At 44.7% G+C, this 144,179-nt stretch overlaps 1 protein-coding gene across 2 annotated transcripts; it reads right to left on the bottom strand.

Annotated features, from left to right (window-relative positions):
- Window positions 1-949: 949 nt before the first annotated feature.
- On the bottom strand, window positions 950-102,411 carry LOC138672499 (uncharacterized). 2 transcript variants are annotated; one of them, XM_069760524.1, is made up of 5 exons: window positions 102,254-102,411; window positions 39,506-39,850; window positions 10,254-10,359; window positions 7,083-7,137; window positions 950-1,703 (listed from the first exon to the last, which is right to left on the bottom strand). In XM_069760524.1, exons 1-5 carry the CDS (start codon window positions 102,309-102,311, stop codon window positions 1,587-1,589), a joined length of 681 nt encoding a protein of 226 aa, XP_069616625.1. In that variant the 5' UTR covers window positions 102,312-102,411; the 3' UTR covers window positions 950-1,586. The 2 variants fall into 2 exon arrangements, with proteins under 2 accessions (XP_069616625.1, XP_069616626.1); XM_069760525.1 differs by lacking the exon at window positions 102,254-102,411 and adding an exon at window positions 101,837-101,927 and having other exon boundaries at window positions 1,444-1,703.
- Window positions 102,412-144,179: the final 41,768 nt, after the last annotated feature.

Genomic DNA, 144,179 nt, shown 5'->3' on the forward strand with positions numbered 1-144,179 from the left:
ATAGAGTGGCCAAATGCTGTTAAAATACAGTGCCTAAATAATGCCACAATAGGTACAAAATACTGAGTGCCCAAATAATACTGCAAAAAGATCCCAAATAATGTCAAAATACAGTGCCCAAATACTGCTAAAACAGACTGCCCACATAATACTGAAAGTGCCTAAATAATGCCACAATAATGTGCAAAATAATGCAGAGGGCCAAATTAATGCTAAAATAGAGTGTCCAAATAATCCTTAAATATAGTGCCCAAAATAGAATGCACAAAATACTAAAATAGATAGTGCCCAAATATTATTAAAATAGAGTCCATAAATAATGCCACAATAGAGTGCTCGAAAACTGCTAAAATAGAGTGCCCACATAATACTGAAAGTGACCAAATAATGCCAAAATAGAGTGTCCATATAATACTGAGATAGAGTGCATATTACAATAGGGCAATAGGGTGCTGGAATATTACAACGAGAGTGACCATATGAAATTCTCATACATTATCCACAAAAATAACAGAAACAGACAATACACATAAACCTTGTACACGTACACATGCTCGCTAGACACATACAGATAGTGCTTATAGATACACATGTATGTTCAGCACATGCGCACACCCGCACATGAGCACTGCTGTATATCCACATGTTCACTGCACACCTTCAGACTTACATATGTCCATGACAACCTTCTTCCATGCACATAGACACTACATAGCTCACTATATGCAGCCACTTACTAACTGCAGGTGCACTAATACTCACACATACAAATATTATGTCCTTTATCTATTTCTGCTCATCTCACCTCTCTTGGCTTTGCTAAATTGTACAAAGGCCAAAGATCCAACCTTCTGTAACCTAGATCTCCAGAAAAAGTAAAAAGAGATATTCTATGGCTCTTTGGGGGTGGTCCTGGACAGCGCAGAGGCGGGGCTTACATATTTATATTGAGTTTATATATATATTTGTACGTCCTGCATGTGATCACAACCGTCAGCAGTGAACTGATGACCACAATGGTCAACAGATTGCCCCACATCTTAATATTCACATGAACTATAGTTACAGAATATATTCTAGAATATATAATACAGTGATGTGTAAACCTTTTTATACAGGATTAGTGTGGAGCATTTCCAAATCACTGATAAATGCATCCAAAATAGACAGTCTCATTGGTGTGTCTCCAGGCGCCAACCACATGGGCCACGTACGCCTCCTCGTTACGCCCCTGAGGATCACCTTTTCCAGGACAGTCTGGCTTTCTCTGGAAGATCATGGTCACTCAGAAAAATCAAGGAGCTCATGAACCTTCTTGACCTTCTTGATGTTCCGTGCCGCCTTCAGGGACTTGTAGGGACATTACCAAGACGCAATGGGCCCCCGGCGTACTTTACATTCAGTATAGAGAAGATTTATTCTCATCCACCAAGAGCAGCACCTCGTAACATGTAGAGTTCCTGTGTTGACCGATTAATTTTTTTTTAAACGTCAAAACTTGTGTCCCAGAACATAATAAATATATAATCTTCATGCAAATGGTTCACAGCACGATGAGGACCCTTCTGGGGGTCACACTGCGGCTTCTATGGTCTCTTGCGCTGTGGCTTGTTCGGTCTTTGGGCCATCGGAACGGCCGGTGTCTGATCGTACAAAGTGTTGAAACGAAAGAAGTAATCGTCCTGGATATTATCATACACCGGCTGGGGGGAGAACACAAAAATACACATTTAGAGGTGGGGGGGGGGGTACATTGTAGAATTTTACATTACTAGTCAGTGGTGTAAGGGGTAGGCCAGTGACAACCTCTCGAGTGACCTAGGCGGGAAATCACCACTAATACATAAATATCTGTCGAAATAAATGTCCTATGTGATTAGCTATCCAATTTAATTTAATTTAAAAAAATGACATTTACAAATACTTTTCAGTATTGATCTCCTCCTATTATGAGTATACAGCTCATATCAAGATCTATGCGTCCCCATGGTTACAGACCACAAACGATTCCTGTGTAGTCTGATCTTTGACTTTACTGTATACGTTACTCTTACATCTGTCTCCTGATTTCTGTAGACTATTGAAGTGTATGGGAGCAAAACATGACTGCAGGATCAGACTACAGGGCTGGTTTGTTACCATGTAGACACATAGGTAAGCAGAGGGGCTGTAAACACAAAACGGTAGGAGATTGTTGCACGGTCTTCATTGTCAGGTATGTTAAATGTAACAACCTGGATCTTATTTACCCCCAAATCTGCTGTCAATGAGGAGTAAAAAGATCTCCATACACATTAGATGATGGATCAGTCTCTCCAAAATCATCAGGTTTGGACGATATTCTTCTAATTGGAAGTAATTGGATTCTTCTTTGAGATTAATTAAAAGAGGTATAGCGCCCCCTTTGCACTTTGTCAGTAAATCACTGATAGGCATATATGATACACCGCACTACATAAGTAGTGCAGGGCATTATCTAAGGATCACATGGTAAAGTCACATTATTACAATAAAAAATATTGTAAAAAAAAAAAATGTATTAACGTGTTCAAAGTATAAAGAAAACCCTCAAATGATTTATTTTGAAAAAAAAGAACATATTGTTAGGGCTCGAGTTCCCGCCTCTGCACAGGGGGAATCTCAAGCCATCTCTGCCGTCTCCCTTTCTTTTCCAGCTGCAGTGGAGCCTGCTCAGCGGAGACGTCGGTCCCAGTGTCTGGCTCAGGCAGATACTCTGTGTCTGGCTCAGGCAGATACTCTGTGTCTGGCTCAGGCAGATACTCTGTGTCTGGCTCAGGCAGATACTCAGTGTCTGGCTCAGGCAGATACTCTGTCTGGCTACTGCTGTTCTTCCAGGCTCTGCCATTATAGCTAGTACGGGTCAGCGGCGAGGACTCGCTTCTGGGACTAAGTCCTGCTTTCTCCCTTCTGAGCATGCCCAAAGGAAGACCTCTCATTGGAGGTCAGGGGTCACACGCTCAGGTCCTGAAGCAACTCCCATTGGTCCTCTAGAAAGGTCCTGAAGTTGCTGCAACTATAAAAGGTTTGCAACGGCCATGCGCTAGTATCAATCTTTGTTATGAGCTTTGTGCCAGTGTGGTCATGTATGCTTGTGGTCAGGGCTCACTGAAATAAGCCACTAGAATACCGGCACCTCCGGTGAGGAGTTTGTTTGCATGTATTCAGGGCCCGGCTGAAATAAGCCACTAGAATACCGGCACCTCTGGTGAGGAATTGTTTGTGTGCTTCTCTGACTGCATGACCACTGACTGCTATCAGCTCAGCAGTTAGCTGTGAAACTCCTGTGAGCTTAACAGGACACAGTGCTTTTATATCATGGCGACTCTGTAAGTAACAGAGTTTGCTTATACCGCCATATAGTGCCATTTGCTAGCAGCAGGTTCTCCTCCTGCACGGTAGACCCCGGCCTGCAAACGCACCGGTAATAACATCTATATTTACTCGGTGCGTTCCGCCAGCCCTAACACATATTCCCTTAAATAACACACAGCATTGCCACATCCGTAACAATGCATCGTATGAAGTGATTAAATTTTTTTATTCAGCACCGTGAACGCTTTTTTTTTTTTTATCCAGCCATGCAACAAATGAATTAAAAAGAGATAAAAAAAAGTCACGTGTCCCAAAAATGTACAGATTAAAAAAATACATCTTAAATTATGCAAAAAAAGAAACAACAAACCCTCACACTGCTCTGTAAAAAGGAAAACAATAACGTTATCGCTCTCAGAATATTGAGACTAAAAGTGATAAGATTTGTTTTAGAAAGGACTTGTTCTCATGCAAAAGTAGTCAAACCAAAAACGTTATAAATTGGGTATTACAGTACGGTAATTGTATCGACCTCCAAAATAAAGCTGAAATGTTAAATATGCTGCACTGTGAATGCTGCAAAAAAAGAAAACATTTAAGATTTATTACATTTTTTTTCATCCTTAATAATAAAAAAGGGAAAAAAATGTGATCAAAAAGTCGTCATTATCCAGAAATGGCGCAAATGAAAATGACAGATTGTCCTGCGGAAAATGAGCCCTAACAAAGTTCTGTCTACAGGCAATAAAAAAAGGGGGATAGGTCTCAAAAAAAGATTTCTCTTATCAGTGATCCACAGACAGGAAAACAATGTGAACGGCGTCAGGTATAAAATATAAAAAGAAAAAGAAACACGGCAGGAAAGCAGTTCTCAGTATTTATAAAAAGTTAATAAAAAGTAATGTTAGGGTACGTTTAGACTAGCGTTGTGCTAGTGTGCGTCGGCGCCGCGTCGGGCGACGCAGCGGCGACGCACGCGTCATGCGCCCCTATGTTTAACATGGGGGGCGCATGCGTTTTTGCTTGTTGCGTTTTGCGACAAATGCGTCTTTTTTGCCGCAAGCGTCGGACCAAGAAAACGCAACAAGTTGCATTTTTCTTGCGTCCGATTTTCGGCAAAAAACGACGCACGCGTCGCAAAACGCAGCGTTTTTGCGTGCGTTTTGCCGCGTTTTTCGGTGCGTTGTGCGTCGCGTCGCCAACGCAGCGGCGCACAACGCTAGTCTGAACGTAGCCTTATATGGATCCCAATACTAAACCCCGGACAAACAGCTACAGCCACACCCAGATAATGATAAGAAAAGCTTCTTTCAAAAATGGGCCTGAACTGAAGGTGTTAATGTACAGTGGGTGCGGAAAGTATTCAGACCCCCTAAACATTTTTCACTCTTTGATTCATTGCAGCCATTTGGTAAATTGAAAAAAGTTCATTTTGTCTCATTAATGCGCACTCTGCACCCCATCTTGACTGAAAAAAAACCAGAAATGTAGAAATTTTTGCAAATTTAATAAAAAAGAAAAATTGAAATATCCCATGGTCATAAGTCTTCACCCCTTTGCTCAGACACTCATATGTAAGTCACATGCTGTCCATTTCCTTGTGATCCTCCTTGAGATGGTTCTACGCCTTCTTTGGAGTCCAGCTGTGTGTAATTAATCTGATAGGACTTGATTTGGGAAGACGCACACCTGTCTATATAAGACCCCACAGCTCACAGTGCATGTCAGTGAAGCGATGGCCGGGGGACCACCACGGTGCAGGAAGACTACTGTACACAAGATGAGGTGCGAGCAACAAAGCGTAGATTTATTGGAAGGCAAGGAATGAAGGGAATGAGGAAGATGCAAACAGGGGTATACAATGGCAAGAGACCATTTACAAGAGTAATAAACTTTATCTTTTCCGTAAAATAGCACGGTGCTCCAACTATTGCAGACTCAAAATATGTCTAACAAGCAAATGTAAACAACAAACAAGTGATGATGCTACTCTACGTATAACCTCCCTGGCCTTTACTACGCAGGCCACATGGCTCCCGTGTACTGACTATTGAAGCCTACACTAGGCCTTAACAGGTGCACAAAACAGGAACAAACTCACGGTGATGTAGGAGAATCAGGTCCAGTCCCAGGGGGGCCCCCCAGCAGTCTAATACGGTGGTGCGCACGGCTTTCTGTCAGCTCTGTGAAATGTGGTCTTCTCCTTGCTCCTGGATCCTAGGGATGCTCCTGGAAATCCCTTTCTCTGTATCTTCGTGGCTCTCTTGCAGCTATAACAGGACACAGTTCTTCTCTCTTTCAGCTATCAGCACAAAAAGTCCTCTCTGCAGCAGCCTCAGCTCACACACGCTGCTCCAGCTCCACCCCTGCACTCTGCACAGAATAGTTCATTACAACGATTATTACAGGGGAGAAGCAGAACATTCCATCACCACAGACAAGGGGGTGCAGCCTCTTAAAGTGACAGCGTGTTCCTTACTGTCCATAACACCGCCACCCTCTTACATCAGACCAAAAGAAAATCATGAGGTCAAAGGAACTGGCCAAGGAGCTCAGAGACAGAATTGTGGCAAGACACAGATCTGGCCAAGGTTACACCAGGATTTCTGCAGTACTCAAGGTTCCTAAGTGCATAGTGGCCTCCATAATCCTTAAATGGAAGAAGTTTGGGACCACCAGAAGTCTTCCTAGACCTGACCGTCCAGCCAAACTGAGCAATCGTGGGAGAAGAGCCTTGGTGAGAGGTAAAGAAGAAGCCCAAGATCACTGTGGCTGAGCTCCAGAGATGCAGTAGGGAGATGGGAGAAAGTTCCACAAAGTCAATTATCCCTGCAGCCTCCACCAGTCGGGCCTTTATGGCAGAGTGGTCCAACGGAAGCCTCTCCTCAGTGCAAGACATGAAAGCCACATAGAGTTTGCTACAAAACACATGACGGACTCCCAGACTATGAGAAATAAGATTCTCTGGTCTGATGAGATGAAGATAGACCTTTATGGTGATAATTCTAAGCTGTATGTGTGGAGAAAACCAGACACTGCTCATCACCTGCCCAATACAATCCCTACAGTGAAACATGGTGGTGGCAGCATCATGCTATGGGGGTGTTTTTCAGCTGCAGGGACAGGACGACTGGTTGTCATTGAAGGAAACATGAATGCGGCCAAGTACAGAGATATCCTGGATGAAAACCTCTTCCAGAGTGCTCTGGACCTCAGACTTGGCCAAAGGTTCACCTTCCAACAAGACAATGACCCTTCATGGCTTCAGAACAACTCTGTGACCATTCTTGACTGGCCCAGCCAGAGTTCTGGCCAAAACCTAATGGAGCTTCTCTGGAGAGACCTGCAAATGGCTGTCCACCAACGTTCACCATCCAACCTGACGGAACTGGAGAGGATCTGCAAGGAAGAATGGCCGAGGATCCCCAAATCCAGGGGTGAAAAACTTGTTGCATCATTCCCAAGAAGAATCATGGCTGTACGAGCTTAAAAGGTGCTTCTACCCAATACTGAGCAAAGGGGCTGAAGACTTATGACCATGGGATAGTTCAGTTTTTCTTTTTTAATAAATTTGCAAAAATGTCTACATTTTTGTTTTTTTTTCAGTCAAGATGGGGTGCAGAGTGAACATTAATGAGGAAAAATGAACTTTTTTTGAATTTACCAAATGGCTGCAATGAAACAAAGAGTGAAAATTGTAAAGGGTTCTAAATACTTTCCGTACCCACTGTATAATGTCAGCGACTCACCTCCTCCTTCTCATTATTATCTGTGCTTGTTTGGTGAATCTGAGAGGGAATCGTCCTGTAAAAAGAGAGTGAAAAAAACATAAAGAAACAGGACAGAGAAACATTGCATCATGTCCCATAATCAGCACTCGGACCAGCAGAATAGTGAGTGCAGCTCTGGAGTATAATACATGATGTAAATCAGGATCAGTAATGTAATGTAATGTATGTACACAGTGACTGCACCAGCAGAATAGTGAGTGCAGCTCTGGGGTATAATACAGGATGTAACTCAGGATCAGTAATGTAATGTATGTACACAGTGACTGCACCAGCAGAATAGTGAGTGCAGCTCTGGGGTATAATACAGGATTTAACTCAGGATCAGTAATGTAATGTATGTACACAGTGACTGCACCAGCAGAATAGTGAGTGCAGCTCTGGGGTATAATACAGGATGTAACTCAGGATCAGTAATGTAATGTAATGTATGTACACAGTGACTGCACCAGCAGAATAGTGAGTGCAGCTCTGGGGTATAATACAGGATGTAACTCAGGATCAGTAATGTAATGTATGTACACAGTGACTGCACCAGCAGAATAGTGAGTGCAGCTCTGGGGTATAATACAGGATTTAACTCAGGATCAGTAATGTAATGTATGTACACAGTGACTGCACCAGCAGAATAGTGAGTGCAGCTCTGGGGTATAATACAGGATGTAACTCAGGATCAGTAATGTAATGTATGTACACAGTGACTGCACCAGCAGAATAGTGAGTGCAGCTCTGGGGTATAATACAGGAGGTAACTCAGGATCAGTAATGTAATGTATGTACACAGTGACTGCACCAGCAGAATAGTGAGTGCAGCTCTGGGGTATAATACAGGAGGTAACTCAGGATCAGTAATGTATGTACACAGTGACTGCACCAGCAGAATAGTGAGTGCAGCTCTGGAGTATAATACAGGATGTAACTCAGGATCAGTAATGTAATGTATGTACACAGTGACTGCACCAGCAGAATAGTGAGTGCAGCTCTGGGGTATAATACAGGATGTAACTCAGGATCAGTAATGTAATGTATGTACACAGTGACTGCACCAGCAGAATAGTGAGTGCAGCTCTGGGGTATAATACAGGATTTAACTCAGGATCAGTAATGTAATGTATGTACACAGTGACTGCACCAGCAGAATAGTGAGTGCAGCTCTGGGGTATAATACAGGATGTAACTCAGGATCAGTAATGTAATGTATGTACACAGTGACTGCACCAGCAGAATAGTGAGTGCAGCTCTGGGGTATAATACAGGATGTAACTCAGGATCAGTAATGTAATGTATGTACACAGTGACTGCACCAGCAGAATAGTGAGTGCAGCTCTGGAGTATAATGCAAGATGTGACTTAATCAGTTAGTGCACCATTAACAATATAACTCAGGTTGTTCCTGTGCTGTTGGAGCTGCTGTTCCCAATTTTGTGTCCACTGTAGCCAATCAACAGTCCCTGATCTCCTGCAGCTTTAGAATATTTCACCAGACCGTTCATTTCTTCTGATAAAATAGTAAAGAGTGCAGTCAGTAAGCAGTCACAGATTGGCTGCAGCAGTCACTTGACACAAAAATGGGAACAGTGTCGCCCATTTCACTGTATTTGCGGCTCTGCAGGAGGTGAGTGATTGATGAATGATGAAGCTGGTGTTGTCCAGGAATAGACAATTATATGAATGGGATTCTGTCGCCCCCAAAACGGAAACTGAACCACTTATACATTCATCTAGAGGCCTCCAGATGAATGTATAAGAATCACACATGTGATAAAGATTTTTCTTATTTTGTTTTCTGGCTATCCATCTTATTATATACATAAATGAGGGGGCTTCAGGCACCAGGGGGGCACCGCTCCATCACCTCAATTATAATCGTCTGCCCCTCCGCTGATGACGATTGACAGTGCTCCAAGGTGCACTGCCTATAGTGAACCCTTAGCCCTCCATGTAGGCTCGCACAGCACCGTGGAGAGGTGACCACACGTTCTGCAGAAACCGAGTGCACAGGGTGAGGAGCAAGAGCCACGATACTGAGTAGTGGCTAATACATGAGGAGTGCAGACATCTTGAACTGTGTTCTGCACCAGATTACAGAGGGAGGATTACCGTAACTGTCCTTGGTATAGGAGATGGACCGCTGATATAGAAGATGAGAAGGAGACCACCCTGACAGAAAGTGTCCCCCTGAAAGTAGGTAGGAGCTGCCTGACATCCAGGTGAGCGGACCTGAGAGAATGTGATATGTCCATAGTTAGGAGACAGGAATCCAGGAGAGTGTTGCCCTAAGGCAGAGTGCCGGTTGGTGAGGGCTCAAAGGGACTTTCAGGAGCTGCCAGTGGACTAAGTATATCTGAGGGGTGTGAGACCCCCGGGGAGTAATGGACCTCACTGTGACCTGTATGGAGAGCTTCAACAGTGTGTGATGGAGGATAGATGGTGGCACGAGCCCAGGCACACCACAGACCATGGAAAAGTGGGGAATGGCTGCAGAAATGCTTCATGGGTATTGACGTCTGAATTAGTATAAGTACAAGTGGTTACATAGTGGATGCAAATGAAGCCATTTGGAACTGGTCCTATCGACCAGCTTCTTAATGGGGATCCAATGCGTGCTCGGTGTACACCGCAGGGACGGACATCCAGTCTGCGTCCTCCTTACTGGTATTTATAAATACATCTATCACTCCTCTGTGGGTCATTTGCATTTAAGCTGTTCCATCCAGCATGTCCACATGGATATTCTGTCTCTGAACCCTGCTTATGCAGGTACTATACAGATGATCAGGTTTTAAATACATCAGATAGGGATTATATACATTAGGTAGGACTGCTCTATATGGGTATACCTTGACAATTGGTGGAGCAAAAAAAACGTATTAACTAAATACCCTGTTTTTTTCCATCTTTTGACAAGCAGCACTTGCTTATTACTGTGATTTTTTTTTACAACAGAGTATTTTTGACCTCACTGTGCTTTTTTGTGTCTTCAAGTGTTTTGGTGGTGTGAACAGGTTCCTACAGACTTGTTCAATGTGCAAGTAGCCCATGTGTTTTTGGTATTCATAAATGCTGGAGGCCGCCGGTTATTTTCCCCTTTTGGCCCATCACATGTATAATGATGATTAGGGGTTCACTTACTTGTGGTTTGTACAGAACTTCCAATAAATAATGCCAGCTATAATAACCAATATAATTGCTCCCGTTACTGAACACAATATAGAAATGATTTTGTTGCTGGACGGCTCTGAAAAAAAAAAGAGAGAACAATAAGACACTTGTTCTGCAGATTGGAAACTAGAAGGAGTCGGGCGATGTCTCCCGGAATGACCTGATACCAGACCGGTTCCCTCCGCTATGTGGTCGGTACGTGCAGCAGAGTACATGGAAGGGACAAACATCACAACATCCCTGAGAAACCATAGAAACCGCTCATACACGCTCTGACCATGATGTCAGCCATCCGTGACTCCGTCCACTGCAGGTTTCTACAAACCAGTCGCATTTGTATGCCACATACACACAATGGATTGGTGCGTGCCCGTCAGATGTAAACCGGTCAGAGGCCTGTAATCTGCGGCTCTTCACCAGTAATTATGAATCTAGAGATAAGCAAATCTGTGGAAATTCATATTCAGATGATTCACCCAAATGTAGCTGGAAAATGTAGATAGTATTAAATAAATTCAGTGCAAATTGACCAGGAAGGTAAAAACAGAACCTCTTGCTCCTCAGCCCGCGTCTCACATGTCCTACCACTGTCGATCCTCCGATCAGCTCATCAGTCTTCTATCTTCTCTTTTTCTCCAGGTGTTGTTCACCAGGTCCCTCTCTGACACTGGCTATAACGTACTGACCTCGTTGCCTCACCCCAGAGGAGCAATATCCATCATGAACGAGCAGTGAAGGGCCTAGTGAAGAACAACCGTGCAAGACGCCAGGAAAGGGAAAAACATAAAAGAGAGAAGGCAGAGGAGCCAATCGGAGGATGAAGACAGAGGAGTATAAGATTTTATAAAACTGGCATTTATGCATCAAATTTGTGCTGGAAATTGTATGGATCAAGTTCTGGAGAACCTGAATTTTTTGGAAATTACAATCTACAGTCCCCTGGAGTCTGCTGATTTCCTAACCTGCAGAGAGTTGTAGTCAATGGTACAAATGTTGAGGGCATGGATGGATTGTAATGAAGACAATCTAGGTTATCGCCCAGGGCCCAAGGCTAGATTACCATCATAATGTTTGACACACCACCATCAGTGGCGCACATCTCTGGGCAGGGAGCTTTCCTGCCAACAATACAGAATGGCAGCACAGCTCCAAGGGTGCTCCCTTCACCTTTTCGGTCATGTGCTGGTGATGACCTTATCAGCCGGCACCGGGCAATGAGGTCTGGAACGCACATGGTTGTGCCACGGTCCAGGGATAGCCTGAGCGGCGTAACTAACTGAGCACCTGACTCTTTGCTTGAGACCCCGATGGTGGGGTCAGACTTGGCTCCAGGTGCTACTCCAGGACGGACCCATGGAGCCATGACAGCTGACCACCACGGGGGACAGGGAAGCAAGGCCGGTCAATGACTGGTTAGCAGGCATGATCCAAGCAGGGCTGGAACAGGGACATGAGACCACCACAAGACGGGATCTCATATGCAGGTTCTCAGGTGCCGGTTCAGACAGGGTAGATAAGCGCAACAGGTACAGATCAGAAAGATCAGGATTGGGACAAAGCACATGTGGGACGGATTCGGGTATAGATAAAGCAGGAAAGACTGGGACAAATACAGACAGGGCGGATTGGATCAAGAGCACTAACTAACTAAGTTGCTAAGACACCTCCCAACAGAGGATGATATCTTCAAGAGGTCTCCCAGTTATTGGCTGGGGACGTCTTTAGCAGTGTGTGCGCTGGCCCTTTAAAAGTCAGAGAGTGTGCGCGCCCTAAGCACACTCCCAGGAGATCTGCGCGCCATGCGCAAGCATTTGGAATAGACAGACACAGAGAGAGCGTGGATGGGTGATCAGACACACCAGCGTCCCTGCAGGGAGAGGACACGTGCAGGGATGCCGACGGTGTCCTAACCCTGTCATTGTGCCGACATGTACATGATGGCCACAAGGAGAAGTGGAGCTGCAGGTGATCGTCTGGAGAGGTAAATATTATAAACATTTTTAATAAAATAATTGAAGTGACCGCAGTCTCCGCCTCCTGGTGATTTGAGATTCTCAAACGAAGCGTCATCACACGGAAAGTAGTAGAAAAAATATCAGTTGGATAATGTAGTGGGGGAAGGATAGGGAATTTTTAATTTTAAGTATATTACAAAAAGATTAGATTATAGCATTAAATAGATAGAATTTAGGATGAAAACAAAGCTTAGGTTTGGAGCACCTCTTTAACTAATGCGCACTGAGTGATCTGCCCCATATCATCCAATTTTGTTATACAGTGGGGAGAATACGAATCTGATCCACTGCTAATTTTCCCACCTACAGAGAATGGAGAGGTCTATTATTTTTATTGTAGGTACACTTCACCTGTGAGAGACAGAATCTAAAAATAAAATCCAGAATATCACATTGTAGGATCGTTACATAATTAATTTGCATTTTATTACATGAAATAAGTATTTGATCACCAACCAGTGTGTATTCTGCTCTCACAGACCTGTTAGTTTTTCTGTAAGAAGCCTCCATTTCTGCACTTGTATTATTTGCACCTTGTGACGGGGTGTACGGCAGAGCAAGTAGGGACAACAGGCCGAGGGATGATTCAACAGATTTATTATCAAGAACGCTGGAACAACACATGCAGGTAGATCTACAGAGTCCACAATTAGTCCAATGGAACAGGTTCGGGGGCACCTCCCGATAATCCTTGTGCCAGGTAACAAAGCAATAGTCCAAGGGATCCCAAATCTCACAAACGACAAGATATGTCCTCAGCTCAAGTCTCGCCCCGTTCGCTTCCACAGTCCTAGATGGGCGTGGGGTCTTGCCTCAGCTAAGAATCCTCACTCCTTCTCCTTCAAGGATCAACTCACATCTGATCTCAAAATAAGAATGGATTGTCTGAGCTCCTGGGATCCGCCCATGAAGGGGAGTAGGGGTCACACCTTCTATTCAATGGTTGGGTCCACCAGAAGATTCTAGACTGGTGGGCTCCACATAGTCTATGTAGTATGTACATTTGACTAGCCACCTGCTGTGAGGAAGAATGGCTATTCCTCCACTAGTGATGTTGACAAAGCTTAATTACATTAGAGCTTAGGGCTGCAAGTATTGGTGGAAGGAGACATTGTTACAGGTGAACTCCCAGCCAAGAAAATACATAAATTACAGCTAATAGAAACCAGAGAACAGTTACATACATCAAATGGCATATTATTTAAATACAGGACAGGGCAAAAGTACATATCACGACAATCCCTTCCCCTCCCAATTTGTGTACGTACCAGGGACCTCTACAGGTCGCTGGTTAAGTACACACAGGAGGAGCGTAACTTACATGTGGCTTCATGCAGCCACAAATTGACATCTTAGCTCTCCCACATCATTGCCCAGGAGAACATCTGCAGGCAGACCACCCATCACCCCAACCACACATTGCCTGACCCCAAAACCAAAGTTCAGATCCACAGTGGCTGTGGGAATAGTCCTCCATTGTCCACCAGCCAGTTCAATGACAATCCCAGGTCCTCGATGGATTGCCTCAGGCCGAACCACTCGGGGATCAGCCAGTGTGAGGAAAGCCCCTGAGTCACAAAATCCAATAAGTCTCTGTCCATCCAGCACGACCTCCTGCAAGTGCTTACCTCGATGAGCAGAAGTCGTCATAGCTGCGGGTCGCACACCATAAACTCCTAGTGGTGCAACATGGGTGGGTGAGGCACTAGGCCAGTCCTCACGTAGTGGTGACACGTCGTCCTCCATGGCACTTGGGTGTACATAATTAATAATATGACTGGGTACAGGATTAATCCTCATTTGAACAGCTGGGCAGGAGGCTTGCAGATGCCCCGGCTGTCCACATCGATAGCATCTCTGCTGGGTCTCACTCCATCCAAGGCGTCCTCTTGGGCGAGGGGTAAGGGAACCTGGAGGCCGGCTTCCACCTGAAGGTGCTGTAGGGGTTTGAGGACGACTTCTCCATGAGCTGGCTGGGCATGAGGCCTGCAGATGCCCCAGATGCCCACAACCATAACACTTGCGCTCTGCTACTTCCTCTCCTCGTCATATTCCAGAAAACGCAGTAGAAGCAACTGGAGGCACATTTACATGGGTATCAGCATGAGGTGGTGGCTTAGAGGAACGGGGAACAATGGGGACAGAAGAACAGGGGGCCACCGGTGTTGTGGAGCTGGTAGGCCTCTCTCCATCCTCCAACAGAACCCTCCACTGAGGCTTGATGATGAGAGCCTCATCAGCTAGAGCTGCAGCTTCCTCCACAGTGGCTGGTCTCCTCTCACGCACCCATTCCCGGATCTCAGCAGGGCACTTGAAGTAAAACTGCTCTTTTAGGATAACCTGGAGGAAGGTCTCCCAGGTTAAGGCCTCCTCTGCCTCCAGCCAGCGATTACATATTTGTTTGAGTCTGTGGGCATACATCTTGAAAGACACTTCCTCATCACAGGCTAAAGTACGGAACTGAGTCCTGTAAGTGTCTGGGGTAACAGCATAATGTTCTAGAATAGTCCGTTTAATCTCCGCATACTCACAGTTCCCCTGAGGGTCCATAGCTCTATAGGCTGTGGCAGCTCCACCCTCTAAGAGCCCCACCAGATGTCGGACTCGGTCCCTTTCCGGGACTTCCATTAATCGACACTGATGCTCAAAGTCCTGGAAGAAGCCCTCAATATCGCCTGCAGCCTCATTAAAGGGCTTGAAGTCTTTGCGGGACACTCTGGGGAGTTCCCTCATGGTGGGTGCTGGGGTTAGAGTCTGTCTGGAGCTTCTAGCTGCTTCCAAAGCGATCTGCCTCTCCAGCAATGCCATCTCCTGAGCTCTGTCCTCGGCTCTGTGAATGGCCTCCCTCTCCTCGGCTCTGTGAATGGCCTCCCTCTCCCTCTCCTGAGCTCGGTGAATGGCCTCTTTCTTATAGTCTATGGTGGCCTCTTCTCCCAGCAATGCCAACTCCTCCTCGTACCACACAACCCACTGACTTTTTAGGGTATTTACCTCTGGCTGCAGTCTTTCCTCCATTTGCTGTGAGGATCCTTCCTCAGCGTCATCTTGCAGGCGAACTCCTTCCAAAGCCTCAATAAGCTGCTCCTTGGAGAGTCCCTTAAAACGGACTCCTACTTCACGGGCCTTTGATTGTAGGCTCCCCAAAGTCCAGATCTTGTACTCTGCGGTGCTGGTTCCCGATGTTGATGGGCCTTTGTCCTCCATTCCTTCTGCTCTGGTCCCACTGCTTGCCACCAGTTTGTGACGGGGTGTACGGCAGAGCAAGTAGGGACAACAGGCCGAGGGATGATTCAACAGATTTATTATCAAGAACGCTGGAACAACACATGCAGGTAGATCTACAGAGTCCACAATTAGTCCAATGGAACAGGTTCGGGGGCACCTCCCGATAATCCTTGTGCCAGGTAACAAAGCAATAGTCCAAGGGATCCCAAATCTCACAAACGACAAGATATGTCCTCAGCTCAAGTCTCGCCCCGTTCGCTTCCACAGTCCTAGATGGGCGTGGGGTCTTGCCTCAGCTAAGAATCCCCACTCCTTCTCCTTCAAGGATCAACTCACATCTGATCTCAAAATAAGAATGGATTGTCTGAGCTCCTGGGATCCGCCCATGAAGGGGTAGGGGTTACGCCTTCTATTCAATGGTTGGGTCCACCAGAAGATTCTAGACTGGTGGGCTCCACATAGTCTATGTAATATGTACATTTGACTAGCCCCCCTGCTGTGAGGAATAATGGCTATTCCTCCACTAGTGATGTTGACAAAGCTTAATTACATAAGAGCTTAGGGCTGCAAGTATTGGGGGAAGGAGACATTGTTACAGGTGAACTCCCAGCCAAGAAAATACATAAATTACAGCTAATAGAAACCAGAGAACAGTTACATATATCAAATGGCATATTATTCAAATACAGGACAGGGCAAAAGTACATATCATGACACACCTGTTTGAACTTGATACCTGTATAAAAGACACCTGTCCATGAGTCGCCCCCCAGGACAGTGGGGTACTCTGTACAGGGTCCGGTCGCATTTAAAGGGGATGTCACGGTGGCTGCAACCTGGTCCGTGGCCCTGGGCACTCAAATAAAAGGGAAAAGTCTTTTAAGGGTTTGGTGAATAAAGTTTGTGTTCGTAACGCCACCTGTGGTATTCGGTCAGTGGGGACCAACACTGCTTAGAAGGGTCCTCTGGGGTGATGTTATGGCAGCTAGATGGTATAACTTCCCACAGGTGAAGTTGGATCCCCAGGGCTCCCAGTGTAGTGAGCAAGGATGGTGGGTTGCCGCTAAATAAATGGAGGACACAGGGTTGCAGTCTTTACCTGGTTTACTGAAGTTGTAGTCAACCTCAGTCCAGGGTACTGGCAACAGGTGTTGATGGAGTCCATGCAGCCCGGAAATATGTGGGAATCCCTTTGACAGGCCAGTTTGGGAGGCTTCCACTATGCGCTGGTTTCTGGTCTCTTGCTACCTGTGGTTGTGTGACAAGGTACACTTCTCGCCTGTCCTGGGACAGTACCTGTATGGTAGGCAGCTTGAGCCGTTTAGCTGGGGTCTCTTTATACGGTGACTCCAGGCTCTGGAATGCTGCTGTACTCCAGGTTTAATGTGGGCAAGTTGCTTTAAACTTTCTGCCCTCCGGTTCTGCTGTGGGACTTGCAGTTGGCCACAACCTCGAGCTCCCGATGCCCGGTTCTTGCGCTCTAGCTATAAGGAGGCCCTGTCGCAGCCCTCCTTTAGCTCTTAGGTTCCTACATCCTCCCTCACTCTCTGCTTGTCTGCACTAGACTGCCTGACTCCTCCTCCAGACCAAGATGTAAATTGAGGGAAGTGTAGCACCCCAGGTAGCCGGTTGCTGCAGTGATGTTGCCTTCCCTTCAGGGAGAGTGATGTCATGCTTGGAGGCAAGGGGGATTCTTTCTATCAGGTAAGGCACTTACATTCAACACATCTGAATCTAGGACAAGAGGGGGAGCTCAGGACCCGGATTCAGGGGAACTTCCTTAGACTTCATGTGTCCTGGTCTGGAGGAGGAGCCAGTCAGTTAGTAGCGAGTTGTAGAGGAGTGAGAAGAGGAGAACGATGTCTGGAGCAGACGTAGGGGCCGAGCAGCCACGAGGGGGCTGCTGCCCCTGGAAAGAGTGAGAAGCAGAAGGAGAGTTGAATTGTGAAGGAGCTTAGAGGGAAGAAGCACAGTGGAGGAAAGGGCTCAGGAGGGGAACAGCAGAAGGACTCCCTCAGAGCCAGAGCACAGAAGCTGGGTACCGGGAGCCCGAGGTCTTGTTGTTCTCCAGGACGAGCGACAGAACCAGAGGGCATAGTACTATATGCACCCCTGAATTCCATGCACCTCTCTCCTCCTGCTCTACCTGGTACATCTGAACTGTCTTCTAACCTGGAATACCCACTGCACCCCTAAATTCCATGCACCTCTCTCCCCCTGTTCTACCTGGTACGTCTGAACTGTCTTCTAACCTGGAATACCCACTGCACCCCTGAATTCCATGCACCTCTCTCCCCCTGTTCTACCTGGTACGTCTGAACTGTCTTCTAACCTGGAATACCCACTGCACCCCTGAATTCCATGCACCTCTCTCCCCTGTTCTACCTGGTACATCTGAACTGTCTTTTAACCTGGAATACCCACTGCACCCCGGAATTCCATGCACCTCTCTCCCCCTGTTCTACCTGGTACGCTGCTACTTTTTCCCTGACTTTTAATTCCATGAATCATGCTTCTAATTTATTGCATGCTGATATATCCATGCTTTTCACACCTAAGGGTACCGTTACACTATACGATTTACCAACGATCACGACCAGCGATACGACCTGGCCGTGATCGTTGGTAAGTCGTTGTGTGGTCGCTGGAGAGCTGTCACACAGACAGCTCTCCAGCGACCAACGATGCCGAGGTCCCCGGGTAACCAGGGTAAACATCGGGTTACTAAGCGCAGGGCCGAACTTAGTAACCCGATATTTACCCTGTTTACCAGCGTAAAAAACAAACAAACAGTACATACTTACATTCCGATGTCTGTCCCTTGCCGTCTGCTTCCCGCACTGAGTGACTGCCGCCCGTAAAGTGAAAGCACAGCACAGCGGTGACGCGGTGACGTCACCGCTGTGCTCTGCTTTCACTTTACGGCCGGCAGTCACGCAGTGCGGGAAGCAGACGGCAAGGGACCTGACGGACACCGGAATGTAAGTATGTACTGTTTTTTTTTTTTTACATTTACGATGGTAACCAGGATAAACATCGGGTTACTAAGCGCGGCCCTGCGCTTAGTAACCCGATGTTTACCCTGGTTACAAGCGAAAGCATCGCTGGATCGGTGTCACACACACCGATCCAGCGATGACAGCGGGAGATCCAGCGACGAAAGAAAGTTCCAAACGATCTGCTACGACGTACGATTCTCAGCAGGGGCCTGATCGCTGCTGCGTGTCAGACACAGCGATATCGTAACGATATCGCTGGAACGTCACGAATCGTACCGTCGTAGCGACAAAAGTGCCACTGTGTGACGGTACCCTAACACTATCCTCCTATCTTATTCTATCTTCAGCTTTGATGGCAGTCAAATGTTCATTTAACTGCAATCTGCTAATTGTCCCCTGCTGTGGACTGTCCTCCACCTCCTTCATCCTCCCCCTCCCTCTCTCACCTGGCTTCATTTCGTGGACTCTTGAATGGTATAAGTTGAATGGAGCTGGTCAGATTTGACTGTAGTCAGATGTGACATCATTTGAAGTGACATCTTTTAAGTGTATCACCAGAAATCGGCCAGACGGTAAGGCTCATGTATTCTAATTTTACTTGCTTTTCTTTTCTTCCCTTACTATTTAACCATACTCACATTTGTCCTCACTGTTTTCGCTCCACTATTCCTCACTCTCCTTCGCTAACCTTTACCCCTGCACCCTCAAACCAAATAACTATCTCCCCCTCTGTCCCAAACCCCACCTCGCCTCACCCACAGACCTGCTTAACATACAATATAAGCCTACTGCTCTCTTTAGGGGTATTTAGTCCTCCGGCTGTGACGAGGTGTCTAGGATTTGTTAGGTACACCCCACGGCTACTTCTAGTTGCGCTGTTAAGATCAGGATTTGCGGTCAGTATAGTTACCACCTACTCCAGTGAAAGTTTTCATGCTCCTCCAAGGTCACCGGATCACAACAGTACAACTGGCCCATAATGAGTTAAATGCTTCTCAGAAGAAGGGAAGAAAGGTGTTGAGCCATTTTTTTTTCTTCAGTCTGCTTTATTTTCTCTTCCCTCTTTATCTCTGGGTGGCTGAGGAGCTTTGTGCTAGCATGAATGTTCAGGAAATAGCTTCTCGTGTAGACCAGCTTGCTGCTAGGGTACAGGGTATTTCAGATTATATTGTTCAGACTCCTGCTTTAGAACCAAAGATTCCTACTCCTGATTTGTTTTTTGGTGACAGGTCCAAATTTTTGAGTTTTAAAAACAACTGTAAACTGTTTTTTGCTCTTAGACCTTGATCCTACGGTGATTCCATTCAGCAGGTAAAAATCGTCATCTCCCTGCTGCGTGGCGACCTGCAGGATTGGACGTTTTCCCTGGAATCTGGGAATCCGGCTTTGCTTAATATAGACTCCTTTTTTCAGGCTTTGGGATTACTATATGATGAACCTAATTCTGTGGATCAAGCTGAGAAGACCTTGTTGGCCCTGTCTCAGGGTCAAGAGGCGGCAGAATTGTATTGTCAGAAATTCGGAAAATGGTCTGTGCTGACTAAATGGAATAATGATGCTTTGGCGGCAATTTTCAGAGAGGGTCTTTCTGAATCCGTTAAAGATGTTATGGTGGGGTTTCCCACGCCTTCCGGTCTGAGTGATTCTATGTCTCTGGCCATTCAGATTGACCGGCGCTTGCGGGAGCGCAGAACTGTGCGCGCTGTGATGTTGTCCTCAGAGCAGATTCCTGAGCCAATGCAGTGTGATAGGATTCTGTCTAGAACGGAACGACAAGGATTCAGACGTCAGAATGGGTTGTGTTATTATTGTGGCGACGCTTCTCATGTCATTTCAGTCTGCCCTAAGCGGACAAAGAGGATCGTGTTGTGAATTCTGTTGTCAAGCTCCCTCCTGTGGTCGTGAATGGTACTTCGGTGAGTTCTGTCCGTGGGCTCCCTCTGGTGGCTGTCAGTGGAGCTGCTGCTTCTGAGGTTCCTTACACAGGTGACATGGTTTATCCTTTGGTTGGCTTCTCTATTTAACTCCTCTTAGATCGTTACTCCATGCCAGCTGTCAATGTTTCTGCATTGGTTCAGTTCGCTCCTGGATCTTTCTGGTGACCTGTCTACTCCAGCAGAAGCTAAGTTCCTGATAATATCTAATTCGTTCATTGTTTTCTTGTCCAGCTGGATATCATGATTTTGTCTTGCTAGCTGGAAGCTCTGGGATGCAGAGTGGCGTCTCCGCACCGTTAGTCGGTGCGGAGGTCTTTTTTGCACACTCTGCGTGGTCTTTTGTAGTTTTTTGTGCTGATCGCAAAGCTACCTTTCCTATCCTCTGTCTATTTAGTAAGTCTGGCCTCCCTTTGCTGAAACCTGTTTCATTTCTGCGTTTGTGACTTTCACCTTTACTCACAGTCAATATATGTGGGGGGCTGCCTTTTCCTTTGGGGAATTTCTCTGAGGCAAGGTAGGCTTTATTTTCTATCTCTAGGGCTAGCTAGCTCTTAGGCTGTGACGAGGCGCCTAGGGAGCGTCAGGAGCGCTCTATTTCTAGTGTGTGTGATAGGATTAGGGATTGCGGTCAGCAGAGCTCCCATATCCCAGAGCTTGTCCTGCGTGAGTTTTAACTATCAGGTCATTCCGGGTGCTCCTAACCACCAGGTCATAACAGGATCGCTAGTTCATTTACCATCAGTACTGTACAACCTAAATTTCTGTTATCTGTATCCTTGATCTGCTCATTGTCATCATTTTCTGTCATGGCGTTTGTGGATTCAGGCGCCGCCTTGAACTTAATGGACTTTGACTTTGCCAGGCGTTGTGGTTTTCCCTTGCAGCCTTTGCAGAACCCTATTCCTTTAAGGGGCATTGATGTTACACCTTTGGCTAAAAATAAGCCCCAGTTTTGGACACAGGTGACCATGCGCATGGCGCCAGCCCATCAGGAAGATTGTCGATTTCTGGTGTTGCATAATTTGCATGATGCTATGGTGCTGGGTTTTCCGTGGTTGCAGGTACATAATCCTGTGTTGGATTGGAAGTCCATGTCTGTGACTAGTTGGGGTTGTCAGGGGGTTCATAATGATGTTCCTTTGATGTCAATCTCCTCTTCTTCCTCTTCTGAAATTCCAGAGTTTTTGTCTGATTTTCAGGATGTATTCGATGAGCCCAAGTCCAGTTTCCTTCCACCGCACAGGGACTGCGATTGTGCTATTGACTTGATTCCAGGCTGTAAGTTTCCTAAGGGTCGACTTTTCAACCTGTCTGTGCCTGAACATACCGCCATGCGGAGCTATATTAAGGAGTCTTTGGAGAAAGGGCATATTCGGCCATCTTCTTCACCGTTGGGAGCGGGGTTCTTTTTTGTTGCTAAAAAAGATGGTTCCTTGAGACCCTGTATTGATTATCGCCTCTTGAATAAAATCACGGTCAAGTTTCAATACCCTTTACCTTTGCTTACCGATTTGTTTGCTAGGATTAAGGGAGCTAGTTGGTTTACGAAGATTGACCTTCGGGGTGCATATAATCTTGTTCGTATTAAGCAGGGTGATGAATGGAAAACTGCGTTTAACACGCCCGAAGGCCATTTTGAATACCTTGTGATGCCATTCGGGGCTCACTAATGCTCCATCTGTTTTTCAGTCCTTCATGCATGATATCTTCCGGACTTATATTGATAAGTTCTTGATTGTATATTTGGACGATATTTTGATTTTTTCCGATGATTGGGAGTCTCATGTGGAACAGGTCAGGATGGTATTTCAGATCCTTCGTGACAATGCCCTGTTTGTGAAAGGGTCTAAGTGTCTCTTTGGGGTGCAGAAGGTCTCTTTTTTGGGCTTTATTTTTTCTCCCTCTTCTATAGAGATGGATCTGGTTAAGGTTCAGGCCATTCATGATTGGATTCAGCCCACATCTGTGAAGAGCCTTCAGAAATTTTTGGGTTTTGCAAATTTTTATCGCCGTTTCATTGCTAATATTTCCAGCGTGGTTAAACCCTTGACCAATTTGATGAAGAAAGGCGCTGATGTGGCGAATTGGTCCTCTGCGGCTGTCTCTGCCTTTCAGGAGCTTAAACGTCGTTTTACTTCTGCTCCGGTGTTGCGTCAACCGGATGTTTCTCTTCCGTTTCAGGTTGAGGTTCTGAGATTGGGGCAGGGGCCATTTTGTCTCAGAGGGATCCTGTTGGTTCCTTAATGAAACCGTGTGCCTTCTTTTCCCGTAAGTTTTCGCCTGCTGAACGCAATTATGATGTCGGCAATCGGGAGTTGTTGGCTATGAAGTGGGCGTTTGAGGAGTGGCGACATTGGCTTGAGGGAGCTAAGCACCGTATTGTGGTCTTGACTGATCATAAGAATTTGATTTACCTCGAGTCTGCCAAACGGCTGAATCCTAGACAGGCTCGATGGTCTTTGTTTTTTTCCCGTTTTGATTTTGTGGTCTCGTACCTTCCGGGTTCTAAGAATATTAAGGCTGATGCCCTCTCTAGGAGTTTTTTGCCTGATTCTCCTGAGGTCTTAGAACCGGTCAGTATTCTGAAAGAAGGGGTGGTCCTTTCTGCCATTTTCCCTGATTTACGACAGGTTCTTCAGGAATTTTGTTGTGAGTTCTGTTTTTGGGCTCCCTCTGGTGGTTACTGATGGTACTGGGTGACTTGTGTTCTCTGCGGTCTCTGGTGTCCACCTGTTCCATCAGGTTATGGGAGTTTCCTATTTAACCTGGCTTTTTTGTCATTTCCTCGCCGGCTATCAATGTAATCAGCGTGTCTTTTTACCTCTGCTACCTGCGTCTGTTATCTTCAGGACAAGCTAAGTTTTGATTTTCCTGTTCCACGTTTTGTTTAATTTTTGTCTTAGTCCAGCTTGCAGATATGTGATTCCTTGCTGCTGGTTGCTCTAGTGGGCTGAAATTACTCCTCATGTTCCATGAGTTGGCACATGAGTTCAAGTAATTTCAGGATGGTTTTTTGAAGGGTTTTTCGCTGACCGCGCAGTTCACTTTTGTATCCTCTGCTATCTAGCTTTAGCGGGCCTCATTTTTGCTGATTCTATTTTCATAACTACGTATGTGCTTTCCTCTCATTTCACCGTTATTACATGTGGGGGGCTGCTATTTCTGTAGGGTGTTTCTCTGGAGGCAAGTGAGGTCTGTGTTTCTTCTAATAGGGGAAGTTAATCCTTCGGCTGGCGCGAGACGTCTAGGAATCATCGTAGGCACGTTCCCCGGCTACTGCTAGTTGTGTGTTTAGGTTCAGGATCGCGGTCAGCTCAGGTTCCATCACCCTAGAGCTTGTTTTGTTTTTGTGCTTGTCCTTTTGTGATCCCCTGCCATTGGGATCATGACAGTATAGCCGGCCAGAAAAAATTGGTCATCGTTTTGGCTGAAGTAGGAGGAAAAGTAGTCTGAGGAAGTTGTTTTTTTTTTTTTCCCTCCTCAGTGTTTGCTGCCTAGCCTTAATTGCAGCTTGGCTGCTTCTTTCCTCCTCTTAATCCTTGAATGGCTCTGACCTCAGCTGTTTATCATGGACGTCCAGAGTTTGGCTTCCAGCCTGAATAATCTTGCTGCTAAGGTTCTAAATATACAAGATTTTGTTGTACATACTCCTATGTCTGAACCTAGAATTCCTATCCCAGAGTTTTTTTCTGGAGATAGATCTAGTTTTCTGAATTTTAGGAACAATTGCAAGTTGTTTCTTTCCTTGAAATCTCGCTCCTCTGGAGACCCTGCTCAGCAGGTTAAGATTGTTATATCTTTCCGGCGGGGTGACCCTCAGAATTGGGCATTTGCATTGGCACCAGGGGATCCTGCGTTGCTCAATGTGGATGCGTTTTTTCTGGCATTGGGTTTGCTCTATGAGGAACCTAACCTAGAGATTCAGGCTGAAAAAGCTTTATTGGCTCTCTCTCAGGGGCAAGATGAAGCAGAAATATATTGTCAGAAATTTCGGAAATGGTCGGTGCTTACTCAGTGGAATGAGTGCGCTCTGGCTGCAAAATTCAGAGATGGCCTTTCTGAGGCCATTAAAGATGTTATGGTGGGGTTCCCGGCGCCTACAGGTCTGAATGAGTCCATGACTATGGCTATTCAGATTGATCGGCGTTTACGGGAGCGCAAACCTGTGCACCATTTGGCGGTGTCTTCTGAACAGGCACCTGAGATAATGCAATGTGATAGAATTCAGTCCAGAAGTGAACGGCAAAATTATAGGCGGAAAAATGGATTGTGTTTTTATTGTGGTGATTCAGCTCATGTTATATCAGCATGCTCTAAACGCACAAAAAAGGTTGATAAGTCTGTTGCCATTGGTACTTTACAGTCTAAGTTCATTCTGTCTGTGACTCTGATTTGTTCATTATCATCCATTATCGTCGATGCTTATGTGGATTCAGGCGCTGCCCTGAGTCTTATGGATTGGTCATTTGCCAATCGCTGTGGGTTTAGTCTGGAACCTCTGGAAGTTCCTATTCCTTTGAAAGGAATTGACTCTACACCTTTGGCTATGAATAAACCTCAGTACTGGACACAAGTGACCATGCGTATGACTCCCGTTCATCAGGAGGTGATTCGCTTCCTGGTACTGTATAATTTACATGATGTCTTAGTGCTTGGTCTGCCATGGTTACAAACTCATAACCCAGTCCTGGACTGGAAAACAATGTCTGTGTTAAGCTGGGGATGTCAGGGGGTTCATGATGATGCATCTCCGATTTCTATCGCTTCATCTACTCCTTCTGAGGTTCCGGTATTTTTGTCTGATTATCGTGAAGTTCTTGAGAAGCCTAAGCTCAGTTCGCTTCCTCCTCACTGGGATTGCGATTGTGCTATAGATTTGATTCCTGGCAGTAAATTCCCTAAAGGTCGTTTGTTCAATCTGTCAGTGCCAGAGCATACTGCTATGCGGAATTATGTTAAGGAGTCCTTGGAAAAGGGACATATCCGTCCATCTTCGTCCCCTTTAGGAGCAGGTGTTTTTTTTCGTGGCCAAAAAAGATGGTTCCTTGAGGCCTTGCATAGATTATCGTCTTTTGAATAAGATTACAGTCAAATATCAGTATCCTTTGCCATTGTTGACTGATTTGTTCGCTCGCATTAAGGGGGCTAAATGGTTCACTAAGATTGATCTTCGGGGTGCGTATAATCTTGTGCGGATAAGGCAGGGTGATGAGTGGAAAACCGCATTTAATACGCCTGAGGGCCATTTCGAGTATTTGGTGATGCCTTTTGGACTTTCTAATGCTCCTTCTGTCTTCCAGTCTTTTATGCACGATATTTTCCGTGAATATCTGGATAAATTTATTATCGTGTATTTGGATGATGTTTTGGTTTTTTCTGATGACTGGGAGTCTCATGTTCAGCAGGTCAGGAAGGTGTTTCAGGTCCTGCGGGCCAATTCCTTGTTTGTAAAAGGCTCAAAGTGTCTCTTTGGAGTCCAGAAGATTTCTTTTTTGGGGTATATTTTTTCCCCTTCTACTATTGAGATGCATCCCGTCAAGGTTCAGGCTATTTGTGACTGGACGCAGCCTACATCTCTTAAGAGTCTACAGAAGTTCTTGGGCTTTGCTAATTTTTATCGTCGCTTCATAACTAATTTTTCTAGTGTTGTTAAGCCTTTGACGGATTTGACTAAGAAGGGTGCTGATGTTACTGATTGGTCTCCTGCGGCTGTGGAGGCCTTTCAGGAACTTAAGCGCCGGTTTTCTTCTGCTCCTGTGTTGCGTCAGCCAGATACCTCGCTTCCTTTTCAGGTTGAGGTTGATGCTTCCGAGATCGGAGCGGGGGCGGTTTTGTCACAGAGAAGCTCCGATGGCTCAGTGATGATGCCATGTGCGTTCTTTTCTAGAAAATTTTCGCCCGCTGAACGGAATTATGATGTTGGTAATCGGGAGCTTTTGGCCATGAAGTGGGCATTTGAGGAGTGGCGTTATTGGCTTGAGGGTGCTAGACATCGTGTGGTGGTCTTGACTGATCACAAAAATCTGATGTACCTTGAGTCTGCCAAGCGTCTGAATCCTAGACAGGCTCGTTGGTCACTGTTTTTCTCCCATTTCAATTTTGTGGTTTCATACCTGCCAGGTTCAAAGAATGTGAAGGCGGATGCTCTTTCTAGGAGTTTTGTGCCTGACTCCCCTGGAAATTCTGAGCCCACTGGTATCCTTAGGCATGGGGTGATTTTGTCGGCTGTCTCCCCAGACTTGCGACGTGCTTTGCAGGAGTTTCAGGCGGATAAACCTGATCGTTGTCCGCCAGAAAGACTGTTTGTTCCGGATAATTGGACCAGTAGAGTCATCTCTGAGGTCCATTCTTCTGTGTTGGCAGGTCATCCTGGAATATTTGGTACTAGAGACTTGGTGGCCAGGTCTTTTTGGTGGCCTTCCTTGTCGAGGGATGTGCGTTCTTTCGTGCAGTCTTGTGGAGTTTGCGCTCGGGCTAAGCCTTGCTGTTCTCGGGCCAGTGGATTGTTGTCACCTTTGCCTATCCCGAAGAGGCCTTGGACACACATTTCCATGGACTTTATTTCGGATCTCCCTGTCTCTCAAAAAATGTCCGTCATATGGGTTGTGTGTGACCGCTTTTCTAAGATGGTTCATCTGGTACCCTTGCCTAAGTTACCTTCCTCCTCTGAGTTGGTCCCTCTGTTTTTTCAAAACGTGGTCCGTTTGCATGGCATTCCGGAGAACATCGTTTCTGACAGGGGATCCCAGTTTGTGTCTAGATTTTGGCGGACGTTCTGTGCTAAGATGGGCATTGATTTGTCCTTTTCGTCTGCATTCCATCCCCAGACGAATGGCCAGACGGAACGAACTAATCAGACTTTAGAAACTTATTTAAGGTGTTTTGTTTCTGCTGATCAAGATGACTGGGTTTCCTTTTTGCCGCTTGCCGAGTTTGCCCTTAATAATCGGGCTAGTTCTGCTACCTTGGTTTCTCCTTTCTTTTGTAATTCGGGGTTTCATCCTCGTTTTTCCTCTGATCAGGTGGAACCTTCTGATTGTCCTGGAGTGGACATGGTGGTGGATAGGTTGCATCAGATTTGGAGTCATGTGGTGGACAATTTGAAGTTGTCCCAGGAGAGGGCTCAGCAGTTTGCTAATCGCCGTCGCCGCGTGGGTCCTCGACTTCTTGTTGGGGACTTGGTGTGGTTGTCTTCTCGTTTTGTTCCTATGAAGGTCTCTTCTCCTAAGTTCAAGCCTCGGTTCATCGGTCCCTATAGGATCTTGGAAATTCTTAACCCTGTGTCGTTTCGTTTTGATCTCCCGGCATCGTTTGCTATTCATAATGTGTTCCATCGGTCGTTGTTGTGGAAGTATGAGGTACCTGTTGTTCCTTCGCTTGAGCCTCCTGCTCCGATGCTGGTGGAGGGTGAATTGGAGTATGTTGTGGAGAAGATCTTGGATTCTCGTGTTTCCAGATGGAAACTCCAGTATTTGGTCAAGTGGAAGGGTTATGGTCAGGAGGATAATTCTTGGGTGATTGCCTCTGATGTTCATGCTGCCGATTTGGTCCGTGCTTTTCATAGGGCTCATCCTGGTCGCCCTGGTGGTTCTCGTGAGGGTTCGGTGACCCCTCCTCAAGGGGGGGGGTACTGTTGTGAGTTCTGTTTTTGGGCTCCCTCTGGTGGTTACTGATGGTACTGGGTGACTTGTGTTCTCTGCGGTCTCTGGTGTCCACCTGTTCCATCAGGTTATGGGAGTTTCCTATTTAACCTGGCTTTTTTGTCATTTCCTCGCCGGCTATCAATGTAATCAGTGTGTCTTTTTACCTCTGCTACCTGCGTCTGTTATCTTCAGGACAAGCTAAGTTTTGATTTTCCTGTTCCACGTTTTGTTTAATTTTTGTCTTAGTCCAGCTTGCAGATATGTGATTCCTTGCTGCTGGTTGCTCTAGTGGGCTGAAATTACTCCTCATGTTCCATGAGTTGGCACATGAGTTCAAGTAATTTCAGGATGGTTTTTTGAAGGGTTTTTCGCTGACCGCGCAGTTCACTTTTGTATCCTCTGCTATCTAGCTTTAGCGGGCCTCATTTTTGCTGATTCTATTTTCATAACTACGTATGTGCTTTCCTCTCATTTCACCGTTATTACATGTGGGGGGCTGCTATTTCTGTGGGGTGTTTCTCTGGAGGCAAGTGAGGTCTGTGTTTCTTCTAATAGGGGAAATTAATCCTTCGGCTGGCGCGAGACGTCTAGGAATCATCGTAGGCACGTTCCCCGGCTACTGCTAGTTGTGTGTTTAGGTTCAGGATCGCGGTCAGCTCAGGTTCCATCACCCTAGAGCTTGTTTTGTTTTTGTGCTTGTCCTTTTGTGATCCCCTGCCATTGGGATCATGACAGAATTTCAGGCTGATAAACCTGACCGCTGTCCTGTGGGGAAACTGTTTGTTCCTGACAGATGGACTAGTAGAGTGATTTCTGAGGTTCACTGTTCCGTGTTGGCTGGTCATCCTGGCATTTTTGGTACCAGAGACTTGGTTGGTAGGTCCTTTTGGTGGCCTTCTTTGTCGCGTGATGTGCGTTCTTTTGTGCAGTCCTGTGGGACTTGTGCGCGGGCCAAGCCTTGTTGTTCCCGTGCTAGTGGGTTGCTTTTGCCATTGCCGGTCCCTGAGAGGCCCTGGACGCATATTTCTATGGATTTTATTTCCGATCTTCCGGTTTCCCAGAGGATGTCGGTTATCTGGGTTGTTTGTGACCGGTTCTCTAAGATGGTTCATTTGGTGCCTTTGCCTAAATTGCCTTCCTCTTCGGATTTGGTTCCGTTGATTTTTCAGCATGTGGTCCGTTTGCATAGTATTCCGGAGAATATTGTGTCCGACAGAGGTTCCCAGTTTGTTTCTAGGTTTTGGCGGGCCTTTTGTGCTAGGCTGGGCATTGATTTGTCTTTTTCTTCTGCGTTTCATCCTCAGACAAATGGCCAGACCGAGCGAACTAATCAGACTTTGGAGACTTATTTGAGATGCTTTGTGTCTGCTGATCAGGATGATTGGGTGGCCTTCTTACCATTGGCCGAGTTTGCCCTTAATAATCGGGCTAGTTCTGCTACCTTGGTTTCGCCTTTCTTTTGTAATTTTGGTTTTCATCCTCGTTTTTCTTCTGGGCAGGTTGAGCCTTCTGACTGTCCTGGTGTGGATTCTGTGGTGGACAGGTTGCAGCAGATTTGGGCTCATGTGGTGGACAATTTGGTGTTGTCTCAGGAGGAGGCTCAACGTTTTGCTAACCGTCGTCGGTGTGTTGGTTCCCGGCTTCGGGTTGGAGATCTGGTCTGGTTGTCTTCCCGTCATGTTCCTTTGAAGGTTTCTTCTCCTAAGTTTAAGCCTCGGTTTATTGGTCCTTATAGGATTTCTGAGATTATTAATCCGGTGTCTTTTCGACTGGCGCTTCCGGCCTCTTTTGCTATCTATAATGTCTTCCATAGATCTTTATTGCGGAAATATGTGGAGCCCGTTGTTCCCTCTGTTGATCCTCCGGCCCCTGTGTTGGTTGATGGGGAGTTGGAATATGTTGTTGAGAAGATTTTGTATTCCCGTTTTTCGAGGTGGAAGCTTCAGTACCTGGTCAAATGGAAGGGTTATGGCCAGGAGGATAATTCTTGGGTTTTTGCCTCTGATGTCCATGCTGCTGATTTGGTTCGTGCCTTTCATCTGGCTCATCCTGATCGGCCTGGGGGCTCTGGTGAGGGTTCGGTGACCCCTCCTCAAGGGGGGGTACTGTTGTGAATTCTGCTTTTGGGCTCCCTCCGGTGGTTGTAGATGGTAATGCAGTTGTCCCTGGGCTGCAGGCTTGGAAAGGTGTATCTGCTAATTGCAGTTCTGACTGGGGTATTTAGGTTTGCAGGACTCATTAGTCCTTGCCAGTTGTCTATGTCCCCCCCCTATATCTCAGAACTAATCTCCCACTATCTTCCCTCACATAATCTTTGATCCTCCCAAGACCTCCTTCTCTCCTCCACACTTATCCGCTCCTCACTCAACCGCCTCCAAGATTTCTCCCGAATATCTCCCATCCTCTGGAATTCCATGCCTCACCACGTCCGACTATCCAACACCCTCGGCTCCTTCAGACGGAACCTGAAAAACCCAGCTCTTCAGGAAAGCCTATAGCCTGCAATAACCATTCTACCGCCTCACCAACCACCCGAGCTGCCGCCTCACCAACCACCCGAGCTGCCGCCTCACCAACCACCCGAGCTGCAGCCTCACCAACCGCCCGAGCTGCTGCCTCACCTTCCACCTGTGCTGCTGCCTCACCAACCACCCGAGCTGCCACCTCACCAACCACCAGAGCTGCAGCCTCACCAACCACCCGAGCTGCCGCCCCACCAACCACCTGAGCTGCCGCCTCACCAATCACCCGAGCTGCTGCCACATCACCAACCACCTGAGCTGCTGCGTCACTACCACCAGAGCTGCCACCTCACCAACCACCCAAGCTGCCGCGTCACCACTGCCAGAGCTGCCGCCTCACCACCACCAGTGCTGCAGAACACCGACCTCCTGTTTCTTCTGTTATGAACTGGTGTTTTAGGAGCAACATGGGCCGAGCTCTGAAGGAGTTGGTACCTGTACTGACCGCAGTCCCTAAGCTCAACACAACACTAGAAGTAGCTGTGGGATGTTCCTGTCACTCCCTAGACACCTCGTCACAGCCTGAGAGCTAACTACCCCTAAAGATAGAAACAGGAAAGCTATCTTGCCTCAGAGAAAATCCCCAAAGGATAGATAGCCCCCCACAAGTAATGACTGTGAGTGGAGAGAGAAAAGACATACATAGAATGAAACCAGGATGTAGCAAAGGAGGCCAGTCTAGCTAGATAGATAGGACAGGACAGAATACTGTGCGGTCAGTATTAAAAACTACAAAAATCCACACAGAGTTTACAAAAATCTCCACACCTGACTAAAGGTGTGGAGGGTAAATCTGCTTCCCAGAGCTTCCAGCTTAACTGAATTAATCCATACTGACAAGCTGGACAAAACATAGAATGCACAGAACGAATAAGTCCACAACATGTGGACAGAAAAGAGCAAAGCAAGGACTTATCTTTGCTGAACTGGTCAGGAAATCAGGGAAATCCAAGCAGAGATGTGAATCCAACCAGGAACCATAGACAAGTGGCACTGGCTGAAGGGAAGAGCCAGGCATAAATAGCCGAGCAGAAAGACAATCAGTGGAAGCAACTGCAGACTGCTAAATCCAAGGAGCAGCCATTCCACTTAAAACCACCGGAGGGAGCCCAAGAGCAGAACTCACAAAAGTGCCACTTACAACCACCAGAGGGAGCCCAAGAGCGGAATTCACAACATTCTTCCCCATTATCCCAAAGAATGTAAGTCCGCAATGACAGGGTCCTCTCCCCTTTGTACCAGTCTGTCATTGTAAATTTGTTTACAGTTAATGATATCTATAACCCTGTATGTAACCCCTTCTCATGTACAGCACCATGGAATTAACCCCTTCACGACCTTGCCCTTTTCCGTTTTTGCGTTCTCGTTTTTTGCTCCCCTCCTTCCCAGAGCCATAACTTTTTTATTTTTCCATCAATATGGCCATGTGAGGGCTTGTTTTTTGTGGGACAAATTGCACTTTTCAACAACATCATTGGTTTTAGCATGTCGTGTACTAGAAAATGGGAAAAAATTCCAAGTGCGGTGAAATTGCAAAAAAAGTGCAATCCCACACTTGTTTTTTTGTTTGGCTTTTTTGCTAGCTTCACTAAATGCTAAAACTGACCAGCCATTTTGATTCTCCAGGTCATTACGAGTTCATAGACACCAAACATGTCTAGGTTACGTTTTATCTAAGTGGTAAAAAAAATTTCAAACTTTGATAAAAAAAATAATTGCGCAATTTTTGCGTGCTGAGCTGGCGTTTTTAATGATACCATTTTAGTGCAGATACATTCTTTTGATCGCCCGTTATTACATTTTAATGTCGCGGTGACCAAAAAACCATAATTCTGGCGTTTCGATTTTTTTTTTCGTTTAGTGATCAGGTTAATCCTTTTTTAATTGATAGATCAGGCGATTCTGAACGCGGCGATACCAAATATGTGTAGGTTTCAATTTTTTTTATTGTTTTATTTTGAATGGGGCGAAAGGGGGGATGATTTAAACTTTTATATTTTTTTAATTTTTTTCATATTTTTTAAAACATTTTTTTTTTACTTTTGCCATGCTTTAATAGCCTCCATGGGAGGCTAGATGCAGGCGCCTCTCGATCGGCTCAGCTACATAGCAGCGATCATCAGATCGCTCCTATGTAGCTGAAATGCAGGTGTGCTGTGAGCGCCGACCACAGGGTGGCGCTCACAGCAGGCCGGCATCAGTAACCATAGAGGTCTCAAGGACCTCTATGGTTACCATCCTGACGCATCGCCGACCCCCGATCATGTGACGGGGTTGGTGATGCGACCATTTCCGGCCGCGCGGCCGGAAGCGCCGGTTAAATGCCTCTGTCAGAGTTTGACAGCGGCATTTAACTGGCTAAAAGCTGCAGTTTAATCGCGATTTCACCCACCACTATTGCAGGCACATGTCAGCTGTTCATGTCCCGGCTTTGAGGTGGGTTCAGTGCCGGAGCCCGCATCAAAGCAGGGGATCCAACCTCCGCCGTAATAGTACGACGGAGGTCGGGAAGCGGTTAATGGTGCTATATAAATAAATAATAATAAATAATATGTCAATTGCCTGTAACAAGTCTGAGGTGAAGCAGTAACCCTAAGAGCCGGGTCATCTAAGAGATCCTATAAACAGGCTCAAACTGCCTATCGAACATACATCTGTCTTAGGACAGGAGAGAGGGGACTCTGTCAGCAAGCTTTAAGCCGCAGGGACCTCACCATCTGGCGCAAGTAGGATAGTCTTACGGACCTCACCTGAAGTGGGATCCCTTATTGCCTCCAAGCCGGCCGGACTACAGCAACCCTACACCTGGTACCCTGGACTGAGGACTGCTACCATCAGTAAACCAGGTAAAAGACTGCAAACTCTGTCTCCTCCACTTACTCGTCGGCTTACACCATCTTGCCATACACTTGGGAAGCCCTGGGGACCCCGCATCACCTGTGGGAAGCGTTACCATCTTGTTGCAACAACATCAGCCCTTTAAGCAGCGTCAGTCCCTACTGACCACAGGTGGCGTCACGAACAATAGACATTTCAAATCCCTTTAAAGACCTTTCCCTTTAATTGGGCACCCAGGGCCACGGACGGGTCGCAGCCACCGTGACATCCCCTTTAAGACCGGACCCGGTACCGACTACCCCGCTGCCCTGGCGGGGCGTTCCAGAAGCTCCCCTAAAACCGGGTTTTGAGCTCCCCCTTCTGGCCTGGATTCAGAATGTGTTGTGTGTTACAGCTTACCTGCCAAACGGATCCTTCCTGTGTCCAGGCATGGCATAACCCTCCCCGAGAGGAAGGCAGCACCACTGTGGTGCCCGAACTCCTGGGGTGCCACATCCACACACTCAATCAATCACACTCCAACCTCTCCATCATGGCTAAGACCAAAGAGCTTTATAAGAACACCAGGGACAAAATTGTAGACCTGCACAACAGACCTTGGATGGGATACAGGACAATAGGCAAACAGCTTGGGGAGAAGGCAACAACTGTTTCACAATTATTAGAAAATGGAAGAAACATAAGATGCCTGTCAATCTTCCGCTGTCTTGGGCTCCATGCAAGGTCTCACCTCATGGGGTAACGAAGATTCTGAGAAAGGTCAGGAATCAGCCCAGAACTATACAGGACAGCCTGGTCAATGGCCTGAAGAGAGCTGGGACCTCAGTCTCAAATATTACCATTAGTAACACTACACTGTCATGGAGCAAAATCCTGCAGGACACAAGGTCCCCATGCTCACACCAGCACATGTCCAGGCCCGTTTGAATTTCACCAATGACCATCTCAATTATCCAGAGGAGGCATGGGAGAAGGTCATCATGTGGTCAGATGAGAACAAAATAGAACTAGTATCAACTCCACTCGCTGTGTTTGGAGGAATAAGGATGAGTATAACCCGACAAACACCATCCCACCCGTGAAGCATGGTGGGGGAAACCTTTTCAGGGTGCTTTTCTGCAAAGGGGACAGAACAATTGCATCATAGTTAAGGGATGGATGGATGGGGTCATGTATCATGAGGTTTTGGCCAACAACCTCCTTACCTCAGTAAGACCATTGAAGATGGGTCATGATTGGGTCTTCCAACATGACAATGACTCAAAACACACAGCCAGGGCAATAGAGGAGTGGCTCCGTAAGAAGCATTTCAAGAATGTGGAGTGGCCTAGTATCCAGACCTGAACCCAATAGAAAATATTTGGAGGAGCTGAAACTCAATGTTGCTTAACGACAGCCCCAAAACCTGAATGATCTGGAGAAGATCTGTATGGAGGAGGGGGCCAAAATCCCTGCTGCAGTGTGTGCAAACCTGGTCAAAAACCACAGGAAACGTCCAACCTCTGTAACTGCAAACAAAGGTTTCTGGACCAAATATTAAGCTCTGTTTTTCTATTGTATCAAATACTTATTTAATGCTGTTACTGTATGTGATATCTGTAATTTGTATGTAACCCCTTCTCATGTACAGCACCATGGAAGTAATGGTGCTATATAAATAAATAATAATAATGCAAATTAACTATGTAAGAATCATACAATGTGATTTTCTGGATTTTATTTTTAGATTCTGGCTCTCGCAGGTGAAGTGTACCTCTGATAATAATTACAGACCGCTCCATTCTTTGTGGATTGGAAAACTTCTAAAATCATCAGTGGATCAAATACTTATTTTCCTCACTGTATAATAGTGCCGTCCCGTATTTTACAGCGTCCTCTTGTTATATATAGCGACTTTTCTTATTACATAGTATCCTCTATTAGTTATAGCGCTATGTTATATTTAGTGCTGCACATAAAGGAAAAAATTTGCACTCTGCTGTCATTTTTCCCTCTGCAGATGTACAGCAGAGCACCTGTGTGTTAATCACGTGACCTAAAAGACGATCTATCAAAGTGGTTCATCTGACATGTCACGTGATACATTGGGGGCTATCTGTTATGGGGGATTGCGGATGACGCTCTGTTATGGGGGATCTGTGGATGATGCACTGTTATGGGGGATCTGTGGATGATGCACTGTTATGGGGGATCTGTGGATGACGCACTGTTATGGGGGATCTGTGGATGATTATTATTATTATTATACATTTTTATAGCGCGCACTGTTATGGGGGATCTGTGGATGATGCGCTGTTATGGGGATCTGTGAATGATGCTCTGTTATGGGGATCTGTGGATGAGGCACTGTTATGGGGGATCTGTGGAGGATGCACTGTTATGGGGATCTGTGAATGATGCTCTGTTATGGGGATCTGTGGATGAGGCACTGTTATGGGGATCTGGGGATGAAGCACTGTTATGGGGGATCTGTGGATGAGGCACTGTTATGGGAGATCTGTGGATGATGCACTGTTATGGGGGATCTGTGGATGACGCACTGTTATGGGAGATCTGTGGATGACGCACTGTTATGGGGGATCTGTGGATGACGCACTGTTATGGGGATCTGTGGATGATGCTCTGTTATGGGGATCTGTGGATGAGGCACTGTTATGGGGGATCTGTGGATGAGGCACTGTTATGGGGATCTGGGGATGATGCACTGTTATGGGGGATCTGTGGATGATGCACTGTTATGGGGGATCTGTAGATGATGCCCTGTTATGGGGATCTGTGGATGATGCACTGTTATGTGGGATCTGTGGATGATGCACTGTTATGGGGATCTGTAGATGATGCACTGTTATGGGGATCTGGGGATGAGGCACTGTTATGGGGATCTGTGAATGATGCTTTGTTATGGGGATCTGTGGATGAGGCACTGTTATGGGGATCTGGGGATGATGCACTGTTATGGGGGATCTGTGGATGATGCACTGTTATGGGGGATCTGTAGATGATGCCCTGTTATGGGGATCTGTGGATGATGCCCTGTTATGTGGGATCTGTGGATGATGCACTGTTATGAGGGATCTGTGGATGATGCACTGTTATGTGGGATCTGTGGATGACGCACTGTTATGGGGGTCTGTGGATGAGGCACTGTTATGGGGATCTGTGGATGAGGCCCTGTTATGGGGATCTGTGGATAAGGCACTGTTATGGGGGATCTGTGGCTGATGCACTGTTATGGGGATCTGTGGATAACGCACTGTTATGGGGGATCTGTGGATGACGCACTGTTATGGAGATCTGTGGATGATACTCTGTTATGGGGGATCTGTGGATGATGCCCTGTTATGGGGGATCTGTGGATGACACACTGTTATGGAGATCTGTGGATGATACTCTGTTATGTGGGATCTGTGGATGATGCACTGTTATGGGGATCTGTAGATGATGCACTGTTATGGGGGTCTGTGGATGAGGCACTGTTATGGGGATCTGTAGATGATGCACTGTTATGGGGGATCTGTGGATGAGGCCCTGTTATGGGGATCTGTGGATAAGGCACTGTCATGGGGATCTGTGGCTGATGCACTGTTATGGGGATCTGTGGATAACGCACTGTTATGGGGGATCTGCGGATGACGCACTGTTATGGAGATCTGTGGATGACGCACTGTTAAGGGGGATCTGTGGGTAATGCACTGCTATAGGGATCTGTGGATGATGCTCTGTTATGGGGGATCTGTGGATGATGCCCTGTTATGGGGGATCTGTGGATGACACACTGTTATGGGGATCTGTGGATGATGCACTGTTATGTGGGATCTGTGGATGATGCACTGTTATGGGGATCTGTAGATGATGCACTGTTATGGGGGTCTGTGGATGAGGCACTGTTATGGGGATCTGTAGATGATGCACTGTTATGGGGGATCTGTGGATGATGCACTGTTATGGGGATCTGTGGATGAGGCCCTGTTATGGGGATCTGTGGATAAGGCACTGTCATGGGGATCTGTGGCTGATGCACTGTTATGGGGATCTGTGGATAACACCCTGTTATGGGGGATCTGCGGATGACGCACTGTTATGGAGATCTGTGGATGACGCACTGTTAAGGGGGATCTCTGGGTAATGCACTGCTATAGGGATCTGTGGATGATGCTCTGTTATGGGGGATCTGTGGATGATGCCCTGTTATGGGGGATCTGTGGATGATGCACTGTTATGGGGATCTGTGGATGACGGACTTTTAAGGGGGTTCTGCATATGACGCATTGTTATGGGGGCTCAACGGATGATAATACAGCATTTTATCTTAATTAACCAGACATGTATTTTCAATAAGCCAGGAGGAATAGACTGTTATCTATATGCTGACTTTTGAATTTATGTGTTTGTTCTTTGTTTGGTTAAGAAAACACAGACTTTTGTTTGTATAAGCCAGTAATATTGACTTTAAGTTGACGTTTGTTGTAACATATTGTGCTGTTATCCTTGATGACTAGAGACACAGGGTAATTGAACAATGATGTTTGCTGATATGTTGATTACACATTGTACAGGCCAGCTAGTTTGTTGACCTACAAACATTGAAGGATAAACTATAAATGCTCAAACAAGGAGTTAATCTTGTCATACCTTCCTCTTGACCCCTGGATAATGACTTGAAGGACAACAGTTGTGAACTATATAAGGGAACTATTTCTCCATACAAACAGATTCAGACATCCAAGAGATCAAGATAACCAGAGATTCTGTACAAAATCAAAGCCAGAAACACTCCACAAGACAGCAATCAATACATCATGGCTCCATCAAGAGGGACACAGATTTGACATTCTGCAGGATGTCAGCTTAGGGGACCATGATCCCGGCTATAAGAATACAGATCTGCTCCATTGATTATCACTGAACCCAAGGATATATTTGGGGTAGTCATGATTGGGACCCACTGGTCACCTGAGCCCATGGATACACTTGGTAAAGCCAGCATTGGGACCCCCCTGGAAGGGCCGGCTCCAGGTTTTCGTTGGCCACGAGCAAAACAGTTTCTCTGGGCCCCTTTAACACATACCATGATTCATGATGCACAGATATGGCAGAGAAATATAGATATAGTACTATGCCAAAGATTTCACTCACTTCTTACATTACATGAGTGATCTATATTGTAAATTCTACAAAAGCTCAGACAGTGGACAGTATAGTCCTACATACAGTATTCTGGGCACCACATAGTGCTCCATACAGAATAATGAGCCCCATATAATGCTCCATACAGTATAATGAGCCCCACATAGTGCTCCATACAGTATAATGAGCCCCATATAATGCTCCATACAGTATAATGAGCCCCATATAATGCTCCATACAGTATAATGAGCCCCACATAGTGCTCCATACAGTATAATGAGCCCCATATAATGCTCCATACAGTATAATGAGCCCCATATAATGCTCCATACAGTATAATGAGCCCCACATAGTGCTCCATACAGTATAATGAGCCCCATATAATGCTCCATACAGTATAATGAGCCCCATATAATGCTCCATACAGTATAATGAGCCCCATATAATGCTCCATACAGTATAATGAGCCACGTATATTTTCTCCATGCGGAATAATGAGCCCCATATATTGCTCCATTCAGTAACTGGTGGAGGGTAGTTGGCCTTGGACGCTCTGAAGTCACAGCTGGTGAGTCAGCGGAAGGGTTACACACTGTAATTTGCACCATCTCGGGTATTTGCTGGGACTGTTCTATGTGTTATCAGCCTGTTTTGCTGTTCAGTAAAGTATGGCCACACTGTCTTACCCTCACTCTGTGCTGTCTGAGTAGTATTATGCCCACAGTAAAAGTGGGTATTCGGTGGGTTTAGCCTTGGTCCATGTGGTTTCGGCTAGTGCACTAGGGCACCCGCTGACTTTCCGTGTCACCACAGCACTGTTACGGGGCAGTTGAGGTTTTGTGATTGACATACTCCAATGGACGATCTGATGTTACACAGTTGTGGATGAAGCAACATTAAAATAGTTATAAGATACCTGTGACGTGAATTGTCCAGGATTTGTGAATTCTTCCTAATGAGGGCTCTACTGTAGTAATCTCACAGGAATAATTCCCGGCGTCCTCGGGTCGGGCGTCTCTTATTTGGAGCTTCGGGGGGATTTCTGCGCTCGTGAAGGAGATTCTGGGGTCTGTGAAGTTTGATACATTTTTTACTCCTTCTGATGTAAAACGTAGAACGTGAGATCCGTTTTCTTTCCTCCAGACGATCACTGTAATCAGTGACACATTTCTGATTTTGTTGGTTTCTTCTGAGCAGCTGAAAGTCACCGAGTCCCCAGCGGAAAATGACAGAACCGGAACCGAGGAGGCGGGAGCCGAGTCTGGAAGAGAAGAGGAGATCGGAATCACTGTCACACCTTATAGATAGTGGGGTCATGAAATGTGACGTTACTACTGAGCACCAATACAGTCCTGTACAGTGACAGCCACACGGCCCGTTATATAAGAACAACCCCAGGAAGAAGCAGTCGCGAAACGCGCGTCGGGGTTCTCGGAGGTACAGCGTGCCATCTGGCATCACATTTGGGAAGTGGCATATAGATCCAGGTAATATGTGTTTATTAGGGGCTCCAACTCTGGATTTATGCTAACTATATGGTGCACACACTGGATAATGTTGCGGCAATTTGGCATCCTGTGGGCATTTGGCTCAGCTGCTAGTTACCTAAACTAATACAACATGCACTTGCACTTTGGATACATGCTCCGTTAGTTGTTATTGTGGATTACCCCTTACAATTAACTATTTGGGTGCAATGTGACTTGGATATTGAGGCATTGATGCATTTGCACTTTAATATCACAATCTGCTTCACCAGATAGGGAATTTCCCATATAAATTTAGAGGAATTGGGTGAGGATATGATGTGAACGCTACTTTGAATATCCATAGTCAGCATTTCACGAAAGGGAGCTTGCAAATTTCATTTTTTGGATATCTACATATATATGCCCGAGCTGACCTCTTTCATATAATTGTTCTTGGTTTAGAGGCACTATTTTTAATTCTGTATGTTTATTGTATGTACTAGATGGTGGCCCGATTCTAACGCATCGGGTATTCTAGAATATGCATGTCCACGTAGTATATTGCCCAGCCACGTAGTATATTGCCCAGCGACGTAATATATTGCCAAGCCACGTAGTGTATAGCAGAGCCACGTAGTATATTGCCCAGTCACGTAGTATATTGCCCAGTCACGTAGTATATTGCCCAGCCACGTAGTATATTGCCCAGCCACGTAGTATATCGCCCAGTCACGTAGTATATCGCCCAGCCACGTAGTATATTGCCCAGCCACGTAGTATGTTGCCCAGTCACATAGTATATTGCCCAGTCACGTAGTATATTGCCCAGTCACATAGTATATTGCCCAGTCACGTAGTATATTGCCCAATTCACGTAGTATATTGCCCAGTCACGTAATATATTGCCCAGCCACGTAGTATATCGCCCAGTCACGTAGTATATTGCCCAGCCACGTAGTATATTGCCCAGCCACGTAGTATATTGCCCAGTGACGTAGTATATTGCCCAGTGACGTAGTATATTGCCCAGCCACGTAGTATATTGCCCAGCCACGTAGTATGTTGCCCAGTCACATAGTATATTGCCCAGCCACGTAGTATAATGCACAGTCATGTAGTGTATTGCACAGTCATGTAGTATATTGCCCAGCCACGTAGAATACAGCACAGAGCCACGTAGTATATCGCCCAGTCACGTAGTATATTGCCCAGTCACAAAGTATATTGCCTAGCCACGTAGTATATTGCCCAGTCACGTAATACGGTATATTGCCCAACCACGTAGTATATTGCCCAGTGACGTAGTATATTGCCCAGTCACGTAGTATATTGCCCAGTGATGTAGTATATTGCCCAGCCACGTAGTATATTGCCCAGTCACGTAGTATATTGCCCAGTGATGTAGTATATTGCCCAGCCGCGTAGTATATTGCCCAGTGATGTAGTATATTGCCCAGCCACGTAGTATATTGCCCAGTCACTTAGTATATTGCCCAGTGATGTAATATATTGCCCAGCCACGTAGTATATTGCCCAGTGACGTAGTATATTGCCCAACCACGTAGTATATTGCCCAGTGACGTAGTATATTGCCCAGTGACGTAGTATATTGCCCAGTGATGTAGTATATTGCCCAGCCACGTAGTATATTGCCCAGTGACGTAGTATATTGCCCAGTGACGTAGTATATTGCCCAGTGACGTAGTATATTGCCCAGTCACGTAGTATTTTGCCCAGCCACGTAGTATATTGCCCAGCCACGTAGTATATTGCCCAGTGACGTAGTATCTTGCCAAACCACGTAGTATATTGCCCAGCCACGTAGTATATTGCCCAGTGACGTAGTATATTGCCAAACCACGTAGTATATTACCCAGCCACGTAGTATATTGCACAGCCCACGTAGTATATTGCCCAGCCACGTAGTATATTGCCCAGCCACGTAGTATATTGCCCAGTGATGTAGTATATTGCACAGCCCATGTAGTATATTGCCCAGCCACGTAGTATATTGCTCAGTTACGTAGTATATTGCCAAGTGACATAGTATATTGCACAGCCCACGTAGTATATTGCCCAGCCACGTAGTATATTGCCCAACCACGTAGTATATTGCCCAGTGACGTAGTATATTGCACAGCCCACATAGTATTTTGTCCAGCCACGTACTATATTTCCCAGTCACGTAGTATATTGCCCAGTCACGTAGTATATTGCCCAGTCATGTAGTATATTGCCCAGTCACGTAGTATATTGCCCAGCCACGTAGTATACAGCACAGAGCCACGTAGTATATTGGCCAGTCACGTAGTATATTGGCCAGTGACGTAGTATATTGCCCAGTCATGTAGTATACAGCACAGAGCCACGTAGTATATTGGCCAGTCATGTAGTATATTGCCCAGCCAGGTTTGTCACAGGTTAAAAAATAAAAAATAAACATATGCTCACCTTTCCGAAGGCCCCTTGTAGTCCACGGCAGCTTCCGGTCCCAGGGTTGGTATGAGCGCAGGACCTGTGATGATGTCGCGGTCACATGACCGTGACATCATGGCAGGCCCTTCTCCCATACCATCTTTGCCACCGGAACCTGCAACGGAAGATGGCGGCCGGCGCGAGCGACTACGGAGGGGGAGTATAGCAGGTTTTTTGTTTTTTTTTAATTATATTTAACATTACATTTTTTTACTATTGATGCCGTATAAGCAGCGTCAATAGTAAAAAGTTGGGGACACACAGGGTTAATAGCGGCAGTAACGGAGTGCGTTACCCGCGGCATAATGCAGTCCGTTACCGCCGGCATTAACCCTGTGTTAGCGGTGACTGGAGGGGAGTATGCGGGCGACAGGCACTGACTGCGGGGAGGAAGGAGCGGCCATTTTCTTTTGGACTGTGCCCGTCGCTGATTGGTCGCAACAGCCATGACAGGCAGCTGGCAAGACCAATCAGCGAATGAATAACCGTGACAGAAGGAGAGACGGAAGTGACCCTTAGACAATTATATATAAGATGTTTAAATAAAGGTATATTTTTTAATCAAAAAAGAAAGAGACACTTCTTGATTCAATATAGTTTAATAACTATTTTGATCAGTATGTTCATATATAAGAACGAATAGTCTATATGCGGACCTGCAGGAAATACAGCGGTCCTGGTGTCATGTATTCGCTTACCGAACTTAACCCTTTCCTGCAGAAGCCAACATTTTCTCAAACCTGATCTGGGTCCCTTTATGTGATAATACCTCTGGAGCTTCCATGTATCCAGTGATTCTGATATTATTCTTTTTTTTTTTTTTGCCACACATTGTACAGTATGTTAATAGTAAATTTAGGTCGATAATATTTGTGTTTATGAAAATATTGGAAATTTGACAATAATTTTGAATAATTCTCAAGTTTTGAACATTGGATTACATACCCTCACACCAAATAGTTATACCACGGAAAATAAAGGCTATATTTTTTAAATATCATTCTCTTCAGTAGGATGATCGAAGTGTTATGAGTTTAACAGTGATTTTTCATTTTTTTTTACAGAAAAAAAATTATAAAAACTGTTTTACTAGGGGACATTTTTTTTTATTGACTTTAGGGGCCTAGAAGTCAGAAAACCTCCAAACAAAAACCTATTTCGTAAACTTCACCCCTTAGTGACGGAGCCAAATTTGTGAGATTTCACCAGTGTCAATTTATGTGGTAATAACTCTGCAACGCTTCAACAAATCCCAGTGATTTTGAGATTGTTTTTTCGTGACACATTATACTTTATGATGATGGTAAATTTAGGTCGATATGTTTTGTGTTTATTTATAAAAAAAATATCAGAAATTTGAGAAAAATGTAAAAAACTTAGCAATTTTCAAACTTTGAATGATTATCCCTTTAATCCCGATAGTCATACCACAGAAAAACATTAATAAATAACATTTCCCACATGTCGGCTTTACATCAGCGTCATTTGTAAAATGTTCTTTTATTTTGTTAGCATTTTAGGAGGTTTAAAAATGTAGCAGCAATTTTTTATTTTTTCAAGGAAATTTACAAAATGTATTTTTTTAGGGAGCTATCCATGATTGAAGTGCCCTTAGTGGTCCCATATATTGGGAAACCCCCCAAAGTGATACCATTTTAGAAACAGCACCCCCTGACATATCAAAAACTGCAGTCAGGTAGTTTATTAACCCTTCAGGTGATTTTCAGGAATTAATGCAAAGTGGCATGACAGAAATGAAGAAGTGTATTTTTACCACCTAAATGCCGCTAACTTCTGAACAGGTTACAACAGCCGGCAGACTCTAAGGCCTCTATTTGGTCTTGAATTGCCATCGCAAACATCAGGACCACACAATCATGATCTGAGGGCACCAATTGGGATAAAGAGGGAGCCCCCCACACTCTGGTAACCATATATAATGATGTAGTCACTATTTACAGCAGCATCTAAGGGGTTAAACAGAGTTGGACGGTGCAAACACTGATCGTGGCTGATGCAACAAGTTGTCAGCTATAGTGGACAGCCGACAGCTGCTGGATTGTCACCTGTATGGGGAGACTATTCTCTTATATGTAAGGTCAGTTAAAAGACGTATTGGCTGTCATTAAGGGGTCAAACCGCATTCAGAACATTTGCTGACCCCTCAGGATCTTCACAGGAATTAATGCAAGGTGGAATAATTACTTTTTTCACAAAAATGTTGCTTTGGCTCGAAAATTTTCATTTAGTACACGAACACCCAAAAATTATAGGGAGAAAAATATTTTACCTAATAAACTAATTAAAGCTGCCCAAAATAAAACAGAGAAGCACATTGCTAAGGAGAGTAAAACTAATCCCAAACTGTTCTTCAACTACATCAATAGTAAAAGAATCATAAGTGAAAGTGTAGGAAAAAATGGTTGTAGATGACGAGGAAACAGCTAATATATTAAACACCTTCTTCTCCACAGTATTCACGGTAGAAAATAAAATGGCGAGAGAAAACCCTATATTAAGGGTCACCAATCTAACCCAAGAAGAGGTGCGAAACCGGCTAAATAAGATGAAAATAGATAAATCTCCGGGTCCGGATGGCATACACCCACGAGTACTAAGAGAACTAAGTAATGTAATAGATAAACCATTATTTCTTATTTTTAGGGACTCTATAGCCACGGGGTCTGTTCCGCAGGACTGGCGCATAGCAAATGTGGTGCCAATATTCAAAAAGGGCTCTAAAAGTGAACCTGGAAATTATCGGCCAGTAAGTCTAACCTCTATTGTTGGTAAAATATTTGAAGGGTTTCTGAGGGATGTTATTCTGGATTATCTCAATGAGAATAACTGTTTAACTCCATATCAGCATGGGTTTATGAGGAATCGCTCCTGTCAATCCAATATAATCAGCTTTTATGAAGAGGTAAGCTATAGGCTGGACCACGGTGAGTCATTGGACGTGGTATATCTCGATTTTTCCAAAGCGTTTGATACCGTGCCGCACAAGAGGTTGGTACACAAAATGAGAATGCTTGGTCTGAGGGAAAATGTGTGTAAAAATGAACAAAGCATATACAGAATGGGAGGCATAGGGCTAAGCAACAGCACATGTGAAAAAGACTTGGGTATACTAATAGATCACAGACTGCACATGAGTCAACAGTGTGATGCAGCAGCAAAAAAGGCAAATCAAATTCTTGGCAGTATTAACAGAAGCATACAGTCTAGATCATGTGAAGTCATTATTGCCCTCTACTCCTCTTTGGTCAGACCTCACCTGGAATACTGGGTCCAGTTTTTTGCACCACATTTTAAAAAAGACATCAACAAACTGGAGCAAGTTCAGAGAAGAGCGACCAGAATGGTGACCAGTCTGCAAACCATGTCCTATGAGGAACGGTTACAGGATCTGGGAATGTTTAGCTGCAAAAAAGAAGACTGAGAGGAGACTTAATAGCTGTCTACAAATATCTGAAGGGCTGTCACATTGTAGAAGGATCATCTTTATTCTCATTTGCACAAGCAAATACTAGAAGCAACAGGATGAAACTGAATGGGAGGAGACACAGATTAGATATTAGAAAAAACATTTTGACAGTTAGGGTGATCAAAGAGTGGAACAGGCGGCCACAAGAGGTGGTGAGTTCTCCTTCAATGGAAGTCTTCAAACAGAGGTTGGACAGACATCTGTCTGGGATGATTGAGTGAATCCTGCTTTGAGCAGGGGGTTGGACCAAATGACCCAGGAGATCCCTTCCAACTCTAACATTCTATGACGTAACTGGCTTAGTGACAGAAAGCAGAGGGTGGTTATAAATGGTAGATTCTCTAACTGGGTCGCTGTGACCAGTGGGGTACCGCAGGGGTCGGTATTGGGACCTGTTCTCTAACATATTCATTAATGATCTGGTAGAAGGTTTACAGAGTAAAATATCGATATTTGCAGATGATACAAACCTATGTAAAGCAGTTAATACAAGAGAAGATAGTATTCTGCTACAGATGGATCTGGATAAGTTGGAAACTTGGGCCGAGAGGTGGCAGATGAGGTTTAACAATAATAAATGTAAGGTTATACACATGGGAAGAAGGAATCAATATCACCATTACACACTGAACGGGAAACCACTGGGTAAATCTGACAGGGAGAAGGGCTTGGGGATCCTAGTTAATGATAAACTTACCTGGAGCAGCCAGTGCCAGGCAGCAGCTGCCAAGGCAAACAGGATCATGGGGTGCATTAAAAGAGGTCTGGATACACATGATGAGAGCATTATACTGCCTCTGTACAAATCCCTAGTTAGACCGCACATGGAGTACTGTGTCCAGTTTTGGGCACCGGTGCTCAGGAAGGATATAATGGAACTAGAGAGAGTACAAAGGAGGGCAACAAAATTAATAAAGGGGATGGGGGAACTACAATACCCAGATAGATTAGCGAAATTAGGATTATTTAGTCTAGAAAAAAAGACGACTGAGGGGCGATCTAATAACCATGTATAAGTATATAAGGGGACAATACAAATATCTCGCTGAGGATCTGTTTATACCAAGGAAGGTGACGGGCACAAGGGGGCATTCTCTGCGTCTGGAGGAGAGAAGGTTTCTTCACAAACATAGAAGAGGATTCTTTACTGTTAGGGCAGTGAGAATCTGGAATTGCTTGCCTGAGGAGGTGGTGATGGTGAACTCAGTCGTGTGGTTCAAGAGAAGCCTGGAAGTCTTCCTGGAGCAGAACAATATTGTATCTTGCAGTGATTAGGTTCTGTAGAAGGACGTAGATCTGGGGATTTAATCTGACGGAATATAGGCTGAACTGGATGGACAAATGGCTTTTTTCGGCCTTGCTAACTATGTTACTATGAATACGCCTATGCCTCCTATGTGGTAGTAAACCACTGTTTGGGCGCAGGGCTCAGAAGGAAGGGAGCGCTTTGAAATTCGTAGCAATTTTAGCAGGAATATAATGTGGATGCTATGTTGATTTACAGAGCCCCTGAGGTGCAAAAACATCAGAAAACCACCCACAAATTACCCAATTTTAGAAACTACACCCCTCAAGAAATGTATCTATGGATGTAGTGAGCATCTTGATCTCTGTATCTTGAGCCCGCAGGCGATTCATTTAATTTTATAAGACTTGAAAATGAAAAAGTGATTTTTTTTCCCACTAAAATGTTACTTTAGCCCCTCATTTTCAATTTTCACCAGGAGTAGTATGTCATCAGAAACTAGTGTTCGGCCCAAGTGTGGAGCTCAGAATTGAAGGCATGCCATATTATAGTGCAGATTTTGCTGGAATGGTTTCCAGGTTCCATGTCACATAGACAAAGCCCCTGAGATAGAACAACAGAACCCAAAAATGTGACCCCATTTAACACACTATACCGATAACCAAATTTATCTAGGACACGGCTATAAATATTTTTTTAAAAATGGCATTTTCAGCAATAAAAGGTTGCTTTAGCCCCAGATTTCTCATTTTCAAAATTGTTATTAAGTGAAAATGAACCCTATAATTTGTTACGTAATTTTTTCCAATCATGGCAACACGTCATATGTGCCTGTACAGTACGGTTTGGCCACACAGCAGGACTCGAGAGGGAAGGACCGATTTGACTTTTGGGGAACAAATTTAACTAGACTACATTTTCAGTGCCAGAACAGCAGAAACACCCCCTCAAATGACCCCATTTTGGAAATTACACTCCTTTGGAATTCATCCTCGGGTGTAGTGTCGATTTTGGCCACACTGATGATTTCCACACATAAACAGCAGTGGATGTTTCTAAGCCTCTGCAATCCATCAACTAGGCGGTGGAACTCCAGTTGGTCCTTGAATTCTCCAGGGTGCTAGCTGATCTCAACATATAGAGAGAGACTTCCCAATGCCCAGTTCCTGATACTGCACCCACTTTGTCCGATGCTGTGGATGGCTTGATGGAGAGAACCATCCTAGATGTAAAGAAGGTGAGAGGTGTCAGTTTTCTTCTAGTGGATGAAAGAAGTTGTGGTCCTGAAAATAAGTCAGCCTCCAACTTCTCAGCAGAGAGTCCTCGTAGGCTTGAAGAAGAGGGGGCATAGGGGGGATACTGTAGCGCTCCTACCGGCTCCCCTACGTGGTGTCCCCTTCTCGCTCCATGCTGGGACAACGGCTTAAGTCATGCTTCAGCTTCCTGATTTGTAGTCTCCTGGTCCCAGTGTGGCCAGTCCTGTATCCATAGTCCCCTGGTCCTGGAGGGGCAAGCGCCTGAACTTTGTCCCCAGGTCCCGGAGAGGAGAGTGCCTGAACCTTATCACCTGGTCACGGAGCAATCAGTGCTTGAATTTCATCCCTTTGTCCCGGAAGGGCTATGCCTGAACATTGTCCCCTGATCCTGGTGTGGCCAGTCCTGTTCCCAAAGTCCCCTGACCCTAGTGCGGCATTACATGAACATTATCCCCCGGTCCATGAGTGGCCAAACCCTGATCCAGTATACTAGACTAGCATGTCTGAACTGAGACCTAAATCCGTGTCAGCATACCTGACCTCTAGGGTCAGCAGCTGCATCACTGGGTTCTGCCCAGGAGTGGTACCTGGCGGCTACCTACAGCCCAATCTGTCTCCACCATCAGGAGCTCCAGTGAACACCAGGTAGTCGCCCCTTCCTGGGTGGGCCCGGACCTGTGGCACAGTGGGTGCACAAATCCACATGTGCCAAGTAAACTTAGCAACATCATACATTTGGATTCTTTCTGATGTTTAGACACTGTGGGACTCAGAAGGGGAATTTACATTTGGGAGTGAAGATGTCAATGGATTTTATTGGAGGAGCTGTGTCACTCTTCCAGAGCCCTTGTGCTACCGGTAACATGGAAACCTCTTCATGTAACAGATGAGCCTGCGTGGGGGATGTTTATTTGTGGGTTGAGATGAAGCTTTTATTGGTCCCATCTAAATTATCTTCTTTATGTGACTCATCTTTTTCACACTGTGGTTCTCTGAATTTTTCAGTTCCTTTCTCTGTTTTTTACTTTGGATCTCAGCTCACTGTATTCTAATATTCCACATAATCGTGGCTTAGCAGCCCCGAGAATCTATATCCTCCTCGCAGATTGTTTTTTTATTAGGAGGTATTGATTTCATATTACATCATAATGTTTTTTCCTTTGACAATGTTATTTTTCAGCAGACGAGGGGTGTGCAATAGCGACTCGCTTCGCCCCTAGTTGCATAAATTCATACATGGCGTCTTTTGAGTCCTTTTTCGCTGCTTAACATGTATTATTTCATGGGCGATTTATAGACAATTTATTTTTTATTTGGTCGGGTACTTGAGAACAGTCATTTGTTGATTCATTTAACTATAATTCCTCAGACCCTTTAAATTGCTTTTAACTATTTACAAACGTATATTATTTTTTCGGACTTGGATAACCCTAAGGATCCTGGAAATATTGAGAAAGTTGTAACCAAAACAGACTTGAAAATTGCCGATATAAACAGTTTTCTCAGGTATGATAGTGAAAACTGGAAATTTTATGAAAATTTTAAATAATTCACAATTTTCACATTTTGACTTTTTTATGCCCTTACAACAGATAGTCAAACTGTGACGACACAAAGTCAACCGGGATCGCCGCTCAGCAATCTTGACAGGCGATCCACCCATCCGACAGCTCTTTGCACCTACTACTCTACGGAAACCTGGTGAGTCAGACCAGAGCTAGTAGCAATCAGTGCTAGATATTGCGTTTGTACATATGGTATATCTACTCTCCACACTGCACAGTAGTTACAGGGCGCACAACAGGAGCACCGGTGGGGGATTTTATCTTGTATTTTATTTTGCATATACGCCCTTCCAGTAGTGATATATCCTTAAGCACGGCATCAGTTCTTTTATAGCAATTTTTAATTTTTGTTCCCATTTTGCTTTAATTACTGTGAAGCACTTGAAGGGTTAAAAACTTTCTAAATGTAGTTTTTAATACCTTGAGGGGATCAGTTTTTAAAATGTAGTCACTTGTGTGTTTTTTGACCTATAGCTATTGTTTGGGTATACGGGCGGGCTCAGAAGGGAAGGAGCGCTATTTTAATTTTGGTGCAATTTTGTCTGGAAAACATTGTTTATGCCATGTCACATTTGCCGAGCTCCACGCGTACCAAAACAGTAGAACCCCCTTACAACTGACATCATTTTGTAAACTAGCTACCCCGCTAAAGAAATTCAACAAGCGGTGTGGGGAACATCTTGAAACCACAGGTGCTTCACAGAAGTTTACAACATTGGGATGTGAAAATGAAAAATTCAATTTTTTCCAAAAAATTGTTTCTTTAGTCCAAAATTTTTCATTTTCACTAGCATAAAAGGAGAAAATGGACCATGCAATTTGTTGTGCAATTTCTCCTGAGTATGCTGATACCCAAAATGTGGTAAGGAACTACTGTTTTTTCATTTTCACAAGAGTAGAAGGAGAAAACAGACCCCAAAATGTGTTGTGTAAATTTCTCCTGAGTACAATAATATTCAATATTTGGTTGTAAACTACTCTTTTGGCACACAGAAGGGCTTGGAAGGCAAGAACCATTGCTTGAATTTTGGAGCACCATTTTGAATAGATTTCGGACGCCATGTCACCTATGAAGAGCCCCTGACAGGCTAAAATTTTAACCCTTAAATGATTCACATAATTGAATAACATTGACTGTAAAATGTAAAAAATACCACTAACATAAAGCACAGGAGCACTTTGGATGGAAGGAGCGCTATTTAACTTTGGAGCACAGATTTTTCAAGAATAATTTGCAAAATCCATTTGCAGTGCCTTGTACATTATACCCAGCTTGTGCTTCTTCTGGAGAGACGCACCCCGTAAATTAAATTGGCTGTCCTCACTACAGTAACGCCAAACATAAAAATGCTAACTATGGTTTAATATGCAAATTGGCTCTTCAGAGAGGAAGAAGACTTGAACTCTATATCACCACCTGTTGGAAGCTATGGTTTAGACATAAATGTGAGATGAGCCTTATTGAGATCTTTGGGAGGCAGAATGAACAAATCAACAGCAGGTGAAGAATTAGTTTTAGTTATTTTTTATGCCATTCCTTGTATAAGTGATAATGAGACTTTATTCTTCAGGTCGGTATGATTACAGCGATACCAGATTTTTATCGTGTTTTCATGTTTGGCTGCTGTCACGCACTAAAAGACGCTTTTTATTGCAAAAACTTGCATTCCCATATTTTGAGATCTATAATTTTTCCATATTTTGGCCAACAGAGTCATAATAATGATAATAATCTTTATTTATATAGCGCCAACATATTCCGCAGCGCTTTACAGTTTAACAGCTTCAAACACAACAGTCATAAGTAACAATGTTAACAATACAATAATTAAAGCAAAATAAGACGACCCTGCTCGTGAGCGCTTACAATCTACACTGAGGTGGAAATAGCCCAGTCATCCAGGGTCTATAGTGGCCAGAGATTACAGCAAAAGTGACAGGAGAAGTCATAGCAGAGCAGAAATGCAGCTTACTACTTGGGCAGATGCCCTTATGTCTGGTGCATGAAAAACGGTGGAAAATGAAATGCTAGGTGAAATCCCAAGAAACAATGAAAACCCTATATAAAGGGTCACCAATCTAACCCAAGAAGAGGTGCGAAACCGGCTAAATAAGATCAAAATAGATAAATCTCCGGGTCCGGATGGCATACACCCACGAGTACTAAGAGAACTAAGTAATGTAATAGATAAACCATTATTTCTTATTTTTAGGGACTCTATTGCGACAGGGTCTGTTCCGCAGGACTGGCGCATAGCAAATGTGGTGCCAATATTCAAAAAGGGCTCTAAAAGTGAACCTGGAGATTATAGGCCAGTAAGTCTAATCTCTATTGTTGGTAAAATATTTGAAGGGTTTCTGAGGGATGTTATTCTGGATTATCTCAATGAGAATAACTGTTTAACTCCATATCAGCATGGGTTTATGAGAAATCGCTCCTGTCAAACCAATCTAATCAGTTTTTATGAAGAGGTAAGCTATAGGCTGGACCACGGTGAGTCATTGGACGTGGTATATCTCGATTTTTCCAAAGCGTTTGATACCGTGCCGCACAAGAGGTTGGTACACAAAATGAGAATGCTTGGTCTGGGGGAAATTGTGTGTAAATGGGTTAGTAACTGGCTTAGTGATAGAAAGCAGAGGGTGGTTATAAATGGTATAGTCTCTAACTGGGTCGCTGTGACCAGTGGGGTACCGCAGGGGTCAGTATTGGGACCTGTTCTCTTCAACATATTCATTAATGATCTGGTAGAAGGTTTACACAGTAAAATATCGATATTTGCAGATGATACAAAACTATGTAAAGCAGTTAATACAAGAGAAGATAGTATTCTGCTACAGATGGATCTGGATAGGTTGGAAACTTGGGCTGAAAGGTGGCAGATGAGGTTTAACAATGATAAATGTAAGGTTATACACATGGGAAGAAGGAATCACTATCACCATTACACACTGAACGGGAAACCACTGGGTAAATCTGACAGGGAGAAGGACTTGGGGATCCTAGTTAATGATAAACTTACTTGGAGCAGCCAGTGCCAGGCAGCAGCTGCCAAGGCAAACAGGATCATGGGGTGCATTAAAAGAGGTCTGGATACACATGATGAGAGCATTATACTGCCTCTGTACAAATCCCTAGTTAGACCGCACATGGAGTACTGTGTCCAGTTTTGGGCACCGGTGCTCAGGAAGGATATAATGGAACTAGAGAGAGTACAAAGGAGGGCAACAAAATTAATAAAGGGGATGGGAGAACTACAATACCCAGATAGATTAGCGAAATTAGGATTTTTTAGTCTAGAAAAAAGACGACTGAGGGGCGATCTAATAACCATGTATAAGTATATAAGGGGACAATACAAATATCTCGCTGAGGATTTGTTTATACCAAGGAAGGTGACGGGCACAAGGGGGCATTCTTTGCGTCTGGAGGAAAGAAGGTTTTTTCACCAACATAGAAGAGGATTCTTTACTGTTAGGGCAGTGAGAATCTGGAATTGCTTGCCTGAGGAGGTGGTGATGGCGAACTCAGTCGAGGGGTTCAAGAGAGGCCTGGATGTCTTCCTGGAGCAGAACAATATTGTATCATACAACTATTAGGTTCTGTAGAAGGACGTAGATCTGGGGATTTATTATGATGGAATATAGGCTGAACTGGATGGACAAATGTCTTTTTTCGGCCTTACTAACTATGTAAGAACGCAATCTTATATATACAGATGGAACGGTACGACCTGGGAGATGTCAGGAGAAGCACAGGGAAAGTGAAGCATGAATACTGTGCGGAACCCCATGTTAATGCTGTAACTGGTCTGGACGAGCTGAGGAAGTATTCAAGTAAATTTGTTTGTTTAAAGTTGGAACTGGACTCAGTCTCTCTTTGCGTGCAATTGACAGGAGTGAACCTTCAACAATCCAGAGGGGAACCGCAGAAAGCAGAGAGACAGGTACGCTGACCAAGGGACATATGTCGGGTGGCCAGGGTGTGTTCCAACAGCTGTCATTGCGGGCCACGAATTCGGCTCTGGCACCCATAACAGTGGCAGAAAGTGACAATAGCGCATATTTCACCGGGATCCTACGACGCACATTTAGTTGAAATATATTACAGAGCAGAAACCCACCGGCTCAAAAAAGTGACACTCTGTAGCCCGTATTTAGACAGTGATGGGTCATAATAAAGGCGACCTCTACTAAGGCCTTTTCCACCATAATTGGAGTCGGTGGTTTTGGTTGTAGTAAGTGGTAGATGCCAAACAAGTGATAAGTAAGTGGTTGAGGCAGTGGTGCACACCGACAGAATAGGCCCCTGTTCAAGAACAATATAAGGGCCCTTTGCATCCATTTGTTCATCATAATGCACAATTTCACCTGCTTTGGTGCTCATGGAGGCCTCTTGACCTCATGGGCCCCAGTGTGGCTGCACAGGTCGCGCCAATGATATGTCCACCCTTGGGTTTCGAGATAAGGAGAAGGTCATGGAAGTGACTAAGTCTAAAATCGATCCACATGTCATGTCATTACTTATTTTCCATGGTGTGGTTTGCAATTAATCACTAACATCAACAGGAAAATTATTCACACTGTATTTGAAGCAATTTTTTATGTGGATATTTAAGTAAATCTCCTTCTAATCCAAGTCTAAAAACTGCGTGCGAATGCCTCCAGTCTGCATTCACCATCTGAAAGAAATGGACAGATGTTTTGTGAAGTCTCCTCCTAGGCACATCCTAGTTGATTCAGTTTCTTTCTTATCCGTTTTTTCCCTGAATCAGGTACACTATTTAATCCACCTTCTTTTATCCGTTGACTCTTACAATGGCTCACGTAACACGGATGGAACTCTGAAGTACACCGTCCGTCTTCCTAGCTTCATCCGAGTCTCATGGATCTCATAGCCTTTCTTGGCCAATTGTGATCCACAAACTCTGACGAGGATAGGATGTGTCCTGAGACTCGCGGACCGGAGACACAGACTGACTTGTGAATGGCTCAATGAAAGTCTATGGGTCCGAGAATAAACAGAAGCACTAGGACTTGTCACACGGATGTGTGAATGTAGCCTTAGAGAAAGTATCCAAACCATAGGGCAGTGGACCCTTCAAGAAATGTTTTTCACACCATGTGGACTTGTTGGGTCAGGGATACTTAGTAGGTGTAGAGATTCTATGAGGATAATATAAGGTGACCATTTGTTTGGGTGGTTTGGTGTCCTCCCCCTCTCTAACTATTGTTTAACATTTCCTAATAATTTTATTTCTGGGGTTTCTGGTTACTGTGGGTAGGATGTGGTATCTCTAAACATGACTGTTCTTTCTTCCACTTCCTGTTTCTCATGGTCCTAAACTTCTTTTTATGTTCAAAAAAAGGCAACTTTATGATTAGCATTTATTAAAAAAATCTCCTACTGTGTGGTACATACAGCTTAGAATCAGAACTACGTGTCTCCATGGTTACAGACTACAAACAAACCCAGCGTAGTCTGGTGCCACAGTCATGAAGCTGCATTTACACCGGTTGATAATCCATCAGATTCTTACGCTTACGGCCCATTGTTCATGATAACTGCGTAGTGTGAAAGTGATGAGTGACTGAGCCATGTGTCCAAAAATGCTCGTTCATCCTGTAGGAAATCATTTAGGTGACCTAAAGAATTCTCTATCAACTTTTGAAAATTGTGTAACATAAATGGAAAATGTTTCCTCGTTCAACGACTTGACCGGCAAAAAGGAGCAGAGGAAATTCAAGTCCGAAATAGGTGTAATCGTGCTCCAAACCAAAAAATAATTCAGGACTCGCAGTCGGAGAATAGGAATCAGTGATCCCGGTCCACGATATTGCGACATAACGATCACTATTCCACCATTTCACTCCCGCTTCTCCGTCCTGTGTAATTATTTATCTGACATCATTTCCTTGCCACGAGTTACAATCATGTAAAGCCTTAACCCCCTTCCTGAAATGGACAATTTCCATTTTTGTTTTTTTTCCCCTCTTCTTTCAAGAACCATAACTTTATTTTTATTTTTCAGTCCACATCGCCATATGAGGGACTGTTTTTTTGTGGGACAAGTTGTACTTTTCAATTACACCATTCATTTTACCAAGTAGTGAACTGGAAAATGGAAGAAAAAATTCCAAGTGCAGTGAAATTGTGAAAAACACATAATTCTGACATTGTGTTTTGGGAATTACTTTTAGCGGACATTGAGTGGTAAAAATGACCTGGCAGTGTGATTCTCCTCATCAGGGCTCATTCTCACTTGCGATGAAATCGGACGAATGCAATTCGATTAAAAATCGGATTACATTTTGACCAATGTTATTCTATCATTGTGTGTTCATCTGCGATTTAATTTTTGCACCTCGGATCGGTTCACGATCTTACTGGAAAAAATGGCAGTATACCAGAAATCGGATCACACTTGACAATGGAAGCCAAAGGGTGTGAGAAAAAAAAAATCACACAGCACTCGGACCATGCGAGCGCCGTCCAATTTTTACATGCCAGCAATTCAGCAGCCACATACTGTAAAATCACTGCAGGAGACGACAGCATAGTAACATAGTAACATAGTTAGCAAGGCCAAAAAAAGCCATTTGTCCATCCAGTTCAGCCCATATTCCATCAGAATATATCCCAAGATATAGAGTACGTCATTTTAAAGAACCTAATAACTGTATGATATAATATTGTTGCGCTCCAGGAAGACATCCAGGCCTCTCTTGAACCCCTCGACTGAGTTCGCCATCACCACCTCCTCAGACAAGGAATTCCAGATTCTCACTGCCCTAACAGTAAAGAATCCTCTTCTATGTTGGTGGAAAAACCTTCTCTCCTCCAGACGCAGAGAATGCCCCCTTGTGACCATCACCTTCCTTGGTATAAACAGATCCTCGGAGAGATATTTGTATTGTCCCCTAATATACTTATACATGGTTATTAGATCGCCCCTCAGTTGTCTTTTTTCTAGACTAAATAATCCTAGTTTTGCTAATCTCTCTGGGTATTGTAGTTCCCCCATCCCCCTTATTAATTTTGTTGCCCTCCTTTGTACTCGCTCTAGTTCCATTATATCCTTCCTGAGCACCGTTGCCCAAAACTGGACACAGTACTCCATGTGTAGTCTAATCGGGGATTTGTACAGAGGCAGTATAATGCTCTCATCATGAGTATCCGGACCTCTTTTAATGCCCCCCATGATCCTGTTTGCCTTGGCAGCTGCTGCCTGGCACTGGCTGCTCCAGGTAAGTTTATCATTAACTAGGATCCCCAAGTCCTTCTCCCTGTCAGATTTACCCAGTGGTTTCCCGTTCAGTGTGTAATGGTGACATTGATTCCTTCTTCCTATGTGTATAACCTTACATTTATCATTGTTAAACCTCATCTGCCACCTTTCAGCCCAAGTTTCCAACTTATCCAGATCCATCTGTAGCAGAATACTATCTTCTCTTGTATTAACTGCTTTACATAGTTTTGTATCATCTGCAAATATCGATATTTTACTGTGTAAACCTTCTACCAGATCATTAATGAATATGTTGAAGAGAACAGGTCCCAATACCGACCCCTGCGGTACCCCACTGGTCACAGCGACCCAGTTAGAGACTATACCATTTATAACCACCCTCTGCTTTCTATCACTAAGCCAGTTACTAACCCATTTACACACATTTTCCCCCAGACCAAGCATTCTCATTTTGTGTACCAACCTCATGTGCGGCACGGTATCAAACGCTTTGGAAAAATCGAGATATACCACGTCCAATGACTCACCGTGGTCCAGCCTATAGCTTACCTCTTCATAAAAACTGATTAGATTGGTTTGACAGGAGCGATTTCTCATAAACCCATGCTGATATGGAGTTAAACAGTTATTCTCATTGAGATAATCCAGAATAACATCCCTCAGAAACCCTTCAAATATTTTACCAACAATAGAGGTTAGACTTACTGGCCTATAATTTCCAGGTTCACTTTTAGAGCCCTTTTTGAATACTATTTTGAAGCATAGAATAGATTGATTACATACAGTAAATACACATAGAAGAGATATACAGATGTCTGTGACCAATACAGTTAGTACAGTGTGTGTGCAGTTTACTGTATGTGTAATTAATTAATAAAAGATTATTTTTATGAAAAAAATGGCATGGGCTCCAGCGCAATTTTCTTAACCAGCAGAGGGAAAGCCACGGCTGGGGCAGATGTTTATTACCTGGGAAGGGGATAATACTCATGGTGCTTCCCAGGCTGTTAAGTTCAGCTCACAGCTCTCTAAGATGCGCCATTCTGCTACTTAGCCTCGCTCTTCCCATTTGCACTGATGCGGTGGGAAGTGGGGTGATAGTTGGGGGGTTGATGTCACCTTTTTATATTTTTTCCTTCTTTTAATATCTTTATTTTTTATGGGGAGAAAATGGGGTAATTTTTTTTTTACTGTATTTATTAGTTGTTGTTTTTTTTTAGTTTCCCTAGAGGACCAGAACCTACGATTCCTGCATACAAAGTAAATTCATAGTGAAACATTTTTCTGTCATCACGAATATGTCCAAAAAAATAGAAGTAAGCGCTGGGCACCAAACAATAACATCAGGGGGAAAATATGATCTGCCAGGGCTAGGAGGGAAAAGCAGCGTTGGTGTTCAGTAGATACTGTACAAATAAAGTATAATAATAAGAAACAATAAATTATGGCACTCGCCGAGCTGCATAAAAATCCTTCGTTTCCAAAATAAGTGCCTATCAACCTTATTTAGGACTTGAATTTCTTCTCCTTTTTGACAGTTGAATCGTTGAAAGAACGAACAATCTCTATCTACATTACACAATTTTTGAAAGTTGAAAGAATTTTTTCGCTTGACTAAACAATTCTACGCAAGAGGAAGAAGCATTTTTGGCCACATGGTTCAGTTGCTGAACGCATTCACATCACACCATTATCGTGAACGATGGGTCGTTATCGTTAATGTTAGAATCTGACGGATCATCGGACGGTGTAAATGCAGATTTAGTCTCTTATCTGCCTCCTCTTTCATGGTCTATAGGGGCAGAGGGAGTGAGATCACACACAATCTGGAGAATCTACAGACAGCAAAAGAGGAGGCAGATGAAACAAAGTCAGAGGAAGACATGACTTCAGGATCAGACTACAATGGGTTTGTGTGTTGTCTGTAACCTTGGAGACACATCAATCCGCATATGAGCTGCACCCGCAAAAAAGGTTGGGGGCTACACAATCCTTAACCCCTTCCCACTCGTGGTACAAAACCATTAAATCTATAACGCCAATGCCGTCGTCCCTGCATGTCCTTGTCCCTCCTCCAGGCAGGAATGCCGACATTCCCACTGCCCCAACTGCGTGGCTGTGTCTCCATTCCCTGCTGAGGCTTCCTGTGTATGCGCATGAGGCACAGGACTGACAGAAGTTTACCTAGTGAGCGCTATCCAAATCTTAAAGGGGCAGTGCAGCGCCGCAGGGTCCTGGTCGTTGCAGTAATGTAATTCTTCCACCAGGGGGAGTGATGTTACATCTGATGGAAATAAAGGAGATCACCTTACCAGGTATCACAAACTACACAACACACTTCACACTCCAGGCCGCCAGGGGGAGCCATGCTTCTATCTATTAGGGCACTCCTCACAATTAGGTAAAACTGGTAGTCTGGATAGGAAGTGAGACAGAAGCTGGGTGGAGAGGGAGAGAGCCAGACGCAGACTGAGTTCTGCAGAGGACGAGGGTCCACGGAGCTGCGCCTGCCCCACGTGCGGCAGCATCCTAAGAAAGAGACATTAGAAAGGAATTGTTTTGTAGTGAGTGAGAAACGAAGTCATAGCACAAGGAGAGGAATCCAGAGGGAGTTCTGCCCTGTAATAGGCTGCCTCCCTCTGAGGCGCAGAAGCCGGTAGCCAGAACACCGAGGGAGTAAGGATCTCTATGCTTTACTTCAGAGACTGGCAGGACAGTTAATTCTACGTTGGCTGCCTGACCTTTTACCCAGGAGGCACGGTGGCAACTTGTGGGGGCTGGGGCATCTCTAGGGTCCCTGTAAAAAGCCTCAGGCACCAGTCATACGGGTTTGTCCTATCCTATCCATCAGGGGGACAGAGAGAAAGTGATAACATCTGCAACAGTTGTGAGGACCTCACCGAGTTGCTCAGCAGGGAGGGACTACAATACACAGGCACTAGAGGAAGGCTACTGATTTCCACCTGGATAAGGGGACTCTGGAGTTGCCTTCAGACTGGTCGAACTCTGCCTGCCCTGTGATCTGGTGCTCTGGACTGTGGACACTGAAGCCTCCAGTAAAGGTAAAGAGACTGCAACCTTGTGTCCTCGTTATTCTCTGCGCCTCACACCATCCACCGTCACCACCTACACACCGGGAAGCCCTGGGGACATACTTCACCTGTGGGAAGGTATACCATCCAGCTGCCATAACATCACCCGAGCGGACCCCTAAGCAGTGTCGGTCGCCACAGGTGGCGTCATGAACATTATCCTATAAACATTCGTCCTTTTATTGGATGCCCCTCAAAGGGCCACGGACCAGGTCAGGCCACCGTGACATTCCCGACGAGAACCGAAGGACCCGGTACCGAGTACCCTATTGCCCTGACGTGGGGGCGCTCCAGAAGCACGCATTCTTTGGAAATACCTCAGCCAATAGCTGGGAGGCATCAATATATAAGGCACACTCCCCAGTAGGGAGGTGCCTGAGCAACGCTCCCACCTTAATTTTGTTAGTGTTGTGCAACTAGTCAGTTGCCAGTACACCACAAGACGGGGTAATAATATTGTACAGGAGTTTTGATTACACAATAAATACCAACAAAATTTAAACTAACCAGAAAAAACTCATCTTTAATTCATCTTTATTAAATAGCAATAAAACATACAGAGACATATCATAAAAACTAAGTTTAAAGGGGATTGTTTTTCCAGAGATAGAAGTGGTCAATCATATACAGTGGGTATGGAAAGAATTCAGCCAGGTCTAGGAAGACTTCTGTTGGCCCCAAACTTCTTCCATTTATGGATTATGGAGGCCACTGTGCTCTTAGGAACCTTGAGTACTGCAGAAATTCTGTTGTAACCTTGGCCAGATCTCTGCCACAATTCTGTCTCTGAGCTCCTTGGCCGATTCCTTTGACCTCATGATCCTCATTTGGTCTGACATGCACTGTGAGCTGTGAGGTCTTATATAGACAGGTGTGCGTCTTTCCAAATCAAGTCCTATCAGTTTAATTACACACAGCTGGACTCCAAAGAAGGAGAAGAACCATCTCAAGGAAGATCACAAGGAAATGGACAGCATGGGACTTACATATGAGTGTCTGAGCAAAGGGTCTGAAGACTTATGACCATGTGATATTTCAGTTTTTCTTTTTGATCAAATTTGCAAAAATTACTACATTTCTGTTTTTTTCAGTCGAGATGGGGTGCAGAGTGCACATTAATGAGGAAAAATTAACTTTATTGAATTTACCAAATGGCTGCAATGAAACAAAGAGTGAAAAATTGAAAGGGGTCTGAATACTTTCCGCACCCACTGTATACACACAAAGTAAATGCATGAGTTTACAACTATTGGGATAAGATGATAGGTATTTCAATCTATCAAAAAATCTATGTACAGTAAATCATGTGAGACTATAGACAAAACAGGCGCGTGTTAAGATACTGTGGCTCTATCTGGTGGCTATGTGCAAAAATTAGGTAAGTTGAAGGTTCCTATCGGGTTTAAATACCTAGATATATAAATATATATACAAAATCACAAAAGATAAGCCTCATTTCAAGACTAGTAAATATAGTTAGATAAATAATTATAAGCATTATATTCAACGCAGAAGGATAAAAATGTGATGGACTGGTCAAAAGATAACCCATATAGTGAGAGGACACAGAGCAAAAAAAGGGTCTAATCACAGCAAACAGTGCGTCAAACCCATGGGGTAGAAAAGTAAAAAAATAATATGTATATAAAGTGCTAGCAAGTGCTATATAGCATATCCATGAGTCTGGTGCAACCAGCTAAAATTGTGGAGATAAAAATCCTAATAAGAAAGTCTGGAATCAATGTCCTAAAACAACGTGCTGCAAGTCTACAGAGTGAGGTCTGATATTTACCGCTGTTTCGTTTCACCACGTCGGCTTCCTCCGCTTTAATGCAGCTATATACGCGCTTCCTTTTTGAGGGCTGAGTTGTATTTTTCATTTCCACCAATTTCAAGTACTTATAACTTATTGATTAAATTTTATTAACTCTTTCTAAGGGGCTGGAAAAAAATCCAGCAATTCTGTCTGCGATCACAATGTTACTTTTATTCTATGGGTCCTTATGATTACGGTGATATCAAATGTGTTGTTTTATTATGTTTTACGTATTCGCAGTAATATCTCATCCCCTGTAGAAATTATTATTTTTTGTTTCTGCATTTCAAGAGCCAGAACCGTCTTACGTGGGATTATCGTTTTGTGGGACGAGTCATATATTTCATTACAACCATCTTTGGATAAATATAAATGACTAGATGGTGTCCCGATTCTAACGCATCGGGTATTCTAGAATATACATGTCCTTGTAGTATATTGCCCAGCCACGTAGTATATTGCCCAGTCATGTAGTATATTGCCCAGTTGCGTAGTATATTGCCCAGCCGCGTAGTATATTGCCCAGTCACGTAGTATATTGCCCAGCCACGTAGTATATTGCCCAGTCACGTAGTATATTGCCCAGCCACGTAGTATATTACCCAGCCACGTAGTATATTGCACAGTCACGTAGTATATTGCCCAGCCACGTAGTATATTACCCAGCCACGTAGTATATTGCCCAGTCACGTAGTATATTGCCCAGCCACGTAGTATATTACCCAGTCACGTAGTATATTGCCCAGTCACATAGTATATTACCCAGCCACGTAGTATATTGCCCAGTCACGTAGTATATTGCCCAGCCACGTAGTATATTGCCCAGCCACGTAGTATATTACCCAGTCACATAGTATATTGCACAGCCACGTAGTATATTGCCCAGCCACGTAGTATATTGCCCAGTCGCGTAGTATATTGCCCAGCCACGTAGTATATTGCCCAGTCACGTAGTATATTGCCCAGTCACGTAGTATATTGCCCAGCCACGTAGTATATTGCCCAGCCACGTAGTATATTGCCCAGCCGCGTAGTATATTGCCCAGCCACGTAGTATATTGCCCAGCCACATAGTATATTGCACAGCCACGTAGTATATTGCCCAGTCACGTAGTATATTGCCCAGCCACGTAGTGTATTGCCCAGCCACGTAGTATATTGCCCAGTCACATAGTATATTGCCCAGCCACATAGTATATTGCACAGCCACGTAGTATATTGCCCAGTCACATAGTATATTGCCCAGCCACATAGTATATTGCACAGCCACGTAGTATATTGCCCAGTCACGTAGTATATTGCCCAGCCACGTAGTATATTGCCCAGCCACGTAGTATATTGCCCAGCCGCGTAGTATATTGCCCAGTGACGTAGTATATTGCCCAGTCACGTAGTATATTGCCCAGCCACGTAGTATATTACCAAGCCACGTAGTATATTGCCCAGCCACGTAGTATATTGCCCAGTCACATAGTATATTGCCCAGCCACATAGTATATTGCACAGCCACATAGTATATTGCCCAGTCACATAGTATATTGCCCAGCCACGTAGTATATTGCCCAGCCACGTAGTATATTGCACAGCCACGTAGTATATTGCCCAGCGACGTAGTATATTGCCCAGCCACGTAGTATATTGCCCAGTCACGTAGTATATTGCCCAGTCACATAGTATATTGCCCAGTCACATAGTATATTGCCCAGTCACGTAGTATATTGCCCAGTCGCGTAGTATATTGCCCAGCCGCGTAGTATATTGCCCAGCCACGTAGTATATTGCCCAGCCACGTAGTATATTGCCCAGTCACATAGTATATTGCCCAGTCACGTAGTATATTGCCCAGTCGCGTAGTATATTGCCCAGCCGCGTAGTATATTGCCCAGCCACGTAGTATATTGCCCAGCCACGTAGTATATTGCCCAGTCACATAGTATATTGCCCAGCCATGTTGTTCTGTCCTCACTAGCTGAGGCAGGCTCATACGTAGCTATACAGTCAGCTAAACCGCTATACCGGGGTCCAATAAGGAGACTGTGGTTGAGTCTGTGCTTTATTAAACGTAGTGGTATATTGATGCGGTGAAACTGTGAACAATGATATACATAGAATCAGTGCATGGTATAGAACAGATACATAATACATATAGTAACGAAGAAAATGTGGCACTCACCCAGAAGAACTGCTAAATTAGTTTTCTTTATTCATCGTGCGGTAAAACAAAACATTTTTGGAGAGGCGGCTGGGATCGGGTAATGGTGCGGGGAGAAGGAAAAAAGGACGACGATCGTTTCGCGCAAATGCGCTTCAACGGGTCCAGGTGCACAAATTAAAAACGTCATATCCTTTATAGGGAACCAGCTGACGTAATACTTGCAGGTGTGTGAATTAAAAACACAAATAGTTAAGTGCAAAAACAATATTAACAAGCACAAATAAATTGTAACATTATCAAGCATATATGAAAAAAGAATCTTCTCTGATATTACAAAAAAAAGAGTCTTATCTGATATTACAAGAAAATCGACATGTCTAATTTATCGTTAAGACCAATAGGTCCCTGGGCATTGGTATCCATTATCCATTTTGCCTCCCGTTGTAGTAAAATTTTATTGCGATCTCCGCCCTGCACGGGGTGTTTTACAACTTCTAAGCCAGCGAACCGCAAAACATTGGGGTTCGCATTGTGGTACTCATGTACATGTTTGATAAACCGGGGGCAGCCTTTACCAGATAATACTGAGTTATAATGCTCTTTAAATCTGGTAACCATCGGACGTATTGTTTTGCCGATATAATAAAAAAGACATGGGCAGAGAATTAAATAGACTACGTATTGGGTTTTGCATGTGATTAAATGCCGAACGAAATGGCGAACAGGACCTATGCGGATAGGATTCTCCAACAGTCTTAAATGGCAAAACTTACAGTTTCCACACTTGTGGTTACCTGTTGGTTGTGCACGTGTGAGCCAATTACTATCTACCGGAGATAACCTGTTGGTAACTAACAAGTCGCCCAAATTTTTTGTCCGCTTATAGCCAAATCTTGGCCGATTCATGGCCACTGCTGATAAATCTCTGTCATTTTGCAAAATGTGCCAGTTTTTATTTATGGCCGCATAGATGTTCTTATCGATGGGGCTATGCGTAAAAGTAAACGTAAATCTTTTTTGTCGTTCATCATCTTCACGATGAAGCTGTTGTTTGCGCTTACGAGTTTTTAATAACTCGTTTTGGGAAAGTTGTTTAACACGCTGTTCAGCTGCTGTTAAGATATAGGGAGGATAATTTCTTTTTAGGAAATCATTTTTTAACTCCGCTAACTGGCGTTCAAAGCTTATTTCGTTATTGTTAATTTTTCTGTAACGTACCATTTGGCTATACGGGAGACTATTTTTAGTGTGTTGTGGGTGCGCACTAGAGAAATGCAACAAACTATTTGTTGCACTCGATTTTTTATGTACTTGCGTACTCAAAATTCCATCCGTAATATTAAGCTTGACATCCAGAAATTCAAGAGTATTACCGCCATAGCAAGCTGTAAATTGCATGTTTTCGTTGTTTACCTCATTTAGATACTTTGAAGAAAAATATGTTACCTCCATTACGAACCCTTTTTTGAAATTTATCCGTTTATTTCTTAGATTCGCAGACGATATTTTTATCGTCTGGGATGGTTCCCATAATGATTTTGACTCCTTTGTTGAGTATCTAAATGAGGTAAACAACGAAAACATGCAATTTACAGCTTGCTATGGCGGTAATACTCTTGAATTTGCATAGCCCCATCGATAAGAACATCTATGCGGCCATAAATAAAAACTGGCACATTTTGCAAAATGACAGAGATTTATCAGCAGTGGCCATGAATCGGCCCAGATTTGGCTATAAGCGGACAAAAAATTTGGGCGACTTGTTAGTTACCAACAGGTTATCTCCGGTAGATAGTAATTGGCTCACACGTGCACAACCAACAGGTAACCACAAGTGTGGAAACTGTAAGTTTTGCCATTTAAGACTGTTGGAGAATCCTATCCGCATAGGTCCTGTTCGCCATTTCGTTCGGCATTTAATCACATGCAAAACCCAATACGTAGTCTATTTAATTCTCTGCCCATGTCTTTTTTATTATATCGGCAAAACAATACGTCCGATGGTTACCAGATTTAAAGAGCATTATAACTCAGTATTATCTGGTAAAGGCTGCCCCCGGTTTATCAAACATGTACATGAGTACCACATGGCTTAGAAGTTGTAAAACACCCCGTGCAGGGCGGAGATCGCAATAAAATTTTACTACAACGGGAGGCAAAATGGATAATGGATACCAATGCCCAGGGACCTATTGGTCTTAACGATAAATTAGACATGTCGATTTTCTTGTAATATCAGATAAGACTCTTTTTTTGTAATATCAGAGAAGATTCTTTTTTCATATATGCTTGATAATGTTACAATTTATTTGTGCTTGTTAATATTGTTTTTGCACTTAACTATTTGTGTTTTTAATTCACACACCTGCAAGTATTACGTCAGCTGGTTCCCTATAAAGGATATGACGTTTTTAATTTGTGCACCTGGACCCGTTGAAGCGCATTTGCGCGAAACGATCGTCGTCCTTTTTTCCTTCTCCCCGCACCATTACCCGATCCCAGCCGCCTCTCCAAAAATGTTTTGTTTTACCGCACGATGAATAAAGAAAACTAATTTAGCAGTTCTTCTGGGTGAGTGCCACATTTTCTTCATTACTATATGGACTGGACTTGGTTTTTTTCTTGTGAAGCACCCCCGTATCCTGCTTTATTTGTGCTTGCTGCATGACTCCCGTGGAGACACTGTGCTTCCTCGTTGTGAAGAGTTAGTGCATTTTGAGCCTGGTGCCGCCTACATACTCTTTTCTATTGTCTAGATACATAATACACATGATATACATTATGCATAACATTTAGAAAGCTAGTGACTAAACTGGGAGTACAACTGGTTAAACTAAGCTAATATAGAGCAGGAATATCTATATGAAGCATAAAGACATACCGGCAATGCAATCGCAAGGGGGATGAAGTGAAGCGTCTTTCCTTGAAGAAAGTGAAAGGAAAAATGGAGGGAAATGGAGGCTGAGCTACCATAATGCATTGCAAAGGAGGAGGAGAATCAGACATGGATATTACAAAAACAGAAGATTGAACTGCCAACATAACTCTGACCGCTAGAGGGAGCCAAAGCATCACAAACAAATAAAGATATGAATATATCAATACTGTATACTGAGGAAACTGCAATTTTGCAAGCAAATAATCGGGGGTAGCAAATTGGATGGCGTAGACAGAACACTCCCCGTCTGGCATCAACGGATGTCACTACTCCTTATTCCGAAGGCAACAATAGGACCAGTTCAGATACCGGTCTGGAAAATGTCTTAGGTTCATTCCCTTTGGTCATCCTTAGCTCAACTTTGCGGACGTTGCCATCCTTGCTCGGGAACATTGCGGTAACTAGGCCAAGTGGCCACTGGTTCCGATGAATCTGACAGTCTTTCACAAGAACAAGGTCACCTATGTTCAGATTAGGTTTAGTAGATTGCCACTTCGTACGTGGCTGCAGGGTAGACAAATATAGTTTGCGCCACCTGTCCCAGAAAGTATTTGCAAGACTTTGTACCTGTCTCCATTGGCGCTTGTAGAGGTCCTTAGCGTCGAATCCTCCTGGAGGGGCACTGGACAGTCCTGTTTTCTGGGTAAGTAGAGTAGCTGGAGTCAATAATAAGAGCTCCTCAGGGTCGTTAGGAACTGGAACCAGGGGTCTTGCATTGATTATAGCTGCAGCTTCAGCCATGAAGGTGATTAGGCTTTCGTGGGTAAGCCTCGCTGCTCCTTTACATTTTTCCATGTCATGAGTTCTGGTGGTCCTGAATGAGCGAGCTATATGTGTCAGGCAGGTAATGGCTCGAGTAAGTGACTTCCAACTTGAGAATCTGTCGAACCTGCAAGATCCAAGCTGGATAACAGAGGTCATTGTATGTAGTGTAGACACCTGAGGGCGGATTTCAGCATCTGAGTCCTCTCCTACAAGTGCGAAGGTGTCTGGAAAACATTCCTCAATGTACAATAGTTTTGGTCCAGAGAGCCACGTTGTGCTTCCTAGTCGACTTGCGTCAACTGCTCTAGTTGCATGATCTGCGGGATTCTGGTCTGTGGGTATGTAATGCCACTGCTGTGGGTGAACTGATCTCCTGATTCGTAGCACTCTGTTATTGACATAAACGTAGAATCGCCTGGTTTCGATGTGGATATATCCCAGGACTACTTTGCTGTCTGAGTAGAACTTGGCTTGTGTCAGGTCGATATCCATTTCGGATGCGATGAACTCCGCTAACTCAACGGCTAAGACTGCGGCACAAAGCTCTAACCTGGGTATAGTGTGCTCTGGTTGTGGTGCGAGTTTGGCCTTTCCCATGACGAAACCAATGTGGCACTGACATTTGGAGTCTACAGTTTTGAGGTAGGCAACAGCGGCAATTGCTTTGACATTAGCATCTGCAAATACGTACAGTCTTTGGCTCTGTATCTCAGTAGATGGCACAGGGGTGTATGGTCTTGGCATATGCAAGTTGGAGAGTGCCGCTAACGAGTTCTTCCACTCTTCCCACTGGATCCTCTTATCAGGTGGCAGAGGTGCATCCCAGTCAGATGTTTCCCTAGTTAAGTCTCTTAGTAGGGCCTTGCCTTGTATAGTAACAGGAGCTGCGAAACCCAAGGGATCATACAGACTGTTGATGGTAGACAGGACGCCTCTACATGTGAAAGGCCTTTCTTCCTGGCTGACCTGAAAGGTGAAAGTGTCTGATTGTAGATTCCAGAGAAGCCCGAGGCTGCGTTGCATTGGTGCGGGGTCTGACCCCAGGTCCAGGTCTCTGAGACCATTACATAGGTCTTGAGAAGGGAACACTTCCATGAGTTCTTGGCTGTTTGAGGCTATTTTATGAAGCCTAAGGTTCGAGTAGGCAAGCATGTCCTGAGCTCTCCTGAGAAGACTGATGGCAGTCTCATTTGAAGGCATGGCTTTTAGACAGTCGTCGACATAAAAGTCCTTTTCTATGAATTGTCTGACATCTGCTCCGTATTCTGGTTCTCCTTCCTGAGCTGACCTTTTGAGTCCGTAAATGGCGACTGCAGGTGAAGGACTGTTGCCAAAGATGTGCACTCTCATGCGATACTCCGTGACTTCTTTAGTAGGATCATTGTCTCTGTACCAGAAGAATCTTAGGAAGTTCCTGTCTCTCTCTCTCACAAGGAAACAATGGAACATTTGCTGGATGTCAGCGATGAAGGCAATGGAATCCTTACGGAAGCGCATAAGTACACCCAGTAGTTTGTTATTGAGGTCTGGTCCTGTCAGCAGAACGTCATTCAGGGAGACATCATTAAATTTAGCACTGGAATCAAACACGACTCTGATCTGGCCTGGTTTCTTAGGGTGGTATACTCCGAACATGGGTAGGAACCAGCATTCTTCAGAGTCTTTGAGAGTGGGAGCTAGTTCTGCGTGACGGTTTTCAAAAATCTTTGACATGAAGGAGAAAAAGTGATCTTTCATCTCTGGTTTCTTTTGCAGATTACGAATGAGAGAGGAGAAACGTTGTAATGCCTGATTTCTGTTGTTCGGTAGACGTGGTATGTGGGTTTTGAAGGGAAGAGGTGCGGCCCAGCTGTTGGTCTCATCTTTAACGAGTCCCTTGTCCATTACCTCTAAGAACAACTTGTCCTCTACCGACATTGCCACTTGGTTGTCCTGCTTAGTTCTCTGGAAGACTGTGCCCCCTAACTGATCCTCATAGCTTCCCGACACTATACTGCTGTCGTGAGTAAAGTCTATTAAATGATCAGGTAGTTGGATGCTGTGTGGCAGTTCCCTGACATGGAACTCAATGTTACAAGGTTGAAACAGAGATGAACGTCCTTTCTCCAATGTATTTGTCAGCATGCTTGTCACAGAAGATGGGGCGTGCATGCGTCCCAAGCATACGTTGCCAATTATGACCCATCCTAGGTCTAGCCTTTGGGCATAGGGAGCATTGTGAAGTCCATTGATATGACGTCTCACTTTATGAACCTGTAGGATATGTCTCCCCAACAGCAGAATTATCTGGGCCTGATGGTCGAGTTCCGGTATGAGGTGTGCTATTTGTTTTAAGTGAGCGTGATGGATTGCTACATCTGGCGTAGGGATTTCAGATCTGTTGTCTGGGATCTGGTTACATTCGATGATCGTAGGTAGTGGTAGGCAGAATTGTCCGTTTAAAGACTCGATCTGGTAGTCAGTAGCTTTCCTGCCTGCTGTTGTCACAGTACCTGCACACGTCTTTAAGGAGTAGGGAGTGCTTGGCCCTTTGATGTTGAATAGGTCAAAGAACGTTGATCTAGCCAAGGATCGATTACTTTGGTCATCTAAGATAGCATACAGTCTTACAGCTTGGTCTCTATGGCCCTTCGGGTATACTTTGACGAGGCATATTTTTGAACAGGACCTACTGTCTATTGTCCCTTTGCAGACCTCGGTGCATTGTGAAGTGATCTCTGGCGTAGCTGTATCAGTGTTCCTTTCCTCCCCGCCATGCTCACTGTCAGCTGGCGTGTTTTGTGTACTCCATGGAGCTGGGCCAGGGTGTAGAGCGGTGTTATGATCTGTGGTGCCACATTCTGTGCATTTTACACTGACCTTGCAATCCTTGGCGAGATGAGCTGTGGACGAGCAGCACTTGTAGCAGATACCGTTTTCTTTCAGGAAGCTTCTGCGATCTGGCATAGATTTTCCTCTGAAGGCTCTGCATTTCAGAAGAGGATGAGGCTTCTGATGAAGTGGGCACTGCTTGTCAGGGTCCTACACCTTTGTCTCTGATTGGGAGCAGCCAGCAGACCTGTAATTAGAACCTGGAGAAGAAACATAAGTCTTGTGTACTTCCACAGATGTTCTGCGTGGATTTGCAGGTGGTGACGGTGTGGCATATGGTATTGCAAAGTCAAAGCTGGGATCGTTTCTAATTCTCGCTTGTTGGTGTATGAAGTCAACAAAAACGGAGAAGGGAGGGAATGGAACACTGTGTTTGTATTTGTACGTGGAACCATGTGTGAGCCACCTCTCCTGTAGATTGTAGGGCAACTTCTGGACTATAGGGTTAACACCTCTGGCTGTGTCGAGAAATGCAAGTCCCTGTAGGTCGTCCTCGTATTTGGCAACTTGGACTTCCTTTAGCAAGTCGCTTAGCTCTCTAAGTTTCTGGAGACCTTTGTTAGATATTTTAGGAAAGTCATCGATTCTTTTGAACAAAGCTCTTTCTATTACTTCTGCTGAGCCGTAACACTCATCCAGCCTTTTCCAGATCTCTTTGAGGCCAGTCTCAGGGCAGTTTATATTAATGTCTCTGATCCTTACTGCGTGTTTGACTGACTCTTCTCCCAGGTATTTGACTAACAGGTCTATCTCTTCCCTGTGTTGTAGCCCCAAGTCTCTAATGACATTTTGGAAGGAAGCTTTCCAAGCTCTGTAACCTTCATCTCGGTCAGTGAATTTCATGAGTCCCTTGGCAACCAGTTCACGTCGTGTGAAGAACTTGGCAAATTCTGTCGTGAACCGGTTGTCAGCAGAGTATACTGGTGATGGGTCGCCCTGATAGTGATGTGAGGTGCGTTCGTACCTGTTAGTGTCCTCATGGTGGCGCCAGCCAGTGTCGTATTGCTTCGGTCTGATGTAAGGTGTGTCAGCAGGGTGATTCACGTTGGTTACCTGATGAGGGGCAGGGTAGTCATTAGCAGAGTTGTTTTGCCTCACATTTTCGAGTTTGTTTCTGTCCTGAGCCTCGTGACGACTCCCGCTCACTTCGCTGGAGGTGTCGTATTCTGGTTTTGGTACTGGTTCAGGGTTATAGTTTGGATCAGGAAGTTCATTAACATACTGAGATGTGCGTTGTGGTGAGTCTTGCAGTGGGAACTCCAGACTCGACGTACTGCTTTGGCTATGCAGCTTGGGATTTTGCGCGGCTTCTAGCGACTCTGCTTCGGCGAGGGCTGCGGCAGCTTCCCTTTTTGCTGCTAGGCTTTCTAAGGCGGCATCCACGCGTGCCTTCTCTAACTGCGTTCTTCTCTCTTGGTTGGCTCTCTCTAAGCGCGACCTTCTCTCTTGCTCGTCTCTCTCTAACCGCGACCTTCTCTCTTGCTCGTCTCTCTCTAAGAGTGACCTTCTCTCTTCGTCATCTAGGCGTGCTTTTTCTAATTTAAGTTGCATCTCTTGGTCAGCAAAGCTCGCTCGTATTTTGGCGGCTTCAGCATTTGCGCGGGCAATGGCGACCGCGCTGCTGATGGATGTTGTCTTCGAGGAGACGGAAGTAACAGATCTTGTCCTATGCAATTTGTGAGACATGCTTGGGAAAGTGCTTGGCTGTGCAGAGATTGCTGTAGCTGTATTTAGTCTCTGAGTAGCCGGTGACTTGAATCCCACTAGTTGGATGGCTGCCGTTTCACTGTTCTGTCCTCACTAGCTGAGGCAGGCTCATATGTAGCTATACAGTCAGCTAAACCGCTATACTGGGGTCCAATAAGGAGACTGTGGTTGAGTCTGTGCTTTATTAAACGTAGTGGTATATTGATGCGGTGAAACTGTGAACAATGATATACATAGAATCAGTGCATGGTATAGAACAGATACATAATACACATGATATACATTATGTGTATAACATTTAGAAAGCTAGTGACTAAACTGGGAGTACAACTGGTTAAACTAAGCTAATATAGAGCAGGAATATCTATATGAAACATAAAGACATACATGCAATCGCAAGGGGGATGAAGTGAAGCGTCTTTCCTTGAAGGCAAACTGAAGAAAGTGAAAGGAAAAATGGAGGGAAATGGAGGCTGAGCTACCATAATGCATTGCAAAGGAGGAGGAGAATCAGACATGGATAATACAAAAACAGAAGATTGAACTGCCAACATAACTCTGACCGCTAGAGGGAGCCAAAGCATCACAAACAAATAAAGATATGAATATATCAATACTGTATACTGAGGAAACTGCAATTATGCAAGCAAATAATCGGGGGTAGCAAATTGGATGGCGTAGACAGAACACACGTAGTATATTGCCCAGTCACGTAGTATATTGCCCAGTCACGTAGTATATTGCCCAGTCACGTAGTATATTGCCCAGCCATGTAGTATATTGCCCAGCCACGTAGTATATTGACCAGTCACGTAGTATATTGCCCAGTCACATAGTATATTGCCCAGCCACGTAGTATATTGCCCAGCCACGTAGTATATTGCCCAGCCACGTAGTATATAGCAGAGCCATATAGTATATTGCCCAGTCACGTAGTATATTGCCCAGCTATGTAGTATATTGCCCAGCCACGTAGTATATTGCCCAGTCACGTAGTATATTGCCCAGCCATGTAGTATATTGCCCAGTCATGTAGTATATTGCCCAGCCACGTAGTATATAGCAGAGCCATATAGTATATTGCCCAGTCACGTAGTATATTGCCCAGCTATGTAGTATATTGCCCAGCCACGTAGTATATTGCCCAGTCACGTAGTATATTGCCCAGCCACGTAGTATATTGCCCAGCCACGTAGTATATTGCCCAGTCACGTAGTATATTGCCCAGCCACGTAGTATATTGCCCAGCCACGTAGTATATTGCCCAGCGACGTAGTATATTGCCCAGCAACATAGTATATTGCCCAGCCACGTAGTATATTGCCCAGCCACGTAGTATATTGCCCAGCGACGTAGTTTATTGCCCAGCCATGTAGTAGATTGCCCAGCCACGTAGTATATTGCCCAGCGACGTAGTATATTGCCCAGCCATGTAGTATATTGCCCAGCCACGTAGTAGATTGCCCAGCCACATAGTATATTGCCCAGCCACGTAGTATATTGCCCAGCCATGTAGTATATTGCCCAGCCACGTAGTATATTGCCCAGTCAAGTAGTATATTGCCCAGCCACGTAGTATATTGCCCTACCACGTAGTATATTGCCCATCGACGTAGTATATTGCCCAGCCACATAGTATATAGCCCAGTCACGTAGTATATTGCCCAGTCATGTAGTCACGTACTATATTTCCCAGCCACGTAGTATATTGCCCAGCCACGTAGTATATTGCCCAGCCAAGTAGTATATTGCCCAGCCACGTAGTAGATTGCCCAGCAACATAGTGTTAGGAGTCGAGTTTCCTCTGCTGCACAGGGGGAATCTCGATCCGTGTCTGCTGCGGTCTCCCATTCGGTATCGGCCGCAGTGGGCTCTGCTCAGCGGAGACGTCGCTCCCAGCGTCTCGCTGGGGCTGATTCGGTGCATAGGGTCACCACTGCCTTTTCTGGCTTTCCTATGGTACCCTGCACTGATCTGCGGCGAGCGAGCCTCTCTGGGATTAAGTCCTTGTTTACTCACACTGAGCATGCCCAGGGCAGGGTCTCCCATTGGAGGTCGAGGGCCACATGTTTGGTCACATGCTCAGGTGCTGCAGTACATTCCATTGGTCCTTCTGGAAGGTCCTGAAAGGGCAAAACATGCTCAGGTACTGCAGCACTTTCCATTGGTCCTTCTGGAGGTCCTGAAAGGGCAAAAACTTCAGTAGCAGCTTCCTGTGCTGCAACTATATAAACTGCGCATGACTGCACGGCCATGCGCTAGTATCGTCTTATGCTATATGCTTTGCGCCAATGTGGTCATGTGTTTGAATGTGTTCAGGGACCCGGCTGAAATAAGCCCCTAGAATGCTGGCACCTCCGGCGAGGAGATTGTGTATAAGTGTGTTCAGGGACCCGGCTGAAATAAGCCCCTAGAATGCTGGCTCCTCCGGCGAGGAGATTGAGTATGCATGCATGACCACTCACTGCTCACATCTGGGTAGTTGGCCTGTGCCTCTGTGAAAGTCTAACAGGGCACAGAGCTTTCCTCTCGCGGTTACTCTGTGAAGCTAACAGAGTTGGTATATACCGCCATATTGAGCCGCCATTATTTAGCAGCAGGTGCTTTCCTGCACGGTGGATCCCGGGTTGCGAACGCACCAATTCCATTTAATAAATTATATATTTGGTGCGTTCCGCCAACCCTAACAGTATACTAGCGCCAGGATCTGGCTAAGTAATGGCGGATGAACAGCGATTGCAGGGGTACATCCAGCTGCTGGAGGACCGGTTGGCGTCTCTTGAGCGTGCAACCTCGGCGGTGGATGTTACCGCAATAGCTGTTCAGGCTGCTAGCGTGGCTGCAGCAGCTTTACCCACTGTCACCTCTGTTCCGACCCTATCTCACCTTCCTTTGCCTGAGAAATACTCTGGGGACAGTAAGTCCTGTAGGGGTTTCGTGAGCCAATGTGGTATACACCTCGAGCTTCTGGCTGCACGTTTCCCTACTGAGCGGGCAAAGGTGGGATTCATAATCTCTCTCCTGTCGGACAGAGCGTTGGAGTGGGCTACGCCGCTGTGGGAGCGCAACGATCATGTGGTGCGGAGTGTTCCTCGGTTTCTGGACACTCTGAAACAGGTCTTTTTAGGACCTCAAGTCACCCATGATACAGCGCTCCAACTGCTGGCTTTGACTCAGGGTTCAACCATGGTCAGCCATTTTGCTGTTCACTTCCGGACATTAGCGTCTGAGTTGGAATGGCCAGATAAAACCCTCATTCCCGTATTTTGGAGGGGGCTGGCTGACCATGTGAAGGACGCTTTGGCCACTAGGGAGATTCCCGCCACACTGGAGGAGCTCATAGCCGTATCTACTCGTATTGACCTCCGTTTTAACGAGCGGAGGTTGGAGCGAGCCCAGTGTAGGCAGAGGTTTCGGCTGGCTCCCACCTTCGCCAAACCTTTGGAATCTCCAGTCCAGGCATCCGAGTCACATGAGGCCTTAGAGATGACATGAGCGGGATCCAAGTCTCAGTCTGCCCGTGCACATAAGGTCCGTCATGTTTGCCAGCAGTCAGGACACCTTGCCTCCAAGGGTCCTCAGCGGTCGGGGAAACGTCAGCGTCTAGTGGCAGTTGGAGGAGGTACACTAGACACGGCGACGTTTGCCTCAAAGTTGTCCTTCAAGGGGACAATTACCATAGGCCCATCCACTCTTATGGCTGAGCTATGCGTGGATTCTGGGGCAGAGGGTAACTTTATGTCTTCCGCTTTTGCCCAGCGTCACGCAATACCCTTGGTGATGCTCGCCAAGCCGGTAACCGTTCGAGTGGTAAATGGGTCAACACTACCTTCACAGATTACCCACCAAACCATTCCTTTCACGCTATCTGTGTCTCCATCACATCAGGAGATAATCTCCCTATTAGTCATTCCTGAGGGAATTGATGAAGTCCTGTTGGGGATACCATGGCTTCGCTACCATTCTCCTCATATTGAGTGGTCCTCTGGGAGAATTTTGGGTTGGAGTAAATCTTGCGAGGGTAGATGTCTGAAGGAGTGCATTCAGGTTGCTACTACACAGGTACCCGCAGATCTTTCCTCTCTTCCCAAGCACTATTGGCCCTATGCAGACGTGTTCTCCAAAAGAGCTGCGGAGACCCTTCCGCCTCACCACCCCTATGACTGTCCTATTGACTTCTTGCCTGGTGCTGAGCCTCCCCGGGGTCGAGTCTATCCGTTATCTCTCCCGGAGACGGAGGCAATGTCCCAGTACATCCAGGAGAATCTGGCAAAAGGATTCATTAGGAAATCAGTGTCACCGGCAGGGGCAGGGTTCTTCTTCGTACAGAAGAAGACTGGAGACTTACGTCCATGCATAGACTACAGGGGTCTTAACGCCATCACCGTTAAGAACAAGTACCCACTACCCCTGATATCTGAGCTATTTGATAGGCTACGGGGAGCGAGGGTATTTACAAAGTTAGATCTGCGGGGTGCTTACAACCTGATTCGCATCCGTGAGGGGGATGAATGGAAGACGGCTTTTAACACCAGGGATGGGCACTATAAATATCTGGTGATGCCCTTCGGGCTCTGTAATGCCCCAGCCGTTTTCCAAGACTTTGTGAACAACATCTTCCGGGATATGCTCACCACCTCGGTCGTAGTCTATCTGGATGATATTCTCATCTTCTCTCCAGATATTGACTCCCATCGGAGAGATGTTCGCAAAGTCTTCGACCTCTTACGGGCAAACTCCCTCTACGCCAAGTTGGAGAAGTGTGTGTTTGAGCAGGAGTCCTTGCCTTTCCTTGGTTATATCATCTCTGCCCAGGGTTTGGCTATGGATCCTGCCAAGCTACAGGCTGTAATGGACTGGCAGGAACCCCATTCTCTTAAAGCGGTGCAGCGCTTTATGGGGTTCATTAATTACTATCGCCAGTTCATTCCACACTTCTCAACTTTGGTAGCTCCCTTGGTTGCCCTCACCAAGAAGGGAGCAAATCCCAAGTTGTGGTCAGAGGAGGTCTCCAAAGCCTTTCTTTCGATCAAGTCACACTTCGCTAGCGCTCCCATCCTACATCGCCCCGATGTTGATAAGCCATTTATCTTGGAGGTGGATGCCTCATCCGTTGGTGCTGGAGCAGTCCTTTTCCAAAAGGATGGTCAAGGTCGGAAGCATCCTTGCTTCTTCTTCTCCAAGACCTTCACACCAGTGGAGAGGAATTATTCCATCGGGGACAGGGAGTTGCTGGCCATGAAGTTGGCTTTTTCGGAGTGGAGACATCTCTTGGAGGGAGCTCGCTTTCCCTTCCAAGTCTTCACTGACCACAAGAACTTGGTGTATCTGCAAACAGCCCAGCGGCTGAATTCTCGCCAGGCTAGATGGTCCCTGTTCTTCTCCCGGTTCCATTTTACTCTCCATTTCCTCTCCGGGGAGAAGAACGTTCGTGCTGACGCTCTCTCCCGCTCCGTGGTGTCATCGGAGGAGGAGGAGCCTCAGCTTATTGTCCCTTCTGAGAGCCTGAGAACTGTAGCTCCGGTTTCGCTAGAGTCTGTGCCCCCGGGCAAGACTTTCGTACCAGCTAACTTGCGACCGGAGGTTCTCTCTTGGGCTCACTCCTCCAGAGTGGGTGGGCATTTTGGGACAAAGAGGACATCTGAACTTCTGGCGAGAACATACTGGTGGCCGCATATGGCCCGAGATGTCAAGGACTATATTCAGGCGTGCGTTTCTTGCGCCCAGAATCGGTCTCCTCGGCAACGGCCTGCTGGGTTGCTTTACCCTCTACCGGTGGCAGACAGGCCCTGGGAGATGGTCGGGATGGACTTTGTGGTGGGTCTACCCAAGTCGTGTGGCTGCTCCATTATTTGGGTTGTCACCGACCATTTCTCCAAGATGGTGCATTTGGTGCCGCTTCCTCGGTTACCCTCAGCACGGGCCTTGGCGGTGTTGTTCATTAAACACGTTTTCCGTTTGCATGGTATGCCTGATAAGATTGTCAGCGATCGGGGTCCCCAGTTCGCATCTCGGTTTTGGAGAGAGCTCTGCCGTTTACTCAGCATAGAGTTAAACCTCTCCTCTGCATACCATCCCGAGACGAATGGATTGGTGGAGAGAACCAACCAGACTCTGGTGACATATTTGCGACATTTCGTCTCTGCTAGGCAGGATGACTGGGCATCTTTGCTACCTTGGGCGGAATTTGCCCTGGTCAAACGCCTTTTCTCCTTAATTACGGCCAGCATCCGCGTGTCCCTGTGCCCATGCCCGTGTCATCCACCGATTCTAGGGTGGCAGACTGGGCGGGGGAGGCACGTGAGATCTGGGACCGCACACAGGATGCCATCCGGGCCTCCAAGGAGAGAATGAGGGTTTCGGCTGATACACACCGGCGCCCCGCTCCGGTCTTTGCTCCTGGCGACTTAGTGTGGCTCTCCGCCCGTAACAGCAGGCTGCGAGTTGAGTCCACTAAGTTTGCTCCTCGCTACATTGGCCCGTTTAAGGTTCTGGAACAGGTCAACCCTGTGGTCTACCGTTTGGCTATTCCTCCACGCCTTGGTATCACCGATACTTTCCACGTTTCCCTCTTAAAGCCCGTTCATTTGTCCCGGTTTTCCGAGTCATCTGCTGGGACATCGGGTTCATCCACGGATGAGTTTGAGGTGAATGCTATTGTGGGGTGCAAGGTGGTACGTGGCAAGAAATTTTATCTGGTGGACTGGAAGGGTCACGGCCCAGAGGATAGAACCTGGGAGCCTGTGGAGCACATTCGGGCTCCGCTGCTTATCGCAGCTTTTGAGCGTAGTGAGGCTCAAGGAGGGGGGGGGGGCCCTAGGAGGGGGGGTAATGTTAGGAGTCAAGTTTCCTCTGCTGCACAGGGGGAATCTCGATCCGTGTCTGCTGCGGTCTCCCATTCGGTATCGGCCGCAGTGGGCTCTGCTCAGCGGAGACGTCGCTCCCAGCGTCTCGCTGGGTCTGATTCAGTGCATAGGGTCACTACTGCCTTTTCTGGCTTTCCTATGGTACCCTGCACTGATCTGCGGCGAGCGAGCCTCTCTGGGACTAAGTCCTTGTTTACTCACACTGAGCATGCCCAGGGCAGGGTCTCCCATTGGAGGTCGAGGGCCACATGTTTGGTCACATGCTCAGGTGCTGCAGTACATTCCATTGGTCCTTCTGGAAGGTCCTGAAAGGGCAAAACATGCTCAGGTACTGCAGCACTTTCCATTGGTCCTTCTGGAAGGTCCTGAAAGGGCAAAAACTTCAGTAGCAGCTTCCTGTGCTGCAACTATATAAACTGCGCATGACCGCACGGCCATGCGCTAGTATCGTCTTATGCTATATGCTTTGCGCCAATGTGGTCATGTGTTTGAATGTGTTCAGGGACCCGGCTGAAATAAGCCCCTAGAATGCTGGCACCTCCGGCGAGGAGATTGTGTATAAGTGTGTTCAGGGACCCGGCTGAAATAAGCCCCTAGAATGCTGGCACCTCCGGCGAGGAGATTGTGTTTAAGTGTGTTCAGGGACCCGGCTGAAATAAGCCCCTAGAATGCTGGCATCTCCGGCGAGGAGTTTTGTATGCATGCATGACCACTCACTGCTCACATCTGGGTAGTTGGCCTGTGCCTCTGTGAAAGTCTAACAGGGCACAGAGCTTTCCTCTCGCGGTTACTCTGTGAAGCTAACAGAGTTGGTATATACCGCCATATAGAGCCGCCATTATTTAGCAGCAGGTGCTTCCTGCACGGTGGATCCCGGGTTGCGAACGCACCAGTTCCATTTAATAAATTATATATTTGGTGCGTTCCGCCAACCCTAACACATAGTATATTGCCCAGCGACGTAGTATATTGCCCAGCCATGTAGTATATTGTCCAGCCACGTAGTATATTGCCCAGTCACGTAGTATATTGCCCAGTCACGTAGTATATTGCCCAGTCACGTAGTATATTGCCCAGCGACGTAGTATATTGCCCAGTCACGTAGTATATTGCCCAGCCACGTAGTATATTGCCCAGCCACGTATCAGATTGCCCAGCAACATAGTATATTGCCCAGCGACGTAGTATATTGCCCAGCCATGAAGTATATTGCCCAGCCACGTAGTAGATTGCCCAGCCACATAGTATATTGCCCAGCCACGTAGTATATTGCCCAGCCACATAGTATATTGCCCAACCACGTAGTATATTGCCCAGCCACGTAGTATATTGCCCAGTCACGTAGTATATTGCCCAGCGACATAGTATATTGCCCAGTCACGTAGTCACGTACTATATTTCCCAGCCGCGTAGTATATTGCCCAGCCACATAGTATATTGCCCAACCACGTAGTATATTGCCCAGCCACGTAGTAGATTGCCCAGCAACATAGTATATTGCCCAGCCATGTAGTATATTGCCCAGCCACGTAGTAGATTGCCCAGCCACGTAGTATATAGCAGAGCCACGTTGTATATTGCCCAGCCACATAGTATATTGCCCAGCCACATAGTATATTACCCAGCCTTGTAGTATATTGCCCAGTGACGTAGTATATTACCGAGCCACGTATGTCACAGGTTAAAAAATAAAAAAATAAACATTCTCACCTAACGATCCGAGGGCCCCTTGTAGTTTAACATGCTCACCATTCGGGTCACTGCTCCTCAGCGTCCCGTCTCTCTGCCTCCTTGGATCCAACGGCGCTGTGCCTATGGGTGCGCGGCTGCCGCCATCTTGCGTTCCCAGGATGTATTGCGAAATTACCCAGATGACTTAGCGGTCTTGCGAGACCGCTAGGTCTTCTGGGTAATTTCGCAATGCATCGCTGGGAAAGGAAGATGGCGGCAGGCGCGTGCGGCTCACCGGACTACGGAGGGTGAGTATAGAGGTTTTTTGGGTTTTTTTTACTATTTTTAACATTACTTTTTTACTTTTTTTTACTATTGATGCCGCATAGGCAGCATCAATAGTAAAACACACAGGGTTAATAGCGGCGGTAACGGAATGCGTTACCAGCGGCATAACGTGGGTTGTGATGATTGTGGTGAGACCATATACTGTATGTGTGTCATTTTGATAATTTTTATAAATAAGTAATAATTAGATGACATCACAATACAATTGTTGATTTTGTCACACACAGTGATGGACTCATGAGTCACTAGCAAGACATTATGGTACAGATAGTGTGGATTCCAGCTCAGGTACCGCTGAAGCAGCTTCAGGTTCAGGTACCACATGTGAGGCTTCAGGCTAAGGTTCAACTGGAGCGGCTTCAGGTTCAGGCACCGCCAGTGTGGCTCCAGGCTCGGGTACTACTGTAGCAGGTTCAGGTACCATCGGAGCGGCTCCAGGTTCAGGTACCGCCAGTGCAGCATCAGGCTCGGGTACTACTGTAGCGGGTTCAGGTTCAGGTACCATTGGAGCGGCTTCAGGTTCAGGAACAGCCAGTGTGGCTTCAGCCTCAGGTACTACTGTAGTGGGTTCAGGTTCAGGAACGGCCAGTGTGGCTTTAGCCTCAGGTACTACTGTAGTGGGTTCAGGTTCAGGAACGGGCAGTGTGGCTTCAGCCTCAGGTACTACTGTAGTGGGTTCAGGTTCAGGAACGGCCAATGTGGCTTCAGCCTCAGGTACTACTGTAGTGGGTTCAGGTTCAGGAACGGCCAGTGTGGCTTCAGCCTCAGGTACTACTGTAGTGGGTTCAGGTTCAGGAACGGCCAGTGTGGCTTCAGCCTCAGGTACTACTGTAGTGGGTTCAGGTTCAGGAACGGCCAGTGTGGCTTCAGCCTCAGGTACTACTGTAGCAGGTTCAGGTTCAGGAACGGCCAGTGTGGCTTCAGCCTCAGATACTACTGTAGTGGGTTCAGGTTCAGGAACGGCCAGTGTGGCTTCAGCCTCAGGTACTACTGTAGCAGGTTCAGGTTCAGGAACGGCCAGTGTGGCTTCAGCCTCAGGTACTACTGTAGCAGGTTCAGGTTCAGGTACCATTAGAGCGGCTTCAGGTTCAGGAACGGCCAGTGTGGCTTCAGGCTCAGGTACTACCGTAGCGGCTTTAGGTACAGGAATGGCCAGTGTGGCTTCAGGCTCAGGTACTACCGTAGCGGCTTCAGGTTCAGGAATGGCCAGTGCGGCTTCAGCCTCAGGTACTACCGTAGCGGCTTCAGGTTCAGGAATGGCCAGTGTGGCTTCAGGCTCAGGTACTACCGTAGCGGCTTTAGGTACAGGAATGGCCAGTGTGGCTTCAGGCTCAGGTACTACTGTAGCAGGTTCAGGTTCAGGAACGGCCAATGTGGCTTCAGCCTCAGGTACTACTGTAGTGGGTTCAGGTTCAGGAACGGCCAGTGTGGCTTCAGCCTCAGGTACTACTGTAGTGGGTTCAGGTTCAGGAACGGCCAGTGTGGCTTCAGCCTCAGGTACTACTGTAGTGGGTTCAGGTTCAGGAACGGCCAGTGTGGCTTCAGGCTCAGGTACTACCGTAGCGGCTTCAGGTTCAGGAATGGCCAGTGTGGCTTCAGGCTCAGGTACTACCGTAGCGGCTTTAGGTACAGGAATGGCCAGTGTGGCTTCAGGCTCAGGTACTACTGTAGTGGGTTCAGGTTCAGGAACGGCCCGTGTGGCTTCAGGCTCAGGTACTACCGTAGCGGCTTCAGGTTCAGGAATGGCCAGTGTGGCTTCAGGCTCAGGTACTACCGTAGCGGCTTTAGGTACAGGAATGGCCAGTGTGGCTTCAGGCTCAGGTACTACCGTAGCGGCTTTAGGTACAGGAATGGCCAGTGTGGCTTCAGGCTCAGGTACTACTGTAGTGGGTTCAGGTTCAGGAACGGCCAGTGTGGCTTCAGGCTCAGGTACTACCGTAGCGGCTTCAGGTTCAGGAATGGCCAGTGTGGCTTCAGGCTCAGGTACTACCGTAGCGGCTTTAGGTACAGGAATGGCCAGTGTGGCTTCAGGCTCAGGTACTACTGTAGTGGGTTCAGGTTCAGGAACGGCCCGTGTGGCTTCAGGCTCAGGTACTACCGTAGCGGCTTCAGGTTCAGGAATGGCCAGTGTGGCTTCAGGCTGAGGTACTACCGTAGCGGCTTTAGGTACAGGAATGGCCAGTGTGGCTTCAGGCTCAGGTACTACCGTAGCGGCTTCAGGTTCAGGAATGGCCAGTGTGGCTTCAGCCTCAGGTACTACCGTAGCAGGTTCAGGCCCAGGTAGCACCTGTGAGACTCCAGGCTCAGGTGCCACTCGAGCGGCTTCAGGTTGCAGGGTCCTGCCATAGCGGTTTCGGGCTCAGGTACCGCCGGTGCATAAATGCAAAATGTACAAATCTCTAAACGCCACAGTGCAAAAGCAAAAAATGATAAAAATAATCACCTGGTCCTCAAAGTCAAAAAGGTCAGTCCTGAATGGGTTAAACGAGAATGTTCTCAATTAGAATAACAAAAGAATTAAGATGATAAGAGCAGAGAGCTGCGGTATACCACTGCATGTTATGTCCGCACTGCAAGGGGAGCTCAGCGACACCCACATATGTGTCAAACCATAAGACGGCGATCGGTCGCAGCTGACATACAGTGTGGTGGAAACAAACACCAAAATTCCCTGCACTATCCAGTCTAGACAATGCTCTGTGAGCTAAACACATGGGCTGTAGTGCAAACCTTTCTGCTGCAATGTATCAGTCTGCAATCCCAGCTGGCCAGTCTGCAGAGCATTGTCTAGGTGGGATACGACGCTATTTTCTTTTTATTAGAGAGCAGGAGCGGCCGTGTTCATGTTTACAACCTCTGAATCTAAACCAGAGTGTTATTCACTGACAGCAAGCAAAGATTTATATCCGTCTACACAGTGACTAAGAGTTACAGAAAAGTGCTAACATTTTGCCACTTTGCGGAACTGGCAGTTTGTGTTCTATTTTCCTACAGTGCTGATACCGGAGAATTGAAGTCTTACACGACAGACAGTTATCTGACGCGCATTGATGTGAGAGATACTCCTAGCTGCCTTCTCCATTCTAGGTAACAAATCAGGGTCTTGCATATGGGACCCCAATATTAACACATTATTCCCTTATCGGACTTATAAAAGTTGTACGCACAGCACAGTTTTTCATCCATTTACAACATTCATTAAAAACACTAGAGAAGTAATTCCGTAGTAGAACCATGCTCAGTGCTTTATTACAGCACCCGAACAAAGACAGTTTATATATACTATAACAGAACCAAGCTCAATTTACAAACACAGTTTCAGAATCAAGTTTAGTACATAAATACAGTAAAAGAACAGAAAGTACACAAATGCAGTACCAGAAACAAGATCAGTACATTAATACAGTACCAAAACCAAGCTAAAATACATTTAAACTACCGGAAACAAGCTCAGCACCAGAACGAACCTCCGTGCATAAATACAGCACCAAAGCCAACCTCAGTATATAAATACAGCACCAAAGCCAACGTCAGTATATAAATACAGCACCAAAGCCAACCTCAGTATATAAATACAGCACCAAAGCCAACCTCAGTATATAAATACAGCACCAAAGCCAACCTCAGTATATAAATACAGCACCAAAGCCAACCTCAGTGCATAAATACAGCACCAAAGCCAACCTCAGTATATAAATACAGCACCAGAACCAACCTCAGTGCATAAATACAGCACCAAAGCCAACCTCAGTATATAAATACAGCACCAAAGCCAACCTCAGTGCATAAATACAGCACCAAAGCCAACCTCAGTATATAAATACAGCACCAGAACCAACCTCCGTGCATAAATACAGCACCAAAGCCAACCTCAGTATATAAATACAGCACCAAAGCCAACGTCAGTATATAAATACAGCACCAAAGCCAACCTCAGTATATAAATACAGCACCAAAGCCAACGTCAGTATATAAATACAGCACCAAAGCCAACCTCAGTATATAAATACAGCACCAAAGCCAACCTCAGTATATAAATACAGCACCAAAGCCAACCTCAGTATATAAATACAGCACCAAAGCCAACCTCAGTGCATAAATACAGCACCAAAGCCAACCTCAGTATATAAATACAGCACCAGAACCAACCTCAGTGCATAAATACAGCACCAAAGCCAACCTCAGTATATAAATACAGCACCAAAGCCAACCTCAGTGCATAAATACAGCACCAAAGCCAACCTCAGTATATAAATACAGCACCAGAACCAACCTCCGTGCATAAATACAGCACCAAAGCCAACCTCAGTATATAAATACAGCACCAAAGCCAACGTCAGTATATAAATACAGCACCAAAGCCAACCTCAGTATATAAATACAGCACCAAAGCCAACGTCAGTATATAAATACAGCACCAAAGCCAACCTCAGTATATAAATACAGCACCAAAGCCAACCTCAGTGCATAAATTCAGCACCAAAGCCAACCTCAGTATATAAATACAGCACCAAAGCCAACCTCAGTGCATAAATACAGCACCAAAGCCAACCTCAGTATATAAATACAGCACCAGAACCAACCTCAGTGCATAAATACAGCACCAAAGCCAACCTCAGTATATAAATACAGCACCAAAGCCAACGTCAGTATATAAATACAGCACCAAAGCCAACCTCAGTATATAAATACAGCACCAAAGCCAACGTCAGTATATAAATACAGCACCAAAGCCAACCTCAGTATATAAATACAGCACCAAAGCCAACGTCAGTATATAAATACAGCACCAAAGCCAACCTCAGTGCATAAATTCAGCACCAAAGCCAACCTCAGTATATAAATACAGCACCAAAGCCAACCTCAGTGCATAAATACAGCACCAAAGCCAACCTCAGTATATAAATACAGCACCAGAACCAACCTCCGTGCATAAATACAGCACCAAAGCCAACCTCAGTATATAAATACAGCACCAAAGCCAACGTCAGTATATAAATACAGCACCAAAGCCAACCTCAGTGCATAAATACAGCACCAAAGCCAACCTCAGTGCATAAATACAGCACCAAAGCCAACCTCAGTATATAAATACAGCACCAAAGCCAACCTCAGTATATAAATACAGCACCAAAGCCAACCTCAGTGCATAAATACAGCACCAAAGCCAACCTCAGTATATAAATACAGCACCAGAACCAACCTCCGTGCATAAATACAGCACCAAAGCCAACCTCAGTATATAAATACAGCACCAAAGCCAACCTCAGTGCATAAATTCAGCACCAAAGCCAACCTCAGTATATAAATACAGCACCAAAGCCAACCTCAGTGCATAAATACAGCACCAAAGCCAACCTCAGTATATAAATACAGCACCAGAACCAACCTCCGTGCATAAATACAGCACCAAAGCCAACCTCAGTATATAAATACAGCACCAAAGCCAACGTCAGTATATAAATACAGCACCAAAGCCAACCTCAGTGCATAAATACAGCACCAAAGCCAACCTCAGTGCATAAATACAGCACCAAAGCCAACCTCAGTATATAAATACAGCACCAAAGCCAACCTCAGTATATAAATACAGCACCAAAGCCAACCTCAGTATATAAATACAGCACCAAAGCCAACCTCAGTGCATAAATTCAGCACCAAAGCCAACGTCAGTATATAAATACAGCACCAAAGCCAACCTCAGTATATAAATACAGCACCAAAGCCAACCTCAGTATATAAATACAGCACCAAAGCCAACCTCAGTGCATAAATTCAGCACCAAAGCCAACCTCAGTATATAAATACAGCACCAAAGCCAACCTCAGTGCATAAATACAGCACCAAAGCCAACCTCAGTATATAAATACAGCACCAGAACCAACCTCCGTGCATAAATACAGCACCAAAGCCAACCTCAGTATATAAATACAGCACCAAAGCCAACGTCAGTATATAAATACAGCACCAAAGCCAACCTCAGTGCATAAATACAGCACCAAAGCCAACCTCAGTGCATAAATACAGCACCAAAGCCAACCTCAGTATATAAATACAGCACCAAAGCCAACCTCAGTATATAAATACAGCACCAAAGCCAACGTCAGTATATAAATACAGCACCAAAGCCAACCTCAGTGCATAAATTCAGCACCAAAGCCAACCTCAGTATATAAATACAGCACCAAAGCCAACCTCAGTGCATAAATACAGCACCAAAGCCAACCTCAGTATATAAATACAGCACCAGAACCAACCTCCGTGCATAAATACAGCACCAAAGCCAACCTCAGTATATAAATACAGCACCAAAGCCAACGTCAGTATATAAATACAGCACCAAAGCCAACCTCAGTGCATAAATACAGCACCAAAGCCAACCTCAGTGCATAAATACAGCACCAAAGCCAACCTCAGTATATAAATACAGCACCAAAGCCAACCTCAGTATATAAATACAGCACCAAAGCCAACCTCAGTATATAAATACAGCACCAAAGCCAACCTCAGTATATAAATACAGCACCAAAGCCAACCTCAGTATATAAATACAGCACCAAAGCCAACGTCAGTATATAAATACAGCACCAAAGCCAACCTCAGTATATAAATACAGCACCAAAGCCAACCTCAGTATATAAATACAGTATCATAACCAACCTCAGTTTACACATATAGCAACAGAGCCTAGCTCAGTTTATAGTTACAGTTCCAGAGCCACGTACAATACATACAACCCCAATTTCCCAAAAGTTGCTGAGCTGCATGAGCTCAGGAATACGTTCAGAAAACATTTTCAGTGAGCACAGTTCACTGTACAATCCACACTTCTAGTTAAAGCTCCATCATGTAAAGAAGGAGCCATATATTAACACAATCTAGAAACACTGCCGTCTTCTTTGGGCCAAATTTAATTTATAATAGACAGGAGTTAAAATTGTTCTGTGCTCAGATAAATCAAAATGTGAAATTCATTATGAAAACCACGAATGTCGTGTCCTGTGGACTCAAGAGGAAACGGACTATCCAGCCTGTTATTGAATAGAGGGACCATTCAACTTGTTATTGAGCAGAGGGATCATCCATTTTGCTATTGAGGAGAGGGACCATCCAGCTTGTTATCGAGGAGAGAGACCATCCAGCTTGTTATCGAGGAGCTGGACCATCCAGTTTGTTATCAAGGAGAGGGACCGTCTAGCTTGTTATCAAGGATAGGGACCATCTAGCTTGTTATCAAGGATAGGAACCATCCAGCTTGTTATGGAGGAGGGACTAGCCATCTTGTTATAGCAGAAAGAGACCATCCAGCTCTTAATCACGGAGAGACACCATCCAGCTTGTCATCGAGGAGAGGGACCATCCAGCTTGTTATCGAGGAGAGGGACCGTCTAGCTTGTTATCAAGGATAGGGACCATCTAGCTTGTTATCAAGGATAGGAACTATCCAGCTTGTTATGGAGGAGGGACTAGCCATCTTGTTATGGCAGAAAGAGACCATCCAGCTCTTTATCATGGAGAAAGACCATCCAGCTTGTCATCGAGGAGAGGGAACATCTTCGTTGTTATGAAGGAGAGGGACCATCCAGCTTGTTATCGAGGAGACGGACCATCCATCTTGTTATCGAGGAGAGGGACCATCCAGCTTCTCGAGGAGGGGGACCATCAAGCTTGTTATTGAGGAGACTGACCATCCATCTTGTTATCAAGGAGAGGAACCATCCAGCTTCTTATCAGCATACAGTTCACATCTCTATTATATGTGGGGCTTTAGTGCTTATGGCAGGGGCAGCTAACACATTAGAGGTGCTATGAATGCTGAGTGTTATATAAAGATGATAGAATACTGTCTGCTCCATCCAGACGTCTATTTTAGGGAAGACCTTGAATATTTCATCCAGACAATGGTAAACCACATACTGCATAGATCACACAGCTTGGCTCCGCAGAATAGTTCGGGTGATGACCCGGCCGCCTGCAGTACGGACATTTCGCCAATAGAAAACATTCAGAGATTATAAAATAGAAAATCTGGCAAAGATGCTGAATTGAGGATCAGAAAGAATCTTACATCAGACATCAAAGTTCCTCTTCCAAAACTCCAGCAATTGTCTCCTCACATCCCTGTCATCTAGAGACTGTGGTAAAACGAAGAGGGAATGCTGCACAATGGAAAATTTGGCCCTGTCCTGACTTTTCTGAGATGTGTCACTGCCATCAATTTGCAAATTAGGTAATTTTTCAAATGGAATAGAAAAATGTCCAACGTTCGCCTTCTGATCTATGTCCTATGTTCTGATATGAATAAAATATGTCAGTAAAAGATTTCCAAACAACTGAATTTTTGTTTTCTTTACATTTTACATGGTGGCCCAATTTTTAGGAATTTGGTTTGCAAATAAATCAACAGGACCAAGAATAGTACATAAATACAGAACAAAAACCAAGCTCAGTTTATAAATACAGAACAAAAACCAAGCTCAGTTTATAAATATAGTACCAGAACCAAGCTCAGTTTATAAATATAGTACCAGAAACAAGCTCAGTTTATAAATACAGTACCAGAACCAAGCTCAGTTTATAAATACAGAACAAAAACCAAGCTCAGTTTATAAATACAGAACAAAAACCAAGCTCAGTTTATAAATACAGTACCAGAACCAAGCTCAGTTTATAAATATAGTACCAGAACCAAGCTCAGTTTATAAATACAGTACCAGAAACAAGCTCAGTTTATAAATACAGTAACAGAACCAAGCTCAGTTTATAAATACAGTACCAAAACCAAGCTCAGTTTATAAATACAGTAACAGAACCAAGCTCAGTTTATAAATACAGTACCAGAACCAAGCTCAGTTTATTAATACAGTACCAGAACCAAGCTCAGTTTATAAATACAGAACAAAAACCAAGCTCAGTTTATAAATACAGTACCAGAAACAAGCTCAGTTTATAAATACAGTACCAGAACCAAGCTCAGTTTATTAATACAGTACCAGAACCAAGCTCAGTTTATAAATACAGAACAAAAACCAAGCTCAGTTTATAAATATAGTACCAGAACCAAGCTCAGTTTGTAAATACAGTACCAGAAACAAGCTCAGTTTATAAATACAGTAACAGAACCAAGCTCAGTTTATAAATACAGTACCAGAACCAAGCTCAGTTTATAAATACAGTACCAGAACCAAGCTCAGTTTATAAATACAGAACAAAAACCAAGCTCAGTTTATAAATACAGTACCAGAACCAAGCTCAGTTTATAAATACAGTACCAGAAACAAGCTCAGTTTATAAATACAGTACCAGAACCAAGCTCAGTTTATAAATACAGTACCAGAACCAAGCTCAGTTTATAAATACAGTACCAAAACCAAGCTCAGTTTATAAATACAGTACCAGAACCAAGCTCAGTTTATAAATACAGTACCAGAACCAAGCTCAGTTTATAAATACAATACCAGAAACAAGCTCAGTTTATAAATACAGTACCAGAAACAAGCTCAGTTTATAAATACAGTACCAAAACCAAGCTCAGTTTATAAATACAGTACCAGAACCAAGCTCAGTTTATAAATACAGTACCAGAACCAAGCTCAGTTTATAAATACAGTACCAAAACCAAGCTCAGTTTATAAATACAGTACCAGAACCAAGCTCAGTTTATAAATACAGTACCAGAACCAAGCTCAGTTTATAAATACAGTACCAGAACCAAGCTCAGTTTATAAATACAGTACCAGAACCAAGCTCAGTTTATAAATACAGTACCAGAACCAAGCTCAGTTTATAAATACAGTACCAGAACCAAGCTCAGTTTATAAATACAGAACAAAAACCAAGCTCAGTTTATAAATACAGAACAAAAACCAAGCTCAGTTTATAAATATAGTACCAGAACCAAGCTCAGTTTATAAATATAGTACCAGAAACAAGCTCAGTTTATAAATACAGTACCAGAACCAAGCTCAGTTTATAAATACAGAACAAAAACCAAGCTCAGTTTATAAATACAGAACAAAAACCAAGCTCAGTTTATAAATACAGTACCAGAACCAAGCTCAGTTTATAAATATAGTACCAGAACCAAGCTCAGTTTATAAATACAGTACCAGAAACAAGCTCAGTTTATAAATACAGTAACAGAACCAAGCTCAGTTTATAAATACAGTACCAGAACCAAGCTCAGTTTATTAATACAGTACCAGAACCAAGCTCAGTTTATAAATACAGAACAAAAACCAAGCTCAGTTTATAAATACAGTACCAGAAACAAGCTCAGTTTATAAATACAGTACCAGAACCAAGCTCAGTTTATTAATACAGTACCAGAACCAAGCTCAGTTTATAAATACAGAACAAAAACCAAGCTCAGTTTATAAATATAGTACCAGAACCAAGCTCAGTTTGTAAATACAGTACCAGAAACAAGCTCAGTTTATAAATACAGTAACAGAACCAAGCTCAGTTTATAAATACAGTACCAGAACCAAGCTCAGTTTATAAATACAGAACAAAAACCAAGCTCAGTTTATAAATACAGTACCAGAACCAAGCTCAGTTTATAAATACAGTACCAGAAACAAGCTCAGTTTATAAATACAGTACCAGAACCAAGCTCAGTTTATAAATACAGTACCAGAACCAAGCTCAGTTTATAAATACAGTACCAAAACCAAGCTCAGTTTATAAATACAGTACCAGAACCAAGCTCAGTTTATAAATACAGTACCAGAACCAAGCTCAGTTTATAAATACAATACCAGAAACAAGCTCAGTTTATAAATACAGTACCAGAAACAAGCTCAGTTTATAAATACAGTACCAAAACCAAGCTCAGTTTATAAATACAGTACCAGAACCAAGCTCAGTTTATAAATACAGTACCAGAACCAAGCTCAGTTTATAAATACAGTACCAAAACCAAGCTCAGTTTATAAATACAGTACCAGAACCAAGCTCAGTTTATAAATACAGTACCAGAACCAAGCTCAGTTTATAAATACAGTACCAGAACCAAGCTCAGTTTATAAATACAGTACCAGAACCAAGCTCAGTTTATAAATACAGTACCAGAACCAAGCTCAGTTTATAAATACAGTACCAGAACCAAGCTCAGTTTACAAATACAGAACAAAAACCAAGCTCAGTTTATAAATACAGTACCAGAAACAAGCTCAGTTTATAAATACAGTACCAAAACCAAGCTCAGTTTATAAATACAGTACCAGAACCAAGCTCAGTTTATAAATACAGTACCAGAACCAAGCTCAGTTTATAAATACAGTACCAGAACCAAGCTCAGTTTATAAATACAGTACCAGAAACAAGCTCAGTTTATAAATACAGTACCAGAAACAAGCTCAGTTTATAAATACAGTACCAGAACCAAGCTCAGTTTATAAATACAGTACCAGAACCAAGCTCAGTTTATAAATACAGTACCAGAACTAAGCTCAGTTTGTAAATACAGTACCAGAACCAAGCTCAGTTTGTAAATACAGTACCAGAACCAAGCTCAGTTTATAAATACAGTACCAGAACCAAGCTCAGTTTATAAATACAATACCAGAAACAAGCTCAGTTTATAAATACAGTACCAGAACCAAGCTCAGTTTATAAATACAGTACCAGAACAAGCTCAGTTTATAAATACAGTACCAGAACCAAGCTCAGTTTATAAATACAATACCAGAACCAAGCTCAGTTTATAAATACAGTACCAGAACCAAGCTCAGTTTATAAATACAGTACCAGAACCAAGCTCAGTTTATAAATACAGTACCAGAACCAAGCTCAGTTTATAAATACAGTACCAGAAACAAGCTCAGTTTATAAATACAGTACCAGAAACAAGCTCAGTTTGTAAATACAGTACCAGAACCAAGCTCAGTTTATAAATACAGTACCAGAAACAAGCTCAGTTTGTAAATACAGTACCAGAACCAAGCTCAGTTTGTAAATACAGTACCACAACCAAGCTCAGTTTATAAATACAGTCCCAGAACCAAGCTCAGTTTATAAATACAGTCCCAGGACCAAGCTCAGTATATAAATACAGTACCAGAACCAAGCTCAGTTTGTAAATACAGTACCAGAACCAAGCTCAGTTTGTAAATACAGTACCAGAACCAAGCTCAGTTTGTAAATACAGTACCAGAACCAAGCTCAGTTTGTAAATACAGTACCAGAACCAAGCTCAGTTTGTAAATACAGTACCAGAACCAAGCTCAGTTTGTAAATACAGTACCAGAACCAAGCTAAGTTTATAAATACAGTACCAGAACCAAGTACAGTTTATAAATACAGTACCAGACTCAAGCTCAGTTTATAAATACAGTACCAGAACCAAGCTCAGTTTATAAATACAGTACCAGAACCAAGCTCAGTTTATAAATACAGTACCAGAACCAAGCTCAGTTTATAAATACAGTACCAGAACCAAGCTCAGTTTATAAATACAGTACCAGAACCAAGCTCAGTTTATAAATACAGTACCATAACCAAGCTCAGTTTATATATACAGTACCAGAACCAAGCTCAGTTTATAAATACAGTACCAGAACCAAGCTCAGTTTATAAATACAGTACCATAACCAAGCTCAGTTTATAAATACAGTCCCAGAACCAAGCTCAGTTTATAAATACAGTCCCAGAACCAAGCTCAGTTTATAAATACAGTAACAGAACCAAGCTCAGTTTGTAAATACAGTACCAGAACCAAGCTCAGTTTATAAATACAGTACCAGAACCAAGCTCAGTTTATAAATACAGTACCAGAACCAAGCTCAGTTTGTAAATACAATACCAGAACCAAGCTCAGTTTATAAATACAGTCCCAGAACCAAGCTCAGTTTATAAATACAGTCCCAGAACCAAGCTCAGTTTATAAATACAGTCCCAGAACAAGCTCAGTTTGTAAATACAGTACCAGAACCAAGCTCAGTTTGTAAATACAGTACCAGAAACAAGCTCAGTTTATAAATACAGTAACAGAACCAAGCTCAGTTTATAAATACAGTACCAGAACCAAGCTCAGTTTATAAATACAGTACCAGAACCAAGCTCAGTTTATAAATACAGTACCATAACCAAGCTCAGTTTATATATACAGTACCAGAACCAAGCTCAGTTTATATATACAGTACCAGAACCAAGCTCAGTTTATAAATACAGTACCAGAACCAAGCTCAGTTTATAAATACAGTACCAGAACCAAGCTCAGTTTATAAATACAGTCCCAGGACCAAGCTCAGTATATAAATACAGTACCAGAACCAAGCTCAGTTTATAAATACAGTACCAGAACAAGCTCAGTTTATAAATACAGTACCAGAACCAAGCTCAGTTTATAAATACAGTACCATAACCAAGCTCAGTTTATAAATACAGTACCAGAAACAAGCTCAGTTTATAAATACAGTAACAGAACCAAGCTCAGTTTAGAAATACAGTACCAGAACCAAGCTCAGTTTATAAATACAGTACCAGAACCAAGCTCAGTTTATAAATACAGTACCATAACCAAGCTCAGTTTATATATACAGTACCAGAACCAAGCTCAGTTTATAAATACAGTACCAGAACCAAGCTCAGTTTATAAATACAGTACCATAACCAAGCTCAGTTTATAAATACAGTCCCAGAACCAAGCTCAGTTTATAAATACAGTCCCAGAACCAAGCTCAGTTTATAAATACAGTAACAGAACCAAGCTCAGTTTGTAAATACAGTACCAGAACCAAGCTCAGTTTATAGATACAGTACCAGAACCAAGCTCAGTTTATAAATACAGTACCAGAACCAAGCTCAGTTTGTAAATACAGTACCAGAACCAAGCTCAGTTTATAAATACAGTACCAGAACCAAGCTCAGTTTATAAATACAGTCCCAGAACCAAGCTCAGTTTATAAATACAGTCCCAGAACCAAGCTCAGTTTATAAATACAGTCCCAGAACCAAGCTCAGTTTATAAATACAGTCCTAGAACAAGCTCAGTTTATAAATACAGTACCAGAACCAAGCTCAGTTTGTAAATACAGTACCAGAACCAAGCTCAGTTTATAAATACAGTACCAGAAACAAGCTCAGTTTATAAATACAGTAACAGAACCAAGCTCAGTTTATAAATACAGTACCAGAACCAAGCTCAGTTTATAAATACAGTACCAGAACCAAGCTCAGTTTATAAATACAGTACCATAACCAAGCTCAGTTTATATATACAGTACCAGAACCAAGCTCAGTTTATAAATACAGTACCAGAACCAAGCTCAGTTTATAAATACAGTACCATAACCAAGCTCAGTTTATAAATACAGTCCCAGAACCAAGCTCAGTTTATAAATACAGTCCCAGAACCAAGCTCAGTTTATAAATACAGTAACAGAACCAAGCTCAGTTTGTAAATACAGTACCAGAACCAAGCTCAGTTTATAAATACAGTACCAGAACCAAGCTCAGTTTATAAATACAGTACCAGAACCAAGCTCAGTTTGTAAATACAGTACCAGAACCAAGCTCAGTTTATAAATACAGTACCAGAACCAAGCTCAGTTTATAAATACAGTCCCAGAACCAAGCTCAGTTTATAAATACAGTCCCAGAACCAAGCTCAGTTTATAAATACAGTCCCAGAACCAAGCTCAGTTTATAAATACAGTCCCAGAACAAGCTCAGTTTGTAAATACAGTACCAGAACCAAGCTCAGTTTGTAAATACAGTACCAGAACCAAGCTCAGTTTATAAATACAGTACCAGAAACAAGCTCAGTTTATAAATACAGTAACAGAACCAAGCTCAGTTTATAAATACAGTACCAGAACCAAGCTCAGTTTATAAATACAGTACCAGAACCAAGCTCAGTTTATAAATACAGTACCATAACCAAGCTCAGTTTATATATACAGTACCAGAACCAAGCTCAGTTTATAAATACAGTACCAGAACCAAGCTCAGTTTATAAATACAGTACCAGAACCAAGCTCAGTTTATAAATACAGTACCAGAAACAAGCTTAGTTTATAAATACAGTACCAGAACCAAGCTCAGTTTATAAATACAGTACCAGAACCAAACTCATCGAAAACATACAGCATCAAAACCAAGCTCAGATATATGAATATAACGCCAGAGTCAAGCACAGTACATAAATAGACTACAAGGAATACTACAAATACCAAATACAGCAGGAGAGCCAAACACGGTATATAAATATTACACCATCATTTTACCACCGAGAAGCTCTCGTTTTAGCAGCTTCCCGAATTAGTAACATCACTGCCAAGAGCCGGCGCGCTGCCCCCTAATACCACGTGTGTTATTAGTGTTGCATAAATGGTGTCCACTAAAACAGTGACATACAGACAGTATCTCCGAAATAGTAGATAATACCTCTAAAGTTCTGCTATACATAGAAGTGGGCTCAAAAAGTGCGTACATACTGTACAGTGCCACTGAAAATAGCAGCCAATGCATAACGTCCCAAAAAGTGAAGCAGCGAATGTGGATACAACTAGATTGGGTCGGAGTTCTGCTTTTCATCAGTCTGATGACTCTGACCCGTCAAGGAACCAGTAAACCTGACAGAAACTCACCCTGGTGATCTTATCTCGGGGATACAAACTAGACGCTGATAACAAATCTAACGCATGTCACGGTGCCTAAGTAGTGTGCCACACAAGGCCTAGGTAAATAACATACAATAGTAATACTACAATATAGTGCTGATATTATACCCTTATATAGCTCTGAAATAACACCACCATACAGTGCTCGAAATGCCAGAATACAGCACTTGAACAACACCACCATACACAACTCACATAATGTCACCATACAAAGAGCAAATAACACCCACATACACCTGTAGCAAAGCCAGGTAGGCTAATAATCTGTTTTGTGCTGCCAAAGTGAAGGGATAAGTAAAAGAACGCCTCCTCTATGCCCAAGCAGAAAAATCCTGGGGGTATAATTGGTCAGCTCGAATGAAACAATTTAGACCTGGGGATCGGGTCGCTGCGTTGGTGCCCACTGGGGAGAACAGGTTCCATACCCAGCGGCAGGGACCCTACAGGGTAATGGAAAAGGAGGGAGAGGTCAACTATTAAATGCACCGACCAAGGAAAAGGAAGGCCTTTTACATATATTATGGCAACCTACTAAAACCCTGGAAGGGTAAAAACTCACTCGAAATCCCTTGTTTGCCAATGTGGTGGGTATCAAAGTGGTAGAAACTTTGGCACCTTTCAAAAATCACAACTGCCGAAAATCGATACCCAAAAGTAGGGGCAAGTTCTTGGAGTTATTAGGTCACCCTTGTATTGACAAGCTTGAGCCTTACGTTCAGGTCACTTTAAAGCCCTGTAGGCTCTGTGTGTTTGCAGATGGTGCTCAGCCCCCGTCTTTTGTGGGGGGGTGAATAGCAAAGCTGGATAGGCTAGGGTTAAATCCCAGCTCTACAAGGTGATTAGGTACACCTGGCTAGCGCTGCATATAACCAGGCTAGGTGTTCACTTTAGTCAGTCAGCTGGGAGAAGCTGACCAGACTGGATGTGTCTTGGAGCTGAAGAGAAAGAGACAAGCCAGAATTCCTCTGAGAAGAATCTGCGTAGGCAGTATGACCAAACATAAAGTCCCAGAGGTTGCTATTGACAATAGCAGTTTTGCAGTTTTGTTTGACCAAACTGGGGCCAGCTCAACCGTATGAGTAGCCAAGGTCTATTTTGTTGAGTTAGCGCCTGGACAAAGCTAGAGATTTTGCACTTATGGTTTAGTTTTTCGGTGCTATGCAACCTGGGGAGGTAAAAGTCACGTTGCTTTGACAAAAGAATCCATAGCCTGTGTGAACACTGCCTAATGCTTAATCCCTACACACCATACACACTCCAAATAATATCAACATAATGAGCCCAATAAATACTACAGTGCTTAAATAACACCACCATACAGCGTAAATGCAGTAATATTACCAAAGAAAGAAAAATGTATACACTATACGAAGCCTAAAAAACCCCATCTAATAATACCTAAAAATTATCACCATACGGTACTGAAATAATACCAGAGTGCTGAATAGTTCATCTCTTAATTAATGGCACTGTATAAAGCCTAAATACTGCTATACAAAGGCCAAATAATACCACCATACACTGCAAATAATATCACCAAAATACTATAGTGCTTAAATAACACCACGATACACAGCTTAAATATTATAACCAAAGAAAGAAAAATGTATACACTATATGAAGCCTAAAAAATCTAATAATGCCTAAAAATTATCACCAAACAGTACTGAAATAACACCAGAGTGCTGAATAGTTCATCTCTTAATTAATAACACGGTATAAAGCCTAAATACTGCTATACAAAGGCCAAATAATACCACCATACACTGCAAATAATACCACCATACACTGCAAATAATACCACCATACACACTGAAAACAATATCAACATATCAAGCCCAATTAATACTGCAGTGCTTCAGTAACACTAAACATTGCTTAAGTAATTATACCATTTAAAGACCGGAGGTCTGATTCATTATTGCATTTGCACCAGTTTTGCGTTGATTTTTTGGTGTTTTGAACCTTTTTTTTGTTTACACCAAATTCATGTCATCATTTCTGCCTCTTTTGACGTCTATTTTATATATATTCGCGTCTGTTTTTTTTTTTCAATCCATCACTGTTGGCGTGGTTTAGAGCTTCCAGATGTTTTCGCCTTGTTCATAACTTGTGAATTTTTAAAAAGTCACATAATTTGTCGCAAACGTGCTCCGCCTGGAGTGTTTTTATGTGCAGCAGAATTTTTTTTTTATTTTTAGATGCAATTTTTGCAACACTTTCAAACACAAGCAACTTTTTGCTCTAAAAAAGCTGCAAAAATGGATAAAAACAGAAAAAAAGCCAATTTTTTTTAACTTTTGCAAAAGTGCTCCATCTTGATAAATTTGGCGCAAAAAATGACAACATATGCCACAACTTAAACCCTTCACCCCCCGGGCCATTTTCAGTTTTTTTCATTTTTGTTTTTCTTCCCCTTTTTCCCAGAGCCATAACTTTGTTATCATTCCGTCAATATGGCCACATGAGGGCTTGTTTTTTTTGCGGGACGAGTTGTACTTTTGAATGAGATCATTGGTTTTACAATTTAATGTACTGGATAATGGGAAAAAAATTCTATCTGCAGTGAAATTGCAAAATAAATGGAATTTCACAATTTTTTTTTAACCATGTTCACTAAATGCTAAAATCGAGCTTCCATTATGATTCTCCAGGTCATTACGAGTTCATAGACACCTAACATGTCTAGGTTATTTTTTATTTAATTTAAAAATTTGTTTTAAAAAAATTGCGCAACTTTCCGATACTAGTAGTGTCTCTACTTTTCGTGATCTGGTGCTGAGTGAGGGTTCATTTTTTTGCGCGCTGAGCTGACATTTTCATTAATACCATTTTGGTGCAGATATGATGTTTTGATCGCCCGTTATTACATTCTATTGCTTAATTGTTTTTATATAATGATAGATCGGGAGATTCTGAACGCGGCGATACCAAATATGTGTAGTTTGATTTTTTTGTATTGTTTTATTTTCAATGGGGGGAGGGTGATTTAAACTTTTATATTTTTAAATTGTTTTTAATATTTTTTTACACTTTTTACTTACTTCAGTAGTCTCTATGGGAGACGAGAAGCTGTGACCATCCTGCACTATGCATAGGATTTGAGCCCTGCTATACAGTATATAGCAGAAATGCTCATCTGCTTTGAACGCCGGCCACAGGGTGGCGCTCATAGCAGAGCGGCAATGACAACCACAGGGGTCTCCTGCAGACCCCCGGTTGTCATGCTAACCCATTGGTGCCCCGCGATCATGTGACAGGGGCGCCGATGGGCAGAGTTAATGATGCGCTTCCGGCACGATCACGTAAAATTCCGCTGTCAGAGATGTTAACAGCCGCGGGTGGATCAGCTGCAGCCCGGGCTTCCTCTTCATGATCGATTTGTCCGTAGGCGGGAACAGTGATATCAGCGCTGATTGGGCGCCGTCGTCACGTGTCACAACAACCACATGAGAGCCCCGGGAAGAGCAAATGCGGAAACGGCACCGGTACAGGATTATTTTATCGGGGCCGAACATTTCGATCAAGAAGGGCTTATCCTAGTAGTGGAGAAACAGAAGGTTCTAGATCCTGAAACACGAAGCAGCAGTCGTGATTTCAGTCAGTCATTCCTCACTTGTCATGGTGATATAATAAGTTCTGTATTAGTTTCTATAGAAAATAATATCACCATTCATAGAGTAAATATAACCACTATACATACAGTAAAATAAATAATACAGCCCTACAGAGAGTAAATCAAAACACCATGCACAAAATAAATAATACTACAATAAATAGAATAAATAATTTAACTAGACAGAGGATAAATAATACCACCATACGGAGAGTAAATCAAAACACTATGCATAAAATAGATAATACTACCAGAAATAGAATAAATAATTCCACTAGACAGAGGATAAATAATACCACCATACATAAAATAAATAATAGCACTATACATAAAATAATACCACCATACAGTGAGTAAATAATACCACTATACATAAAATAAATAATACTGACCTACATAGAGCAAATCAAAACACTATGCATAAAATAAATAATAATACCATAAATAGAATAAATAATTCCACTAGACAGAGGATAAATAATACCACCATACATAAAATAAATAATAGCACTATACATAAAATAATAGCACCATACAGAGAGTAAATAATACCACTATACATAAAATAAATAATACTACCATAAATAGAATAAATAATTCCACTAGACAGAGGATAAATAATACCACCATACATAAAATAAATAATACCGCCCTACGGAGAGTAAATCAAAACACTATGCATAAAATAGATAGAATAAATAATTCCACTAGACAGAGGACAAATAATACTACCATACATAAAATAAATAATAGCACTATACATAAAATAATACCACCATACAGAGAGTAAATAAAACCAATACACATGAAATAAATAATACCGCCATGTATAAAATAATTACATCCTAGAGACTAAATAATAGCACCATACAAAAATTAAATAATACCGCCCTACAGAGAGTAAATCAAAACACTATGCATAAAATAGATAATACTACCAGAAATAGAATAAATAATTCCACTAGACAGAGGACAAATAATACCACTATGCATAAAATAAATACTGCCATATATAGAATAAATAATACCGCTATACAGAGACATATCCCTGGTATCCATGATAATACTCTGCAGTCCTACAGGCGATCTGCCCTTATCGGAGGCCCAGAACCTTCTCTGGAGCAGACACCCCCTATAATGCCCCAGTTTATGCCATACGTGCCGTTTTATGACGTTTTGTGACCTTCGTACCACTGTGGTTGAAACTCTACAACCTGGAGGCTCCGTATCCTGCATCACATTGCAGCAGGTATAGTGATATAACGACACGTCCTCTGTGATTTACATAGGACTGCAGGTAAATCTCGCTGCTCACTGACTGATCACCGTGCACTACATTACACCTTCATAGAGGACAACGACAAATCCAAATCTGCTACATGTGAAGAAGATCCATCCTGTGCAATGAAACATTGCTGTGACCTCCTTACTGACGGTTTCCTTACCTGTGAGCAGCAGCACACACAGGAGCGTGCTGAGGGCAGTGGCAGGAGCGGGCAGCATGCTGCCACATCGCTGGGAGGCACTGAGCGCAGTACGAGGGGCTCTCCGTCAGCCCAGATCTATACAGATAAGATAGGAAGTGGTTTGTGAGAACATTGTCAGCAGCTACACGACGTTACTGAGACATTTATCTGGGGCGGATCTGCTCAATAGTTTGTGCAATGATTCCAACAGGGGAAGCGAAAACTGTCATCGTATCTCCGAGATTGTGGTGACTGTCACATGCTCCCTTGTGCATCACGAGTCAGTTGTCTACTTGGCACAGAAGGAGGTCACGTCATGGCCGCGGGGTCGCGGGTGGCCCAACTTGTCCTACCGATCAGGGACGTCCTACCGATCAGGGACATCCTACACACTGACTACACTGACTGATGACATCAGAGCATTTCTATCAGTCCAGATCCAGCAGTGATGTCATCAGTCTACGTGCAGTGACATCACTAGGACACCTCCCAATTGTCGCACATCAAACCATAGATGTCCATAAATGATGTGTAATAATGAGAAATGACACAGGGAAAAAGAAGAACGCGAGGTGCAAAAAGCCCTGGAGAGTCCTGACACCGGCTCAAATGTATCAGTAATTAGAAAGCAATCCTACCACTTAGTGACAAATAATTTCAGCTGCTTCATCTGATGGCCAATAAATAGGAGTCTTATTACCAAGGTGTCACACAAAAAAACATCTCATGGGTAAAACCAGTGAACTGTCTCAAGACCTTCACAACCTTATTGTTGCAAAAAATACTGATGTCTGGTTCCAACTAATTTCTAAACTACTGAAGTTCCAGTGAGCACTGCTGGGATCATAAACTGACCATGACCATGTGCTCCCCGCAAGATTTGAGGTATAGGAGTGCAAATAACTATCAGAAGAATTGTCCAAAACTCTTTGGACGTCATAATACACACAAAGTTTGGAGGCCAAAAGACACTGCATATCACCCCCAAAAACACCATACCAGCAGTGAAGTTTGTAGGTAGGAGCATCACTGTATTATGGTGTGGGACTGTTTTTCTGTTTTGCAGTATACGGCACTGGCAAACTTCATATGATTGAAGGAAGGATGAATGGACACATGTACAAATGTATCGATGCTAATTGCCTCTTCAGAGAGGGCGAGGACTAGAACATTATAGCGCCACCTGTTGGAAGCAGAAATCCTACAAGTCACTAGCAACCCTTTAATGAGTCTTGCAATATGACTTAGGATAAAAGCCAAATCAGAATCTCAATTTGCAATCAAGGTGTTTTGGGGTATTGCCCCTCGTCAGTGCAAAGTATGAGGTCTGATTTGGCCAGGTGAGAGGCTCTGCACTGAGATCTAAGGGATAGAAGAAGTAATTTGCATATTAAATTTCCCAGAGGAGCATTGCACGGTGAATAAGTCTCCTTACATTGGCATGCCAGAGCCGGTATGGCACTCTCCACAAGTAGAAGCTTTTCCAAATGTACCAAGACGTTCTTGAAAAATGCCTGCTACCATCAAACATGATGGTGAAAAAGAAACGAGGGTGGACATTTCAGCAGGACAATGATCTCACACACAGCCAAGGAAACTCTCTAGTGGCTTCAGAGAGAGAAAATAAAGCTGCTGGAATGTCCGAGCCGATCACCGGACCTGAATCTTATAGAAAACGTATGGAAGGAACTAAAACTCTGAGATCATGGAAGGAATGTGTGGAGGAATGGGCCACAATCCCATCTGACCAATGTCTGCTCCTGGTGGTCTACAATCTGCGTCTTGATGGCCAGACTTTCTGTCACCAGGAGCCTCTCCCCCATCTTCAGTTACCCACAGAAAGTCCCCAATAAAAATATTTTAAAAATACAACAGTGGGAAATAGTTTATCGGGATGCCAGGTTCTGTACTAATGATAACGGATCAATGACCTTGTACACATAGTCGGTAATTTGTGGTCAGGCTTAGACTCACAGGTGAAGTTTGACCTCAACAGGCAGACAGGCAGATACTCATCTCATCAGCACAATGTTCTGTGTGGGACACCCCACTGGTGTCAGGTTCGGGGCTCTGCGCGGTCCCACAGCCGGGGCATGGTCTCGCTGTATGGTATGGTGTTCTTTGAGGTTTCGAGATCATTAGTCCGCGACCCCTTGACCTCCATCTTTAGGGCCGAATGGCAGAACAATGATGAAAATTCCCCAAAACACATTTTATAGAAATTTCTAAAAAACACAGAACAAACACTAACAGGAAACCACAGAACAAGTGACAGATCCAGGTTCCTGATTATAAGTAAAAATAGAAGAAAGTGCAGCAACCGCCCAACATACAGAAGAGTGATCAGAGGGACTGCACAGCCAATAGATAAATAATAGATCGATAATAGATTTATAATAGATAGATAGATAAATAGATAATAGACAATAGATAGATAATAGATAGATCGATAATAGCTAGATAGATAATACATAATAGACAATAGATAGATAATAGATAGATAGATCTGTAGATAGATGATTAGATAGATAGATAGATAGATAGATAGATAGATAGATAGATAGATAGATAGATAGAGGGATATCCTTTATGGAGGACAGAGAGGACTGTAAGGACCTTGTCAGAAGCCACAGGCAGCGAGGGACTACATAACCGCGCTAGTAGGAAGGATTTTAACTCCACCTGGTAAAGGGGACTCTGAATTCGCTTCCTGAAGCCTTCAGTAAACCAGGTGAAGAGACTGCAAACCTGTGTCCTCAGTTCTTTACTGCACCTCTCACCATCCTCATCTATACACCGGGAGCCCTGGGGACCTACTTCACCCAGGGCCACGGACCAGGTCGCCGCCACCGTGACATCCCCCTTTAAGTACCGGACCCAGTACCGAGTACCCCTAGGCCCATTGAAATGGGTCCGGTGCCCCATGGACTGTAATGGACTGTGAGAGATTGTTTAATGGCTACCATTATTGCACCACGAGGCAGATAGAGAACGAGGAGGATGTGTTGCCATGGGTGGAGTGAGTCGCCCGCCATGGCCGTTGGGTACCCGGTACTGGGTCCAGTGGTCACAGGGGGATGTCACGGTGGCGACCTGGTCCGTGGCCCTGGGCGCCCATGTAAAAAGGGGAAATTGAATAAAGTTTATGTTCGTGACGCCACCTGTGGTATTCGGTCAGTGGGGACCGACGCTGCTTTAAGAGTGCTCTGGAGTGATGTTATGGCAGCTAGATGGAATTCCTTCCCACAGGTAAAGTGTGTCCCCAGGGCTCCCGCTGTGTGGTTGGTAGATGGTGAGTGGCGCAGTGAAGTACGAGGACACAGGTTTGCAGTCTCTTTACCTGGTTTATTAAAGACTTCAGCATCCGCAGTCCAGGGCACCAGATCACAGGGCAGGCAGAGTCCGGCCGGCTTGGAAGCGAATCCAGAGTTCCCCTTTACCAGGTGGAGATTAAGAGCCTTCCTCTGGCGCGGTGGTGTTGTAGTCCCTTACTACCTATGGCTTCAGATAAGGTCCTCACAGTTCTTCTCTCTGTCCCCCATATAAGATAGGACAATACCTGCATGACAGGTAACGCAAGCCTTTTTACAGGGACTCTATCACGCCCCGGGCTCTGTGTTACTGTGTCTTCAGGTGTGTGTGGACAGAACAGGTAACTTGCAGTTCAGCTGTCCTGCCGGTCTCTGATGTAAGTCGTAGAGTCCCTTACAACCTCGGTGGTCCGGCTACCGGTTATCTGCGCCTCAGAGGGAGGCAGCCTGCTCGTAGCTGGTCTCCCCTGATGTCTCCTCTCCTCTGCTTCGCTCTCCTGCACGCTCACTGAACAATGTCCTTTCCTTCTGTATGTCTCTTTTTTTAGGAGCTGTAGTACTTCAGACTACACGGCCCCTTCAGACCTTCTGACACTCTATGTCAGTCCGCACTCTCCTCTGTCCTCTCACAGAATCTGCCTCTCTTTCCCTCCAAACCACAATGTTGTGGCCTGGAGTGTGATCATGTTGTGTGCATGGTGGTTACCTGATAAGAGTTATCCTTCATTGCTTCCAAACATAACACCTTTCTCTCTGAGAGGAAAGCAATGCAACTGTTATGACCAAGACCCTGGGGCGCCACATGGAGCTCATGAACCAGCGCGAAAGCTGGATTCATCTCCTACAGAGACTTCAATGCCACCAGAACATGTCCGTCAGGAGGACGTATTCGCCCCCGGAGATGGCCGGAAGGAAAGGGGAGCAGAGACCGCCCATGAAGTGAAAAGAAGGAGGATGAGGCAGGAAAGTGTGGCTGCAGCATGGCTGCACGCCACCTGGTGAGAGCGATGGTGGACAACAGTGGAGAGCCGCCGTGACCTGCCGACACCAGAGGGATGTCCCCGGTCAGCCACAAAAAAACCCAGACCTGATGACCACCTTAGATCCGGAGCTCCTCGGCACAGAGATGGAGGAGCTGGCCCGACGACTCCTGCAGCCTCAGATGACAGCGGTGGCCGTATGCAAGGAGTCCCTGATCAAAAGGATGACGACCGCACAGCAACGGAACTTACCACTAGCGCTCACAACCCCGGCGGAGCCCGAGAGAACGGCACTGCTGAAAAAGATGGCGGCACAGGCGAAAGACCTGGAGCCTGCACCTTTGACCTCAGCGGAGCCAGAAAGTGAGACGCTGCAGAAGGAGACAACATCGCAGCACCAGACACTGCGACCAGCGCACCTGATCCCAGCGGAGGCAGAAAAGGACACCAGCACCGGAGAGACAGGTATGCAAACTGTCCCGGTATCTGAGGAAACCCTGGGACACTTAGAACGCCCGCCAACCTTAATGCCTGGCCAGGTAGTTACCACTACAGTAACTTGGGCCGCATGACAGATCAAGGGGACACACTAACTGACCCGCTAGTACCTGAACCCTCGCCCCTGAAAGCGTGCAGACAAGGAGAGACTATACGCTGGAGGCACCCTGAAACTGACCTTATGGGATTCCCAGCAAGTAGGCCCTGGTATACCACTCCAGTGGAACGTTAGAACCGCGTTAGAGTAGGGACCACAGGGTAGGCAGAGTCCGGCCGGTCTGAAGGCAAATCCAGAGTCCCCTTATCTAGGAGGAATTCAATAGCCTTCCCCTAGCGCACAGTAACTCAGTAGGTCCCTACTTGCATAAGCTCCAATAAGGTCCTCACTGTTATTACTCCTCTCACTGTTCCCCGCAGTCGGATAGAACAAACCCGTATGACTGATGGCCTGAGGCTTTTTATAGGGACCCTAGAGACACCCCGGCCCCCACAAGTTGCCACCGTGTTTTCTTAGGTATTAAAGGTCGGGCAGCTAACATGGAATTAACTGTCCTGCCAGTCTCTGAAGTAACGGCATAGAGCTCTTTACTCCCTCGGTGTTCTGGCCACCGGATCTGCGCTTCAGATGGAGGCAGCATGATTCTAGCTGATCTCCCACTGATGTTTCACTCCTGCTGCTATTGTCAAGGTAAAAATATACGTTTTTATACTCTTTTGTACTTTTATATATTCTTATGCTGTGAAACAATAAGTTTTTCCCCTTTGCTTGCTAAATGCAAATGTAACTGTATTTAAGATGGCTGCCAGTATTCACTTTTGCCTTAGTTTTTGTACTTGCCAAGAATCTACTTTCGTTTCTGAAGCTAAAGTATCGTTTCTGGAGAAATGGAAACTTAACAAGATGTGGACAAAGGAAGATTCATCAGATGATGTCATAGCCAATCAGAGGGACTGAATACTAGATACATTGCTTAAACCCCGCCTAACCCCACCCTCTGCACACCTTCCCCCAATGGACTATATAATGTTATGTATATGAAATAAACAGTTCAGTTGCTGTGACGTTACACACGAGCGTGCAATGAGTTTGAACCAGCATTGTGTCTGACTCATTCTTATCCGGTACCAACATGCTCCTAATCTGATTTGGAATGACTGGTGGATGAAGGGTATTGTCGTGACGACCCCGACAATTTGGCGCAACCAACGTGGGGCGTGGCCCGCGATCCGAGACCCCCTGGACCCATGCCTGGACGTCCGTGGACGACACCCGTAGTGGCTGACCTCGAGGACTGATCACCCTCCAAACACGGTAAGTGGAGATCGCATACTATGTATGTGTCACACTTGCTAGTGTTTCAGCCGTTATTGGTTAGTCTGTGGTCTCCTTGGGTCTGGGGAGTGACTGGTCGAGTGGTGAGACCGAGCGCGATCCCGTGCCACGCTTCGAACCAGCAACTGAGAGACGTCGCACTCTGCGCGTCCTCGTGTACACCACACCTCCTCCACCGGTCATTGTACTCCATTCAACCACCCTACCCGTGACTGTTGCCTAGTAGTGATAGAGTGAAAGATTGAGAAGTTTGTGGATTGGGATAGGAGACGTAGCCTCTGTGATATTGCACGCACATACATCGGTAATTAAGACGTCCCAAGAGGGGGACCACCAGAAACACTTGCACACACTTGCACATATCGGTAATTAAGACGTCCCAAGAGGGGGACCACCAGAAACACTTGCACACACTTGCACATATCGGTAATTAAGACGTCCCAAGAGGGGGACCACCAGAAACACAGTGGAGGGGTCTCACTAGGAGACAGCCTCCCAACGTTTAGAATATCGTGACAGGACAGACTGTAATCACTGGTGTTCAGGTTAGGGAAAAATATTGAGCGCGAGGCTCTTTATTCATAACACGTGGAGCGCGAGGCTCCGTGTTAGGACACACGTGTTGCTGTCGCTGTCAGCGGCCTACTGCAGAAGGGCGTAGTATTCTGTGAGTCATGTTACGTCTCTTATGGCAGAAGAAGTCCGTGCCCCACGAGTTAGATGAGGATGCTGTGGAAGTCAAGACAATAGTAGAGTCACGGGAGGGCAAGAAGGCAGTCAAGAATGTCGAGAAGGTGTACGAGCATGTAGGATTGCCCTCGACAGGGAGATTGCAGCTGTCTACATGGCACCATCTCATAAAGAACGAGCAAAAAGGTTGATGGAGAGGAAAGATGAAAGGATGCAGAGCCCGTGTTTGGCTATAAAATACCTCAATCATTAGTTTTTCTAGGGTGTTCTGGCAAATGAGTTGTGTGAAGGTTTTGTAGAAATTAATTGAGTCTGAGAACTGCTGTATTTTGTCACTCTGTGTGGTTTTCCGAGACACCCAATGGGAGGGTGGAGTCAAATAGCTGCGTTATTGTCTTCTTTTGTGTTAAGGAATGCTGTAAATTCTTGTCTGTGTGTCTGTGGCCGATGGGAGGGGTGAACCCCTGCGCGAATTGTTTTCTTTGATTTCTCCTTTTTGTGCTGCCGGCCAGAGAAAGGGGGGGCCAAAGTTTCCAGAAGAACTTAACCCAGTCTGTATCAGCAGCTGCAGCGATCCTCACTCGCTCTCTAGTCCCCCTCCCCTCGCAGCTTCAAGGACACAACTCGCAGCTCGCTTCCTTATCAGTGGCCCAAGAAGCAGAAGACTTCAGCTCCAGCTCCCCCTCCCTTACACAAATCCAGTCTTACGCTCCAATATTCATTTTAACCCTGTGTCTGGAAATCTCCCTCGCCATGTTAATTCTCAGACCAAGATAGGACAGATGGATTTGTAAATATTGCGGTCAGACAAACCCAGACTGAAGAAATACTTGTATAATCTGTGCTGCAACCTGACCTAAGTGAATTACGCTGATTCCTGATCACATGTAGTGATATAAAAAGCTGACACAGGATAGTGGGTAGTGGGGACATTAATTTTGGGAGTAAGCTGACAGTAATCCTTTTGGGAAGGAGCTGTAGACCAGCATGTCATGTCACCCCCAACCGGTCATCTAGTCACCCCCACCACCAGAGAACCAACCACATCAGGTAGTGTAAGACAGATACAGGAGTATTATCCCTGGAAGCCCTCTGACTAGCTAGCTACACTAAAATAATTGGCTGACCCTGAGAACAAACCTTTCCCAATATACAGACAAAGACAATATGATGGACGTATAAGTGCACCTGAGCAGACCTAGAGAGTTGGTGAGCCAAGATGATGGTCAGATGGTATTTATGTTATATAACCCCTATGTAGATGAGTATAATGAGATGTATATCTTACATGCCCTTTCCACGGTTATGATGGCCCTGATAGGCCCAGATCCACCCTCAATAATGCCTGTAGAAAAAAAAAAAAAAAAAATAGGGGGGATAGTGTCTCTAACCCTGTCAGTTAGAATATGCCTATGTCACGTTACTTCAGTATGTGGGTAATTTTTTTGTTTTTTTGTTGTGTACACAGACAGAGCAGGAAGCCATTGTTGCCACTGTTAGTTTTCGCAAGTATCTGGCAGATCTGAACTGTCGGGCTTCGGCCTTGAAACTTCGGTTCTGCCTTGGTCAAGTGATATTTTTGGGTCACTGTCTCCTTCAGGGTGCCAGACACCTCACAGAAGAAAGAAAAAAATAGCCGTCAGCTCCCTTCCATTCCCAAAAGATGTGACTGAGCTCCAGCGTTTCCTTGGACTATGTACTTATTGTTGTCAGTGGATACCGGACGCATCCCGCATAATGCAATTTCTCTACAAGGCCCTGAAAGACTGTTCAAGATATGGTGATGATTTTGGCAGATTTCACACATGATACGCTGTTACTACGGAAGATACTGTATTGCACGGAGCTGCACTCACTCCCTCCCACCCTGTCAGCGCAAGAAGCAGAACGTCAGGCTCTGTCTACTACATGTACTTTGGCCAAGGACAGGCGGGCTAATAAATACACAGACTCATAGTAAGCATTTGGTATTGCTCATGATTTCGGAGCCTATGAACCAATCAAGGATTTGTTACTACTGCCGGGACTCAGTGAAGAATGCTGAAGCTGTTAAAACCCTCATGGACTCAATCAAATTACCTACTCAGGTGGCCATTATGAAAGTTAAGGAGCACGGTACTATGGAACAGTCCACAGACTGTTGGTAATGCCTCTGCGGATATGCAAGTAAAAGCCGCTGCTCTCCTACCCGTTGAACTGACCATACCAGCTATGGTGACCACACGCTCTCAGTGTAAACAGTTACAAGAAACACTGACTTTACAGGAACCTGATGATCTATGACAGACTGAGGTTTTCTGCCGGACCCTGCGAGACCGCTTAATGACGATGCAGAGAATGTCTCCAAAGGAAGAAGTGAAGCAGTGGAAAGCTGATGGAGCACGTATGGACAATGGTCGCTGAAAGAAAAAAAAAAGGACCAACTTGTGTGTCTCCCTAAGCAGATGTACCCTGCTATTGTCACGTGGGCGCATGGGCCCACACATCGAGGTATCTGTCAGACCTGCAATCCCGGTCAACTTCAACGTGTACCCCCGAAGCATCTTGCTAAGCCCGACTATCCTTTCCAAAGGCTCCAGGTGGACCTCATCATGTTGCCGAAGTCTGGAAGGTATGACTATTGTCTGGTGGTTGTCGACATGTTCTCCAGTTGGCCAGAAGCATTCCCCGTTACCAACGTGACTGCAAAGACCACAGCAAAGAAACTGGTGATGGAAGTTATATGCAGATATGGTGTTCCAGAAGTTGCTGAAAGTGACCAAGGCCCGGACTTTTCTTCTCATGTGTATCAGGAGGTTCTGACAATGCTTGGATCCACTGTAGCCCTCCATACTCCATACTCTCCACAATCCAGTGGGAAAGTTAAGAGGCTGAACGGCACACTGAAGGGACAATTGACCAAAATGATGCAGGAGACTACGGCTCCATGGCCAGGGCTCTTACACATTCGTACTACCCCTATTGCAAAACATGGCCTGTCCCCATATGAGGTATTGTTTGGTGCTAGGTTCTCAGTTGCAAATTTTCAGTCTCAGTAGTTGTCAGAAGAAACTGACCGTGCTGTTCAATATGTTATTCAGTTTAGTAAGAAATGTTGCTAACACCCATGTTTTAGTTTCTTTTTCCCTTCCAGATTCAGCAGAAACCGATATTGGTCACAATTTGATGCCTGGTGGTTTTATGGTCGTGAAAAGCTATGTCAGTAAAACTTGAAGGAAAGAGCACCTGGATCTACGCTTCACACTGCAAAAGAGACCGGACCAGCGTTTAGTCACAATGGTGATCGAAGGAAAATGTTGCTGTTGTTTTTGGTCCTGAGGCTGGGGGTCATCCTCGCCCCTACCTTTCCGGCCCCTATTGTAAATAAGAATTCCGGTGCCACTATTCTCTGGGTAAACCTAACGGCCCCGGTAAATATCTGGAGATTTGATTTCTGCGATGTAGTCAAGTGCCCCAAGACTCAGCGGGTGGTAGAGGGAATCATTCAATATTATATATGTGTTACCAGAGATAACAATTGTGCTGGGAAGATATTTTCATAATGTGTTTAATAGTGGATACTATGGGAATTTAGGCCATATACAGCTCCAGGATATTAGTTTCAGACCAACCAAGGCCCCCGTTACCAGTACAGCTAAAACAGGCCCAGGTGAACGTTTGCAAAATATAGTTAACGAAGTAATCCCCATTCCAGGTCTTAGTTGGCAAGAAGTCTTCTCCATAGAAACACAAACAGCCCCAAGGACAAGTTTATGGTTAGAATGGGTAAGATACAATGTACGAGTCCAGAATATCTCTGTAGGATATGTTGCTTGTGCTGCAGCGGATACACATCTATACATACATGCATTGTTTTTTTCCTGATGACAATACCACTGCCTGTGTTATGAATCTGTTGAAGGGTCTAAAGCCCACTGATTGCTCAGATTATGTCTCACTAATTCATGAAGCACCTAAATTAAAGGTCCCAGGAGGGATAACTGTGTTAGCTGATAATTATACCTGTTATAATTCCCATGACAATACAGGTACACCAGTAGGGGTCTTCGAGACAGGGTTCTGCAAAGAGAGCAGTTCCCTGGATACTGATTTCCTAGCTAATCATACACAGTATATGTACGACATTTATTGGTTATGTGGAGATGGTAAGCTCCGTCCTAGGTTGCCTAATGCCTGGACAGGTCAATGCACCCTTGTTAAACTAGCTATGCAGTTCAAGATTCTACCTTGGGATCCAGAGACACCTGATGAATATACCAGAATGAGGAGAAGCCTTGATCAGCTCCACATGAGTTATGAAGAAGATCCATTGTTATATGTCGATGGCGTTGGAGTGCCAAGGGGGGTGCCTGACCAATTTAAAGCCGAGAACCAGATCTATGTTGGCTTTGCTTCTTTAATCCACAGGTGCAGATTAATAAAAATGTTGATGGGATCAATTACACATATTACAGTGAACAAAGGTTTGTCAATTTTACCTGTGATGCTTTCCAGGGTATAGTTGAGGAGTTGCGCCCTAACACTAGAATGACCCTCCAAAACCGACTAGCCCTTGATATGATCTTAGCTAAGGAAGGAGGAGTTTGTGGGATGGTGGGAGAGGAGTGTTGTACCTATATCCCTCAGAACTCTGGGGTAAATGGAAAGACCATGATAGCCCTTAAGAAGATAAATGGGTTAGCAGCAGAATTAAAATCTAATGCTGGAGTAGACACATCTTTCTTTTCCGGTTGGTTGGGTGGGCTCAAGGGATTCCTTCAACAAGCTTGTCTGGTACTGATTGCCCTTCTTGTAGTTGGATCGATAATCCTCTGTTATGTTATTCCCCTGTATAAAAAGGTTATTGCTGAAACAACTCCGACTAGCACCTTCCTCAACCAAGAAGTAGACCCACTAGAGTACAATGGTACTGATCCAGGGGAGATCCCTAAGTACGCCCCCTCAAGATGTTAGACAAAACCCCTTACTCTCAGATGATGCAAAGAGATTTAGTTTAGGGACAGCGGGAGAACTCCATGTGAAGCTAGTGAAGGGTTCAGCTGCCTGGTGGCCTCTCACAAGGGGAGAGCTTCTGAGGTGTCTGGATGAAGAAATCCACCTCCCCTTTCCCCATCACATGGACAGTCTCGAAGGATTTTTCTTTTTAGGGAAAAACTTAGTGTTTAGGGGGGATTGTCAAGGTAAAAATATACGTTTTTATACTCTTTTGTACTTTTATATATTCTTATGCTGTGAAACAATAAGTTTTTCCCCTTTGCTTGCTAAATGCAAATGTAACTGTATTTAAGATGGCTGCCAGTATTCACTTTTGCCTTAGTTTTTGTACTTGCCAAGAATCTACTTTCGTTTCTGAAGCTAAAGTATCGTTTCTGGAGAAATGGAAACTTAACAAGATGTGGACAAAGGAAGATTCATCAGATGATGTCATAGCCAATCAGAGGGACTGAATACTAGATACATTGCTTAAACCCCGCCTAACCCCGCCCTCTGCACACCTTCCCCCAATGGACTATATAATGTTATGTATATGAAATAAACAGTTCAGTTGCTGTGACGTTACACACGAGCGTGCAATGAGTTTGAACCAGCATTGTGTCTGACTCATTCTTATCCGGTACCAACATGCTCCTAATCTGATTTGGAATGACTGGTGGATGAAGGGTATTGTCGTGACGACCCCGACACTATGACTTCTTTTCTCTCTCACTACAGCACAATTCCTTTCGTGTCCTTCCCTAGGATGCTGCCGCATGGGTTGCAGGCGCAGCTCCGTGTCCTTCTCCCTCCTCAGACCGTAGTCTGGATCTGACTCTGGGGCGCTGCAAATATATACCAGATACCAGATAATAGATAAATAATAGATAGATAATAGGTAGATAGATAATAGAGAGATAATGGATAATAGATAGATAATAGATAGATAGAGATAGATGATAGATAATAGATAGATGATAGATAATAGATTATATATATAACTAGATGGCAGCCCGATTCTAAAGAATCGGGAGTCTAGAATCCATATATACTTTATTTATTCAAATGTAAAAATAATACAATTAATAAATAATAGTAAGAAAGACCAAAAAATGGCTGCACTCACCAGCTCTTGACAATTCTTGTTATTTAAGGTACAGTTACACAGGATCCATGAACATGCTTATGAGGGGAGGGATGAAAGACATCAGACGACAACTTTGCGTGTTGTGGCAAATGCCACAACAACGGTTCTTTGCTTAAGAACAATGTCAGGTAGTAGGAAAATACCCAGTTAATAATAGGCAATAGTTCTTTGCAGGAATGCAGATATTAATAAATAGGCAGTTTATATTGCAGAGAAATTGCTGGGCAATAATGGACAATGTCCTTATGTGGCAAATAATAGAGCAATATACCCAATGTGGCAAAGAAGAGGTTAATAAACGGCAGTCTCTCAGTATAACAGTCAGTGAATAATAGGCAGTATATGGAGAAAACACCAAACAAAAGTTCAAAATTGGTGTGAAAATGTCACTGAACCACTTCACAACTAAATATATATAGTTTTGGTAAATGGTATTATCATTTTTTTGACGAAATTCGGCAGGAGCTTGAAGAGCAACGTCACTGGGCCCGCCTCCACGCAGTAGAAACTTGCTGTGAGGTAAAAATTCAAAAATCACACCAAAATGGCGGGCGGAGTGTGTCACAGTACGGCACGTTTCTGATTGGTCGCTCGCAGCAGGCCGCAACCAATCAGACACTGGAAACTGTTGACGTCACTTATCTCCGGACATTAGCTCCGGACATTAGCTCCGGACATTAGCTCCGGACAGGAAGTTGGCACAAATTGCAGGAAGTAGTATTCTAGGCAATTATATATTAGATAGATAGATAGATAGATAGATAGGTAGATAGATAGATAGATAGATAGATAGAGTGGGTGCGTATAGTATTCAGACCCCTTTAAATTTTTCACTCTTTGTTTCATTGAAGCCATTTGGCAAATTCAGAAAAGTTCATTTTTTTTCATTAATGTACACTCTGCACCCCATCTTGACTGAAACAGAAATGTAGAAATTTTTGCATATTTATTAAAACAAGAAAAATTGAAATATCCCATGGTCATAAGTGCAGCGCCCCCAGAGATCTGGTTGTTGCAGTATGATGCTCTGCCACTAAGGGGAGTGATGGTACGTCTGATGGCACTGAAGGAATTCTCCTGACCAGGTATCACCAGCACACATTACACTTCACACTCCGGCCACTAGGGGGAGAAAAAGGCATTATTTATTGGGCCACTCCTCACACTGGTAAAACTAGGGGTCGGGGAGGAAGTTAGTGAGAAGCTGACTGGGTTGGATTCCGGCAACATCCCGTGGCAGGGGGGTCCCTGGCAGTTAATTATAGGTTGGCTGTATACCTTAAATTTCCTAAGAAGACATAGGGGGCAACAGTGGGAGAGGGGCGTCTCTAGGGTCCCGGAAGACCTCCAGGCCTTCCCGTCATACGGGTGCGTCCTAGCCAAAACATACTGGGGGACCAGAAACTAGCAACATCTGGAACTAAAGAGAAAGAGAGCTGTAGAGAACAAACGAACGAGAACAGAAGTTGTGAGGACTATTCCGAATGCTCAGCAGGGTAGGACTACAACACACAGGCGCTAGTGGTGGGCAACGATTTCCATCTGTGAGGGAAACTCTGGATGTGCCCATCGGACCGTCCGGTCTCTGAGAGCCCTGTTAAGCGTCCTCTGGATTGAGGATCCTGAAGTCTTCAGTAAAGAGGTAAAGAGACTGCAACCCTGTGTCCTCGTTATTGCCTGCAACTCACACCATCACCATCCACCTTACTGGGAAGCCCTGGGGACATACTTCACCTGTGGGAAGGTATACCATCCAGCTGCCATTCCATCACCCCAGTGGACCCCACAGCAGCGTCGGTCACCCTGACCGAACACCACAGGTGGCGTCACGAACCCCCGACAGACTGTACCATCACCTTTATTGGACGCCCCTTAGCAGGGTCGCGGACCGGGTCCAGCCACCGTGACGGCCTCAGAACTGAACCAGAAAGGCCCGGTACTGAGAACGCGTGGCCCTGTGTCTGGGGGCGATCCAACTTGGCGTCGCGAACAGGATCGTACTTAAGCCTGAAGAATTGGGTCATGTGTGCCTTGGAACTGTGATTGAAACGTGTTGGACTGTGATTTATTGCAAAGACTGTGTACTGCTATTGACGCATGATTCCCGCCAAAACCGCCGCCATTGCCGCGCCACGAGGAGCGCAGGAGAAGAAGGAGGGCGTGTCATGGGAGGAGATCGAGAAAACGGCGCGAACAGCAACATCCGCCCACTCCGACTACGGCAGCAGGATGACGAGCTCAGGAATGGAGGAGCTCAAACCCCAGAAAATGGAGGAGCCTCGTGTGTGTGCTGCCGCAGGTCCAGGAGAGGAGATGGCGACCAGCGAGTGCCTGAGCGACGACGAAGTGACCCAGGACCACTGCAACCCAGCGGAGCCGGACCAGGGCTTACCACCACAAGGGGATCCGGATCCTCTGGAGTTGCCGGAGGAGGCATCGAACCACCCGACTCCAGACGAGGGGTTGGCGACAGCGAAGAAATGGAAGTCGGAGCTGTGCAAGAAGATCACACAGGGAGCGCAGTGGTCAGAGCCGCCGCAGACTCCAGCGTCCTCATTAGCGGAGCCGACCGACATCGGTGGAACCACATCAGACGCAGGTACCAAAAGCGACCCTGCCCCACCGACCGATCCAGCTCCGGTGACCACTCCCCATCCCAGTTGTGACCAGCCTCCCGTTACCGAGATTGGGGTGACCACCCTGTACACCATGAAGGGGATACTGCCCCCGCTACCGATATCTATGGGCGAACCGTTAGACGTGAGTCCCGAGGGGGTGATCTTTGAATGGGATGCGCCCAGGATTCAGCCAGACGGGTCCAGACAGGAGGGCTCTTACGTTGTTGGGCTCACCTGGGAGCAGTACAGACAATGCTTAGTTCCACAATGGGAAGACCGAGAACAAACGAAACAGACTGCCCAAAGAGTACCGAAATCTAAGACTAAACGTGGCAAAGTGGATCCGGTGAGGAGAGGGACAGTGTTAGCCTTTCACCCGAAGAGGGGTTGGGGCTTCATCCTGGAGCAGGGACTGCCGACTGAAATCTTTGTGGCTAACTATAATGTGGAAACTCAGTCCCGTGGTGGGGACCCTAGTCGAAGCTTGTGCAGGGGGGACCATGTGACCTACACCCGCCACCGGAGTGAACAGGGGTGGTATGCCAAGAATTTCCAACGATATGAGCCTACTGCGGCGCCCCCTACTGCTGCGACTGAAATTAATGACAGACGTTCCCTGGCATTTGACCTAGCGGATGCTAGCATTACTACCACCGTGCGTATCGGTGCTCCTGCAGGATCTGTGTTATGACCTGGTGGTCAGGACAATAATGGACCTGATGGTTAAGAGCACACGGAATGACCTGATAGTTACTGATAATAAGGACGAGCTCTGGGACGTGGGAACTCTGCTGACCGCAATCCCTAAACCTATCAAACACACTAGAAATAGCCGTGGATTGCGCCTAACGCTCCCTATGCAACTCGGCACAGCCTAAGAAACTAGCTAGCCCTGAAGATAGAAAAATAAAGCCTACCTTGCCTCAGAGAAATTCCCCAAAGGAAAAGGCAGCCCCCCACATATAATGACTGTGAGTAAAGATGAAAATACAAACACAGAGATGAAATAGATTTAGCAAAGTGAGGCCCGACTTACTGAACAGACCGAGGATAGGAAAGGTTACTTTGCGGTCAGCACAAAAACCTACAAAAAGACCACGCAGAGGGCGCAAAAAGACCCTCCGCACCGACTCACGGTGCGGAGGCGCTCCCTCTGCGTCCCAGAGCTTCCAGCAAGCAAGACAACAAATTAAATAGCAAGCTGGACAGAAAAATAGCAAACCAAAGAAATACAAGCTGGAACTTAGCTTCTGATGGGAAGACAGGTCACAAGAACGATCCAGGAGTGAACTAGACCAATACTGGAACATTGACAGGTGGCATGGAGCAAAGATCTAAGTGGAGTTAAATAGAGCAGCAGCTAACGAATTAACCTCGTCACCTGTGAAACTCAGAAACACCCACCAGAGGAAGTCCATTGACAGAACCAGCCGAAGTACCATTCATGACCACAGGAGGGAGCCCGACAAGCGAATTCACAACAGTACCCCCCCCCTTGAGGAGGGGTCACCGAACCCTCACCAGAGCCCCCAGGCCGACCAGGATGAGCCAAATGAAAGGCACGAACCAGATCGGCAGCATGAACATCAGAGGCAAAAACCCAGGAATTATCTTCCTGACCATAACCCTTCCACTTGACCAGGTACTGGAGTTTCCGTCTCGAAACACGAGAATCCAAAATCTTCTCCACCACATACTCCAACTCCCCCTCAACTAACACCGGGGCAGGAGGATCAACGGATGGAACCACAGGCGCCACGTATCTCTGCAATAACGACCTATGGAACACATTATGGATGGCAAAAGAAGCAGGAAGGGCCAAACGAAATGACACAGGATTGATAACCTCAGAAATCTTATACGGACCAATGAAACGAGGCTTAAACTTAGGAAAGGAAACCTTCATAGGAACATAACGAGACGACAACCAAACCAAATCCCCAACACGAAGTCGGGGACCCACACAGCGCCGGCGGTTAGCGAAACGTTGAGCCTTCTCCTGGGACAATGTCAAATTGTCCACCACATGAGTCCAAATCTGCTGCAACCTATCCACCACAGTATCTACACCAGGACAGTCTGAAGACTCAACCTGCCCTGAAGAGAAACGAGGATGGAAACCAGAATTGCAGAAAAACGGCGAAACCAAAGTAGCCAAGCTGGCCCGATTATTAAGGGCGAACTCAGCCAACGGCAAAAAGGACACCCAATCATCCTGATCAGCAGAAACAAAGCATCTCAGATATGTTTCCAAAGTTTGATTAGTTCGTTCGGTTTGGCCATTTGTCTGAGGATGGAAAGCCGAGGAAAAAGACAAATCAATGCCCATCCTAGCACAAAAGGATCGCCAAAACCTTGAAACAAACTGGGAACCTCTGTCAGAAATGATGTTCTCCGGGATACCATGTAAACGAACCACATGCTGGAAAAATAATGGCACCAAATCAGAGGAGGAAGGCAATTTAGACAAAGGTACCAAATGGACCATCTTAGAAAAACGATCACAAACCACCCAAATGACCGACATCTTTTGAGAGACAGGGAGATCCGAAATAAAATCCATAGAAATATGCGTCCAGGGCCTTTTCGGGACCGGCAAGGGCAAAAGCAACCCACTGGCACGAGAACAGCAGGGCTTAGCCCGAGCACAAGTCCCACAGGACTGCACAAAAGAACGCACATCCCACGACAAAGACGGCCACCAGAAGGATCTAGCCACCAAATCTCTGGTACCAAAGATTCCAGGATGCCCAGCCAACACTGAACAATGAATCTCAGAGATAACTCTACTAGTCCATCTATCAGGGACAAACAGTTTTTCCGCTGGGCAACGGTCAGGTCTATCAGCCTGAAATTTTTGCAGCACCCGCCGCAAATCAGGGGAGATGGCAGACAAAATTACCCCCTCTTTGAGAATACCCGCCGGCTCAGGAACACCCGGAGAGTCAGGCACAAAACTCCTTGACAGGGCATCAGCCTTCACATTCTTAGAGCCCGGAAGGTACGAAACCACAAAATCAAAACGGGAGAAAAATAACGACCATCGAGCCTGTCTCGGATTCAACCGTTTGGCAGACTCAAGATTAGTCAAATTCTTGTGATCTGTCAAGACCACCACGCGATGCTTGGCTCCTTCCAGCCAATGACGCCACTCCTCGAATGCCCACTTCATGGCCAACAATTCACGATTACCAACATCATAGTTACGCTCAGCAGGCGAAAACTTTCTAGAAAAGAAAGCACATGGCTTCATCACCGAGCCATCAGAACTTCTCTGCGACAAAACAGCCCCTGCTCCAATCTCAGAAGCATCAACCTCAACCTGAAACGGAAGCGAAACATCTGGCTGGCACAACACAGGGGCAGAAGAAAAACGACGCTTCAACTCCTGAAAAGCCTCTACAGCCGCAGAAGACCAATTGACCACATCAGCACCCTTCTTGGTCAAATCAGTCAACGGTTTAGCAACAGTAGAAAAATTAGCGATGAAGCGCTGATAAAAATTAGCAAAGCCCAGGAACTTTTGCAGGCTCTTCACAGATGTCGGCTGAGTCCAATCGTAAATGGCCTGGACCTTAACAGGGCCCATCTCAATAGTAGAAGGGGAAAAAATGAACCCCAAAAATGAAACCTTCTGAACTCCAAAGAGACACTTTGACCCCTTCACAAACAAGGAATTCGCACGAAGGACCTGGAACACCATTTTGACCTGCTTCACATGAGACTCCCAGTCATCCGAAAAGACCAAAATATCATCCAAATACACAATCAGGAATTTATCCAGGTACTCTCGGAAGATGTCATGCATAAAGGACTGAAATACTGATGGAGCATTGGAAAGCCCGAATGGCATAACCAGGTACTCAAAATGGCCCTCGGGCGTATTAAATGCTGTTTTCCATTCATCGCCCTGTTTAATACGCACAAGATTATACGCCCCTCGAAGATCTATCTTGGTGAACCAACTAGCCCCTTTAATACGAGCAAACAAATCAGACAGCAACGGCAAAGGATACTGAAATTTGACAGTAATTTTATTAAGAAGGCTGTAATCAATACAAGGTCTCAAAGAACCATCCTTCTTGGCCACAAAAAAAGAACCCTGCTCCCAACGGTGATGACGATGGGCAAATATGGCCTTTCTCCAAGGATTCCTTTATATAACTCCGCATAGCGGCGTGTTCTGGCACAGATAAATTGAACAATCGGCCCTTAGGAAACTTACTACCAGGAATCAAATTAATTGCACAATCGCAATCCCTATGAGGAGGTAGGGCACTGGATTTGGGCTCATCAAATACATCCCGATAATCCGACAAAAACTCTGGAACTTCAGAAGGAGTGGAAGACGAAATAGACAAAAATGGAACATCACCATGTACCCCCTGGCAACCCCAGCTGGACTCAGACATAGATTTCCAGTCCAATACTGGATTATGAACCTGTAGCCATGGCAACCCCAAAACGACCACATTATGCAGATTATGCAACACCAGAAAGCGGATATCCTCCTGATGTGCAGGAGCCATGCACATGGTCAATTGGGTCCAATACTGAGGCTTTTTCTTGGCCAAAGGCGTAGCATCAATTCCTCTCAATGGAATAGGATACTGCAAGGGCTCCAAGAAAAAACCACAGCGCCTAGCATACTCCAAGTCCATCAAATTCAGGGCAGCGCCTGAATCCACAAATGCCATAATAGAATAGAATAACAAAGAGCAAATTAGAGTAACAGACAATAGAAATTTAGACTGTACAGAACCAATGGTGGCAGACCTAGCGAACCGCTTAGTGCGCTTAGGACAATCGGAGATAGCATGAGTGGAATCACCACAGTAAAAACATAGCCCATTCCGACGTCTGTGTTCTTGCCGTTCAGCTCTGGTCAAAGTCCTATCACATTGCATAGGCTCAGGCCCATGCTCAGATAGTACCGCCAAATGGTGCACAGCTTTACGCTCACGCAAGCGTCGATTGATCTGAATGGCCAAGGACATAGACTCATTCAGACCAGCAGGCATGGGAAACCCCACCATGACATCCTTAAGGGCTTCAGAGAGACCCTTTCTGAAGATTGCTGCCAGGGCACATTCATTCCACTGAGTGAGCATAGACCACTTTCTAAACTTCTGACAATATATCTCCGCTTCATCCTGACTCTGACACAGAGCCAGCAAGATTTTCTCTGCCTGATCCACTGAATTAGGTTCGTCATAAAGCAATCCAAGCGCCAGGAAAAACGCATCAACATCACGCAATGCCGGATCTCCTGGCGCAAGGGAAAATGCCCAGTCTTGAGGGTCACCACGTAACAAAGAAATAATGATCTTTACTTGTTGAACAGGGTCACCTGAGGAGCGAGGTTTCAAGGCAAGAAACAATTTACAATTATTTTTGAAATTCAAGAACTTAGATCTATCACCAAAAAACAAATCAGGAATTGGAATCCTAGGCTCTGACATTGGATTCTGAACCACAAAATCTTGAATGTTTTGTATCCTTGTAGTGAGATTATCCATCCAAGAGGACAGACCTTGAATGTCCATGTTTACACCAGTGTCCTGAACCACCCAGAGGTAAAGGGGAAAAGAGAGACAAAACACAGTGCATCTATTGAGATGCATTAGTACTTTGGGCCACCTGTACTGTTATGATCTGGTGGTCAGAACAATAATGGACCTGATGGTTAAGAGCACACGGAATGACCTGATAGTTACTGATAATAAGGACGAGCTCTGGGACGTGGGAACTCTGCTGACCGCAATCCCTAAATCTATCAAACACACTAGAAATAGCCGTGGATTGCGCCTAACGCTCCCTATGCAACTCGGCACAGCCTAAGAAACTAGCTAGCCCTGAAGATAGAAAAATAATGCCTACCTTGCCTCAGAGAAATTCCCCAAAGGAAAAGGCAGCCCCCCACATATAATGACTGTGAGTAAAGATGAAAATACAAACACAGAGATGAAATAGATTTAGCAAAGTGAGGCCCGACTTACTGAACAGACCGAGGATAGGAAAGGTTACTTTGCGGTCAGCACAAAAACCTACAAAAAGACCACGCAGAGGGCGCAAAAAGACCCTCCGCACCGACTCACGGTGCGGAGGCGCTCCCTCTGCGTCCCAGAGCTTCCAGCAAGCAAGACAACAAATTAAATAGCAAGCTGGACAGAAAAATAGCAAACCAAAGAAATACAAGCTGGAACTTAGCTTCTGATGGGAAGACAGGTCACAAGAACGATCCAGGAGTGAACTAGACCAATACTGGAACATTGACAGGTGGCATGGAGCAAAGATCTAAGTGGAGTTAAATAGAGCAGCAGCTAACGAATTAACCTCGTCACCTGTGAAACCCAGAAACACCCACCAGAGGAAGTCCATGGACAGAACCAGCCGAAGTACCATTCATGACCACAGGAGGGAGCCCGACAAGCGAATTCACAACAGATCTGTTGCAAAAATTGACATCCATATCAAACCTGTTAATGACTTGACCACACTGGAGAGACAAACCCATCACGGTGATACGGCATTGGACGAGAATTCGGATACAAACCTTCCCCGGTCAGGAAGTGTGCGTTTCCGACTGGTGCCATGCAACCCACCGTCGCAGCAATAAACCTCGAAGAACCAAGTATGTACATAGTTATTTAACTGTTTCCTGTTTGCTGCTTTAAACCCGTCCAGGGTTAACTCTTAAAGGGGTCCCTTTGTTTACCCGGGATCCCTCTTCTTTTTGTTTGTTCATCATTGTTTCCAAAGACTGCCGGATCATGAACAGGGAATTAATCCAAAACTGCTTTGTATATAGTTTGCACCTTCTTAAAGGTACTCCCTACTGGTTTTACACAGAAAGAAGACTTTGCGAAGATAATGCTTCTGGACATGACGCAGAAGGTCTTGCATTCAGTGGACTTGCAGACAGAGAGAAAATCTGCACTATCTCCTAGAGACTTGGGTCCCTCTTAAAGGGAATGTTTACATGATTGCTTTAATAAAAGTTGAAACGTTAATAATGTTGAAATTTAGGAAGTTTGATAATGTTGATAGAGACTGAGGACAGGAAAGCTTGAAAGTGAACCCGTAGGGGTTACAGAGAGAGTCCTCCTGAGAACTGTAGATAGATGGTCGGCACAATGACAGTAGGCCCAGCCAAGGAGCTAGGCGGTCCTGCATTGGGGAAGTTAGAACGGAAAGAAAAGTTGAGATATTTATATATTATTTTATAGTAGGCCTTTAGTGGGTTCAGCTTATACGCCCTTAAAGGAGAAGTTAACTTATTGTTCAGAGTTTGCACTTGGTAGAATACCCGGCTGGGTACTGAGAGTTATTTATAGTCAACATGTTATTTAAAAATATTTAATTTTGTTTGTAACGTTCAAGTGTCCTCACCTCCTATAAAGGGAAGCATTGTTCTATTTACTTGTTTTAGGATTTCAAAATTTTGTATGTCTTTTGCTGCTATGTATTGTTGTTCTTCTTCCCAGTCCAGGAGTACTGGATTTAACCGGGGGGGAGTGCAGCGCCCCCAGAGATCTGGTCGTTGCAGTAGGACACTCTGCCACTAAGGGGAGTGATGGTACGTCTGATGGCACTGAAGGAATTCTCCTGACCAGGTATCACCAGCACACATTACACTTCACACTCCGGCCACTAGGGGGAGCAAAAGGCTTTACTTATTGGGCCCCTCCTCACACTGGTAAAACTAGGGGTTGGATAGAAAGTTAGTCAGAAGCTGACTGGGTTGGATTCAGGCAACATCCCGTGGCAGGGGGTGTTGCAGGGAGAAGACACAGGGGGGTCCCTGTCAGGCGTGGGAACCTGGCAGGTGCCTAGCGAACAGAACGTTACGGAGCCGCGCCTGCACCTCCTTGCGGCAGTATCCTAAGAAAGAGACAAGAAAGGAAGGATATTGTGGAACAGTGTAAACGAGATCAAGCAAAAAGGAGTACCAGTGGGAGTCGTGCCGTGAGACCGAGGCAACATCCTACTGAGGCGCGTAGCCGGTGGCCGGAACACCGCGGGAGTAACTGACTTTAGGCCTTACTTCAAACACCGCAGGACAGTTAATTATAGGTTGGCTGTCTACCTTAAATTTCCTAAGAAGACATAGGGGGCAACAGTGGGAGAGGGGCTTCTCTAGGGTCCCGGAAGACCTCCAGGCCTTCCCGTCATACGGGTGCGTCCTAGCCAAAACATACTGGGGGACGAGAAACTAATAACATCTGGAACTAAAGAGAGAGAGAGCTGTAGAGAATGAACGAACGAGAACAGCAGTTGTGAGGACTATTCCGAATGCTCAGCAGGGTAGCACTACAGCACACAGGCGCTATTGGTAGGCAACGATTTCCATCTGTGAGGGAAACTCTGGAAGTGCTCATCAGGCTGGCCTGTCTCTGATAACCCTCTTAAACGTGCTCTGGATTGAGGATCCTGAAGTCTTCAGTAAAGAGGTAAAGAGACTGCAACCTTGTGTCCTCGTTATTGACTGCACCTCACACCATCACCATCCACCTTACTGGGAAGCCCTGGGGACATACTTCACCTGTGGGAAGGTATACCATCCAGCTGCCATTCCATCACCCCAGTGGACCCACAGCAGCGTCGGTCACCCTGACCGAACACCACAGGTGGCGTCACGAACCCCTGACAGACTGTACCACCTTTATTGGACACCCCTTAGCAGGGTCGCGGACCGGGTCTAGCCACCGTGACAGCCTCAGAACCGAACCAGAGAGGCCCGGTACCGAGAACGCGCGGCCCTGTGTCTGGGGGCGATCCAATAAGTATCACGGTCAGAGCAAAAGAGATAAATCTCCCGATACAGGGATACATGGACCAATATGTTACTCTGTGAACCCTGCATCCAAACAGCTGTCTGTGATCCGTTAGCGATGGCTTCTCTTGGAGCCGCGTCCCTCTCTCGTGTTCTCCGCAGAGCAAGATCCTTCCCTACAGGGCCTTCCACATCTGGCCAACACTGGACTGACTTCTTCCTTTAATTTCTCCCACCAATAGATTTCTCCCACTTGCTTGCTGAACTAGAGCTCAGTCACCTGTAAAGATCCTTCATGATTCTTGCTGCACTGTGCCTCTTAGATCATTCCACACTAGCTCTGTTCCTCTCTGTCCAGACCTCTACCCAGAGATTTCCAATCCTCCTCTTCACTATGGGCCAGCCTTACAGTTAACTCTGACACTGTCCTTGCTCTCTGTTGCTGAGCAGACTTAAGTACCTTTCACAAAGCTCTGTACAGATGCAAAGAGGAAGTGACATCTTGCGACCATTGGTTGGAACAGCAGCCCACAAAAAATTAACACTTGTTACCACAAGAAAATATATTTCACATATTTACATTAAACTCAGTAATGTATTCAGGAGGGGACATGACGGCTTGTCCACCTCCTCCCATTAGGCGGAATTTTATCATTGTCTCACTCTACATTTGTGCAGGGGATTTGTAGCTCTATGTAAAAAAAAAACAGAACTCCAACTCAATAAAGATGTACAATCAGCAATCAGCACTGGATCACGGTGGATGGACACGGGTGATAGTTCATCACACCAGTCCAAATATCTGAGATACGCGGTGCTGCTTATTTCTGTTCTACACCAATTGCAGAATTTAATAAAAATGTTGATTTATTTTACTCCATAGATTTGTGGTGTTCTGTTCCTCAATTACATTTTCAGAAGCCATCAAACGGCCCCCACATCTCAGCTTCCTGGGGCTTAGAAGGGTCAGAGACACATGATGACTCTTTTTTTCCAGACTTCTTGGCCCCTTACACCTCACTGACACCTCTTACATACAGCGAATAGTTGTATTTATTTGTAGACACATATTTTCAGAAATTTCCTGTGAACACGAGCACTTCGCAGATGCGTCCTCCTCCCACACCTCACCCTGTGATATTATAGATTTCGGCACTTCTGTGACACCCTTGTGGTTGGCAGCAGCTTGAACTATGGAAGAAGTAGAAGGTCGTCCTCACTTATCTCTCACAGACGTTCTCTGGTAGAGCCGCACATACCGTAGGATGACTGCGTCCCCCCCAGCCGTCCCCTTCTAAGGCTGGTTTCACATTTGCTTTTTTTTTTTTGCGTTTTTGCGGTAAAAAACGCAAAAAAAACGCATGCGTTTTTTATCTGCATGCGTTTTGTTGCAGAAATGCAACATGTAGTAATTTTAGGCTACGTTCACATTTGCGTTGTGTGTTGCATCGACAATTTTGGCTGATTTTGGACGCAAAAAAATGCAACTTGCTGCGTCCTCTGCGCCCTGACACTTGCGCCAAAAAAGACGCATGCGTCACAAAACGCAAGACAACGCATGTCCATGCGCCCCCATGTTAAATATAGGGGCGCATGACGTATACGTCGCCGCAGTTGCGCCCGACGCACCACAAATGTGAACGTAGCCTTAGCTGTGTTTTTTTTTGCCGCGAAAAACGCATGCGTTTTTTCGCAGCAAAAAAACGTATTGATGTCTATGTAAACGCATGCGTTTTTAAGCACATGCGTTTGCATGCGTTTTTATTGAAAAACACAAGAATACACACTTATAAGCCACCCCCCAACCCTAACCCTAACACACAAATTCTAACACAAACCCTAACACAAACCCTAACCCTAACCCTAGGGATCCTAACCCTAACCCTAAAACACAAACTCTAACACAAACTGTAACACAAACCCTAACACAAACCCTAACCCTAGGGATCCTAATCCCAACCCTAATCCTAAAACACAAACTCTAACACAAACTGTAACGCAAACCCTAACACAAACCCTAACCCTAGGGATCCTAACCCTAACACAAACCCTAACCCTAAAACACAAACTCTAACCCAAACTGTAACTCAAACTGTAACACAAACTCTAACACAAACTCTAAAACAAACACTAACACAAACTCTAACACAAACTCTTAACACAAACTGTAACACAAACTCTAACACAAACCCTAACCCTAAAACACAAACTCTAACCCAAACTGTAACACAAACTCTAACACAAACTGTAACACAAACTGTAACACAAACTGTAGCACAAACTCTAACACAAACTGTAACACAAACCCTAACACAAACCCTAACCCTAGGGATCCTAATCCCAACCCTAATCCTAAAACACAAACTCTAACACAAACTGTAACGCAAACCCTAACACAAACCCTAACCCTAGGGATCCTAACCCTAACACAAACCCTAACCCTAAAACACAAACTCTAACCCAAACTGTAACCCAAACTGTAACACAAACTCTAACACAAACTCTAAAACAAACACTAACACAAACTCTAACACAAACTCTTAACACAAACTGTAACACAAACTCTAACACAAACCCTAACCCTAAAACACAAACTCTAACCCAAACTGTAACACAAACTCTAACACAAACTGTAACACAAACTGTAACACAAACTGTAGCACAAACTCTAACACAAACTGTAACACAAACCCTAACACAAACCCTAACCCTAGGGATCCTAATCCCAACCCTAATCCTAAAACACAAACTCTAACACAAACTGTAACGCAAACCCTAACACAAACCCTAACCCTAGGGATCCTAACCCTAACACAAACCCTAACCCTAAAACACAAACTCTAACCCAAACTGTAACCCAAACTGTAACACAAACTCTAACACAAACTCTAAAACAAACACTAACACAAACTCTAACACAAACTCTTAACACAAACTGTAACACAAACTAACACAAACCCTAACCCTAAAACACAAACTCTAACCCAAACTGTAACACAAACTCTAACACAAACTGTAACACAAACTGTAACACAAACTGTAGCACAAACTCTAACACAAACTGTAATACAAACCCTAACACAAACCCTAACCCTAGCCCTAACCCTAGCCCTAGGGATCCTAACCCTAACCCTAGGGTTAGGGTTAGGATACCTTAGGGTTAGGGTTTGTGTTAGGGTTAGGGTTAGGATCCCTAGGGTTAGGGTTAGGGTTTGTGTTAGGATTAGGGTTAGGATCCCTAGGGTTAGGGTTAGAGTTAGGGTTAGAGTTTGGGTTAGGGTTTGTGTTAGGGTTTGTGTTAGAGTTTGTTTTACAGTTTGGGTTAGAGTTTGGGTTAGGGTTAGAGTTTGTGTTTTAGGGTTAGAGTTTGTGTTAGGGTTAGGATCCCTAGGGTTAGGGTTTGTGTTAGGATCCCTAGGGTGAGGGTTTGTGTTAGGGTTAGGATCCCTAGGGTTACTAGGGATCCTAACCCTAACCCTAGGTATTTATGTTTATAGTGGGTTTTCTAGTTGATTTTGATGATTGGCAGCTGTCACACACTTCTCATCATGCGTTTCAAAAACGCAAACGCAGGAAAAAACGCGTTTAAACGCGTCAAAATGCGTTTAAACGCAAAAACGCATGCACCTAAAAAACGCTGCCTTTAAACACGTTTAAACGCATTTTTGCACCAAATGCGTTTGCGTTTAAAACGCTTCATTTTAAAAAGCAAGTGTGAAACCAGCCTAAGAAAAGACATCTGCAGACGACTGATATTGAAACAGTTCAACTTTAATGAACACAGAAGGAGAGACGAGGCGCCAGAAGTTGTTTGGTTCCTGTCACTTTAAGAGGCACAACAATACTTAATGGTTTCATCACTTGGTGAGGCACAGAATCTTGGTCGTTTCAGTCCACATAATGAGGCTCAGATAGAAAACAAAAACCTTCAAGGACCTCAACCAAGATTGCGTTTCTTGTGCTTTCACAGATTACCCCCCCTCCAAAACTCTGATGGTTGTTTTTTCTCACCGCTGAAGTCCTATCCAGTAGAGCCATCGTTCCTTATATTCGTCTTCAATTTCTGGGGTCTGGTGTCTCTCGGTCCACCTCTCCATATTCCCAACCTCGGGGTCTCAGCTTTTCTGTATCCGGGTCCTGTTGTCTTGAGGATGACGCCTGCTTGTCCAGACTCTCACTTTACAGCTTAGTTACTGTCCTCCCAACTTTTGTCTCCAAACACACATTCCCCAGGGACAGCCCTTCTAAGTCCCAAAAACCTGATGATTGACCCCTAAGGCCAAAATTCAGGCCTCTAAGTAACCAGACTTCCTCCAAAAATCCTCTCAAGTCCCCAGAGAATTGGCATGTGTCATAGCCGGGCCTGGACCACTCACCTGTCCCAGTTACCAACATGCTGCCTCATCTCCACAGTCACGAACAGTCCTCTAGAGCAAATCCCAATGGGGCTAACAATATACTCCAGCTCCAACAGTTCACTACAACCCCACCAGTATACTTTACCTCCAGGAGTATACTCCACCGGTATGTCCCACTTCCACCAGTACTCCACCTCCACAAGTACTCCACCTCCACTAGTACTCAAAATGCACCAGTACACCACCTCCATCAGCACTCCACCAGTACTCAAAATTGACCAGTACACCTCCACCAGTACTCCACCGGTTTGCTCCACTTCCACCAGTGCTCCACCTCCAGAAGTATACTCCACCTCCACTGGTACTAAAAATGTGCCAGTACGCCACCTCCACCAGTACTCCACCAGTACTCAAAAACGACCAGTACTCCACCTCCACCAGTACTCCATCGGTATGCTCCACTTCCACCAATGCTCCACCTCCAGCAGGATACTCCACCTCCACCAGTACTCAAAATCCACCAGTATTCCAGCTCCACCAGTACTCCACTGGTTTGCTTAACTTCCACCAGTACTCCACCTCCACTGGTTTGCTCCACTTCCACCAGAATTCCACCTCCACCAGTACTCCACTGGTTTGCTTAACTTCCACCAGTACTCCACCTCCACTGGTTTGCTCCACTTCCACCAGAATTCCACCTCCACCAGTACTCCACTAGTTTGCTCCACCTCCTACAGTACTTCACTTCCACCAGTACTCCACCTCCAGGAGTACACTCCACCTTCATCTATGTCCAAGGGTGTGAGCTCAGCACATCCCTCTATTGCAGGGGTCTCCAGCCTGGCTCACTCAAGACGCTGTGAAACTACGACTCCCAGCATTTGCTGGAAGCCTGACATCAACCTGAATATCAGTTACAGATGTAGTAGAGCGGATTTTGTAATTTGGTAAAAGTCATGATGATTGTAAGGTAAGTTATCAATTGACAAAAGTGGAGCCTGAATGTCGTGTTGGCAGCTTCACTCACATTGGCCGGCAGGCTTGATTTGGTCTAAATAAAATTTAGTTGACATTCAGTCAATGTCCTACAAGGAACGGTTACAGGATCTGGGAATGTTTAACTGCAAAAAAAGAAGACTGAGAGGAGACTTAATGGCTGTCTACAAATATCTGAAGGGCTGTCACATTGTAGAAGGATCATCTTTATTCTCATCTGCACAAGGAAAGACTAGAAGCAATGGGAGGAAGCTGAATGGGAGGACACACAGATTAGATATTAGAAAAAACTTTTTGACAGGGTGATCAATGAGTGGAACAGGCGGCCACAAGAGGTGGTGAGTTCTCCTTCAAGGGAAGTCTTCACACAGAGGCTGGACAGACATCTGTATGAGATAGTTTAGTGAATCCTGCATTGAGCAGGAGGTTGGACACAATGACCCTGGAGGTCCCTTCCAGCTCTAACATTCTAAAACTCTATGAATCTAAACCAAAAATATGAATATTCTGCTCCTAGAGCTCTCAAAACCCCAAATCATAATATATACAGGATGGGGAGGGGTTGAAATATTATGTCTATCGGCCCAAGGCTCGCTCTTCATCCATCCTGCCGCCTCAGCATCCCACCTGGTCATTGTTCACTACAGATCTGTCTTCTCTTCAATCTTCTTTTCAGTCTTTTATTTTCTCATCACTAATTCTCTCTTCTCTTCTTGTACAGAGTAGGCCTCGTGATCTTGTAAGACCTAGTGACCACCATGTGATGATGCTCGTGGAGTGCTTTGCTTGAACACAAGAGGCCAATACAGCATCAGAAGGCCAAAGAGAGGACCAGAGAAGAGAAGAACGAAAAAGAGGAGAACCAAGAAGAGAAAACCAAAGAGAAAAACCAAGAGAAGATTGACAAAAAAAAATACCAGGGAAGAAGGAAAAGAGAAGAACAAAAAAAAACGACCAAAGAGACAACCAGAGAGAAGATTGGAGAAATGAAGACCAGAGAAGAGAAGACTAAAGAAAATAAAGAAGACAACAATATCAGAGAAGACCAAAGAAGAGAAGACCAAATAATAGGCCAGAAAGCAAAAGACCAAAGAAAGACTAGAGAAGAGAAAACCAGAGAAGACAAGATCAAAGAGAAAACTGGAGAGAAGTAAAAGTGAAAAACTGAGAAGACGAAACTGGAGAAGAGAAGACCGTGAAAAAGAAGACCTGACAAGGAAACATTAAGAAGAGAAGATTGGAAAAGGAAAGAGAAGACCAAAACAATGACGAAAGAGAAGACAGAAGTGAAGACTGGGAAGAGAAGACCAAAGAGAAGAAAATAGAAGGAAAGACCCAAAGAAAACAACAAAGAAAAAAACCATAGAGAAGACTGGAGAGGAAAAGACCAAAGCGGAGATCAAAGAGAATGTCAGAAAAGAGAGGACCAAAAAGAAGAATTGAAGACAAAACCAAAGAGAAGACTAGAGAACAAAGAACCAAACAATAGACAAAAGAGAAAACCAAAGAGAAGACTGGAGAACAAAGAACCAAAGAATAGACAGAAGAAAAAAACAAAGAGAAGACTGGAGAACAAAGAACCAAAGAATAGACAGAAGAAAAAACCAAAGAGAAGACTGGAGAACAAAGAACCAAAGAATAGACAGAAGAAAAAACCAAAGAGAAGACTGGAGAACAAAGAACCAAAGAATAGACAGAAGAAAAAACCAAAGAGAAGACTGAAGAGAAGACCATAGAAGACTGGGAGAAAGAAGACCAAAACGATAATGAAAGAGAAGACAGAAGTGAAGACTGGGCAAGAGAAGACCAAAGAGAAGGATAGAGAAGGAAAGACCCAAAGAGAACAACAAAGAAAAAAACCATAGAGAAGACTGGAGAGGAAAAGACCAAAGTGGAGATCAAAGAGAATGTCGGAAAAGAGAGGACCAAAAAGAAGAATGAAGAGAAAACCAAAGAGAAGACTGGGAGAAAGAAAACCAAAGAGAAGACTGGAGAACAAAGGACCAAAGAATAGACAGAAGAGAAAACCGAGGAGAAGACTGAAGAGAAGACCAGAGAAGAGAAGACTGGGAGAAAGAAGATTAAAAATAAGACCTGACACGAGAAAGCATTAATAGACAGCCGAAAGAAGAATTAAGAAGAGAAGATTGGAAAAAGGAAGACAAAAACGATGACGGAAGAGAAGACAGAAGTGAAGACTGGGGAAGAGGAAACCAAAGAGAAGGCTGAAAAGAAGACTAGGTAAGTTTGTAATCAATTTGATTGGTTATGAATTGATTCATCTCCCGTTATCAGCAGTGTTACATAAGACAACAGGTCACACAAAAGCCATCCATTCTATTATCCAAAAGGGATTATCTGGTACAGAAGCTACTACTTGTTTTTGTTAAAATTAATGTTTACTGCAATTTTTTAATTCATAGGAGTTTTTCTGATAGAAAACTCCAAACCTTCTGCTTTCCTTCACAGTTCCTGATAAACTACAAGCTTTCTGCAGTCACCACTAGGAGGAGCAGAGAGCTCACACGTTTTTATGGAAGGAGCTCCTCCTTGTGGCAGCTGTAGGAACATGAGAACCAATTCAGTGTGACCCTCCTCCTCCTCTTCATCAGTATCCTACAGCAGTCGGGTGGTCTGCATTTATGGTGTAAATAGGGGCACATACAGTGTGTAACCCATACAATAAACACCGTAAAGGCAAAGATATATAAACGGCAAAATTACAGCTTTCTGGTCACTACAAGAAAGAAGGCAATAAAAAATACTCTAAATATTGTGTGTATCCAAAATGGGAAAGACAAATGGTTAGCACTCGACTTTTTGTAAAATGGTGCTAGTGAAGGGAACCAAAGGTCCCACAGGCATAAGTTCCGAAAAAAATAAGCCCATGATGCTTATTTGAAAAGGCGACTATATGATAAAGGCCATTAATTGGCCGAAACGTCTTAAATTGTCGCTTCACCCATCAGCATGAAATAAATACTCACATGAAGCATTATTTTTCTTACACGTGTGCATTGATTTTTTTTCTGAACTTACCCCAAAATGGTACCAATAAAACATCTGTTTGCCTCAAGAAAAACAATCCCTTGCACAGCTCCATCGATGGAAAAGTTCAGACTTCCAGAAAATGATGACACAAAACAAATGATTTTTATTTATTTATATTATTTTTACAAATTTCAGAATTTTTCCCCACTAAAATAATCTAAAAAAAAATAAGCATGTTTGGTATTTCCGTAATCGCAATGACCTGGAAAATAAAGTCTTAAGGTCATTTTTATTGTATACTGAAAGCCACAAAAACAAATCCCAAAAAAACAGAGACGGAATTTCATTTTCTGCACCTAGAAAAATATTTATAATTGAGAGTCCTCAGTGGTTGATACCTTTTAATGGCGAACTGAAAAGATGGTAACAAATTGCAGCTTTCGAGACTACACAGGTCTCTTCATCAGGCAAAGACTGAAACAAATTCTGAAGAATCACATATTTATGCACAACATATCACAGAACTGTCATTATGGGAGAGTAATGAGTGATAACCAGTTGTGTCCATAAATATTGGAAAGTTCCTAGATTAGGAGTGAATCTTTTATTGTCCTCTGATTGGGGTCCGGTTCTGTTATGATGACCCCACATGGTCTTAAGTGCAAATTCCTTAATTGATGTAAAAAGACATAAATCCATGCGACACATTCATTCCTGCACTGAGAGTGTCAAAGGTTGCCATAAATTTATACTCCCAAATTCTCCCATCTCTCTTAGATTTGAAGTTACCCTTCAGTACAAGTAATTTCATGTCTATAATGTTATGATTGGGGAGACAAAAATGTTTAGCCACAGGTTGTTAGGTGTCAAGTTCCCACTGCTGCACAGGGGGAATCTCGAACCATGTCCACTGCAGTCTCCCATTCTCCTTCAGCCACAGTGGAGCCTGCTCAGCAGAGACATGGGTCCCAGCGTCTGGCTCAAGCAGATACTGTTCATTTGATTACAGCTGCTAATCCAGGCTCAGCCTTTGTAACCAGCATTGATCAGAGGCAAGCAGACGTTCCAGGGACCAAGTCCTGCTTTTCTTCTACTGAGCATGCTCACGGGACGACCTCTCATTGGTGGTCGGGGGTCACATGCTCAGGTCCTGTAGCGGCTCCGATTGGAGCACTAGGAAGATCCTGGAAGGCTACAGATATAAAAGGCTTGCATGGCTGCTTGGCCATGCGCTAGTATAAATCAGTTATTGTGTGTGTGTGTGGATGTGTGCCTGTTCTAGTGAAAGCTCCAAATCATTCCCATCCCTAGTGATGATGAATGCTCACGAATGATGGAGCGGTCTAGAGCCAGTTAGTGCCATCCAGCACCAGGCACAATCTATAGTGTCTAACAGCAGCGTTAGCCAGTGCGGCACCGTGCGCAACCAGTGCACTTACCTGTCCTTAGTTAGGGCGGTTAGTGGTGTTCGCCAGAGCAGCGCTGCACACACTCAGTGCATCTCTGTACGGTGGACCCCGGGCTGCAAACGCACCTTATACCATCCTTATAATTACATCCTTTTAATTCCGTGCAGCTCCCCTTAGAACCTCCAGATTTGGATTGTAGGTAATATCTGGAGGTGCTAAGGGGAGCTGTACGGAAATTACAACCTTTACTACAAAAAGATGCCGCTTACAATCCATTTTTTTAGGCAGCCCCCAAATCTAAGAAACATCATTGTCAAGAGCTCCCTGTCCTCTCCCACAGCTGCAGGAACCTTTCCTTGCAACCAGAAAAAAATGTAAAACCTGTCCATTTATATTGACCACAGAAAAGATAAAGATCCCCAATTCACATCAGGACTACAAGATCCCAGGTACTTTCATCTGCGTCACTTCTAATGTGGTGTACTTAATTATTTGTACTAAATGTCCAACTGGGGGTATGTATGTGGGGGAGACAGGGCAGAAACTGAGGACAAGGATGAATTCTCACCGCCACACAATAAGAGAAAAAAGAATGGATCTACCTGTGGCAATACATTTCTGTCTCCCTGATCATAACATTATGGACATAAAATTACTTGTACTAAAGGGTAACTTCAAATCTAAGAGAGACGGGAGAATTTGGGAGTATAAATTTATGGCAACCTTTGACACTCTCAGTGCAGGAATGAATGCGTCGCATGGATTTATGTCTTTTTACATCAATTAAGGAATTTCCACTTCAGACCTTTGGGGTCATCACAACAGAACCAGACCCCAATCAGAGGACAATAAAACATTCACTCCTAATCTAGGAACTGTCCCAATATTTATGGACACAACTGTTTATCACTCACATAATGACAGTTCTGTGCTGTGTTGTGTATAAATATGTGATTCTTCAGAATTTGTTTTAGTCTTTGCCTGATGAAGAAACCTGAGTAATCTTAAAAGCTGCAATTTGTTACCATCTTCTCAGTTCGCCATTAAAAGGTATCAACCACTGAGGACTCTCAATTCTAAATATTTTTCTATCTACTGGCTAACACGGTACCAAGATACAGTGGGGCAAAAAAGTATTTAGTCAGTCAGCAATAGTGCAAGTTCCACCACTTAAAAAGATGAGAGGCGTCTGTAATTTACATCATAGGTAGACCTCAACTATGGGAGACAAACTGAGAAAAAAAAATCCAGAAAATCACATTGTCTGTTTTTTTAATATTTTATTTGCATATTATGGTGGAAAATAAGTATTTGGTCAGAAACAAAATTTCATCTCAATACTTTGTAATATATCCTTTGTTGGCAATGACAGAGGTCAAACGTTTTCTGTAAGTCTTCAAACTGTTGTTGGTATGTTGGCCCATTCTTCCATGCAGATCTCCTCTAGAGCAGTGATGTTTTTGGCTTTTCGCTTGGCAACACGGACTTTCAACTCCCTCCAAAGGTTTTCTATAGGGTTGAGATCTGGAGACTGGCTAGGCCACTCCAGGACCTTGAAATGCTTCTTACGAAGCCACTCCTTCATTGCCCTGGCGGTGTGCTTTGGATCATTGTCATGTTGAAAGACCCAGCCACGTTTCATCTTCAATGCCCTTGCTGATGGAAGGAGGTTTGCACTCAAAATCTCACGATACATGGCCCCATTCAATCTTTCATGTACCCGGATCAGTCGTCCTGGCCCCTTTGCAGAGAAACAGCCCCAAAGCATGATGTTTCCACCACCATGCTTTACAGTAGGTATGGTGTTTGATGGATGCAACTCAGTATTCTTTTTCCTCCAAACACGACAAGTTGTATTTCTACCAAACAGTTCCAGTTTGGTTTCATCAGACCATAGGACATTCTCCCAAAACTCCTCTGGATCATCCAAATGCTCTCTAGCAAACTTCAGACGGGCCCGAACATGTACTGGCTTAAGCAGTGGGACACGTCTGGCACTGCAGGATCTGAGTCCATGGTGGCGTAGTGTGTTACTTATGGTAGGCCTTGTTACATTGGTCCCAGCTCTCTGTAGTTCATTCACTAGGTCCCGCTGCGTGGTTCTGGGATTTTTGCTCACCGTTCTTGTGATCATTCTGACCCCACGGGGTGGGATTTTGCGTGGAGCTCCAGATCGAGGGAGATTATCAGTGGTCTTGTATGTCTTCCATTTTCTAATTATTGCTCCCACTGTTGATTTCTTCACTCCAAGCTGGTTGGCTATTGCAGATTCAGTCTTCCCAGCCTGGTGCAGGGCTACAATTTTGTTTCTGATGTCCTTTGACAGCTCTTTGGTCTTCACCATAGTGGAGTTTGGAGTCAGACTGTTTGAGGGTGTGCACAGGTGTCTTTTTATACTGATAACAAGTTTAAACAGGTGCCATTACTACAGGTAATGAGTGGAGGAAAGAGGAGACTCTTAAAGAAGAAGTTACAGGTCTGTGAGAGCCAGAAATCTTGATTGTTTGTTTCTGACCAAATACTTATTTTCCACCATAATATGCAAATAAATTGTTAAAAAAAAACAGACAATGTGATTTTCTGGATTTTTTTTTCTCAGTTTGTCTCCCATAGTTGAGGTCTATCTACGATGTAAATTACAGACGCCTCTCATCTTTTTAAGTGGTGGAACTTGCACTATTGCTGACTGACTAAATATTTTTTTGCCCCACTGTATATATCATTCCTGTATCATTTTCTGCAGTTCTGTGAATGACCACCAGATGGCGCACATACCTCATGTTCCTCCTGTGGCCTCAGTCATTTCATACATGGAACATACAGAAGTCTGAGCCATCTTTGGCTGTGGCCCCAGGAAGGTGAGGGGCCCATATCTACTGAGCATAAGAAATCCACAGCAATACAACCCCACCATGTAACAGAGAGGGTCTACAAATAATGGTGATACCATCTGCTGAGCTGTGTATCTAAGCCTATCATATGATACTATCTGGTGAGCCTTGTATCTAATCCTATCCTGTGTGATACTGTCTGCTGAGCTGTGTATCTAATCCTCTCCTGTGTGATATTGTCTGCTGAGCTGTGTATCTAATCCTATCCTGTGTGATACTCTCTGCTGAGCCGTGTATCTAATCCTATCCTGTGTGATACTGACTGCTGAGCCGCGTATCTAATCCTCTCCTGTGTGATACTGTCTGCTGAGCCGTGTATCTAATCCTCTCCTGTGTGATACTGACTGCTGAGCCGTGTATCTAATCCTATCCTGTGTGATACTGACTGCTGAGCCGTGTATCTAATCCTCTCCTGTGTGATACTGTCTGCTGAGCTGTGTATCTAATCCTATCCTGTGTGATACTGGCTGCTGAGCTGTGTATCTGATCCTATCCTGTGTGATACTGACTGCTGAGCCGCGTATCTAATCCTCTCCTGTGTGATACTGTCTGCTGAGCCGTGTATCTAATCCTCTCCTGTGTGATACTGACTGCTGAGCCGTGTATCTAATCCTATCCTGTGTGATACTGACTGCTGAGCCGTGTATCTAATCCTCTCCTGTGTGATACTGTCTGCTGAGCTGTGTATCTAATCCTATCCTGTGTGATACTGGCTGCTGAGCTGTGTATCTGATCCTATCCTGTGTGATACTGACTGCTGAGCTGTGTATCTGATCCTCTCCTGTGTGATACTGTCTGCTGAGCCGTGTATCTAATCCTATCCTGTGTGATACTGACTGCTGAGCTGTGTATCTAATCCTCTCCTGTGTGATACTGTCTGCTGAGCCGTGTATCTAATCCTATCCTGTGTGATACTGACTGCTGAGCCGTGTATATAATCCTATCCTGTGTGATACTGACTGCTGAGCTGTGTATCTAATCCTATCCTGTGTGATACTGTCTGCTGAGCCGTGTATCTAATCCTATCCTGTGTGATACTGACTGCTGAGCCGTGTATCTAATCCTATCCTGTGTGATACTGACTGCTGAGCCGTGTATCTAATCCTATCCTGTGTGATACTGTCTGCTGAGCCGTGTATCTAATCCTATCCTGTGTGATACTGTCTGCTGAGCCGTGTATCTAATCCTATCCTGTGTGATACTGGCTGCTGAGCCGTGTATCTAATCCTATCCTGTGTGATACTGTCTGCTGAGCCGTGTATCTAATCCTATCCTGTGTGATACTGACTGCTGAGCCGTGTATCTAATCCTCTCCTGTGTGATACTGTCTGCTGAGCCGTGTATCTAATCCTATCCTGTGTGATACTGACTGCTGAGCCGTGTATCTAATCCTATCCTGTGTGATACTGACTGCTGAGCCGTGTATCTAATCCCATCCTGTGTGATACTGACTGCTGAGCCGTGTATCTAATCCTATCCTGTGTGATACTGACTGCTGAGCTGAGTATCTAATCCTATACTGTGTGATACTGTCTGCTGAGCCGTGTATCTAATCCTATCCTGTGTGATACTGACTGCTGAGCCGTGTATCTAATCCTATCCTGTGTGATACTGACTGCTGAGCCGTGTATCTAATCCTATCCTGTGTGATACTGACTGCTGAGCCGTGTATCTAATCCTATCCTGTGTGATATTGACTGCTGAGCCGTGTGTCTAATCCTGTCCTGTGTGATACTGTCTGCTGAGCCGTGTATCTAATCCTATCCTGTGTGATACTGTCTGCTGAGCCGTGTATCTAATCCTATCCTGTGTGATACTGACTGCTGAGCCGTGTATCTAATCCTCTCCTGTGTGATACTGACTGCTGAGCCGTGTATCTAATCCTCTCCTGTGTGATACTGTCTGCTGAGCTGTGTATCTAATCCTATCCTGTGTGATACTGGCTGCTGAGCTGTGTATCTAATCCTATCCTGTGTGATACTGACTGCTGAGCTGTGTATCTAATCCTATCCTGTGTGATACTGGCTGCTGAGCCGTGTATCTAATCCTATCCTGTGTGATACTGTCTGCTGAGCCGTGTATCTAATCCTATCCTGTGTGATACTGACTGCTGAGCCGTGTATCTAATCCTCTCCTGTGTGATACTGTCTGCTGAGCTGTGTATCTAATCCTATCCTGTGTGATACTGACTGCTGAGCCGTGTATCTAATCCTATCCTGTGTGATACTGTCTGCTGAGCTGTGTATCTAATCCTATCCTGTGTGATACTGGCTGCTGAGCCGTGTATCTAATTCTCTCCTGTGTGATACTGTCTGCTGAGCTGTGTATCTAATCCTATCCTGTGTGATACTGACTGCTGAGCTGTGTATCTAATCCTATCCTGTGTGATACTGACTGCTGAGCCGTGTATCTAATCCTCTCCTGTGTGATACTGTCTGCTGAGCTGTGTATCTAATCCTATCCTGTGTGATACTGACTGCTGAGCCGTGTATCTAATCCTATCCTGTGTGATACTGTCTGCTGAGCTGTGTATCTAATCCTATCCTGTGTGATACTGGCTGCTGAGCCGTGTATCTAATTCTCTCCTGTGTGATACTGTCTGCTGAGCTGTGTATCTAATCCTATCCTGTGTGATACTGACTGCTGAGCTGTGTATCTAATCCTATCCTGTGTGATACTGACTGCTGAGCCGTGTATCTAATCCTCTCCTGTGTGATACTGTCTGCTGAGCCGTGTATCTAATCCTATCCTATGTGATACTGACTGCTGAGCTGTGTATCTAATCCTATCCTGTGTGATACTGACTGCTGAGCCGTGTATCTAATCCTCTCCTGTGTGATACTGTCTGCTGAGCTGTGTATCTAATCCTATCCTGTGTGATACTGGCTGCTGAGCTGTGTATCTAATCCTATCCTGTGTGATACTGACTGCTGAGCCGTGTATCTAATCCTCTCCTGTGTGATACTGTCTGCTGAGCCGTGTATCTAATCCTATCCTGTGTGATACTGTCTGCTGAGCTGTGTATCTAATCCTATCCTGTGTGATACTGGCTGCTGAGCCGTGTATCTAATCCTATCCTGTGTGATACTGTCTGCTGAGCCGTGTATCTAATCCTATCCTGTGTGATACTGTCTGCTGAGCTGTGTATCTAATCCTATCCTGTGTGATACTGACTGCTGAGCCGTGTATCTAATCCTCTCCTGTGTGATACTGACTGCTGATCCGTGTATCTAATAATTCTGTGTATCTCAGCTCTCCTCGGGTACAGTTGGATACGTGCCCTCTGTTCTGTGAATTAAGGGGTTAATCTCGGTATTTCGGGCAGATTTGGCCCCTTCTTTATTCCACATCTCAGCAGCCAACACAAGTATCGCACCTCGGCGGCCGCCATGAGGGGATTCTGAGCTGAAGAAGCCCATTCACCGGTGAGAGCCGCGGCCCCCCAGGTGCCGGCGCTGGGATCGGGGCCCAGATTACAGAGCAGTAAAATAAGATGATGGAGAGCAGGACGCCAGCGACAGCGGAAAGTGTGACGCAGCCGATTATACAGCGCTATGGCTGCCAGCAGCAGATGTGGAGCGGCCATAATAACGGCTAATAACGGAGACGCGTTAACCCTGCGCTGCCCGCAAGTGGCAGAAAGGAAAGTTCTACCGGAGTGTTCAATTCTCCTAACACAGAGCTCCAAATCCCCTGCATAAGCAGAGAGACACCAGGGGGAGCTCCCTGTATATAGAGATACATGATAAGATCCTGTCTGCAGCCACCACTAGGGGGAGCTCCCTGTATACAGAGATACATGATAAGATCCTGTCTGCAGTCACCACTAGGGGGAGCTCCCTGTATACAGAGATACATGATAAGATCCTGTCTGCAGTCACCACTAGGGGGAGCCCCCTGTATACAGAGATACATGATAAGATCCTGTCTGCAGCCACCACTAGGGGGAGCTCCCTGTATACAGGGATACATGATAAGATCCTGTCTGCAGCCACCACTAGGGGGAGCTCCCTGTATACAGAGATACATGATAAGATCCTGTCTGCAGTCACCACTAGGGGGAGCTCCCTGTATACAGAGATACATGATAAGATCCTGTCTGCAGTCACCACTAGGGGGAGCCCCCTGTATACAGAGATACATGATAAGATCCTGTCTGCAGCCACCACTAGGGGGAGCTCCCTGTATACAGGGATACATGATAAGATCCTGTCTGCAGCCACCACTAGGGGGAGCTCCGTTTATACAGAGATACATGATAAGATCCTGTCTGCAGGCACCACTAGGGGGAGCTCCCTGTATACAGAGATACATGATAAGATCCTGTTTGCAGCCACCACTAGGGGGAGCTCCCTGTATACAGAGATACATGATAAGATCCTGTCTGCAGCCACCACTATGGGGAGCTCCGTTTATACAGAGATACATGATAAGATCCTGTCTGCAGGCACCACTAGGGGGAGCTCCCTGTATACAGAGATACATGATAAGATCCTGTCTGCAGCCACCACTAGGGGGAGCTCCCTGTATACAGAGATGCATGATAATATCCTGTCTGCAGCCACCACTAGGGGGAGCTCCCTGTATACAGATACATGATAGGATCCTGTCTGCAGCCACCACTAGGGGGAGCTCCCTGTATACAGAGATATATGATAAGATCCTGTCTGCAGCCACCACTAGGGGGAGCTCCCTGTATACAGAGATACATGATAAGATCCTGTCTGCAGCCACCACTAGGGGGAGCTCCCTGTATACAGAGATACATGATAAGATCCTGTCTGCAGCCACCACTAGGGGGAGCTCCCTGTATACAGAGATACATGATAAGATCCTGTCTGCAGCCACCACTAGGGGGAGCTCCCTGTATACAGAGATACATGATAAGATCCTGTCTGCAGTCACCACTAGGGGGAGCTCCCTGTATACAGAG

Source organism: Ranitomeya imitator, chromosome 3 (assembly GCF_032444005.1).
Source record: "Ranitomeya imitator isolate aRanImi1 chromosome 3, aRanImi1.pri, whole genome shotgun sequence".
Classification (NCBI taxonomy): Eukaryota; Metazoa; Chordata; class Amphibia; order Anura; family Dendrobatidae; genus Ranitomeya; species Ranitomeya imitator.

Coding starts and splice junctions, on each gene's coding strand:
- LOC138672499 (XM_069760524.1), bottom strand. CDS start 102,311: ATGCTGCCCGCTCCTGCCACTGCCCTCAGCACGCTCCTGTGTGTGCTG. Junction 39,851..102,253: donor GTGTGTGCTGCTGCTCACAG/GTAAGGAAACCG, acceptor CTTCTCTTCCAG/ACTCGGCTCCCGCCTCCTCG. Junction 10,360..39,505: donor CTGGACAATTCACGTCACAG/GTATCTTATAAC, acceptor TTTTTTTTTCAG/AGCCGTCCAGCAACAAAATC.